The sequence below is a fragment of the Giraffa tippelskirchi genome, chromosome 6, assembly GCF_054371585.1.
Source record: "Giraffa tippelskirchi isolate mGirTip1 chromosome 6, T2T-mGirTip1v1.2.pri, whole genome shotgun sequence".
In the NCBI taxonomy this organism is placed as follows: Eukaryota; Metazoa; Chordata; class Mammalia; order Artiodactyla; family Giraffidae; genus Giraffa; species Giraffa tippelskirchi.
Window position 1 is genome coordinate 88,738,446 of NC_137280.1, and position 144,179 is coordinate 88,882,624.

The following is a 144,179-nucleotide window of genomic DNA, read 5'->3' on the forward strand; positions in this document are numbered from 1 at the left end:
AGATTCTTTACCACTGGCGCCACCTGAGAAGTCCAGTATTGTCCATACAATGGGATATCATTCAGCCTTAAGAAGAAATGAAATCTTGAAAGGTGCTACAGCATGGATGAATCTTGAGGACATTATGATAACTCAAGTGAGCCAGTCACAAAAGGATAAGTACCGTATCATTCCACTTACTTGAGGTCCTGAGAAGTCCAGTATTGTCCATACAATGGGATATCATTCAGCCTTAAGAAGAAATGAAATCTTGAAAGGTGCTACAGCATGGATGAATCTTGAGGACATTATGATAACTCAAGTGAGCCAGTCACAAAAGGATAAGTACCATATCATTCCACTTACTTGAGGTCCCTAGAGAAGTCAAATTCATAGAGACGTAAAATAGAACGCTGGATGACAGAGGCTGAGTGGTCAGTGTTTAATGGGTATACAGTTTCAGTTTTACAAGAGGCAAAGTATTCTGGGGATGGATGGCGGTTACACAAAATCTGAATGTATTTAATGCACTGAAAGTGTTAGTCTGTAAGTTGTGTTTGACTCTTTGTGACTCCCTGGACTATAACCAGCACTCCTTTGTCCATGGAATTCTCCAGGCCAGAATACTGGAGTGGGCAGCCTTTCCCTTCTCCAGGGGATCTTCCTGACCCAGGGATGGAACCCAGGTCTCCTGCATTGCAGGCAGATTCTTTACTGTCTGAGCCACTAGGGAAGCCCACTGATATGTACACCTAAAAATGGTTAAGATGGTAAATCTTATGTTATGCATTTTGAACCACAACTGAAAAAAGAAGGGCTTTTTTTCTCCTCCTGTAAGTTAACCACGCCTGGCCCATTTTGGCTTTCTATTCATCATTCAAGTGATGGGTCACAAAAGTTTAGTGTTGCTTGTGTGGCTAGATTCTCACCCCCTGAAGCTTGAGGATTTCCCCTCTTCCTTGACACTCTAGTGAACACTGGCTCCATTTCCTCTCATCCCCTGAAGCTTGAGGGTTTTCCCTCTCCTTCGACACTCTGGTGAACACTAACCCCATTTCCAGCTACCAGGACTGGTATCTCTTTGATCAGAAGCTTTCTCTTGCAAACAGAGTCTGTTTTGTCTTCACAGTGGCAGCCAGAAGTGCTTGGAAATCAAAGTCCCCATTGAGAGCAGCCTTCTACAAATGACTGACAGGAGTTGGTGGGTCAATACCCCAGCTCTTTCACGCTTCAATTCTACACTGGCTGCTAGACTTCTAGAAGGATTAAGCTCTAGTAACTCATGGCAGTAACTCTCTTGCCAATACATCATTTACTGTCTGTCTTGTCTTCCTTGTCTTCCATCTCTATAATATACTCATACTTTCTGGAGCTACTTTCTAAATTGTGGATTTATTCTCACATCTTTGTCTCAGCTTCTGGGGCAATTAAAATTAAGATGCTGTCAAAGTAGATTGAATATATTAAGCCTATCCAACTTGAACTTGTGTGTGTGTGTAGAAGACACATTTTAGTTTTTTTTAGCATTTTAAAATTAATTAATTAATTTGGATGCCTCAGTATTAGTTGTGGCCCAAGGGATACTCACTGCATCTTGCAGGATCTTTGGCTGTGGTGTGAGGACTCTCTTGTTGTGGCCTGCGGGCTCCGTAGTTGTGGTGTGCAGGCTTAGTTGCTCTGTAACATGTAGGATCTTTCCTGACCAGGGATCGAACCTTTGTTCCCTGGACTGCAAGGCAGATTCTTAACCCCTGAACCAACAGGGAAGTCCCAAAAGCACAATTTTGAAAAACAAAACTTTACAAGGAGTTGGCATTGCTCCAACAAAGACATTGTCTTGACATCTCCTATGGCACACGGACTAGGACTCCAGTAGAGCCATGCCTCCTAGAAAGAGCCAAATTGCTTTGTGATTTGAAGCAGGGGAAGAAAACCAAAGAATTGTGTTTGCCATCAGCCCAGGACTGCTAATCATTCTTTTAATATTTTTGAAGCAGGTTATGGAGGAGTGGACAGCTTCCCATCTCTCTTCTGTGTGCAACTGGATGGAACGGCAGACGTTTCTGAGTGCAAAGAGCAAATGCACAGATATTATGTGCCCATGGACCCCATCCAAGGAGAATTTCCATTTTCTGACCCCACTTTGGATTTGACAAGGCTGTCAATATCTGTGAAAGACTGAACAGTTTTCCTAACAAATATAAACTTCGACTGGAAGAAATCTCTCCGTCTTCTAGCTCAGGAGCATCTGTGATGCTTGACAGCACACCTGGCTTGGCTGCTGTGGGGATTATGGATTGGCTCATGCCCTCCTGATTCACAGCCTCTCTGTAGGCACTGCCAACCAGCTGATAAGCATATCATTGCTCCCGTGCCAACCACTGACGTCCACAGAGCCCAAGACTTGATTTACTGCCTCTTCTAGGAGTTGGTCAAGAAATAGAAGCAGAAAATGGATTCTTTTTTTATTGCACCGAAGTTGGCTGGATTTCAAGGCAAATGCTTTTAAGACAGATGCTTGATTGGGCTCTGGGTGGAAGTTTCTGGCTTTTTTTCTCACTGTCAGAGCAGTGATCTCACTGACAGAGAAATCAACCAGGGCTCAGCAGTAGTTTGGAATCATCTGAACAAGGGGGAAATCAAAGCCCTGTGTTTACCATTATGGATTTTGTGAAAAACCTAGGAAGTCTTTTGATCAAACTTCCAGGCTGTGAGAGGAGATCGGAGGCTAACTCTGTGGAAATTTCCAAGTCTAGCAGAAGACTTCTTCAGCCTGGTGTGCAGGGTCAGAAATCTGCAGATAAACAATTATAATTCATTCAATTCCTCCATTAGAACAGATGCATGTCATCTCTTATTGATACAGCAGTGGAGTATCTTGAAGTGTTTTTGCCAACCAGACCTGGACTCCAGCTCTGTGTACACATCACCCAGCTTCTTCAAGCTTACCTGCTGCTTGCTCACACCTGTGGCCTTCAGAGGGTTGCTCGTTAGCTCTGGAGCCACCCTGCTCATACTGGAGGACCATAAGTGCCTGGCAGTTTATCTCACTTCCCCATCCTGGTGTCCAGCTACTGATGGTTTAGGAGTCTGTCGTGGGGCCAAAAATTTGTACCCCCTCCACCCCCAATTTATATATTGAAGCCCTAACTCCCAATATGAATACATTTGGAGATGGGGACTTTATGAGGAAATTAAGGTTAAATGTGGTATTAATGGTGGGGCCCTGATCAGATAGGATTTGTTCATTATAGGAAGAGGAGGAGGGTCTTCCTTGGTGGTCAGTGGCTAAGACTCCGTGCTCCCAAGGAAGGGGACCCAGGTTCGATCCCTGGTCAGGGAACTAGGTCCCACATACTCCAACTAAAAATACCAAATGCCCCAACTAAGACCCAGTGCAACCAAATCAATAAATACTTTTTAAAAATAAGAGGAGGTGATACGAGATAGCTTGCTCTTCACACGTGCACTGAGGAAAGGCCACATGAGTACACAGTGAAAAGGTGGCTATCTGCAACCATTATTTGACATCCACTGAAGGTGAAAGAGGAGAGTGAAAAAGCTGGCTTAAAACTCAACATTCAAAAAACGAAGATCATGGCATCCAGTTCCATCACTTCATGGCAAATAGATGGGGAAAAATGGAAACAGTGACACCGTTTATATTCTTGGGGTCCAAAATCACTGCAGACAGTGACTGCAGTCATGAAACTAAAAGACACTTGTTCCTTTGAAGAAAAGCTATGACAAACCTAGACAGCATCTTAAAAAGCAGACGCATCACTTTGCTGACAAAGGTCCGTATAGTCAAAGCTATGGTTTTTCCAGTAGTCAAGTACGGAAATTAGGGTTGACCATAAAGAAGGGCTGAGGGCTGAAGAATTGATGCTTCTTGCGAGTCCCTTGGACAGCAAGGACATCAAACCAGTCAATCCTAAAGGAAGGACTGATGCTGAAACTAAAGCTCTAATACTTTGGCCACCTGATACAAAGAGCCGGCTCATTGGAGAAGACTCTGATGCTGGAAAAGATTGAGGCTGGAGGAGAAGGGAGCGACAGAGGATGAGATGGCTGGATGGTATAACCGACTCAGTGGACATGAATTTGAGCAAACTCAGGGAGACAGTGAAGGACAGGGAAGCAGGATGTGCTGTAATCCATGGGGTCACGAAGAGTTGGACACAGATGAGCAACTGAACAACTGCTGGCACCTTGATCTTGGACTTCCCTCCTCCAGAATTGTGAGAAATAAATTTCTTTTGTTTAAGTCATTCAGTCTGTGGTACTAAAGGGTTGAAAAAACAGGCTCCTGGACTTTTCTGGTGGCCCAGTGGTTAAGAATCCACCTGCCAATGCAGGGGACACAGGCTCAATCCTTGGTCCAGGAGTATTGCATATGCTGAGGAATAACTAAGCCCATGTGCCACAACTACTGAGCCCAAGCTTTAGCATGGTAAGCTGCAACTACTGAAGCCTGAGCACCCTAGAGCCTCTGCTGTACAAGAGAAGCCATTGCAATGAGAGGCCCGTGCACTGCCCAACTAGAGAGTAACCCCCACTTGCCGCAACTAGAGAAAACTCTTGCACAGCAACGAAGACCCAGCACAGCCAAAAAATAAATAAACAAAAATTAAAAACAAACAAAAATCCAGGCTCCTTTGCCTGGGGTATAATTTGTGTCCTAGAACTCCCTGCTTGATAAGTCTGAATTTGGGACTTCACCTGATATCGCACCCTGTGTGTGACTTCTTCCTTTCACTGTCCTACTTCTCCTACTCCCTTAATGGTTATCCTGTGAGTGCTTTGTAATAAGTCACTTGCACCTGAATATTTATTTATTGAGTTATTTGGTTGTGTCAAGGCTTAGTTACAGACATGGGATCTAGTTCCCTGACCAGGGATTGAACCCAGGCCCCCTGCATTGGGAGTGCAGAATCTTAACTGCTGGACCATCAGAGAAGTCCCAACCTGAATCTTTGTTTCAGGTTTTGCTTCCGGGAAAATCTGACCTAAGAAATCAGTGATGCAGAACTTTGCCAAAGGGAAGCTCAATTCTGAGTTGATGACACAGAAACTGTTGGGACAAACTTGCAGAGCTCTGGTAGTTTCTATTAGTGGGAATTCTAATTCTCCTTAGGTATTAGTTAGATCAAGCAATGCAGCTGCTACAATAGGCAAGCCCTGAAGTCTCAGTGGCTTAACACAGTAAATGTTTATTTCTCACCTTTGTGCTGCTGAAGTATGTTAAACAACTTTCTTCCATCTTGTAGCTGCACCAAATGGCTTCCAATGGAACATATGGCTTCCAAGGCTGTCAGAGGAGAAATACCAGTTCTTAACTGCTTCAGTCTGAAAATGACATGCATCATTTCTGCTCACAGTCCATTGGCCAAAACTAGTCACATGACCCTAATTAAACTGCAAGGGATACTGGGAAATGTAGAAAAGCACATGGGATACGTGGGGAACCACAGTTTGCTCTTACAGTGGAGTTGCACCTTATACAGGACTTAGGTTCTGAAGGGCTTCTCAGGTGGCACTAGTAGTAAAAAAAAATCTGCTTGCCAATGCAAGAGACATGAGAAGCATGGTTTTGATCCCTTGGTCAGGAATATCCCCTGGAGTAGGGAATGGCCACTTCAGTATTCTTGCCTGTAAAATTCCCTGGACAGAGGAGCCTACAGCTGGCTACAGTCCATAAGGTCGAAAAGTGCTGGACATGACTGAGTGACTGAGCACACACAGCACAGGTTCTGAAGGCAGTGAAAAAATTAAACATCACATATGACCCAAATTGCCTTTGAAAATCTTCTAGGAAGGTAGCATCAACAAGAGTTGCAGATTCTTACTTTCATTACAGAGAAATAATTAATAACAGAAAATGTCTCCCTCACATTTCAGGCAAAAGTCAATAAATGCTTCTAAAGCTTTTGAAATTTTGCTAATAAAACAAAATTAAAATTTGAATGTATTTTTGTAAATTTCAATGAGAAGGTGTATTATTTGGTTTGAATAAGAAGCTGAATTAGACCCCAAAGACACTAAACATCAAATACTGACAAATTAGACTTCATTAAGATTAAGAAATTCTCTTCATCAAAAGATCCCATTAAGAGAGCGAAATGTGGGGAACTCCCTGGTGGTCCATTGGTTGGCACTCTGGGCTGTCACTGCAGGGACCTGGGTTTGATTCCTGGTCTTCGGGCTTCCCTGATGGCTCAGAGGGTAAAGAATCCACTTGCAATGCAGGAGATACAGGAGATGTGGGTTTGACTCATGGGTTGGAAAAATCCCCTGGAGGAGGAAATGGCAACCCACTCCAGTATTCTTTCCTGGGAAATCCCAGGGACAGAGCCCTGGGATTCACAGACTCCAGAGCCTCTGGGCTTCAGTAGTTGTGGCACATGAGCTCCAGGGTGTGCAGGCTTAGTTGTTCTGCAGCAAGTGGGACCTTAGTTCTCCGACCAGGGATCAAACCTGTATGCCCTGAAATGCAAGGCAGATTCTTAATCACTGGACCACCAGGGAAGTCCCCACTCCAGTTTTATTTATTTTTATGTTTTTAAAAATATATTTTTTGGAGTATATTTGATTTACAATGTTGTGTTAGTTTCAGGTGAAAAGCAAAATGATTCAGTTATGCATATATATATATATATATATATATATAGAGAGAGAGAGAGAGAGAGAGAGAGAGAGAGATTTCCATTCTTTTTTGGATTCTTTTCTCATTAAGTTCATCACAGAATATTGAGTAGAGTTCCCAGTGCTATACAGTAGGTCCTTGTTGGTTATCCGTTGTTCCTTTCCAACTTTTAATTTGAGAGCAATGAGTACTGAAAATTCTGACTCAAAAGAGTTGCAATAAAGAACATATGTCCTGATTATCACTGTATGCCAGGTACTGTGATAAGCACTTTACTTGTTATTAATTCATTTATCACTCAACGACAACCCTGCAAGGTAGGTGCTATTAACAATCTGCATTTTATGGATAAAGATAGTGAGGTTCTGTGTGAAAAAGTAATTCTTTAGTGGTTATATAGTCACTGTACTGCTCAGTTTGGAATTAATTTCAAAATATTTTAGGAAGCATTCATTAATACTTGCCTGTAAACACAGACACAGAAAATAAATTTATGGTTACCGAAGGAGAAAGTGTGGAGGGAGGAAAAATTAGGACTTTAGGATTAACAGATACACATTACTTTATATAAAATAGATAACCAACAGGTCCTACTATATTAGCATAGGGAACTATATTTAATATCTTGTAATAACCTATAATGGAAAATAATCTTTAAAAGAATATATATGTGTATAACTGAATCACTTTGCTGTACATTGGAAACTAGCACAACATTGTAAATCAACTATCCTTTAATAAAAAATATTTGCCTGTAAAAGTAGATGAGAAAGGCTTATGGCTTTATACTGTTGTTTTTTTATACCATGAAGGAAATTAGTTTCCATTGCATTAAAATAAAGAATGTTTATGTGAAAAGATGTACTTTCTGAAAGGAAGGAAACATAACTCTCAGATTTCCAAAGGAACTGTGACTCCAAAAATTATAAACCACTGAATTACAGGCAGTGGGTTGCAACAATGAATTAGTTCCTAGATAAATTTGCAAAGTGAACTCTGGGCTACTGTTGATAAGCGTAGCCATATATTTTTTAGTTTCTCTTTTGGTGCATTTAAAAATGAGGTTTTGTTTCTTTTGCTGGTATCAGTTGTGGGTGCAGATGATGAATAATACTCTTGCAATTGAAAGGTAGTGGTGTGTGGATAATGACTCAGTTGCCATGTGGCTCCTGGATGCTGAAGCCATACTTTTTGTATCAATCAGCTAATACTACCATGATGCAATATAACAAACTGCCCAAAACTTAGTGGCTTATTCCAAGTAAGTGTTCATTATTTTTTTTTTAAATGTCTTTTATTGAAGTATAGTTGATGGACAGTGTTGTGTTAATTTCTGCTGTATAGTGGGCTTTCCTGGTGACTCAGATGGTAAAGAATCTGCCTGGCAATGCAGGAGACCCAGGTTTGATCCCTGAGTCAGGAAGATCCCCTGAAGAAGGGAATGGATACCCACTCCAGTATTCTTGCCTGGAGAATTCCATGAACAGAGGAGCCTGGCAGGCTACATTCCATGGGGTCACATAGAGTTGGACACGACATAGTGACTAACACACATACACTTATACAGCACAGTGGTTCAGATATACATAAATATACATATATTCTTTTTCATATTCTTTTCCATTGTAATCTATCATAGGATATTGAATATAGTTCCCTGTGGTAAATAGTAGGACTTCGTTGTTTATCCATTCAACATATAAATTTGCATCTGCTAATCCCAAACTCCCAGTCTATTCCTCCCCCACTATATCCGTAAGTCTGTTTCAGTTTTGTATATAACTTCATTTGTGTCATATTTTATATTCCAAATATAAGTGATATCATATGATATCTGTCTTTCTCCTGATTTCACTTAGTATGACAGTCTCTAAGTTCATACATGTTCTGCAAATGGCATTATTTCATTCTTTGAAATAAACCTTTATTCTTATGTTTGTGGGTCTATATGTAAAGATTGGTTCAGAATTGATCTGTTCAAGGCATGGCTGGGTGACCCTGCTTCAAGTTGTGGATTGGTTGGGCTCAAATGGGTAGGGTTGGCTTTGCTCTGATCCGCATTTGTCAAATCTGTGGTCCACAATTCTATCTCAAAATGTGTGTTGTGGGTGAGGGGCCTGGTGCAACTCTCTCAGTTTTGAGGCATTTCCTTTCTCTACTTAGCAGCTTGTGGTTAGTCACTCAGTCGTGTCCAACTGTTTGTGATGCCATGAACAGTAGCCCACCAGGCTCCTCTGTCCATGGAATTCTCCAGGCAAGAATACCAGAGTGGGTTGTCATTTCCTTCTCCAGTTAGCAGCTTGCTTATAGGTAAATAACTCCTTGCTAAAAACTAGCAAGGGGTACTCTTTCTGTCCCCTTCTGATGTCTATGTCAGAAGCTTTCACTATCTCTTTTATACTTTAATAAAACTTTTTATACTTTAAAGTTTTATACTTTAATAAAACTTTGCTACACACACACACAAAATCTGTGGCCCAGGAGAAAAGGGAAGCAACTTCTGGTGCACACTAATCTCCTAAGAAAATAACAAGAGCTACACTAAATCATGCAGACACATTTAAATCCTTTGTTCGCATCTGCTAACATTCCACTGGCAAAAGCAAGTCATATGATCAAGCCCAATATCAGTGTAATAGGGAAATATATGCTGCCTATGAGGGAGGACATTGCACTTTTACATGCAAAGGGTCTAGATGTGTTGCATTTCTAGAAATTCACCCCACCTATCCAGAGCTGTCATGGTTAGATTATGGGAGGGAGGGAGGGTGCTCCTTATCCAATGGGCAGCAGATCTGAGAGACAAAGTGAGTTCTGATGACAACTTTGACAGTGCTGGACCTAGTCATGCTGGGAGCCTGATACATCTTTGGACTTCCCAGAGTCACCAATAAATAACCATCCCTGTCACTTTCCCCCTTCCCTATTTTTTTGGCCATGCCACGCGACTTGTGGGATCTTAGTTCCCTGACCAGGGACTGAACTCAGATTCTCAGCATTGAAAGCCTGAGTCCTAACTACTAGACTGCCAGAAAATTCTGCACTCCCCCCCGCCTTTTTTAAAGGGTGATCAAGCAGTACAGTTTATTTAAAATGAAAGAAAACCCAATAATTCTATATCTTAAAATCCCAAAAGAATATCTCACAATTTATTTAGTAAAGAAGCAGCTAGAACTCACGTACATGAAGACTAGCTGTTATCATCCAGGTTAGAAGGTGAGTCACACATTGAGGTAGGGAATTCTTTCAGGTTTTATGGAATCCTTTTAATCAGATGCTCTGGGGGAAACAAACATGAACGTGGACTGCTATCTGACCAGAGGCCAAAAAAAAGAAGCAGAAAAGAAAAAGATTTTTTTCCTTCCAGACTGGATGGCTCTTGGTTAGAGAGCAAATAGTGGATGAAGGGGTAACCACATGACAGTGGAATATTGTATTCCAGTAAAGCTCCCTCTGGCTCCCCTCTGGCCAGCAGCCCTCATGGCCTTGACTGACTCCTGATTCTGACCTTGTTTTTGCAGACGCTGTAACTCACTTGTCCTTCCCCTTGGTCTCAGATGTGTGTTTGCACACAACCCTCCAGGCTGCTTCTATGCCCCAGGACCTAGTTTCCCTAAAACAAGGAATTTGATTTGATCGCCTGCCTGTCCTTGGTCTGTACAGTACCCGGCTGTAGGAGTGGCTGTCCTCCTCAGCACGTGCTCATGACTGCAGTGCATTGTCCTGTCTGTGTCCTGTGGTCCTTTGCTGGGGTTTTCCCATCGTTATCATGAGCAGCTGGAGAGGCAGCCTGGTGATAGGCCAGGCGTGAGCTCCACGCAGGCAGCTTCCTCCGGAGTCTGCAGTGTCCTCGTGCTGCTTTTTTGGTAGTGGGTCCTGACCTCACCCCTCACCGTTGACCCTGGCTGAGGTGGCGTAGGTCCACCACGCTTGGGGTGAACCCCAGAGACAGCAAACACCTCTTTCCTGCACGAGGGACCTGTGGGGCTGCGAGAAATCCTGGACCCCCAATTCCCATTTTGATTAAATGATTTTTAAAAAAGATTTTTTTGGATGTGGACCATTTTAAAAATCTTTATTGAATTGGTTACAATACTGACTCTTAGGTTTTGTTTTTTTTTGGCTGTGAGGCATGTGGGGTTTTTAGTTCCCCGATCAGGGATCGAACCTATACCCGCTGCGTAGGAAGGTGAAGTCCTAACCATTGGACCAGCAGGGAAGTCCCCGATTCAACAGTTTTGAATCAGGATCTTGTCACCTGCAACCACATGATTCCCAGTAGGTGCTCTTTTTACAGTAAATTAAAGTGCTCATTTCTTCTTACCAACTACAGCATGCGTGCTAAGTGGCTTCAGTAGTGTCTGATTCTTTGTGACCCTATGGACTCTAGCTCCCCAACTTCTCTGGCTATGAGATTCTCTAGGCAAGAATACTGGAGTGGACTGCCATGCCCTCCACCAGGGGATCTTCCTGACCCAGGGACTGAACCCGCATCTCTTACATCTCCTGCATTGGCAGGTGGGTTCTTTATCACTAGCGCCTCCTGGGAAGCCCACCTGGATAACAAGAGCACTGAGTGTTAATGTTTCTTTTTAGTTTTTTTCTGATTTTCCAGTGAAGAATGGTATACCTTGTTTAAACTTCATTTATTTACCAGTAATATTGGATGTCTCCACACACTTAGTGGTCATTTATATTTCTCTTTTGTGAACTGAATTTAGCTTACTTTGGCAATATGCTGATTTTTCAAGCTGGAGTTGGGTTTGCCTAGGGAGACATTTCCCAAGTGTTTTGGGTGTTGAAATGGTTTTTGCTGTTGATTATAACATCCCTCCAGGCTGAGAGTGTTTCTACCTTCATGTAGCTGATGTCTCCTGAGGAAATGAGCACATAACAACTTGTGCCACCCTTTCCAACAGCCTTGATGAATGTTATTTTGGGTTAGAAAGCTAGAGTAAGAAAAGACAGAAGGTAAGACAGCTGTCACAAGATCTCCAAAAAGTGGCATCATATTTCACAATTTCACAGTGCCCTGAAGGAAGGCATGGCAACCCACTCCAGTATTCTTGCTTGGAGAATACCACGGACAGAGGAGCCTGCCAGGCTATAGTCCATGGGATTGCAAAGAGTCGGACATGACTGAAGTGACTTAGCATGCACGCATGCTCTGTGAAGCATGACAACTTCCTACGAGAAATCTGATGCTCATAAGAAAATTTGCCTATTAAAACAACCTGAATTGATGAATCCAACTAATTCCCAGGAGTGGAGAACAGCACAGAAAGGGAAAATTCTTTTTTTTAAGGATGCTCTTCATTGTCATTTGGAGATCTGAGAGTAGAATTCTGGGATCTGGAAGTTTAGCTCCTAAATCCTGGGGGAGGCAGAGGAGTGGAGTGGTTGAAATCCTTGCTCCACAAATTGTGATACCTGGCTTAGCAGCATCAGTACCACCTGGGAACTTTCTAGAAACTTGAAATCTCCACCACCGCCCTGGACTTACTGAATCAGAACCTTCTTCATGGGCTTTCGGAGCATGATAATCCCGGCTTCCAATTCTGTTTGCACCACTTATTGGTTTCAGGATTTGGGGCAAACTATATATTTAGTTATTATTATTAAAAAAAATTAATTTTGGCTGGCCTGGGTCTTTGTTGCTGCTCAAGGGCTTTCTCTAGTTGTGGTGAGTGGGCTTCTCCATGCGGTGGCTTCTTTTGTTTCAGAGCACGGTCTCTAGAGAGTGGGCTCAGTAGTTGTGGCACATGGGCTTAGTTGCCCTGTGGCATGCTGAATCTTAGTTCCCGGACCATGCATTGAATGCATGTCCTCTGCACTGGCAGGCAGATTCTTCTTCTTCTTTTTTTTTAAATCCTTAATCCTCACATTATTATTATTATTCCCATTTTACAAATGAGTAAACCAAAGCACACCGAGAATCAAATAGCTAGCCCAAAGTCACATAGCCAGTAACCGACAAAACTGGGATGTGAATCTGTGTTTGCTTGTTGATGCCATAGCCCATTCCTTTCACAGCAAACTCTAGGTCCATGGGCAGGCAGATTCTTGACCATTGCTACTGCTGCTGCTAAGTCTCTTCAGCCGTGTCTGACTCTGTGTGACCCCATAGACGGCAGCCCACTAGGCTCTCCCATCCCTGGGATTCTCCAGGCAAGAGCACTGGAATGGGTTGCCATGTCTTTCTCCAGTGCATGAAAGTGAAAAGTGAAAGTGAAGTCGTTCAGTCATGTCCAACTCTTCGTGACCCCATGGACTGCAGCCTACCAGGCTCCGCAAAATGGGACCAATAAAAATAACCAATTCACTGGATGGTTGTGAGGATTAAATGAACTAGCCTATTGGATTAGGGTAAATGTTAAGAAGCTATAACAAAAAGGATCCCCCATTATAGTAGCTTAAGAGAACACAGACCAGTGTTTCTCTTTCCCATGGCAGTCTTTCATGAGCTGTTCTTGTCAGGGTAGAGCTGTTCCACACACCATCATATCCAGGATCCTGCTGCTTCTTGTTGCTCTGCCATTCCTTACGGCATTATCTTCATCGGATGGATTCAGACTGGATTATAGGCGCATCTACATTCCAATTCTTGGACAAGCCACTCATTGCTTTGGCTCACATATCATTGGCAAGCTCTTACTCATATGGCCACACCCAGCCCCAGGGGAGGCAGAGAAATGTAGTCTTCAATCTGAGCACCCCTGAGCCCTCTCTAGACACCTCCACAGGACCTGCATCAGAGTCTTCCCACAGAGTCTGGCTTGATGAATTTCAGCCTCTGCTGTTGCATTATTATTATTATTATATACTGTGATGTTTCTCAGCTGAGAAGCACTTTCGACCTTTGATCCCGCCACACGACTTGTGGTAACGTCACAGGCTGTGATATATCACTGCTTCTGCTATTTGGAGGAGGCAGTTATCCAGTTCTTTCTAATTACCTGGACAGGAGGGAGATGAATAGTCCTGCAGTCACCAGGGGATTTAGCAGCCATGGTGGATTTAGAATACTTCCCCATGTGTGGGTGGCTGATTAGCTGTATTTGCTAAGTACCTAACAGCTGCTATTAGCATTTAATGATCTTAATTCCCCAAGTGGCTTGGTGGCAGAAAAGCTGTTCTCTGTATTTTTCCCTGCCAAGGTTCCCAGGGGACAAATATTTGCTCTCAGCGTCTGTATGTTAGGGACCAGGAAGGAGTGTTCTCTGGATCCTGAAAATTTCTAGCCAAGGGAATTTGTAATAGAGCCCACATTTGGTGGAAAGATTAAACCCTGAGATTGAAACTGCTCTGACTTCATCCCAGGGGCAAATGGATTATGTTCTGTCAAAGCATTTGCCTCTAGAGATGAACCAGGGAAATTTTTTTTTTCCTCTATATTCAGTAAGAGTTTGTCTTCTTGGTACTAAACTGGAAATTGTTGCTTTGCTAGCTTTCTTGTTCACAGTCTTAGGAATGTCCTTACTAGTCCCCCAAAGAATTACTTTGCAGATAAATACAAAGTAATGTTTGGAAATGGATTTTCTTAGGATTTTCAGCTAGAGTTTTAAACCTTCAGCTATACTACTTGCTGGCTGTGGGTCACTGGTCCCATCACTTAGTCTTTCTAGAACTTTATTTTTTTGTTTATAAAATGAGATTAACAATAGTAAGTACTTCATAGAGTTGAAGATTAAATGAATTAATACAAATAAAATATTGGGTTGGTCAAAAAGTTACTTTGGATTTTCCCATAACATCGTATGGAAACTCAAAAGAACTTTTTCGCCAACCCAATATTCAGAATGGTGCCTGGCATAGCATATGTAAATACTAGCTATATTATTACTGTTAGTAAAAACAATTCTAAGTAAATCCCAGCATGTTCTTATCCTCTTCCTTCCATGGCAGGCACTGTCTTTGGTGTCTCCAGTTTCACCAAGATAAGCTTAGCCATATATTCCTTTTTATTTATTCTTTTTGGACTATGTTATGATTCTTGAATCAGAGGACTAATTTTTCATAAGTTTTAGAAAATTTGTAGTTCTTGATCTCATTAAGTGTTGCCTTTCCTCCATTTTCTCTTTTTGATCCTCCTGGGTCTTTGATTAGATGTACTTTGGGTTTAATCATCTTAGTCTTCATTTCTCTTATTCTTATTCTTTATCTTATCTTTCTTTGTGTTACAGTCCAGTTTATCTCCTTAGCTATGTCTCCCAGTTCACTCATTTTCTCTCGGGTTGCGTTTAAGCTGCTTTTAATTAGTTGAGTTTTATATTTTTTATTTCTACAGATTTTATTTTAAAAACTCTATTTCCCCCTCAACTTTCTTGTTGTTTGGTCATCTTTGTGACTGCATCCTTAATTTTATTTTTACTATTTCACCTGTTGTTGCTCTTTGTACCTGACGATTCCACTATCTGAGGACCTTGGAAAGGGGTTCAAGTCTGTTGTTGATTATTTCTCCAATCTTTTGGTCAGAGCAGTTTCTCATGGTTTTGGACTTTTAAAAATTTTGAAATTAAAAGTATGAATTTAAAATTACTCATCTAGTGCTGTGCCTGTGTATAAGATTCCTGGGACTGAATCATTTCTTCGCCACCTGCTAGCAGTGTGAACTCTACTTTTCTGTGTCTTGGCTTCCTACCCAAAAATGGGGTGAATAATGGTATCTCATAAGGGTGTTTCTGAGTTTCATGAGTTGATAACTGCAAAGGGTTTAGAACAGTGCCTGACACATACTTAGTCCTCATTAGGGTGACACTTTGTTTATACCAATACTCATTTATTGAATGAATGATAAATGGATGAATGCAGTCTTGGTTTTCTCACCTTAAAATAAAGGAGTTAAGTTAAAAAAATTGGCTGTACAGTCCTTTCAAGTTTAAGATTCATTGGTTTCCATATTTAATATGTATGGCTTGTAATATTTCTGAAGGCATATGAGCATATAAGTGTGACATTTTATTAACAAAATTCATTAGTAAAATTCACAAGGAATAAAGGATAATATAACTTAACTAAAGGCACAGGCTATGCCCCAAATGGAACTTGGCTGCATTGCACCTCTGGGCTTAAGTTTCCCCATCTGTAAATGTAGGGATAATGATACTCATATCACTGAGGATTAAATCTATTATGCTAAGAACTCAATGATATTATTCAAAGGAGTGAAAATTGGGTTACATGTTTGAAAATGGAACAGAGGTAGCAGGACACAGAAGCTGGGAAGTGCAAGAGGAATGGATGGTTAGGGAAAGGGCTCTTCCAGTGCCCTGAAATAAAGCCCTGCTACATCAGATATCTCCTCTGTCTTAGTTACTGATAAACTAACATGAAGTCTTTAAATTTATCAAAATTACTCTGGTTTTGAAGGTGAATGATATCAATGCGATATGAGTGATGTTTCATGAGAAATGAGAGTCCCTCATCCAATGGAACGGTCCAGGTTGGCAAGGTAGTTCCTAGTGCACTCAGGTTCCCAGGTTCCTCTTCTTGCTTCATCCTCCCTAAGGCATTAGTTCCCATCCTGACCACACACTGAAATCACCTGGAAAGGTACTTTCTTTCTGGCTGCTTTAAAAATCTTCCCTCAGTCTTTGGTGTTTACAGTTAGGGTTAAGCTTAGGGTTTAGGTATAAAAATATATGGATGCTTGACCCTGCCATTAGAGATTCAGAATTAATTGGTCTGCAGTGGGATCTGGGTATAGGTTTTTTTAAAGCTCCCCAGGAGATTTAATGTATAGCCATGTTTATGACCCACTGTCCTGTAGCATTGCTGTATTCCTCTGATCAACACCAGGTCACCGTTACATCTCAGTTCCAGCCAGTAGGAAGGAGAAAGAGAGCATGCAGGAAATGTGTGTATTGTCCATAAGATTCAAGCCAGGGAGTGGAATATGTCACTTCCTCTCATGCCCCATTGGTGGGAACTCAGTCACATCGCCTCACCTAGCTGCAAGGGAGGCTGGGAAATGTCTAACTGAGCAGTTATGTTCCTGGCTACTATTCTTTATTTATTTGTTAAAAATAATTCTACTTATTTATTTTTTGGCTGTTCTGGGTCTTCGCTGCTTTGCACAGGCTTTCTCTAGTTGCAGTGAGCAGGGGGCCACTCTTTGTTGCCATGCTTGGGCTTCTCATTGTGGTGGCTTCTCTTCTTGTGGAGAACAGACTCGCAGCACATGGGCTTGGTAGTCATGGCTCCCAGGCTCTAGAGCACAGGCTCAGTAGTTGTGGCCCACTGGCTTAGTTGCTCTGTGGCATGGAATCTTCTGGGACCAGGGATTGAACCCATGTCCCCTGCATTGGCAGGCAGATTCCCATCCACTGCACCACCTGGGAAGTCCCTGGCTACCATTCTATTACTTTGGAAGATGAGGGAAATGGATTTGGGACAAAGGATGGGGTTCAGAGCTCTGGCAGTGACTGGCACTGGCCAATGGATTAATTTCCAAGGCTTGCCACAAATTGGGTCACTTAAAACAATAAAATGTATTTCCTCCCAGTTCTGGTGGCTAGAAGTCTGAACTTAAGATGTTGGTGGGGCCACAATCCCTCTAAAACTTGTAGGGGAGAAACTTTATTTGTCTTTTCCCAGCTTTTGGTGGTTTGTCTGCAGTAAACCTTGGCATTCCTTGACTGACAGCTATAGCACTCAGCCTCTGCTCCTTGTTATGTGATATTCTCCCTGTGCCTCAGTGTCTTCTCTCCCCTCTTTCTTTTTATTTATTTTTTTGTAAACACCTGACAATCCTATTCTTTTTCATACCGTTACATTTATTTATGTTTTGGCTGTGCTGAGTCTTCACTGCTGCTTGGGCTTTTCTTTAGCTGGGGTGAGCAGGGGCTACTCTCTAATTGCAGTGTGTGGGCTTCTCATTGTGGTGGCCTCTCTTGTTGTGGAGCACAAGCTCTAGGGCATGCAGGCTTCAGCAGCTGTTGCATGAGGGCCCAGTACTTGTGCTCCCCAGGCTCTAGAGCACAGGCTCAATAGTTGTAGTGCATGGGCTTCATTGCTCAGTGGCATGTGGGATCTTCCTAGACCAGGGATCGAATCTGGTCTCCTGCATTGGCAGGTGGATTCTTTACCAGGGAAACCCTATCCTCTTCTCTTTTTAGAAGGACACTAGTTACTTCCCTGGTGGTCTTGTGCTTAAGACTTTGCCTTCCAATGTAGGGAGTATGGTTTCAATCCCTGGTTGGGGAACTAAGATCCCACATGCCTTGAGGACGAAAAAAACAAAACAAAACATAAAACAGAAGCAATAGTGTAACAGATTCAGTAAAGACTTTAAAAATGGTCCACATCAAAAACAAAAATCTTAAAAAATGGGCAGCAATCATATTGGAATTAAGTTCCACCCTTCTCCATCATGGCCTCATCTTAACTAGTTACATCTACAATGACCCTAACAAGGTTATAATTTGAGGTACTGAGGTTTAGGACTTAAACATTTTGTTGTTGTTGTTGAGGATCACAATTCAACCCATAGCAGCCAGGAACCAAGAACGAAAATGATGAGGCATACTTCGACGTGGCCATCACAGAGAGACAGTGACTTGGCAACTTATCCTTCCTTTCTCCATGCCTCATCCCCATCCTAGGCACCATGTGAGGCCCAGAAAACTAAGATGCAGCATTATGGCACCAAAAAAAAGCACCCCACCAAGCAGAAGAGTACCCTAAATGGTCTGAGATTAAGTTTCCCATCCCACAGAATGAGGGTTGAAACTCGTCATGAAAGTGAAAGTGTTAGTTGCTTAGTTGTGCTTTGTGACTCCATGGTCTGTAACCCATAGGCTCCTCTGTCCATGGGATTTTGCAGGCAAGAATACTGGAGTTGATTGCCATTCCCTTCTCCAGGCGATCTTCCTGACCCAGGGATTGAACACATTCTTTACCATCTGAGCCACCAAATTCTTAGCAAAAAATAATTAACATCTCTCAGGTATTTAAACTGGGCACTGAAATTCACATAAGCAAACATCCTCAAGGGTTCAACAGAACGAAGTATTAGCAAACTCCCAGATCAGGTGTTGGCAAACTATGGCTCACCAGCCAAATTTTCTGGCTACCTATTTTTGTAAGTAAAGTTTTACTGACACACAGCCACACCCATTCATATACCTACTGTTCATAGCTGTTTTTTAAAATAACAGTTAAACTTTAATTTATTTATTTTTGGCTGTGCTGCATCTTTCTCTAGTTGCGGTGTGCAGGCTTCCTATTGTGGTGGCTTCTCTTGTTGCACAGCATGGGCTCTAGGGTGTGTGGACTTCAGTAGTTGCAGCGTGTGGGCTCTAGAGCACAGGTTCAGTAATGACACAGGGGATTAGTTTCCCCAAGTCATGTGGGATCTTCCTGGACCATGGATCGAACCCATGTCCCCTGTATTGGCAGGTGGATTCTTAACCACTGGGCCACCAGGGAAGTTACCTGTGGCTCTTTTAATGCTAAAAAGTTAGTTTTAAGTCACCTCGACAGGGACTGTACAAACTGCAAAGCCCAAAATATTTATTATCTGGTCCTTTACAGGAGTTTCCAACCCCAGTCTGGATCAAGCTTTCAGATCCTCCACAATTGAAGACCAGTTTTTCAAACATATACTCCAGTACTCTTCCACTTACATTTTCCAATATATTAAAACTAGTACCTAGAAGGCCTTGTGTTAGCCAGCTGTGTCTGACTCTGCGACCCCATGGACTGTAGCCTACCAGGCTCCTCTGTCCATGGGATTCTCCAGGTTCCTGTGAAACCTCTATGCAGGTCAAAAAGCAATAGTTAGAACTGGACACAGAACAACACACTGATTCAAAATTGGGAAAGGAGTATGTCAAGGCTGTATATTGTCACCTTGCTTATTTAACTTATATGCAGAGCATATCATGAGAAATGCTGGCCTGGATGAAGCAGAAGCTGGAATCAAGATTGCCGGGAGAAATATCAATAACCTCAGATACGCCGATGCTGCTGCTGCCGCTGCCGTGTCCGACTCTGTGTGATCCCATAGACAGCAGCCCACCAAGCTCCTCTCTCCGTGGGATTCTCCAGGCAAGAACTCTGGAGTGGATTGCCATGTCCTTCTCCAATGCATGAAAGTGAAAAGTGAAAGTGAAGTCGCTCAGTGGTGTCTGACTCCTAGCGACCCCATGGACTGCAGCCTACCAGGCTCCTCCGTCCATGGGATTTTCCAGGCAAGAGTACTGGAGTGGGGTGCCATTGCCTTCTCCAATACGCCGATGACACAACCCTTATGGCAGAAAGCAAAGAGAAACTGAAGAGCCTCATGCTGAAAGTGAAAGAGGAGAGTGAAAATTCTGGCTTAAAATTCAACATTCAAAAAACAAAGATCATGGCATCTGGTCCCACTACTTCATGACAAATAGATGGGGAAACAGTGGAAACAGTGATGGACTTTACTTTCTTGGGCTCCAAAATCACAGCAGATGATGACTGCAGCCACGAAATTAAAAGACACTTGCTCCTTGGGAGAAACGCTATGACAAACCTAGACAGTGTATTAAAAAGCAGAGACATTACTTTGCCAACGAAGGTGCGTCTAGTCAAAGTTATGGTTTTTCTGGTGGTCATGTATGGATGTGAGAGCTGAACCATAAAGAAGGCTGAGTGCTGAAGACTTGATGCTTTTGAACTGTGGTGTTGGAGAAGACTCTTCAGAGTCCCTTGAACTGCAAGGAGATCAAATCAGTCAATCCTAAAAGAAATCAATCCTGAATATTTATTAAAAGGACTGATGCTGAAACTGAAGCTCTAATACTTCGTCCACCTGATGCAAGGAGCCTGTCTAACATACATTTCTCTTTCTTCTGTTGATATATTTCTTCTGATTTTCTTTTGGGGAATCATTGTCATTAGAAAAGAACCTGATGCTGGGAAAGATTGAAGGCAGGAAGAGAAGGGGATGACAGAGGACAAGATGGTTGGATGTCATCACTGACTCAATGGACATGAGTTTGAGCAAACTCTGAGAGATGGTGAAGGAGAGGGAAGCCGGCTGTGCTACAACGCATCGGGTCCCAAAGAGTCGGACACGACTGAGCGACTGAAAAACAACAGCAACAAAGAATACTGGAGTGGGTAGCCATTCCCTTCCCCAGGGGATCTTCTCAACTCAGGGATTGAACCTGGGTCTCCTGCATTGCAGGCAGGTTTTTTAACATCTGAGCCACCGGGGAAGCTGGTGATAGACCATAGTGGATATTAAAAAGGAATATATATATATATGTATAACTCAATCACTTTGCTGTACATCAGAAATTAAGACATTTAAATCAACTATGCTTCAACTGAAAAATTAAAAAATAACTGGTATCCATAAAGCCCTTTAAATCCATTATCTCTAAAAAGTTTTCTATCCCCCAACACAACCAGGAGAGAATCAAGACCCCACCTCTTCCCACCATCCATTGGATGACAATTGGGTGGTTAAGAAGACACGTCATCCTAAACACATCCTAAAATTTGGGTAATAGTGTGTACATCTGCTTTAGCAGTAAGAGTAGAGCTAACTCTTCTTTTCACTCAATGCATATATGACTTAAAGTCTACTTACTGAAAAATTACAGGCCAAAAGTACTGCTGATGCAAATGAGTGTTATTAAATACTGTAGGATTTGCCAAACAACCCACAACAAATTAAACTGATAATAGCAAGCTAAGCCCACAGTAATTTATCATTAGCTAAGCAAAAAGAACAGCATTCAAAAACCACGGCCAACTCAAGAGAATACAAAGGCAAAATGTTCCTTCAGGGAATTATGGAAATTCCTACTATTGGTGTATACATGTGTGTGTGTGTGATACTGTGGGTTATTATTTGGCAGCCAGACTTCTAGGTGGAATACCAAATAAAAATGCTCAGTTAACTGTAGTGGCTTGCTAGTTTATATTTATGAACACTATGTTTTAGTAAGCCTTAATGACTCACTTAGCATACATAGGCATAGTGGATATCTGTTGGGTTTGCCTGTCCAACATACATTTCTCTTTTTTCTGTTAATATATTTCTTCTGATTTTCTTTTGGGGAATCATTGTCTCATTATATATATATATATATATTTAATTTATTTGGCTGCACCAGGTCTTAGCTGTGGCACACAGAATCTTTGTTGCCACATGCAGAGTCTTTGCTTCGCCAGGAGGATCTTCCGTTGTGGCATGCAGGTTCTTAATTGCAGCATGTGGGGTCTTAGTTCCCTGACCAGGGGTCGAACCCAGGCGCCCCTGCATTGTGAGTGTAGAGTCTTAACCATTGGACCACCAGGGAAGTCCCCATTGTCCCATTCTTATCCATGTGACTTGAGAAGGGCCAGCTTTAGAACTGGGCATAGAACCAAGACTGGCCATTCAGTGTATGATATCTCTTTGTTCATAGTTCAGCCATGAGCACATATCTCAAGGTGATGAGACTTACTTCCAGGATTTCTGCCATAGTTGCTAAGCTTGGAGAATGGAACTGCCTACAGCAGGGAGAACCAGACAGCTAATGAAGACAACACAAAGGGAAGCAGGGCTGAGAACGGAAAAACAGATTCCTGACACTGTTTGAGCACCTGGATCCAGCCAAGCCTGAAGCCTTAGGTGAAGTCTCCCTTAAGAATCAAGGGATTTGTACCTTTGTAGGTGTCTCAGGGGGCTTCCCTGGTAGCTCAGCTGGTAAAGAATCCTCCTGCAATGTGGGAGACCTGGGTTCGATCCCTGGGTTGGGAAGATCCCCTGCAGGAGGGCATGGCAATCCACTCCAGTATTCTTGCCTGGAGAATCGCCACAGAAGAGTCGGACATGACTGAGCAACTAAGCACAGCACAGGTGACTCAAGACCATACTCTGAAAAAAATTTTAACCTCCACACACTGAAACCATGTACAAGCCCCCATGTCTTGTCTTTTGAAGTAAAATGCTGACTCAAGAGTTAATGATTGGTAAATGTGAAGATGTAGAAACAAAGAATAACTGTTGAGCTAGGGAACTGGTAACAATTTAGATAATAATTCTGCTGCAGAGCAGAATCACTGAATTCCTAGTTCCCTGAAAGATATAGATAAAGGCCTGACACACATTCCTAAGTTGTTTTTACAGGAAGCAGACCCCCTCCAGATGAACACTGCTTACCCCAAGAACACAGACCCCAGACTGGATGAAACCAGAAGGTTGATGAGGCTTGAAACTTCACCTTGATGCCAACCAATCCGAGAACTGTCCATGAGCTGATCACGCCCCTACTCCTTGAACACTATAAAACTCCTCGCTACCCCCTCCAGGGTGGGTCACATGATTTTCAGGGCCTTAGCCCACTGTGGCCCCCTGTACCTGGCAAAGGAATAAAAGCTGCTGTTTTCTACTTCACCCCAAACTCCGTCTGTGTGTTTCTGCTTGGCACTGGTGAACAGAGGCCAAGTTTTGGCAAAAAGTCATATTTTATTTTTTAAAATTTATGTGGCCATGGGGAGTCATAGTTGCGGCATATGGAATCTTTGGTTGTGGCACATGGGCTTAGTTGTGGGCCCCGGGCCCCTACACTGGGAGCTCAAAGTATTAACCACTGGACCACCCGGGAGGTCCCTAAGTCACATTTTATAACTGAGGTTTTATGTTGGAAAAATAAACCCCAGATGGGATTTTTTTCTTTAATGTTTGCTATTGGTTGCTGAATGAAATTCAAGAGCATTTCTTCTTCCCGGAGGTTATGAGGGAAAAATAAGCATACCTCCTCATGTAAGCCAGTTTTCTGATGTGATATGAGCTCAAAACTTTAGGCTTCAGGATATGATAATAAATGATAAAAGCAAATCACCCAGAGAAACAGAGAAACAGAGAGAGAAGATGAGAGTGGAGTGACTGTGTTTTGAGAGGTAACTTGACAATTATTTTTCCAGTTGTTCTAAAATGTTCATTACAGATGTTAGACAAGGCCTGGCAAACATGTGCTTCAAATTTCCTGCATGGTTGTGTTTGTTTGCTAGGATTGCCGTAACAAAGTACCATAAGCTCAGGGGCTTAACAGCAGGAATTTATTGTGTCATAGTTTCTGAGGCTGAAATCTGGGATCAAGATGTCAGCGGGTTTTTTTTTTCTTTCTGATAATTTTATTTCTTTATTTATTTAGTTTTAGCTGTGGTGGGTCTTCATTTCTGGGCATGTTTTTTTCTCTAGTTGCGGCAAGTGGGGGTTACTCTCGTGGCAGGGGCTTCTCTTTGTGGTGGCTCTAGGGCTCGTGGGCTTCAGGATTTGAGGTTCCCAGGCTCTAAAGCACAGGCTCAGGTGCACACAAGATTAGTTGCTCCTAGGCATATGGGATCTTCCTGGGCCAGGGATGGAATGGGTGTCTTCTGCATTGACAGGCGGATTCTTTACCACTGAGCCAACCAGTGGCAAGCCCAGCGCTGATTCTTTCTGCAGGTCATGAAGGAGAATCCTGCCTCATGTCTCTCGCCTTACTTTTAGTGACTTGCTAGCAGTCTTTGGTGTTCCTTGACTTGTAGAAGTATCTCCCTAGTCTCTGCCTTCATCTTCATAATGGTGTTCCTCTTGAGTGTGTTTGTATGTGTGTGTGTGTCTGTCTGTGTGTGTGTGTCTGTCCAAATTTCTCCCTTTTCTAAGGACACCAGTCATACTGGATTAGGAGCCCACCCTATTTCAGTATGGGGGCTTCCCTGGTGGCTTAAACAGTAAAGAATCTGCTTGCAATGCAGGAGGTGAAAGTGACGCGGGTTCGATCCCTGGGTCAGGAAGATGCCCTGGAGCAGGAAATGGCAACACACTCCAGTATTCTTGCCTGGAGAATCTCATGAACAGAGGAGTCTAGTGGACTACAGTCCGAGGGGTCACAAAGAGTTGGACATGACTGAGCGACTAACACACTAATCCAGTAGGACCTTAACTAATCACATCTGCCATGACCCTATTTCCAAATAAGTTCCCATTCTGAAGTATTGGGGGTTAGGACTCCAGCATATCTTTTTTTTTAATTAAAAAAAATTTGTTTATTTTTTATTTGGATGCTCCAAGTCTTAGTTACTGCACTCAGGGTCTTCATTGCCATGTCGGGGGTCTTCCTTGCAGCTTGCAGTCTCTTTAGTTGCAGCATGAAGGATCTAATTTCTAATTCCCTGAGCAGGGAGCAAACCCTGGTTCCCTGCATTGGGAGCACAGAGTTTTAACCAATGGACCAAAATGGAAGTCCCCTAATTTACCTTTTTTTTTTTTTGGCAGGGGGACACAATTCAACCCAGAATTCTCATTTTTAATTCTGCATCTCATTTTATAAAGTCTTCAGTATAGCTGTGCTGTCTCAGGGACACATTTGAGGGGTTTTGTAGAGCTGGGCTCTCTCATCCATTGGTTTCTCCAGTCTCCCATGTTTCCCTCCCTGGAAAGCCCTGTCCTCCTTTCATCAGTGGGGTTCAATGTAGCATGTGCTGTGCTGTGCTTAGTTGCTCCGTCATGTCTGACTCTTTGCAACCCCATGGATTATAGCCTACCAGGCTCCTGTGTCCATGGGGATTCTTCAAGCAAGAATACTAGAGTGGGTTGCCATGCCCTCCTCCAGGGGATATTCCCAACCTAGGGATCGAACCCAGGTTTCCCACATTGCAGGCTGATTCTTTACCAGCTGAGCCACCAGGGAAGCCCGCAATGTCAGTGTATGTCTGCCCAAATGAGTAGGAGGATCCTTTCCCCAAGGACCTTGGCTCATTCAGGAATGCCCCTTCAACAGCCAGGAATATAACCTCAGGTGACAGGAAGTCCTCTCTTGTCTGCGCATCCAAACCACTGATGGATTTTTTTGTGTGTGGGGGGGAAGTTTTTAAACTTTCATTTTATATGCAAAGAGCTAGTGTTTCTGCATAAGGTAGATGTGCTGACTAATCTATTCAAGGAACTTCAGTTAGTCCAGTTTAACAAAGCCAACGTCCTTCACGTACTGGCGGAAATACTGGTGGCCCATATTGAGGCAGTGTTTCCAGATCAGACCGTGCCTGTTTGAACAGACCCGGCAAGAGCGAGAACCTTCACTAAATTTTCTCAAATGGCCCCACCCAGTAGAGCTGCTGGTGACCCACGTTGCTTTCTTGACTGCAATGAGGCAAAAGGCTCACAGATTTTTTAAATTAAACAAATTAAGTTGTAGTCAACTACATGTCACATACCATTTTAAAGTGTATACAATTCAGTGGCATTTACTACTTTCACAATGTTGTGCAACTGTCACCTTCATTTAGTTCCAAAACATTGATACGGGAGAATGGCAATGAAGCATGTAATTTATCATATCTGAAACGAATCGCCAGTCCAGGTTCGACGCATGATCCAGGGTGCTCGGGGCTGGTGCACTGGGATGACCCGGAGGGATGGGATGGGGAGGGAGGTGGAAGGGGGGTTCTGGAAGGGGCACACATGTACACCCATGGTGGATTCATGTCAATGTATGGCAAAATAAATACAATATTGTAAAGTTAAAAAATAGATAAATAACTAATTTAAACAAACAGACAAACAATATTTTCATTACCCCAAGAGGAAGCTCCATACGATTTAGCACTCACTCCCCATTCCTTCCCTCTCCCCAGTCCCTGGCAACCACTCATCAGCTTTCTGTCCCTATGGATTTATCCTGAATATTTCAATAAATGGAATCACTCAATATGTGACCTTTTTTGAGTGGCTACTTTCACTCAGCAAAATGTTTTCGAGGTTCATCCTCATTGTACCAGGTATCAGTGCCTCTTTTCTTGTGGAGACTTTTTGGTTTTGTTTTATTAATTTTGACTGGAGTAGAGTTGCTTTACAGTGTTGTGTTAGTTTCTGCCGTGCAGCAAAGTGAATCAGTTAAACGTATACATGCACCCACTCTTGTTTTTAGAATTCCTTCCCATTTAGGTCACCACAGAGCACTGAGTAGAGTTCCCTGTGCTATACAGTAGGTTTTCATCTGTTATCTATTTTTATATAGTGGTATATATATGTCAGTCCCAATTTCCCGATTCATCCCATCTCCTCTTCCCCCCACGGTAACCCTAAGTTTGCCCTCTACATCTGTGACTCTATTTCAGCTATGCAAATAAGTTCATCTGCACCATTTTTCTAGATTCCCTGTGTAGCTTTTTAAAGACATACTTGCCTGGACAAATACACCTAGATAAGGGTTGAAAAACTAAGCCTGATGGGGGGCGGTGCTTCCCAAGTATGGCTCCCTGCCTCTTTATATAGCCTGTTAACTAAGAATGATTTTTACCTTTTAAAATCATTTTAAAAAATTAAGTGAAGAATAGTCCATGGTGAGAATGATATAAACCTTAAATTTCAGTGTCTACAGTTTTTCTGAACCACAGCTACTCCCATTTGTTTCCATCTTGTCTATGGCCCCTTTCACGCTACCAGGACGGAGTACAAGACAGAATTCAAGGCTGGTCCGAAGGTAGTGAGTTATCTCAATTGATTGTTCACAGTCAGTTACAGATCGAACTCCTCATTCTACTCTCCCCCCCGCCTTCTCACTACTGCACTTGACTAGAAAAAGAAAAAAAAAGAAAAGGAAAAAAAAAGACACACACACACAAAAGACAGAGTTCAAGACAGAGATGGTCTGGCCCCCCAAACTAATGATACTGACCACTTGGCCCTTTAAGGAAAGTTAGCAGAACACTGCCCCAGGGGATGGACACCACCTAAATTTTCATCCATTCCTTATAAAGGACTCTTTCTCTTTCCTCTCATCTTCCTCCCCAACAAATGAAGCCAAACTCCTCCCAGAATTGACATGGAGATCCCTCAGTTAGAAAGATTTGTTCAAATCCATACATATCAGTTTGCTATATACTTGAAACTAACACAACATTGTAAATTAATTATATTTCTGGGAATTCCCTGTCAGTCCAGTGGTTAGGACTCCAGGTTTCCACTGCAGGGAACATGAGTTCAGTCCCTGGCAGGGAAACTAAGGTCCTACATGCTGTGAGGTGCAGCCAAAAAAAAAAAAAATTAGAACAGTGATGGAATAGAATCAGAGGACCTGGTTTAGAATGAAGAGATAAAGTAAGCCTCTCTCCAAAGAAGAATTTTGATTGTAATGATTCTCATACTAAGTCCAACGTGTGGCTTCCCCCTCTCCCTCTATACCACCAAGCAATTTTCCAACATACTGGTTGTCCTACATTTCCACTCAATTCTGACACAACCTGGAGGTAGCATCAGGGCCCACAGGTTAAGGACTCAGTCCTGTACGACTGCCCCCACCGCAGATGCCAAACACAGTTCCAGGTTGTTACCTATGTTTCTGATCAGCTGGGTATAAATCAGAGATTCCCATTGAGTCAGGAGATAGATGAGCCCACGGGGGGAAACGGTTAGAGTTGGTTCTCTGTGGACCGATACTCTAAGAAGAAAATGGTAGGACAATCAAGGGAGGAGGCTAAGCCCTGCCCAGATCGAAGATAAGAGACCATATATTTCTCATTCTCAAAGTCAAGGAAACTCTCTTGATTAGAAAGCTCCTTGGAGGTAAAAAAAAATGGAGGGAGTGTCACCCCCATAGTAAGTGATGCCAACTACCCATTGGCCTCTTTGGTGTAATATATCTTGACTGAGAGATGTTCACGCACACATAGGGGGATCCTGAGATATACCATATATGCACTCAGAACCAGGTGCATCAAAATGATTGGCCAAAGGAAATCCTGGAACGAATGCCCCTTAAAAGTAATTGACTACCAGAACGGGGTGACTCTCTCTCTGAGTCTGCCCATGAGACTATCCACATGTACTATAATCTTTTCTTCCTCCTAGTAAACACTTTACTTGTTTCGTTGAGAGCTGTGCTCAGTTGCTTCAGTCACGTCCAGCTCTTTGTGGCCCCATAGACTGTAGCCCGCCAGGCTCCTCTGTCCATGGAATCCTCCAGGCAAGAATACTGGAGTGGGTTGCCTTGCTCTTCTTCAGGGTATCTTCCTGACCCAGGGATGGAATTTGGGTCTCCTGCATTGCAGGTGGATTCTTTACCTGCTGAGCCACCAGGGAAGCCCCACTTGTTTCACTGCTTTCTCTCTGTGGGAATTCTTTTTCTGCAAAGTTGAAGAGCCATGGTCTTGTCACTGACCTCTGGTCTAGCGGCTAGAATTTGGTGCTCTCACCGTTGTGACCCAATCCCAATCTCTGGCAGGGAACTGAAACCCTGCTTCAAGGGGCTGCAGGATGAGGCCACCTGAGATCACCGTGACCCCTTCCTTGAGTTTGAATTATTTCCTACAGTGGCTCACTGAACTCAGAATACTAGTTTACTCACTAGATCATCTGTTTATTACAGTGAGACTCAACAGCCAGATGCAGAGAGATACACAGGGCAAGATCCTGAACAAAGGAACTTCTGAAAGTGTTCTGGTTCACCAACCTAGAAGTTCTCTGGACCCCAATCTTTGCGTTTTTATGGAAGCTTCATTACATAGACATGATCGATTAAGTCCTTGATCATTGGTGATTGAACTCAATCACCCCAGAGGCTGGGAAGTGAGAGTGAAATTTTCAACCCTCTAATGACAAAGTTGGTTCCATTGGCAACCTGCCCACATTTCTGTGTGCTTTCCCTAGCATAACAAGACACTGTCATCACTCTTATCACAGAAATTCCAAGGTTTTAAGAGCTGTATGCTAGAAACAAGGATGAAGACCAAATATATATATTTCTTTTTATTTCTTTATTTTAGTTTTGGCTGTACTGGGTCTTCGTTGCTGTGCTTGGGCTTTCTCTAGTTGCAAATAGTGGGGGCTACTCTCTAATTGCCGTGCACGGGCTTCTCACTGTGGTGACTTTTGTTACAGAGCAGGGGCTAGAGAGTGGGCTCAGTAGTTGTGGCACAGGGGCTTAGTTGCTCCAAAACATGTGGATCTTCCTGGACCAGGGATTGAGCCCATGTCCCCTGCATTGGCAGGTGGATTCTTAACCACTGGAACACCGGGGAAGTCCCAAATATATGTATTTCTTATTATAAATCACAATATCACAGATCTCAAGCTTCCCTGTCTTGACTTGTCAATCCCAGGAAATTCCCATGATTTCCTGCCTGTCCATAAAGTATCTGGAATTGTCGATGGCCAGCTGCCTTATCACCTTAGGAAATCCTTGTGTAAACTCTCTTTTCCCTGATGAGTGAGAAACACAGTCTCCATGGCAGCGAGGTTAAAGTTCTCTCTGATTTCATGTCACTTCACTGGCAGTTTAATTGCCCAGGACAAGAAAACAAAACGCAACACTAGACACCTTATACTGATGTGTGTACAACACAGATTTTGAATAATGCCCCTGAGGGAAGTGTTTCTACCTTTCTTTTCTATTGCTCCATAACAAATTCTCAAAAATATTTCCCTGAAGCAGTGTGCTGCAATGCCTAAAATCTGCCTTAACATCTAGTGGAAATGAGACAGGAGGGAAGGGGGTAGGACACAACCTTTAAAAGAATGACATAATCGCTGAGGATACAACAAAAACTGATTAAAACTAATTAGGCCCAAGATGACGGGCTGCCCTAGTGGCTCAGATGGTAAAGAATCCACCTGCAATATGGGAGACCTGGGTTCGATCCCTGGGTTGGGAAAATGCCCTGGAGAAGGGAATGGCTACCCACTCCACTATTCTTGCCTGGAGAATTCCATGGGCAGAAGAGCCTGGTGGGCTATACTCCACAGGCTCACAAAGAGTCAGACCTGACTGAGCAAATAACACTGTATAACACAGGGAACAATAGTCGCTATTCTGTGATAAACCATAACAGAAATATGTGTATAACTGAATCACTTTTGCTATACAGCATATATTGCCACAATAAAAATTTTTTAAATGTCAGCCAATCTAAGATATGTTGTTATAGCAGCCCAAACAGACTAAGACAGTTTCTATAATGGAAGAATTACTATTAAAAAAAGAACTCCACCTTGCCTATGTATCCTTCAGGTCTATGTCCTTGTGGGCAATGTGTCACTTGGACAGTCCCATGATCCAGATGGGAGCAAAAGTTCCCAGCTGTGGCCAACTGGCTTCCTAAATTGAGACTAGATGTTTGGATTGGCTTCTCTTGTGGCTCAGATGGTAAAGAATCCACCTGCAGTGTGGGAGACCTGGGTTCGATTCCTGGGTTGGGAAGATCCCCCTGGAGAAGGGAATGGCCACACATACACACACACACGTTACTTATATGTGGAATCTAAAATATGATATAAGTGAACTTATCTATGAAACAGAAATGGACTTACAGATATAAAGAACAGGTTTGTGGTTGCCAAGGAGGAGGAGACTGGGAGAGGGACAGACTGGGAGTTTGAGATTAGCAGATACAAATGTTATATAGAGAATGGATAAACAACAAGGTACTACTATATAGCACAGGGAACTGTAGTCAATATCCTATAATAAACCATAATAAAAAATATATATATGTATACTTTACTGTATAGCAGAAATTAAGTAAACTATCCTTCAATTAAAAAAAAAAAAAGAGGGACTTCCCTAGAGGTCCAATGGTTAAGACTCTGCTCTGCCCATGCAGGGGATGTGGGTTAAACCCCTGGTCAGGGAACTAAAATTACTCAAGAAGCATGAAGAATGCAATGTATTCAGGGCAAAGAGGTCATAGTTAGAGATGTTTGAATTTTTTTAACCATTATTTTATTGTGGTAAAATACATGTAAGTCTTCCCAGGTGGCTCAGTGGTAAAGAACCCGCCTGCCAATGCAGGAGATGCAGGTTCAGTCCCTGGGTTGGGAAGATCCCCTGAAGAAGGAGATGGCAACCCATTCCAGTATTCTTGCCTGGGAAATCCCATGGACGGAGGAGCCTGGCAGCCTACGGTCCATGGAGTTGCAAAAGAGTTGGATATGGCTTAGTGATTAAACAACACAACAAAAATGCCTGTAATGTAAAATTTTCCATCTTAACCATTTTTAAGTTCAACAGCATTAAGTGTATTCACACTACTGAGCAACCATCGCTAGTATCCATCTCCAGAAATTTCTCATTTCCTCAAATTGAAACTGTCTCTATCTAAAAAGAGCTCCCCATTCTCCCTGTCCCTAGTGCCTGGCCACCACCTTTCCACTTTCTGTCTCTATGAATTTGACTCTTCTACCTCGAATAAGTGGAATCACGCACTGTTTGTCTTTTTTTGGTGATTGACATTTCACTTAGCAATTTTTTTTTGAGTTCTCAAATTTATTTTTTATTTTTAAATTTCTATTTAAAATTTTTTTAATTAAAATTTTATTTTAAATAATTTTTAAAATATAGTTGATTTATAATGTATAGTTGAAGTTCAGTTCAGTTCAGTTCAGCCACTCGGTCGTGTTCGACTCTTTGCGACCCCATGGACTGCAGCATGCCAGGCTTCCTTGTTCATCAGCAACACCTGGAGCTTGCTCAAACTCATATCCATTGAGTTGGTGATGCCATCCAACCATCTCATCCTCTGTCGTCCCCTTCTCCTCCCGCCCTCAATCAGTTGAAGTACAGTTGCTTTATAATGTTATGTTAATTTTTACTGTACAGCAAAGTGATTCAGTTATATGTACACACATCATCATCATCATCATGTAATCACTCAGTCGTGTCCGACTCTTTGTGACCCCACAGACTGTAGCCTGCCAGGCTCCTCTGTCCATGGGATTCTCCAGGCAAGAATACTGGAATGGGTTGCCAGTTGCTTCCCCAGGGTATCTTCCCAACCCGGCATTGACCCCGGATCTCCAACATTGCAGGCAGATTCTTTACCATCTGAGCCACCAGGTCCACCCTGTATGTACATACATACATATATATATATATATATACATATATATATATATTGCTTTTCATATTTTTTTCCATTATGGTTTATCACAGGATATTGAGCATAGTTCCCTGTGCTATTCAGTAGAACTTTGTTATTTATCTGTTCTATGTAAAATAGTTTGCATCTGTTAACCTCAAACTCCCAATTGCTCCTTCCTCCACCCTCTTGCCCCTGGCAACCACAAATCTGATCTCTGTATCTGTGAGTCTGTTTCTGTTTCATGGATAAGTCCATTTGTGTCATATTTCACATTTCACATATAAGTGATATCATACAGTATTTGTCTTTCTCTTTCTGACTTCACTTAGTATGATAAAAAATCTCTAGGTCCATCATGTTGCTACAAATGGTATTGATTTTTATTTCTGATTTCTATTCTTGAGGAACAGCTAGCCATCCAATAATTTTTCTTGTCTTTCTGCAGAGGCTTTAATGGTGATTATGTCTCTCTTCTTGAGTAAACTTAAAAACTTAAACAGATTTTAGCAGAGAGCTTGGTGAGTTTTTCTGTGTGTATGCCCTTGTGAGACCATCATCTAAGACAGGATGTAGAATATTCAATATTCCAGGGGGAATTCTTTAAATACTAACTTACACTTTTACTCATCAAATTAGCAAAAACTAAAAAGTTTTTGTTGATAACACCAAGTACTGGTGAAGATGTGGGGAAATGGGTAGTCTTCTACATTATTAATGAAAGTATAAATTGGCCCAACATTCCTGGAGACAAAAAGGTGATAGCTACTATACACATTGACCTGGCAATCTCATTGCTAGGTATTCACTCTTCAGATACAGTTTGCCAAGATATAGGGAAAAGAATGTTCACTGCAGCCTTGTTTGAAGTAGCTAAAAAGCAGAGAGTGTCCATCATTTGACATCTAAAACACTATTTGAACCAAATCAAGGCACCTCCACACAATGGAATATTAATTCACACAATAGAATATTAATATTAAGAAGAAAGATAGATATATAGAGTGTGTGTTATTTTGAAAAGTTCCCCAAGGTGTATTATGATGTGAAATATGCAAGTTGCAGTATGGCTATGCAGTATGCAGTATGGTTCTGCAGTATGCAGAACTTAGTATGGTTCCTTTTGGATAAATTTAAAGGCATACATAGGAAGATTCATATGAGTAGAAGCCTATAGTGAACATTTATTCAACTCCCTTCTTGTTCTGAGAGAATTCCCCACAGTGGGTTGTCATGATGGTTGTCATATCTTCCCTTTTCTTGCCCCTTGGAGGCTGGGCAAAATCACATGATTTGGGATCACTTCATTCTTTGCTCACACCAAGGGGCTTTGATTTTTGAATGAGTGATCCTCAGTGACATTTGGGAATTTGTTCACATGGCAGTGTGGTCTCAGCCAGATGGTGTCTATAAACCAAAGCTTCCTAGAATTAATGTGTGTGTGAATTCCAAGGAGACCTTATTTACATTCAGGGAAAATTTAGCATCTGTATTTCTTTATATATATATATATATATATATATATATATATTTGTTTTGTTTTGTTTTGTCATACATTGACATGAATCCACCATGGGTGTACATGTTTTCCCCTGTATTTCTAAGAAGTTCCCAGGTGATGCTGATGCTGCTGGTCTAGGGACCAAATTAAAAGACGGTTATTGTGTCTTCTGTTTATCGGCATTGTGGGGTACTTTTCACTCCTGACTGTGTTGCCAGGATGGTTCTCCAGCTCTTGTCAATTCTGTGGACTCCATCCTTCCAATAAATTTTTACTTTTTCAAACCAGAGTCTGGTATTTGCAACAAAACAATTAATTGACATGATGCCCAAGATGTTTTATAGTCAAAGAAATAACACAAGAGCAGCTACTCATGTCAGCAATAGATGTCTACCAAAATCCCATCTCAATTTTCCCCATAATTTAGTTAAACTAGGCACCTGGCTGCCCAAAATACATTTCCCAGTCTCTCTTGAAGTCGGATGTGACTTTGTGATTATGTTATCACCAATGGGATGTAAGCAGAAATGATGCATGCAATGTCTGCTGTACTGGTTAGCTCCTGCCAAAAATGCTGTATAACAAAGCACTCCAAAACTCAGGGGCTTAAAATTACACAAATCCTTTTTCATTTATTTATGCATTTTGACTGACTTTGACAGGGACACCTGAATTTTGCTCCCCATGTTTCTCATCCTTTTCTGAGGTCCAGTGGACTAACCAGTGTGAGCATGCCCTTCTCTTGTGCAAAGGCACAAGAAAGCAAAGGGAGACACTCAAGGCATCTTGATGCCTAGGATCAGAAAGAGCATACATCAATTTTGTCTTTTTCTCTTGGTCGAAGCAAGTCATGTGACTAAACCCCAAATCAAGAGGTGAGGACATATGTTCTGCCCATGGTGAGATTATTGCAAAGGTATATAGAAAAAGATAGGGACACAGGGAGGAGAAAAGTTAAAAAAAAATATAAAAAAATTTCATTTCTATTCCTGAAAGTTCAGGTTGTTGTTGTTCAGTTGCTCAGTCATGTCTGACGCTTTGCAACCTCACGGACTGCAGCACGCCAGGTTTCCTTATCCTTCACCATCTCCCAGAGTTTGCTCAAACTCATATCCATTGAGGCAGTGATGCCAGCCAACCATCTCATTCTCTGTTGCCCCTTCTCCTCCTGCCTTCAGTCTTTCCCAGCATCAGGGTCTTTTCTAATGAGTCCCAAGAGTGTCAAGGTGACACACTAAGAAGAGCATGTATGATGGGAGTTGGATATTATTGAGGCCATCTTTGGAAATCTGCCATATGAGAAGTCTCCTTTTTTCCCTTCCCATGATCCAAAAGACAGTTGCAACCTTTCAATTGAAGACAATGCCTTAGAGCAGAAGTTTCCAACCTTTTTGGCACCAGAGATTGGTTTCGTGGAAGACAATTTTTCCAGCTACTGGGGGCAAGTGGATTTGGGATGATTCAAGAGTATTACATTTATCGTGCACTCTATTTCTATAATTATTTTATCAGCTCACCTCTGGTCATTAGACATTAGATACTGAAGACTGGGAACCCCTGCCTTAGAGGATAAAGAGCAATGACATGGACAGAAACTGGGGCCCGGAATGACACATGGAGCAGAGCCACCCATGAACCAGGACTTCCATGTCTGGACTCTTTTGCAAGGGAAATAACATTAATTTCACTAAGCCGTTCCACTGTGGGGCCTCCATGTTAGCGGCTTATCCAGATATCCTAATAAATGCATTATCTTCAATGGGAGAATTAGAGGTGAGGTACAGATGGAAGAGAAGTTTTCCCCTTTCTTTATGGACTTTCTGTTCTCTTTGAATTATATAACTATGTCAGCATACCCACACACACCCACATACACACATGAAAAATGCCAATGGCATTACCTGGATTGCTATAGGTCAATTTGTTTTTAGTTCCTCCAGCAAATATTATTTCAAACATGGTTTGATGAATGAAACCATGATGTTATGGGCTAATGTGTTATTGTTGTTTTGTCACTAACTCATGTCATACTCTTTGCGACCCCATGAATCGCAGCACTCCAGGCCTCCCAGTCCATCACCAACTCCCGGAGTCTACCCAAACCCATGTCCATCGAGTCGGTGATGCCATCCAACCGTCTCATCCTCTGTCGTCCCCTTCTCCTCCTGACCTCAATCTTTCCCAGCATCAGGGTCTTTTCCAATGAGTCAGTTCTTTGCATCAGGTGGCCAAAGTATTGGAGTTTCAGCTTCAACATCAGTCCTTCCAGTGAACACCCAGGACTGATCTCCTTTAGGATGGACTGGTTGGATCTCCTTGCAGTCCAAGGGACTCTCAAGAGTCTACTCCAACACCACAGTTCAAAAGCATCACTTCTTTGGCGCTCAGCTTTCTTTATATAGTCCAGCTCTCACATCCATACATGACCACTAGAAAAACCATAGCCTTGACTAGATGGACCTTTGTTGGCAAAGTAATGTCTCTGCTTTTTAATATGCTATCTAGGTTGGTCATAACTTTCCTTCCAAGGAGTAAGCGTCTTTTAATTTCATTGCTGCAATCACCATCAACAGTGATTTTGGAGCCCCCAAAAATAAAGTCTGACACTGTTTCCACTGTTTCCCTATTTATTTGCCATGAAATGATGGGACCGGATGCCATGATCTTAGTTTTCTGAATGTTGAGCTTTAAGCCAACTTTTTCACTCTCCTCTCTTACTTTCATCAAGAGGCTCTTTAGTTCTTCTTCATTTTCTGCCATAAGGGTGGTGTCATCTGCATATCTGAGGTTATTGATATTTCTCCCGGCAATCTTGATTCCAGCTTGTGCTTCAGCGTTTCTCATGATGTACTCTGCATATAAGTTAAATAAGCAGGGTGACAATATACAGCCTTGACGTACTCCTTTTCCTATTTGGAATCAGTCTGTTGTTCCATGTCCTGTTCTAACTGTTGCTTCCTGACCTGCACACAGGTTTCTCAAGAGGCAGGTCAGGTGGTCTGGTATGCCCATCTCTTTCAGAATTTTCCACAGTTTATTGTGATCCACACAGTCAAAGGCTTTGGCATAGTCAATAAAGTAGAAATAGATGTTTTTCTGGAACTCTCTTGGTTTTTCGATGATCAAGTGGATGTTGGCAATTTGATCTCTGGTTCCTCTGCCTTTTCTAAAACCAGCTTGAACATCTGGAAGTCAACGGTTCACGTATTGCTGAAGCCTGGCTTGGAGAATTTTGAGCATTACTTTACTAGCATGTGAGATGAGTGCAATTGTGTGGTAGTTTGAGCATTCTTTGGCATTGCCTTTCTTTGGGATTGGAATGAAAACTGACCTTTTCCATCCCTGTGGCCACTGCTAAGTTTTCCATATTTGCTGGCATATTGAGTGTAGCACTTTCACAGCATCATCTTTGAGGATTTGAAATAGCTCAACTGGAATTCCATCACCTACACTAGCTTTGTTCATAGTGATGCTTTCTAAGGCCCACTTGACTTCGCATTCCAGGATGTCTGGCTCTCGGTGAGTGATCACACCACCGTGATTATCTGGGTTGGGAAAATCTTTTTTGTACTGTTCTTCTGTGTATTCTTGCCACCTCTTCTTAATATCTTCTGCTTCTGTTAGGTCCCTACCATTTCGGTCCTTTATTGAGCCCATCTTTGCATGAAATGTTCCCTTGGTATCTCTAATTTTCTTGAAGAGATCGCTAGTCTTCCCATTCTGTTGTTTTCCTCTATTTCTTTGCATTGATCACTGAGGAAGGCTTTCTTATCTCTCCTTGCTATTCTTTGGAACTCTGCATTCAAATGGGTGTATCTTTCCTTTTCTCCTTTGCTTCTCACTTCCCTTCTTTTCACAGCTATTTGTAAGGCTTCCTCAGAGAGCCATTTTGCTTTTTTGCATTTCTTTTTCTTGGGGATGGTCTTGATTCCTGTCTCCTGTACAATGTCATGAACCTCCATCCATAATTCATCAGGCACTCTATCAGATCTAGTCCCTTAAATCTATTTCTCACATCCACTGTATAGTCAAAAGGAATTTGATTTAGGTCATACCTGAATGGTCTAGTGGTTTTCTCCACTTTCTTCAGTTTCAGTCTGAATTTGGCAATAAGGAGTTCATGATGCGAGCCACAGTCAGCTCCTGGTCTTGCTTTTGCTGACTGTATAGAGCTTCTCTATCTTTGGCTGCGAAGAATATAGTCAATGTATTTTCGGTGTTGGCCATCTGATGATGTCCATGTGTAGAGTCTTCTCTTATGTTGTTGGAAGAGGGTGTTTGCTATGACCAGTGCGTTCTCTTGGAAGAACTCTGTTAGCTTTTGCCCTGCTTCGTTCTGTACTCCAAGGGCAAATTTGCCTGTTACTCCAAGTGTTTCTTGACTTCCTACTTTTGCATTCCAGTCCCCTATAATGAAAAGAACATCTTTTTGGGGTGTTAGTTCTAGAAGGTCTTGTAGGTCTTCACAGAACTGTTCAACTTCAACTTCTTCAGCATTACTGGTCGGGGCATAGTCTTGGATTACCGTGATATTGAATGGTTTGCCTTGGAAACGAACAGAGATCATTCTGTCGTTTTTGAGATTGCATCCAAGTACTGCATTTCAGACTCTTTTGTTGACTATGGTGGCTACTCCATTTCTTCTAAGGGATTCCTGCCCACAGTAGTAGCTATAATGGTCATCTGAGTTAATTTCACCCATTCCAGTCCACCTTAGTTCACTGATTCCTAGAATGTCGATGTTCACTCTTGTCATCTCCTGTTTGACCACTTCCAATTTGCCTTGATTCAGGGACCTAACATTCCAGGCTCCTATGCAATATTGCTCTTTACATCATCAGACCTTGCTTCTATCACCAGTCACATCCACAACTGGTTGTTGTTTTTGCTTTGGCTCCATCCCTTCATTCTTTCTGCAGTTATTTCTCCACTGATGTCCAGTAGCATACTGGGCACCTACCGACCTGGGGAGTTCATCTTTCAGTGTCCTATCTTTTTGCCTTTTCATACTGTTCATGGGGTTCTCAAGGCAAGAATACTGAAGTGGTTTGCCATTCCCTTCTCCAGTGGACCACATTCTGTCAGACCTCTCCACCATGCCTCATCCGTCTTGGGTGGCCCTGTACGGCATGGCTTAGTTTCATTGAGTTAGACGAGGCTGTGGTCCATGTGATCAGATTGGCTAGTTGTCTGTGATTGTAGTTTCAGTCTGTCTGCCCTCTGATCCCCTCTCTCGGTGCCTATCGTCTTACTTGGGTTTCTCTTACCTTGGACGTGGGGTCTCTCTTCACAGCTGCTCCAGCAAAGCACAGCCGCTGCCCCTTACCTCAGGTGCGGGGTAGCTCCTCTCGGATGTGCTCCTGCGCCCTCGCAGCCACCACGCTTGTGCACCATGCGAAAGAGAGTGCCTTAAAAAGATACATGCACCCCAATGTTCATTGCAGCACTATTTACAATGACCAGGATATGGAAGCAACATAACATCCACCAACAGAGGAATGGATAAATAAGATATGGTGCCTATATACAATGGAATATTATTCAGCCATAGAAAAGAATGAAATAATGCAATTTGCAGCAACATGGATGGACCTAGAGATTGTCATGGGGCATCCCTGGTGATTCAGACAGTAAAGAATCTGCTTGCAATGAGGGAGACCCAGATTCGATTCCTGGGTTGGAAAGATCCCCTGGAGAAGGGAATGGTGACCCACTCCAGTATTCTTGCCTGGAGAATTCCATGGGCATAGAAGCCTGGCAGACTACAGTCCATGGGGTCTCAAAGAGTTGGACATGACTAAGTGACTACACTTTCAGAAATTGTCATACTGAGTGAAGTAAGTTAGACAGAAAAGGACAAATATCATATAAATTGCTTTTATGTGGAATCCAAAAAAAAATTGGTGCAAATGAACTTATTTACAGAACAGAAGCAGATGTAGAAAACAATCTCATGGTTACCAGGAGGAAAAGGGGGGAGAGATAAATTGGGAGATTGGAATTGATGTATATACACTACTATATATGAAATAGATACTAAGAACCTACCATATAACATAGGGAACTCTATTCAATACTATGTAATGACTCTATATAGGAAAATGTCTAAAACTAACACAATATTGTAATTAACTATACCCCAGTAAAAAATAAAAACGAAATTGAAAAAAAAGGAACAAAAGAAAAGCTATAAAACAGAAAACCAACAAGGGCTTATGTATGGCACAGGGGACCATACTCAATATTTTTCAATAACCAGTAAAGGAAAAGAATCTGATAAAAGAACACACACACACACATATATATGTGTGTGTGTGTTCTTTTATCAGATTACTGAGATATATATATATATATATATATATATGTATATATGTATGTATGTATGTATGTATCTGCAAGGCGATGGCACCCCACTCCAGTACTCTTGCCTGAAAGGTCCCATGGATGAAGGAGCCTGGTGGGCTGCAGTCCCTGGGGTTGCTAAGAGTCGGACATGACAGAGCGACTTCACTTTCACTTTTCACTTTCATGCACTGGAGAAGGAAATGGCAACCCACTCCAGTGTTCTTGCCTGGAGAATCCCAGGGACGGGGGAGGCTGGTGGGCTGCCGTCTATGGGGTCGCGCAGAGTCGGACACGACTGAAGCGACTTAGCAGCAGAAGCAGCGTGTGTGCTCAGTCATGCCCAACTCTTTGTGACCCCATGGACTATAGCCTCCAAGGTTCCTCTGTCCTTGGAATTTTCCAGGCAAGACCTGGAGTGGGTTTCCATTTCTTACTTCAATATATATGTGACTGAATCACTGTGCTGTACACCTTAAACTAAAATGATATTGTAAGTCAACTATACTTCAATTAAAGAAAAGAAAAAAAACATTATTATTAGAGCACTAGTTCTTAAACTTTTTGGTTTCAAGCCCCCCTCTGCACTCTTAAAGTTACTGAGGACTCAACAGAGCTTTCTTAAATGTAAGTTGTAACTATCAAGACTTACTGTTTTAAACATTAAAATTGAGAAAATTTACAATGTATATTTAAAATTTACTTAAGATAACAATAAAACCCATTGAATGGTAACATGAACAACATATTATATTTTCCAAACCAAAAAATTTATACATATTTGCAAATCTCCTAGAAGACAGTTGTATTCTCACTTGTGAGACTACCTTATTGCGAAATGTCATTTTAGTCCAAGTCTATTAAGAAAACCTATAAGCATGTAGCTGAAAAAAGTATTTCAATAGACTTCTCAGGAACTCAGGAATTCTTCTTTCATACTATACTAAAACTTGAAAAACTGGTAACTTAGTCAAAGTTAGTTGTCGTGGGGAATCTCCATTTCAGTAAGTTCTATTTTATTAAAATCCATTTGTCTACCTTGCACTTTTCATGTATTTCTTTTTTTTTTTTTCCCCACACCACAGACATGTGGGATCTTAATTCCCTGACCAGGTATCAAATCCATGCCCCCTGCATTGGAAGCACAGTGTCTTAATTACTAGATTGATAGGACAAGTCCTACCTTGCACTTTTTATGACATCGTTCACTGGTCTTTTGAATAATATTGCTTCACTAAGTCATACATATCTTCGAAACATTGACACATTTCATTACATAACATTTTAAAAGCGCCATTTGTTAATACCACCACCAGTCTCATCAGAAAAGTCTTTCAGTGTTGGAACGTTGTCAAACATAGTGACAATCACGTGTCTTCCAAAATTAAAATTTTCTCTTGAAAGTTCAAATTTTACCACCGGCAACAAACCCTGTCAGTTGTTTTCCTTGAAGCGGCAAGTTCATTTCATTCATTTTTGAGAAAATTTCTGCCAGAACCCAAGTTGAATCCTCATAGCCCGTCAGTTTTTTCCACTAAATTAGAGTTCATGGAAAACTGGCCAACTCAGCTCTCACTCACACGACTGCGGTTCTCAAGGTGTCTACCACCTGTCTATTGTGATTGGCTCAGACGTGGTCATGGATTAAGGCTGGGCCAATCAGAGTGCATCTCAGAACAAAGACTTTCTATCTCCCTCCCTGAAGTTTGAAGCTTCAGGGCTACTGGCAGCCAGCTTTTGATCATAGGGTTAGCCAACCACCGTTTAAAGCCAACATCGTGAAGGGCAGAGCAGAGAGACGGAAAGAAACTAGATTATGGATCACATCATTGAGCTAGTATACCACATCGTTCTTGAAAACACATCTTACTTTTTGATTTATGATGTCTGCTTGAGTGTATCATCCACTGGGTGACTTAAATAATAGACGTTTAATTTTTACAGTTCTGGAGGCTAAAAAACCAACATCAATGTTCTAGTCAATCAGGTTTCTAGTGAGGGATCTATTTTTGATTTTCAGATGGCCTTCTTCTTGCTATATCCTCACATGGCCTTTTCTTGGTTCAACAGCATAGTAGTTTGGTCACTCTGTCGTGTCCCACTTGTTGCAACCCATGGACTGCAGCACGCCAGGCTTCCCTATCCTTCACCATCCCCTGGAGTTTGCTCAAACTCAGATCCATTGAGGCAATGATGCCATCCAACCATTTCATTTTCTGTTGCCCTCTTCTCCTCCTGCCCTCAATCTTTCCGAGCATCAGGGTCTTTTCAAGAGCATAGAGACAGGGTGATTTCTCTCTCTTCCTCTTTTTAAAATATTTTATTTATTTATTATTTTTGTCTGTGCTGGTTCTTCATTGCTGCACAGGCTTTCTCTGGTTGTGGTGAGTGGGGGCTACTCCCTAGTTGAGGTGTGTGGGCTTCTCATTGTGATGGCTTCTCTTGTGGAGCACGGGCTCTAGGGAACGCAGGCTCCGGAATTGCGGCATACAGGCTCAGTTGCTGTGTGGCAAGTGGGATCTTCCTGGACCAGGGATTGAACCTTTGTCCCCTGCGCTGCGTTGGCAGGCAGATTCTTAATCACTAGACCACCAGAAAAGTCCCTCTCTCTTTCTCTTTGTATTAGGACTGCAGCTTCACTGAATTAGGGCCCCACCTTTATGACCTTATTTAGCCTTGGAAGTGAAAAATGTCAGTCACTCAGTCGCATCCTACTCTTTGCGACCCATGAACTTGCAGCCCATCAGGCTCCTCTGTCCATGGAATTCTCCAGAATTCTGGAATAGAGAGTTCAACATTGGACTAGAAGTCATAGAATACTTAGAATTCTATACATAGCATACATAGAATGGAAGAATACTGGAATTCCCTTTCTCCAGGAGATGTTCCCAACCTAGAGATAGAAATCAGGTCTCTTTCCTTGCAGACATAGTCTTTACCATAATTGCCTCCTAAAAGCCCTAATCCAAATACAGTCACGTTGGGGGTTAGGGCTTTAGCACATGAATTTTAAAAGGATGCAATTTGGTCCATGGCAGCTAATGCTATGTCCAATTCAGTTTGAGATTTCACTTAGTCACAACCAGAAGTATCCTAAACAATGCAGTGGAAACTTAAGTGATTTTTAGTAAGTCTGAGCCTCAGTTTTCTCATTTGCAGAATGTTTAAAAGCAGGAGGTCCTTGTCATCCTCATCCACCACACAGATTAAGTGAAACAATGTATTTGTGAATATTTGGAATAATATAAAGTTCATGGAAGATATTAATGAAAATTAACAAGAAGGTTGGAGGACTTCCCTGGCGGTCCGGTGGTTAAGAATTCATGCTTCCAATGCAGGGGGTGTGCGTTCAATCCCTGGTCTGGAGCTGAGATCCTGCATGCTTCGTGGTTGGGTTCAAAAAATAAGTAAATAAAATAAAATAAACAAGAAGGCTGCCAGACCAAGGGTCAGAGGTAGGCATAGCAAGGTGAGGAAAAAAGAGAGAAGTGACACGCTGTTTTTCCAAAGAGATAGATAAATAGTGATAGGAGCATGCATACTTGGGATATGCATGCCTGTCTCAGAAATACAAAAATAAACCTTCAGACCATAGATGGGGAGAGTAATTATAAATATCTCAATATTAGCTGTGAGTGACAAGCTCAGTTAGAGAACTTAAAGATGATTTAGAAGGTCTTAATGCAAAGCATCTTGAGTTGCTATAAAAATATTTGATATTTACAGCTCAAGAAAGAGATGAAAATTAAGAGAAGATAGTTCATGATCTGACTGTTGATCTGCTCTGTTGTAGGTGCTGTCAATGCCCAGTTTTTTCCTTCTCATTGTCAGTCATTACACCCTGGCCCAGCTTCCAAAGGCTAGCTGTGCTGCGCTGTGCTGAGTCACTCAGTCGTGTCTGACTCTTTGAGGCCCCATGGACTGTAGGCCAGCCAGGTTCCTCTGTCCATGGGATTTTCCAGGCAAGAATACTGGAGTAGGGAGCCATTTCCTACACCAGGGGATCTTTCTGATCCCGGGATTGAACTCGTGTCTCTTGAGTCTCCTGCGGATTCTTTACCACTAGCACCCCCTGGGAAGCCTTTCCAAAGACCAGACTCTGCCTTCATTTGCCTGAAGACTTTCTCTGGCTTTTGAGGTCACACTGTGATCTACACAGTCAGGTCCAGAAATGCCAGGGAAAGAATACCCTCTGTGAGTGCAGTCAAGCAGTGACTGGTAGGAGGTGGTAGATAAATACCCCAGCTCTCTTGCCCATCAGTTGGGCAATACAGAGATCTGTGTTCTATGCTGCTTCCCAGAGGCTCCCACTCTGTTCATTTCCCACTGTGGTAACTTGCTTGATAACATGCCCTGTACTGTCTGCCTACCTTCCTGGCTCCACTTTCCATTCCCTTCCTGGGTTCCCTGGTGTGTGTGTGTGTGTGTGTGTGTGTGTGTGTGCTTAATCACTCAGTCATGTCCAACTCTTTGCAATCCCAGGACTCGCCAGTCTCCTCTGTCCATGGTATTTCCCAGGCAAGCATACTGGAGTGGGTTGCCATTTCCTTCTCCAGGGGATCTTCCTGACCCAGGGACTGAACCTGCATCCTTTGTGTCCCCTGCATTGGAATCATATTCTTTATCTGCTGAGCCATTGGGGAAGCCATCAGGGTCGCCTGGAACCACTTCTAAAGAGGTTGGCATTGGAATGAAAATTGACCTTTTCCAGTCTGGTGGCCACTGCTGAGTTTTCCAAATTTGCTGACATTGAGTGAAGCACTTTAACAGCATCATCTTTTAGGATTTGAAATAGCTCAGCTGGAATTCTATCACCTCTACTAGCTCTGTTTGTAGTAATGCTTCCTAAGGCCCACTTGATTTCACACTCCAGGATGTCTGGCTCTAGGTGAGTGATCAGACTGTCATGACTATCCTGGTCATTAAGATCTTTTTTGTACAGTTCTTCTGTGTATTCTTGCCACCACATTTTAATTTTTGCTTCTGTTAGGTCCTTACTGTTTTTGTCTTTTATTGTGCTTGCTTCATCCTTGCATGAAATGTTCCCTTGGTATCTCTAATTTTCTTGAAGAGATCTCTTGTATTTCCCATTCTATTGTTTTCCTCTACTTCTTTGCACTGTTCACTTAAGAAGGCTTTCTTCTCTCTCTGCTTGCTATTCTCTGGAACTCTGCATTCAGTTGGGTGTATCTTTCCCTTTCTCTCTTGCTTTTTGCTTCTCTTCTTTCCTCAGCTATTAGTAAAGCCTTATCAGACAATCACTTTGCCCTCTTGCATTTCTTTTTTGTGGAGATGGTTTGGGGCACTGCCTCCTGTACAATGATCCTCTGTCCATAGTTCTTCAGGCACTCTATCTATCAGATCTAGTCCCTTAAATCTATTTGGCACTTCCACTGTATAATCATAAGGGGTTTGATTTAGGTCACTCCTGAATGGCCTACTGGTTTTCCCTACTTTCTTCAATTTAAACCTGAATTTTGCAATAAGGAGCTGATGATATGAGCCACAGTCAGCTTTCAGTGATGTTTTTGATGACAACAAAACAACTTAGAGCTTCTCCATCTTCAACTGCAAAGAACATGATCAATCTGATTTCGATATTGACCATTTGGTGATGTTCATGTGTAGAGCCATCTCTTGTATTGTTGGAAAAGGGTGTTTGCTATGACCAGTATGTTCTGTTGGCAAAACTCTATTAGCTTTTGCCCTGCTTCATTTTGTACACCAAGGCCAAATTTGCCTGTTACTCCAGGTATCTCTTGACTTCTTGCTTTTGCATTCCAGTCCCCTATGATGAAAAGGACATCTTTGTGTGTGTGTGTGTGTTAGTTCTAGAAGATCTTGTATGTCTTCATAGAACAGGCCAACTTCAGCTTCTTTGGCATCAGTGGCTGGGGCATAGATTTGGATTACTGTGATATTGAATGGTTTGCCTTGGAAACATACCAAGATCATTCTGTCATTTTTGAGATTGCACCCAAGTACTTGCATTTTGGACTCTTTTGTTGACTTAGAGGGCTACTCCATTTCTTCTGAGGGATCCTTGCCCACAGTAGTAGACATAATGGTCATCTGAATTAAATTTACCCATTCCCATTCATTTTAGTTCACTGATTCCTGAGATGTCAGTGTTCTCTCTTGCCATCTCCTGCTTGATCACGTCCAATTTACCTTGATTTATGGACCTAACATTCCAGGTACCTGTGCAATATTGTTCTTTACAGCATCGGACTTTACTTTCATCACCAGATACATCCGCAACCGTCATTTCCACTTTGGCCCATCCGCTTTATTCTTTCTGGAGGTATTAGTAATTGCCCTCCACTCTTCCCTGGTAGCATATTGGATATTTTCCAACATGAGGAGCTCATTTTTCAGTGTCTTATCTTTTTGCTTTTTTATACTCTTCATGGGGTTCTTGCAGCAAGAATACTAGAGTGGTTTGCCATTCCCCTCTTCAGTGGACTACAGTTTGTCAGACCCATCCATCTTGGGTGGCCCTGCACAGCATGGCTCATAGCTTCACTGAGTTCCACAAGCCTCTTTGCCATGACAAGGCTGTGATCCATGAAGGAGACGTACACTATACTTCCATTTATATGATCTCCTGGTGATGACAAAACCGTAGGGACAGATTGCTATGGGCTGAAGATGCCGGAAGGAGTTAATTACAAAGGGTCTCGCGGGAACTGCTTGGGGCTGATGGAACTCTTCTATATCTTGATTTTGGAGATGGTTCCACAGCTGTGTGCATTTTTCAAAACTCATAGGACTGTACACTAATCAAGGGTGAATTTGGCTGGATGTAAATTAAGCCTCAATAAAAAAGGTCACTTAAAAAAAGAGCATTCATCATCATTGTCTTAGCTGGTTGTCATGACAACCCGGCAACAATCAGGCATGATTATTCATTTTTTCAGCCAACTGTTTTGAGCTTATCTGCACTTTGCAATGCCACGTCCTTCTAAACCTGCTACTGATTGCTTTCCAGCCCACCAGTCCTCTCAAATTGTTCTTGTCGAGGTCATTAGTGACCTCATATTTGCTGAAGCCCATGGTTAATTTTCAGCTCTCACTTCCTTGACCTTTTTTCTTTCTTCCTTCCTTCCCTCTTTTTGCTCCTCTCTCCCTCCCTTCCTCCCCTTCCTTCCTTTCTTTTTTTAAAAATTATTTATTTATTTGGCTGCACTGGGTCCTAGTTGCAGCAGGTGAGATCTTTTAGTCGCAGCATACAGAATCTTTTGTTGGGGCACACAGACTCTTAGTTTCGGCATGTGGGATCTTGTTCCCTGCCCAGGGATCAAACCCAGTTCTCCTGCATTGGGATCAGGGAGTTTTAGGCATTGGACCACCAGGGAAGTCCCTCCTTCTTTCTTTTTATCTCTCTTTCTTTCATTCTCTCTCTCCCTCCCTCTCCCTCTCTCTTCCACTCACTCTTTGCTCTCTCTTCCTCTCCCCCTTTCTTTCTCTCCCTCCCCCTCTCTCGCTCTCACTGTCTTTCATTCTTTCTTTCCCACTTGGCATTCCAGATGCTCACACCACAGCTCTGTCTCCTCCAGCCCACAGTTTTCTCGAAGCTGCTCTTTCCTGCTCTGCCTTTGACTGTCCTCAATTTCTTCTTTACCCCATCCCTCTCCATTTACCTGCTTTTCCTCTCCTCCCCGCCTCCCTAGGGGAGCACATCCAGCCTTTTGACACCAGATAGCACTTAGACACTCATGACTGCCAAATCTGGTTTCCATCTTATCCCCTTCCTTCCTGCTTACCTGGATTTCCAGTATAATTTTCATCAGTTGATTTTGCAGTCTCCAAAAATGACACTAAATCAGGGAAGCTTTTCCTAAAGTTTCCAAAACAAGACTCACAGCTCAGTGTTGTTGTCACTAGGTTTCAGGCCACTTACTTCACTTCACATTTTCTTTATCCATTTATTTATTGATGGACATTTAGGTTGTTTTCATATCTTGGTCATTGTGAATAATACTGCAATGAACATGTGAGCTCAGATATCTCATCAAGACCCAGATTTCGTTTTCTTTGGATATACACCCGGAAGTGGGATTGCTGTCTCACAGGGTAGTTCTATTTTTAATTTCTTGAAAAACCTCCATACTGTTTTCCGTAGTGGCTGCACCAATTTATATTTCCGCCAGCAGTGCACAAGTGTTGCTTTTCTCTACATCATTGCCAACACTTGTTATCTCCCGTCTTTTTGAGAATAGCAAAGTTTCATAATCTTGACCTCAACTGCCTAAAGACAACACTGTCCTGAATAAAGCTGATTAAAAGAGCACTATTTCATCTTCTTTTGAATTTTTATAGCTGTAAAAGCTATACACTTCAAAAATGCAAAAAACTGGAAACTGATGATCTCCATTAATCTCTCATCGAGAGCTCACCCATATTTGTAGTTGTTGTTCAGTGGCTAAGTCATGTCCGACTCTTTGTGACCCCATGTACTACAGCACGACAGGGTCCCCTGTCTGTTACTATCTCCAGGGGTTTGTTCAAACCCATGTCCATTGAGTTGGTGACATCATCCAACCATCTCATCCTCTGCCACCCCCTTCTCTTTTTGCCTTCAACCTTTCCCAGAGTCAAGGTCTTTTCCAGTGAGTCAGTCCTTCGCATCAGGTGGCCAAAGTATTGGAGCTTCAGCTTCAGCACCAGTTCTTCCTGCAAATATTCCGGGTTGATTTCCTTTAGGGTTGACTGAGTTGATCTCCTTGCTGTCCAAGGGACTGTCAAGAGTCTTCTCCAGCACTACAATTAGAAAGCATCAATTCTTCAATGCTCAGCCTTCTTTATGGTCCAACTCGCACATCTGTTCATGACTACTGGAAAAACCATATTAGTGATTTGCAATTAATCCTCTCAAACATTTATTTATAAATATTAATTTTCAAAGTCAGAACATGTTGTACATTCTGTTCTATCTGATTTATTTACTTGATAAGATATATTGGCTGTGTAGTGATTTGGTAATTAATTAATTAATTTTACATTTTTGGTTGCTCTGGATTCTCGTTGCATGTGGGCTTTCTCTAGTAGTTGGAAGCAGGGGCTACTCTTTGTTGTGGTGCGTGGGCTTCTCATTGCAGTGGCTTCTCTTGTTGAGGAAACAGGCTCTAGGTGTACAGGTTTCAATAGTTGCAGCACGTGGGTCAGTAGTTGCGGCTCATGGGCTCTAGAGAGCAAGCTCAGTAGCTGTGGTGCGCAAGGGCTCAGCTGCTTCTTGGCAGGCAGAATCCTCCCAGACCAGGGATCAAACCTGTGTCCTTTGCATTGATATGTGGATTCTTATCCACTGCACCACCAGGGAAGTCCAGAGACAGAATGTCTTTTAATTTTTGCCTCTGGTCAGTGGTTCTCAATGGGGGAGAGTGAGTTGTCCCACAGGGGACGTTTGATTGTGACATTTGAGGGTGGTCACATCCATGGCATCTTGGGGGTAGAGGCTGAATATGCTATTAGATGGAAACATCTTACAGAGAACAAGACAGCCCTGCCCTCCCCCACAAAGAGATATCCTGGATTATCCGAGTGGTTCCAAATGTAACCACATGCGTGCATGTATGCTCCATTGCTTTAGTCATGTCCAACTCTTTGCAATCCCATGAACTGTAGCCCACCAGGCTCCTCTGTCCATGGGATTCTCCAGGCAAGAATACTGGAGTGGGTATCATGTCCTCCTCCAGAGGATCTTCCCAACCCAGGGATCGAATCTGGGTCTCCTATATTGCAGGTGGATTCTTTACTGCTGAGTCACTAGGGAAGCCCAATGTAATCACAGGGGTCTTTATATTAATAAGGGGCAGGAGATCAGAGGCAATGTGATGATGGAAGAAGGGGGAGAAAGGTACCTGAAGATACTACACTGCTGCCTTTGAAGATGGAGGAAGGGGACATGAGTCAAGGGATACAAGAAATGCATCTCTAGAACCTGGAAAAGTCGAGGAAGTATGTTCTCTTCTAGAGCTTCCAGAGACAAACACAGCCCTGCCAACACTTTGGTTTCAGGTCAGTGGAACCCAGCCATGAAGTTAAAAGATGCTTGCTCCTTGGGAGAAAAATTATGACAAACCTAGACAGCATATTAAAAAGCAGAGACATCACTTTACCAACAAAGGTCCATGTAGTCAAAGCTACGGTTTTTCCAGTGGTCATGTACGGATGTGAGAGTTGGACCATAAAGAAGGCTGAGCACTGAAGAATTAATGCTTTTAAACTCTGGTGTTGGAAAATACTCTTGAAAGTCCTTTGGACAGCAAGGAGATCAAGTCAGTCAATCCTAAAGGAAATCAACCCTGAATATTCATTGGAAGTACTGGTGCTGAAGCTGAAGCTCCAATACTTTGGCCGCCTGATGCAAAGAGTGACTCATTGGAAAAGACCCTGATACTGGGAAAGATTGAGGGCAGGAGGAGAAGGGGGTGACAGAGGATGAGATGGTTGGATGGCATGATCAACTCAATGGACATGAGTTTGAGCAAACTCCGGGAGATAGTGAAGGACAGGCAAGCTTGGGGTGATGTAGCACATGGGGTCGCAAAGAGTCAGACACGACTGAGCGACTGAATGACAACAACAGTGGAACCCATTTCAGACAATACATTTATGCTATTTTAAGCAACTAAGTTTATGCATGTTTGTTAGAGCCGTGATAAGAAACTAATACAGATGCCATTTCATGTTGTGGCATAATTTATTTAACCAATTTTCAATTGATAGTCATTTAGGGTTTTTTTTTTTTTTTTTGGTTTGTTCGTTTGTTTAATTAATTTATTTATTGAAGGATAATTGCTTTACAGAATTTTGCTGTTTTCTGTCAAACCTCAACATGAATCAGCCAGTGTTTGTTTGTTTTTGTTTCTTTGGCAGTTACAAATGATGCATGTGGTAGATTGCCAAAATGGTATCAATTCTTCATGCTTCTCTTTTGCCATTCACTTTGTAGCATCTTATTATTTTTTAATTTTAATTAAAAAATTATTTATTAATTTATTCTTGGTTGCACTGACTCTTTGTTGCTGTACGAGGGCTTTCTCTAGTTGTGGTGAGTGGGGGCTACTCTTTGCTGTGATGCATGAGCTTCTCATTGCAGTGGCTTCTCTTGTTGGGGAACGTCCTGGGAATGTGCATTGCTCGGTAGCTGTAGTTTGCTGGCTTTAGAGCTTGGGCTCAGTAGTTTCGGCACATGGTCTCAGTTGCTCTGAGGCACGTGGAAACTTCCCAGACCAGGAATCAAACCTATTTTCCCCTCTTTAGCAGGTGGATTCTTAATCACTAGACTACCAAGCAAGTCCTAGCATCCTATTGCTTTTACTGTGGGTTTGGCTATATGACTTGCTTTGGGTCAATGGAATGTTGGTAAGAAAACGCTTGAAAGGTACCTATGTGACTAGGCTTACTCGTGCACCACTGACATCACCATGAGGACACATCGAGGATAGCTTTCAGGAGAATGAGAGACATGTGGCACAGAGCCAAGTTGCACTTGTCACTCCAAGGTCAGCCAGCTAACCATCAGTCGTGAGCAAAAAAAACTAAGATCAGCAAAACCATTTGATCCTCAACTGACCCCAGACATATGTGCAACAAATTTACTGTTGTATGCCATTGGTCATTTACGCAGGCTTTCTTATCTCTCCTTGCTATTCTTAGGAACTCTGCATTCAGATAGATAAACCTTTCCTTTTCTCTTTTGCCTTTAGCTTCTCTTCTTTTCTCAGCTATTTGTAAGGCCTCCTCAGACAATCATTTTGCCTTTTTGCATTTCTTTTTCTTGGGGATGGTCTTGATCACTGCCTCCTGTACAATGTCACAAACCTCCGACCATAGTTCTTAGGCACTCCATCAGACCTAATCCCTTGAATCTATTTCTCACTTCCAATGTATAATCGTAAGGGATTTGATTTAGGTCAAACCTGAATGGTCTAGTGGTTTTCCCTGCTTTCTTCAATTTAAGTCTGAATTTTGCAATAAGGAGTTCAGGATTGGAGCCACAGTCTGCTCCAGGTCTTGTTTTTTGCTCACTGTATAGAGCTTCTCTATCTTCGGCTGCAAAGATTATAATCAATCTGATTTCTGTATTGACCATCTTGTGATGTCCATGTGTAGAGTCGTCTCTTGTGTTGTTGGAAGAGGCAAAGGAGAAAAGGAAAGATATACCCATCTGAATGTGGAGTTCCAAAGAATAGCAAGGAGAGGTGAGAAAGCCTTCCTAAGTGATCAATGAAAAGAAATAGAGGAAAACAATAAAATAGAAAAGACTCGTCAAGAAAATTAGAGATACCAAAGGAATATTTCATGCAAAGATGGACACAATAAAGGACAGAAATGGTATGGATCTAACAGAAGCAAAAGATATTAAGAAGAGGTGGCAAGAATACACATAAAAACTATACAAAAAAGATCTTAATGACCCAGATAATCACAATGAAGTGATCACTCATCTAGAGCCAGACATCCTGGAGTGTGAAGTCAAGTAGGCCTCAGGAAGCATCACTATGAACAAAACTAGTGGAGTGATGGAATTCCAGTTGAGCTATTTCAAATCCTAAAAGATGATGTTGTTAAAATGTTGCACTCAATATGCCAGCAAATTTGGAAAACTCAGCAGTGGTCACAGGACTGGAAAAGTTCAGTTTTCATTCCAATCCCAAAGAAGGGCAATGCCAAAGAATGTTCAAACTACTGCACAATTGCACTCATCTCACACACTAGCAAAGTAATGCTCAAAATTCTTCAAGCAAGTCTTCAACAGTATGTGAACTGTGAACTTCCAGATGTTCAGGCTGGATTTAGAAAAGGCAGAGGAACCAGAGATCAAATTGCCTAAATCCATTGGATCATAGAAAAGCAAGAGAGTTCCAGAAAAACATCTGCTTTTGCTTCACTGACTGTGCCAAAGCCTTAACTGTGTGGATCACAACAAACTGTGGAAAATTCTTCAAGAGATGGGAATACCAGACCACCTTACCTGTATCCTGAGACATCTCTATGCAGGCCAAGAACCAACAATTAGAACCAGACATGGAACAACAGACTGGTTCCAAATCAGGAAAGGAGTACATCAAGGCTGTATATACTGTCACCCTGCTTTTTTAACTTACACGCAGAGTACATCATGCAAAATGCCAGCCTGGATGAAGCACAAGCTGGACTCAAGATTGCTGGGAGAAATATCAATAACCTCAGATATGCAGATGATACCATCCTTATGGGAGAAAGCCAAGAGTAATAAAGAGGCTCTTGATGAAAGTGAAAGAGAAGAGTGAAAAAACGCTTAAAACTCGAGATTCAGGGACTTCCCTGATGGTCCAGTGGTGAAGACTCCAAGCTCCCAATGCAGGGGGCCTGTGTTTGATCCCTGGTCAGGGAACTAGATCCCATGTGCTGCAACTAAGACCTGATGCAGCCAAATATATATATATATATATATATAAATATATATATAAACTCAACATTCAAAAAACAAAGATCATGGCATATGGCCCCATCGCTTCATGGCAAATAGATGGGGAAACAATGGAAACAGTGACAGACTTTATTTCCTTGGACTCCAAAATCACTGCAGATGGTGAGTGCAGCCATGAAATTATAAGAACCTTGCTCCTTGGAAGAAAAGCAATGACAAACCTAGACAGGATATTAAAAAGCAGAAATATTACTTTGTCAACAAAGGTCCATCTAGTCAAAGCTATGGTTTTTCCCGTAGTCATGTATGGATGTGAGAGTTGGACTGTGAAGAAAGCTGAGCACTGAAGAATTGGTGCTTTTGAACTATTATGTTGGAGAAGACTCTTGAGAGTCCCTTAGACTGCAAGGAGATCAAACCAATCAATCCTAAAGGAGATCAGTCTTGAATATTCATTGGAAGGACTAGTGTTGAAGGTGAAACTCCAATACTTTGGTCACCTGATGCCAAGAACTGACTCATTGGAAAAGACCCTGATGCTGGGAAAGATGGAAGACAGGAGCAGAAGGGGATGACAGAGGATGAGATGGTTGGATGGCATCACTGATTCTATGGACATGAGTTTGAGCAAGCTCCAAGAGTTGGTGATGGACAGGCAAGCCTGGAGTGCTGCAGTCCATGGGGGTCGCAAAGAGTCAGACATGACTGAGTGACTGAACTGATGCCACTGATATTTTTTTTTTATTTGTTACACAGTATTATCACAGAAATAGCTAACTGATACAGGTTGTTCTGAACATTTTTGCAATTATCTCTCTGGGTTAGGGTTAATGTCAGAAATGAAATGTTGAGAAATTGGGTATCATAGTGGATATCTTTTGGAGCATCTACTTGTCCACAATCCAGTGACTTCTACCCCTCTCTTTGGGAATCATTCTCCCACCCAAAGGAATGGTTCAGGAAGCCATGTTGGTGCAATGTGATTGCTCTTTCCTCCTAAATTCCAGACACAATTGATTAGATTTGGAAGTGTATCTCACTCAAACTATTTTAAACCCTTAACTCTCCTTTGTAATTGGGACTAAAAGATTTTTTGATTTAATGTACGCTTGTCCGTTGACTGGAAAGCACCATGGAAAGGGAATTATTTTTATTTCATTCCCAACATACTGCATGTAAGAGAAAATAATCACCAACCACAGGGAGTGATTACTGTGTTCCAGTCATTCTGCTTTATTATCTAATTTTCTCACATCAACCCTATTATTCAAGTCCCATGGTTATTCCCACTTTACAGATGAGAAAACTGAGACTTAGAGAGATTAAATACTTTGCCCAAAAGCACATGTCAGAAAGAAGCAGAGACAGATCTGCCTTTCACATAGCCAACCACAGTGCCATATATTCTGCCAGCACATGGCAGGTGGTCAATAAATATTTGAGCATGAATGAAGGGATGGAATCTTTTTTGGTGTTAGTTCTAGCAGGTCCTGTAGGTCTGCATAGACTCGTTCAAATTCAGCTTCTTTGGCATTAGTGGTTGGGGCATAGACTTGGATTACTGTGATGCTGAGAGGTTTGCCTTGGAAACAAACCAAGATCATTCTGTCGTTTTTGAGATTGCACCCAAGTATTGTATTTCGAATTCTTTTGTTGACTATGTGGGCTACTCCATTTCTTCTGAGGGATTTTTGACCACAGTAGTAGGTATAATGGTCATCTGAATTAAATTTTCCTTTTCTGTCCATTTCAGTTCAACTGATTCCTAAAATGTCAGTATTCACTCTTGCCATCCCTTGCCTGATCACATCCAGTTTACCTTGATTCATGAACCTAATATTCCAGGTTCCCACGCATTATTGCTCTTTACAGCCTCGGACTTTACTTTCACCACCAGACACAGCCACAACTGGGCATTGTTTCTGCTTTTGCCCATCCTCTTCATTCTCTCTGGAGCTATTTCTCCACTCTTCCCCAGTAGCATATTGGACATCTACCCACCTGGGGGGCTCATCTTCCGGTGTCATATCTTTTTGCCTTTTCATACTGTTCATGGGGTTCTTGAGGCAAGGATACTGGAGTGGTTTGCCACTCCCTCTTTCAGTGGCCCACATTTCATCACCCACTCAATGCACATGAGTTTGAGCAAACTCTGGGAAATAGTGAAGGACAGGGGAGCCTGATGTGCTATAGTCCATGGGGTCACAAAGAGTTGGACATGACTTAGCGACTGAGCAACAACAATAGGGATGGATGCAGAGTGAGAAGACTGAAGCTGATGTGTGGGTATTGAAGACCTACTAAGTTGCAATGATTTTTTGAGGACAGGTCCTAGTTCCTGTGAGAGGAAAATCTGTTCTGCATTATATGAGGTATGGCATGTCCTTCCCTTTTAACATCATTATCAGCATAATCATAATTTTGCTTAAGCTACTTTTATTTCGCTTATGCTAAAAACTTCTAAAAAATAAATAAACATAAGATGCATATTTATGTTTTAAATAATATTTCTGTAATATAAATGCTAATAATATTAATATAACTTTGCCCTCCCAATAGTTTATAACAATGTTTACTCCCACAACAGCATAAATTAATGTCTGTCTTTCCACATCCTAGCCCACACTGCATATTATCAATTTAAAAAATTTTTAATTTATTTTTAATTAAAAAAATATTTATTTATTAATTTGACTGTGCTGGGTCTCAGTTGCAGCATGGAAGATCTTTAGTTGCAGTGTCTGGGATCTTAGTTCCCCGACCAGGGATCAAACCCTGGGCCCCTGCATTGGGAACGTGGAGTCTTAGCCACTGGACCACCAGGGAAGTCTTTCAATTTTTTTTTTTTTAATGTACAGGGAAGAGACAAACTTCCTTTTATTTTTCCCTGGCTGGTAGTTAGAGTTCTCCTGGTACCCATTCCCTAGGGTACTACCTGGTCCCACTGGAGTTCCAGCTCTATGTGGAAAATGTCAATTGCTATTTATCTGCTCACTCAAGACATGAGGCTTCATTTCTTGCCTTGCAGAGTCAGTAAAGCCCCTAATACATCCTCTACAAGCTTTACATTATGCTCTACAAGCTTTCTTGGTGCCGTGTTGCGTGCTTACCTCCTGACTCTCAGCTGTCTCTTTTCTGACTTCTAGGCAACCTTTTATTTCTCTTGAAAATTTTATTTGTTGTTTATTTATTGTTTATTTTTGGCTGCACTGGGTTTTCGTTGCTGTGAAAGGGCTTTGTTGCTGTGAAAGGGCTTTCTCTAGTTGCAGCGAGGTGGGCTACTGTCTAGTTGAGGTGCGAAGCCTTTTCATGGTAGCTTCTCTTCTTGTGGAGCATGGGCTCTAGAGAATGCAGGCTTCAGTAGCTGTGGCACATGGATTTAGTTACCCCTTGGCATGTGGGATCTTCCCAGATCAGGAATCGAATCCGTGTCTCCTACATTGGCAGGTGAATTCTCAACCACTGGACCACTAAGGATTTCTTTTCTATTACTTAAAGCTCACTTGTGTATGTATGTGGCTTCCCAGGTGACTCAGTGGTAAAGAATCCACCTGCCAATGCAGGAGCCACAGGAGACTCTGGTTCTATCCCTGGGTGGGGAAGATCCCCTAGAGGAGGAAATGACAATCCACTCCAGGATTCTTGCCTGGATAATTCCATGGACAGAGGAGCCTGGTGGGCTATAGTCCATAGGGTCACAGAGTCAGATATGACTGAGCATGAATGCAGAGACACACACGTATCTATTTGTATGGTATCACTGACCATTAGGGAAATGCAAATGAGAACCCCAGTAAGATTTGACTACACACTTAGCAGAATGACTATCATCCAAAGGATGGATGATGCCAGTTGCTGGCAAGGCTGGGAAGTGTCGTGCCCACTGCTGGTGGAAAACAGTATGGTAAAGGTTTTTTGGAGTTAAATGTATGCTCACCAGATGGTATTTCCGAAACTGAGTACTTACCCAGGATAAATGAAAACACATGTCCACACCAGGCTTGTATGTGATTGTTCACAGCAGCTCTGTTTGTAATAGTCAAACACTAGCAGCAAGCCAAATGTCTATCAACAGGTGAGCAGACAAAGCGTGGTCCAGCCATACAATGGAATATAATAAAAAGGAACAGAAACTGGTAAACAGACCAATGTGGATGAATCTCAAAAGCTTTATGTTTCGTGAAAGGAGCTGGACACAAAAGAGGAGTTCATTTGTGTAAAATTATACAACAGATGAGTTTACTCTATAGTGACAGAGAACAGATGGGTGGTGACTTGGAGGCAGGGATGGGGTGTTGATAATAAAGGGGCAAGAGGGAACTTTTAGGGTGATGGAAATGTTCTGAATGTTGATGGTGGTGGTGGTGGTTACATGTCATATATGCTAATAAAAACTCATCAAACTGTATACGTCAGGTGGATGCATTGTATTGTAGGCAATTTTTATCTCCATAACATTGATTACAGTGTGTTCTGTGTTATCTGGTAGGGACCCAATATATTGTCAGGGTTTTCTCCCTCAGACTCCTCCTGGAGGTCTTCAGCATGTCTTTTGCCAGACCAACCTTTTTTAAGGACCCACTTTGTGGGGGACAGTAAAGTGCTTTCTTTTTTAAAAAGTAATTTTATTTATTTATTTATTTATTTTTGGCTGTGCTGGGTCCTCATTGTTGAGCATGGACTTTCTCTCTAGTTGAGACAGGCTGGGGTTACTCTCTAGTTGTGGTGTGCAGGCTTCTCATGGCAATGACAACTCTTGTTGCAGAATATGGGCTCTAGGTGTGTGGCCTTCAGTAGTTGTGACTTCTGGGTTCTAGAGCACAGGCTAGATAGTTGTCAACAGGCTTAGTTGCTCTGTGGCATGTGGGATCTTCCCAGATCAGGGATGGAACCCGTGTCTCCTGCATTGGCAGGCAAATTCTTTACCACTGAGCCACCAGGCAAGCCCCATAAGTGCTTTCTTATTTCATAATCTCTTCATCATGATTACCCTTTCAAGATTCTTAATTTTATAAGGATTCATAGTAACTGGTATGGATTGAATAATTTTTCCCCACAGTCTTAGACTCTTCAGGCTGCTATAACAGAATATGATAGTCTGGATGGCTTAAAAAGAACAGAATTTATTTCTCACAGTTGTGGAGGTTGGGAAGTTCAAGATCAAGGCACTTATAGATTCAGTACCTGTTGAGGGCCTGCTTCCTAGATGGCCATCTTCTTCTTGTGTTCTCAGGTGGCAGAAGGGATGAGGCAGCCCTCTGGGTCTCTTCTTAAAAGGATGTGAATCAAGACTTCCCTGGTGGTCCAGTGGTTAAGAATCCACCTTGCAATGCAAGGGACATTGGTTCAATCCCTGGCCCAGGAACTAAGATCCCACATGTTGCAGAGCAACTAAGCCCATGTGCCACAACTACTGAGCCAACACTCTAGAGCTTGGGAGCCACAACTACTGAACCCATGTGCTACAACTACTGAAGCCTGCGCACCTGAGAGCCCATGCTCCACAACAAGAGAAGCCACTGCAGTGAGAAACCCGCTCATGGCAATGAATAGTAGCCCTTGCTTGCTGAACTAAAGAAAGCTAACACGTAGCAATGAACACCCAATACAGCCAATAAATAAATACATCTAAAATAAAAAAGGACATGAATCTGAATCCCATTCTAGAAGGCTCCACCCTGATAACCTAATTGCCACCCAAAGATCCCCTACCCCCGATACCATCACATTGGGGTTAGGATTTCAACATATGACTTTTGGAGGGATACATTCAGTCCATAGCATACTGGAAAGTCTTACCTTGAAGCCCTTTCTCCTAGAACATGGGAATCTGACCTTATTTAGAAATAGGGTCGTTGCAGATATAACTAGTTAAAATGAGGTCATTAGAGTAGACTCTAATCCAATATGACTGATGTTCTTGTAAAAAATGGGAAACACAATCGCAGCCATGCCTACAGGGAGAATGCCATGTGAGCCTGAAGACAGCTATCTAGAAGCCAAGGAGAGAGGCTGGAGTGGACTTTTCCCTCACAGCTCTCAGAAAGAACCAGTCCTATTCCCAGCTTGAGTTTGAACTTTTAGTCTCCAGCACCATGAGTTCCCAGTCCTCCCTCAGTGTCTGCGGGGCATTCATTTCAGGCCCCCCATGGGTACCAAAACTCAGGGATGTTCAAATCCCTTACAGTTGGATTTATTAATTCGTGGGTCCCCAAATCTGAGGATTGGTTGAATCCCTGGAATCCCTAGAACCCACATATTCTGAGGGCCAGTTGTTGTTCATCTTTCTGACCTACAAAACTGAAACAGTAACTTAGGATTCACTTTGTTATACAGCAGAAACTAACACAACATTGTGAATCAACTATATCCAATAAAATTAATTACACACACACACACACACACACATAAATCATTAAGATAGGAGGTGCTAAAGCTGGGGGTCTGATCACAGATTCGATTTCAGAGTTTGTTCACTTTCACTGTGTCCTTTCTTGGTTAAATGATTGGCTCACACGGGTAAGGGATGGGGGCATTTCATCTAACATTGTGGCCTCTTGCTTTCCTCTCTCCTGATTGCCTCCCCCTCACTTTACCAAGAGATCGAGCTTTGTCCAGGATTTATAAGCAGCAATTTTCTAGCCTGGGTGGCTGGCAAAGACATTTGCTGTGTGGGCTGTGGATGGTGTCAGAGTGTCATGTTTCCCAGCAGCTCCATGTATGCAGTTTCAGCTGTGGGACTCAGAGAGTGACCTCCACCATTCTGGAGGGCATGATATGTTTGGCCAGCTGCCTGCTCTTTTGGCCAAGGGAAACATGATTGGGAGAACATAAATAGAGTAATGACCCTCTTCCTTTGGGAGAGCTGGCTTAACCAGAGAGATCACTATAGATGTCAATGTGTATGTGGAACAGTTCTTAAGATTTATTGCGGGATGGGGGTGGGGGAGTGGGAGGAACTGGGAGATTGGGATTGATATATATACACTGCTATATATAAAATAGATAACTAATGGGAACCTACTGTATAGCACAGGGAACTCTACTCAATGCTCTGTGGTGACCTAAACAGGAAGGAAATCCAAGGAAGAGGGAATCTATCTATCTATCTATCTATCTATCTATATATACACTTGTGGCTGATTCACTTTGCTGTGTAACAGAAAGTAACACAACATTGCAGAGCAACTATAATCCAATAAAAACGATTTACTGGGGATTCTTTGGAGAATGTATTTTTCCCTTTTGTATCTGTTCCCTTTGGTAGCCAGTGAAGGAAAAAAAAAATCAGGTCAAGCACTCTGCTGAGAAAAATGATCCAAATCACAGGGATTCAGAAAGTAACTGATGGTGCTCTGGCAATAAAAAACTCGTTAAAAAATGGTAAAACTCCATCTGCCATCCTGTCCCACTCTCTCCTGTTTTCTACCTTGTTCTGTGCCGTTGGAGGCTAACCAGTAAGAATGACATCATTGGGTTTTATTGTCTCCTGGTGTACTGATCAGTGTTTTCCTGAGTAACAACCAGTGTGGTTGTTGTTCAGTCGCTGTGTCATGTCCAATTCTTTGTGACCCCATGGACTGCAGCATGCCAGGCTTTCCTGTCCTTCACTATCTCCTGGAGTTTGCTCAAACTCATGTCCATTGAGTCAGGGATCCCATCCAACCACCTCATCCTCTGTCACCCCCTTCTCCTCTTGCCCCCAATTTTTCCCAGCATCAGGATCTTTTCCAATGAGTTGGCTCTTCACATCAGGTGTGTCAAAGTATTGGAGCTTCAGCTGCAGCGTCAGTTCTTCCAATGAATATTCAGGACTGATTTCCTTTAGGATTGATGGGTTTGATCTCCTTGCAGTCCAAGGGGCTCTGTAGTCTTCTCCAGCACCACAGTTTGAAAGCATCAATTCTTCGGCACTGAGCCTTCTTTATGGTCCAACTCTCACATCCGTACATGACTACTGGAAAAACTGTGGCTTAACTAAAGAGCTTCTTGATGAGGGTAAAACAGGAGAGTGAAAAAGCTGGCTTAAAAGTCAGTGTTCGCCATTCCATGCTCGATGCATGAGACAAATGCTCAGGGCTGGGGCAATGGGATGACCCAGAGGGATGAGATGGGGAGGGAGGTGGGAGGGGGGTTCAGAATGGGGAACACATGTAAACCCATGGCTGATTCATGTCAATGTATGGCAAAAACCACTACAATATTGTAAAGTAATTACCCCAACTAAAATAAATAAATCTATTAAAAAATTTAAAAAAAGTCAGTGTTCGAAAAACTAAGATCATGGCATCTGGTCCCATCACTTCATGGCAAATAGAAGGGGAAAAAGTGGAAACAGTGACAGATGTTATTTTCTTGGGCTCCAAAATCACTGTGCATGGTGACTGTAGCCATTAAATTAAAAGACACTGTTTTTCGGGTCAGGTACAGAAATGACCTCTCTGAGTGAGTGATATTGTTAATGAAAGTGGGGGTCCGGCGGCTCACTGCTCACAAGTGCATAAAGGGGCAAAGTTGGTGGAAGGGAAAGTTCACTTTATTTGGGATGCTGGCAACTGAAGTGGGTCGGGGAGGTGGACTCCAGTCCCCCTTCCCCACTCCACCACTTTCCACCTGAGCCCTGCTTTCCCCCTCTCACACGCCCCTGCCCCTGGGCGTGGCCATTGACAATCAGCGGGCAAGAGCTTTTATAGATGGAGGGAGGGGAGTACATGCAGAAAAAGCACAGTCAGCTCTGACAATCATCTTGAAATTGGTCATGCAGTCTGACCAGTGTCATCTTGATTTTTTTGGGGGGCCCTGCCTCACAGCTTGTGGGATCTTAGTTCCCTGACCAGTGATTGAACTTGGGGCCTCAGGAGTGAAAGCACAGCATCCTAACCACTGGACTGCTAAGGAATTCCCCCATCTTGATTGTTTTAAGTAGAGTTAATCTTCAGTTCCAAGGTCAGTTTGTCCCCATTTCCTTGAGGCCAGTTCTTGGAACTGTGGAAGCTTATGTCACAGCTGCAGTCTGGTTATCATGTAGTTAACTTCTTCCACCTGGTGAGGGTTTCAGTATCTACCTGACAGCTCACAGAATGTGGCTCAGAATATTATCTGTAGCCCTTGAGAAGGAACTAAAGGCCCTTGACTTTGGTTACTGACTCAACTATTACTGTTTAGTCCTGTTTGACTGCTTGTCTTTGTTTCTGCATTTTCTTGCTTCCCTGATTAAACTTACTCTGTGGGTAAAGTTTTTTTCACAAAAGGCAGGTGGAGGACATGGTGGGAAGGACCATAGGGTCCCACTCCATTACAGTATTTTATCAGAGACATGAACAAAGTAATGGAGTGAGCTTGTGGGTTCTCTGAGACAAAGGAATTTCAGGCAGAGGGAACAGCTGGTGTGAAGCCCCTGAGGCCTAGTTTTTTTGGCTAAATGTTCAGTGGGGAGAACACATTTATTGAACACCTTAGCATCTCGCAGAAACTTTATTAAGTGATCTCACCACACATTAAATCATTCCAGCAATGACTGCTGAGCATTTACCAAAATCCATCCCCTCTTTTTCTCAGGGATGCAGCTAGAATACATTCTCCAGCCTTTCTTGCAGTGGGTGCAGCTGATTCAAGTGGGAATTAAATGAAGTACCATCCTGGATACGTCTTCTGAACTGGCTGACCGTTATCCTCCCAGTACACTGCATTGCCTTCTAAAACGTCTTCAGTCATCATTTTTGTGGGCAGAATTGGAAAACCAGTGGAAATTGTTGAGAAGGTGCCCAAACTTTATCTATTGGGCTAACTTCATCTTTCTTTGGGTTTCCCTGATAGCTCAGTTGGTAAAGAATCTGCCTCCAATGCAGGAGACCCAGTTCAATTCCTGGGTTGGGAAGATCTGCTGGAGAAGGGAAAGGGTACCCACTCCAGTATTCTTGGGTTTCGCTTGTGGCTTAGCTGGTAAAGAATCCTTCTGCAGTATTGGAGACCGGGGTTTAATCCCTGGGTTGGGAAGATCCCCTGGAGAAGGGAATGGCTACCCACTCCAGTATTCTGGCCTGGAGAATTCCCTGGCCTGTATAGTTGATGGGGTTGCAAAGAGCTGGATACAACTGAGTGACTTTCATCTTTCTTCCTTTGAAATTCTTTGTTAAACTTTTTAATTGGAGGATAATTGTTTTACAATGCTGTGTTGGTTTCTGCTGTACAACAATGCGAATCAGCCATAAGAATATATATATCCCCTCCCTCTTGAGTATCTCTCCCAACCCACCCCCATCCTACCCCTCTAGGTGGTCACAGAGGGCCAGGCTGGGCTCCCCATGTTATATAGCAGTTTCCCACTACTTATCTATTTTACACATAGTAGTGTATATATGTCAGTGATACTTCCTCAGTTAGTCCCACTTTCTCCTTTCCCTGCTGTGTCCTCAAGTCCATTTTCTGCGTCTGCATCTCTATTCCTGCCCTGCAAATAGTTTCATTAGTACCATTTTACTAGATTCCATATATATGTGTGTGTGTGCATTAATATACGATATTTGTTTTTCTCTTTATAACTTACTGCACTCTGTATAACAGGCTCTAGGTTAATCCACCTCAGTTCAACTGACTCATCAATACTTTAATAAGTCCACATAAAAATTCACTCTAGGTGCCTTGATTACATGCTGCTTATATAAAACATTTAGACATGGAAGCAATATCTAGACCACGTAGAAGAGATGAAATGGTTACTCCATCTCAATGTACATTGTTTTACCCCATGCATATAACTGCTCATATCATGGAGAAACTGTCACAACAAATCAATGGGAAGCATCTTTCTTTTTACTTTTAAGAAGTAAAAAGAAAATTAAAAGTAATTTTTTTCTGAAGAAGTAAATTTCTTTTTTTAATTAATTATGTTTTGTTTGTAAAATTTTTACAGTTTTGTGTTCGTTTCTGCCATACAACAGCGTGAATCAGCCATAGTTATACATACATCCCTTCTCTCCCAAGCCTCCCTCCCTTCTCCTGATCCCCTCCCTCCAGGCCATCACAGAGCTCCAGGATGGGCTCCCATAAAAGTATTTTTTTAATTAATTAATTTTTTGAGGATAAGTGCTTTACAGAATTTTGTTGTTTTCTGTCAAACCTCAACATGAATCAGCCATAGGTATGCATATATCCCCTCCCTTTTGAACCTCCCTCTCATCTCCCTCCCCATGCCACCCCTCTAGGTTTATACAGAGCCCCGTTTGAGTTTCCTGAGCCATACAGCAAATTCTCATTGGCTACCTATTTTACATACGCTAATGTAAGTTTCCATGTTACTCTTTCTATACGTCTCACCCTCTTCTCCTCTCTCCCCATGTCCATAAGTCTATTCTCTATGTCTGTTTCTCCATCACTACCCTGTAAATAAATTCTTCAGTACCATTTTTCTAGATTCTATATATATGCATTGGAATACGATATTTATCTTTCTCTTTCTGACTTACTTCACTCTGTATAATAGGTTCCAGGTTCATCCACCTCATCAGAACTGACTCAAATGCATTCCATTTTATGGCTGAGTAATTTTCCATTGTGTATGTGTACCTCAATTTCTTTATCCATTCATTTGTCGATGGACATCTAGGTTGCTTCCATGTTGTAGCTATTGTAAATAGTGCTGCAATGAACAATGGGATACATGTATCTTTTTCAATTTTGGTTTCCTCAGAGTATATGCCAGAGAAGGCAATGGCACCCCACTCCAGTACTCTTGCCTGGAAAATCCCATGGATGGAGGAGCCTGGTAGGCTACAGTCCATGGGGTCGCTAAGAGTCGGACATGACTGAGCGACTTCACTTTCACTTTTCCCTTTCACGCACTGGAGAAGGAAATGGCAACCCACTCCAGTATTCTTGCCTGTAGAATCCCAGGGATGGCGGAGCCTGGTGGGCTGCCATCTATGGGGTCGCACAGAGTCGGACACGACTGAAGCGACTTAGCAGCAGCAGCAGCAAGAGTATATGCCTAGGAGTGGGACTGCAGGGTCATATGGTGGTTTTATTCCTAGTTTTTTAAGGAATCTCCATACCATCTTCCATAGTGGCTGTATCAATTTACATTCCTACCTACAGTGCAAGAGCTTTCCCTTCTCACCACACCCTCTCCAGCAAAAAGTTTGTAGACTTTTTGATGATGGCCATTCTGACTGGTGTGAGGTGATATCTCATTGTGGTTTTGATTTGCATTTCTCTAATAATGAGTGATGTTGAGCATCTTTTCATGTGTTTGTTAGCCATTTGTATGTCTTCTTTGGCGAAATGTCTGTTTAGGTCTTTTTCCTACTTTTTGATTGGGTTGTTTGTTTTTCTGGTATTGAGTTGTATGAGCTGTTTGTATATTTTGGAAATTAATCCTTTGTCAGTTGTTTCATTTGCTATTATTTTCTCCCATTCCGAGAATCTTTTCACCTTGCTTATAGTTTCCTTTGCTGTGCAAAAGCTTTTAAGTTTAATCAGGTCCCAGTTGTTTACTTTTGTTTTTATTTCCATTACTTTAGGAGGTGGATCATGGAGGATCTTGCTTTGATTCATGTCATCGAGTGTTCTGCCTATGTTTTCCTTTAAGAGTTTTATAGTTTCTGGTCTTACATTTTGGTCTTTAATTCATCTTGAGTTTATCTTTGTGTTTGATGTTAGGAAGTGTTCTAATTTAATTCTTTTACATATAGCTGTCCAGTTTTCCTAGCACTGTTTATTGAAGATGCTGTCTTTGCCTCATTGTGTATATTTGCCTCCTTTGTCAAAAATAAGGTACCCATGAGGGCACCTTGTGCTGCAAATGCCTGCACAGTGGTGCAACCCTGGGTGGCTGGTCCAGCTGACAGGTCTTACCAGTTAGCGCAGGTAGCTCAACCAGAGAACACGTACACTCTGAATGGATTTACTGTCAGATCCAAATGTGCTGTGTGTTCAAGTCTCAGGAACACGTGGTCTAAATGTGAGATTTTGGAAATAACTGAAGAGGGCACAAAGGTTTTGGACCTTTCAAATGGCATAGAGGAGGTAGTAACCCCGAGAATGTCTGGAATGCTATACCCAAATTGGATAAGAGTCCATCTGAGAAAAGAGGCCTGGAGATGATAGAGATTTAACTGCGGATCTGTAAGTGTGATCAGTCAGTCCAAAGCTGCTCTGAAATAAGTGCCATCTTAACCAGAGCAACAAAAATATTTGAGAAAATTGCGATGTGTAAACACAAGAAGTTGTTATTTTTGAAAACTTTGTGTTGAAAACAAAACAGATCTTAGACTGCCTATGTGGTGAATTTATAGTGCTGTTTCTGTATATATGAAGTTGAGATGTTTCCTCTCCCTTTAAATATGTCATCTTTCTAATCAGTTGGGAGGATTTATTTTACTAAACAGTTTGCTAATATATTACTCACATTGCAAAAAATAAGAGTATTTTGGTTTCTTCTGAATAATAGTGTTTAAAATAGAAAATTATGGGTTTCTGACAAGCATATTATATGATACTACTTGGGGGGATGGCTTTGTTAGCAGTAACTCCTTCAAAATTTTTGTTTTGTTTCTGAAGCTTTGCTGTTCTAGTTTGGACTAATACTCTGTTTGAATTTAGAAGTATACTAATGTGACACAAGATTTGAATAAAGTTTGTCCTTGTAAGTAAAAAAAAATAAGGTACTCATAGGTGCATGGGTTTATTTCTGAGCTTTCTATCTTGTTCCATTGGTCAATATTTCTGTTTTTGTGACAGTACCATACTGTCTTGATGACTGTAGCTTTGTAGCATAATCTGAAGTCAGGAAGCTTAATTCTTCCAGCTCCATTCTTCTTTCTCAAGACTGCTTTGGCTATTCATGGTCTTTTGTGTTTCCATATACATTGTGAAATTTTTTGTTCTAGTTCTGTGAAAAATGTCATTGGTAATTCGATAGGGGTCTCATTGAATCTGTACATTGCGTTTGGTAGTATAGTCATTTCCACAATATTGATTCTTCCTACTCAGGAGCATGGAATATCTCTCCATGTGTTTATGTCGTCTTTGATTTCTTTCATTAGTGTCTTGTAATTTTCTGTGTACAGTTCTTTTGTCTCCTGAGGTAAGTTTATTCCTAGATGTTTAATTCTTTTGTTGCAATGGTGAATGGGATTGATTCCTTAATTTCTCTTTCTGATTTTTCATTGTTAGTATATAGAAATGCAAGTGATTTCTGTGTATTGATTTTGTATCCTGTAACTTTGCTAAATTCACTGATTAGCTCTAATAATTTTCTGACACTATCTTTAGGGTTTTCTATGTACAGTATCATGTCATTTGCAAACAGGGAGAGCTTTATTTCTTCTTTTCTGATCTTGATTCCTTTTATTTCCTTTTCTTCTCTGATTGCTATAGGTAGGACCTCTAGAACTATGTTGAATAATAGTGATGAAAGTGGACACCCTTGTCTGGTTCCTGATCTTAGGGGGAATGCTTTCAGTTTTTCACCATTGAGAATAATGTTTGCTGTAAGCTTATCACATACGGCCTTTACTATGTTGAGTTAGGTTCCTTCTATGCCCATTGTTTGAAGAGTTTCAATCATAAATGGATGCTGAATTTTGTCAAAGGCTTTTTCTTCATCTGTTGAGATTATCATATGACTTTTATCTTTCAATTTGTTAATATGGTGTATCACATTGGTTAATTTGCATTTATTGAAGAATCCTTGCATCCCTGAAATAAACCCAAGTTGATCATGGTGTATGAGCTTTTTGATGTGCTGCTGAATTCTGTTTGCTAAAATTGTGTTGAGGATTTTTGCATCTATGTTCATCAGTGATGTTGGCCTGTAGTTTTCTGTTTTTGTGTTGTCTTTGTCTGGTTTTGATATCAGAATGATGGTGGCCTTGTAGAATGAGTTTGGAAGTGCTCCTTCCTCTGCAATTTTTTGAAAGAGTTTTACAAGGATAGGCATTAGCTCTTCTCTAAATATTTGATAGAATTCTCCTGTGAAGCCATCTGGTCCTGGGCTTTTGTTTTTTGGGAGATTTTTGATCACAGCTTCAATTTCAGTACTTGTAGTTGGGTTGTTCACAACTTCTATTTCTTCCTGGTTCAGTCTTGGAAGATTGAATTTTTCTAAGAATCTGTCCACTTCTTCCAGGTTATCCATTTTATTGCCATATAGTTGTTCATAATAATCTCTTACAACCCTTTGTATTTTTCATTTCAATCTCTCCCTTTTCACTTCTAATTTTGTTGATTTGATTCTTCTCTCTTTTTTTCTTGATGAGTCTGGCTAAAGGTTTGTCAATTTTGTTTATCTTAAAGAATCAGCTTTTTGTTTTATTAATCTTTACTATTGTTTCTTTCATTTCTTTTTCATTTATTTCTGCTCTGATCTTTATAATTTCTTTCCTTCTACTAATTTTGAGAGTTTTTTTGTTCTTCTTTTTCCAGTTGTTTTAGGCATAAGGTTAGGTTGTCTATTCGATGTTTTTTTGTTTCTTGAGGTAGGATTGTATTGCTATAAATTTCCCTCTTAGAACTGCTTTTGCTGCATCCCATAGGTTTGGAATTTTCATGTTTTCATTGTCATTTGTTTCTAGAAGTTTTTTTATTTCTGTTTTGATTTCTTTGGTAACCTGTTGGTTATTTAGAAACATGTTGTTTAACCTCCATGTGTTTGTGTTTCTTATAGTTTTTTTTTTCTTGTAATTGATATCTAGTCTCATAGCATTGTGATCAGAAAAGATGCTTGATACATTTTCAATTTTCTTAAATTTACTAAGGTTTGATTTGTGACCCAAGATGTGGTCTATCCTGGAGAATGTTCCATGTGCACTTGAGAAGAAGGTGTATTCTTCTGCATTTGGATGAAATGTCCTGAAGATATCAACAAGCTCCATCTCATCTAATATATCATTTAAGATTTGTGTTTCCTTATTTTCTGTTTTGATGATCTGTCCGTTGGTGTAAGTGGGGTGTTAAAGTCTCCTATTATTATTGTGTTACTCTCAGTTTCTCCTTTTATGTCTGTTAGTGTTTGTCTTATGTATTGAGGTGCTCCTTTGTTGGGTGCATAGATTTTACAATTGTTATGTCTTCCTCTTGGATTGATCCCTTAATCATCATGTAGTGTCCTTCCAATCTCTTGTAATCTTCTTTATTTTAAGGTCTACTTTGTCTGATATGAGGGATTCTACTTCACCTTTCTTTTGCTTCCTATTTGCATGGAATATATTTTCGCATCCTCTCACTTTCAGTTTATATGTGTCTTTAGGCCTGAAGTGGGTTTCTTGTAGACAGCATATATATGAGTCTTGTTTTTTTATCCATTCAGCCAGTCTGTGTCTTTCGGTTGGAGCATTTAATCCATTTACATTTAAAGTAATTATTGATGTGTATGTTCCTATTGCCATTTTCCTAATTGTTTGGGATTGATTTTGTAGAACTTTTTCTTCTCTTGTATTTCTTGACTATATAAGTCCCTTTAACATTTGTTGTAAAGCTCGTTTGGTAGTACTGAATTCTCTTAACTTCTGCTTGTCTGAAAAGCTTTTTATTTCTCCATCAATTTTGAATGAGATCCTTGCTGGGTACGGTAATCTTAGTTGTAGGTTTTTCCCTTTCAGTACTTTAAATATATCCTGCCATTCCCTTCTGGCCTGCAGAGTTTCTGCTGAAAGATCAGCTGGTAAACGTATGGGGTTTCCCTTGTATATAACTTGTTGTTTCTCCCTTGCTGCTTTTAATGTTCTTTCTTTGTGTTTAGTCTTTGTTAGTTTGATTAGTATATGTCTTGGTATGTTTCTCCTTGGGTTTATCCTGTATGGGACTCTTTGTTCCTCTTGGACTTGGTTGACTATTTCCTTTTCCATGTTGGGGAAATTTTCAACTATAATCTCTTAAAAATTTTTCCCATACCCTTTCTTTTTCTCTTCTTCTTCTGGGAACCCCTATAATTTGAATGTTCGTGCATTTGATAATGTCCCAGAGGTCTTGGAGACTATCCTCAGTTCTTTTCATTCTTTTTACTCTATTCTGCTCTTCAGAAGTTATTTCCACCATTTTATCTTCCAGCCCACTGAGTCATTCTTCTGCTTCAGATATTCTGCTATTGATTCCTTCTAGAGTATTTTTAATTTCAGTAATTGTGTTGTTTGTCTCTCTATGTTTAGTCTTTAATTCTTCTAGGTCTTTGTTAATTGATTCTTGCTTCTTCTCCATTCTGTTTTCAAGGTTTTTGATCATCTTTACTATCGTTATTCTGAATACTTTTCCAGGTAGTTTGCCTATTTACCCTTCATTTATTTGGACTTCTGTGTTTCTAGTTTGTTCCTTCATTTGTGTAGTATTTCGCTGCCTTTTCATTATTACGTTTTTTAACTTACTGTGTTTGAGGTCTCCTTTTCTCAGGCTTCAAGTTTGAATTCTTTCTTCCTTTTGATTTCTGCCCTCCTAAGGTTGGTCCTGTGGTTTGTGTAAGTTTAATATAGGGTGAGATTTGTGCTGAGTTTTTTGTTTGTTTGTTTTTCCTCTGATGCGAAACATTGAGTGAGGTGGTAATCTTGTCTGCTGATGATTTGGTTTGTATTTTTGTTTTGTTTGTTGTTTAGATGAGTTGTGCTGCACAGGGTGCTACTGGTGGTTGGGTGATGCCAGGTCTTGTATTCAAGTGGTTTCCTTTGTATGAGTTCTCACTATTTGATCCTCCCTAGGGTTAGTTCTCTGGTAGTCTAGGGTCTTGGAGTCAGTGCTCCCACTCCAAAGGCTCAAGGCTTGATCTCTGGTCTTAAGACTCAGAGGGAGGAGCAAATCTGAAAGGCTAAAGCTGAAATACAGTGAAAGTCTATCTTCATTAAATTCTTTTACCCACAGATCTTATGTCTAGGAGCTATCTTCACATGATTCAGCAGCTTTCTGTGGGTCTCACTTTGTTGATAAAAATATAGTCATTGCTTTTACATCCTTCATTAAAGAGAAAAAAATCCATAGATTGGGATAACAAGCAGCACAGCCCTCTTTCCAAGTGATTCGGGGCAAGAGCGAATTCTACAGAGCATGAGAAGAGACAATGCAGAAGTGGGGCACCAAAAGTATTTTTAATTCAGTCTCATTGGGCTTGAATTTCACAGGCTTTGGGCTTCTTCTCTGGGCCAGTGGATCAGAAGTTGTTGTTCAGTTGCTCAGTCGTGCCTGACTCTTTGCAATCCTATGGACTGCAGCATGCTGGGCTTTCCTGTCCTACACCATCTCCTGGAGTTTCTCAAACTCATGTCCATTGAGTCGGTGATGCCACCCAACCATCTCATCCTCTGTTGCCCCTTCTCCTCCTGCCCTCCATCTTTCCCAGCATCAGGGTCTTTTCCAATGAGTCAGCTCTTTGCATCAGGTGGCCAAAGTATTGGAGCTTCAGCTTCAGCAGCAGTCCTCCCAGTGACTATTCAGGGTTGATTTCCTTTAGGATTGACTGGTTTGATCTTGCAGTCCAAGGGACTCTCAAAAGATGATTGCAATTGTGCTGCATTACAAACTACCCCAAAGCTCAGTGAAGTGAAGAGAAGTGAAGTGTTTGTTGCTCAGCCGTGTCAGGCTCTTTGTGACCACATGGAATGTAGCCTGCCGGGTGACTCTGTCCATGGGATTCTCCAGGCAAGAATACTAGAGTAGTAGTCATTCTCTTCTCCAGGGGATCTTCCTGACCCAGGGATTGAATCTGGGTCTCCCACACTGCCAGTGGATTCTTTACCATCTGAGCCACCAGGGAAGCCTAAAGCTCAGTGGCTTAAAGCAACAGACATATATACCCATGCACCTCTGAGTCTGCTGGGTTGGCCAATCTGGATAGGGCTCAACTGATTGACTCGGCTCCATAGGTCTTTCATCTTTATTCTGGGATAGTTGTTCTCATGCTGACAACTCTTTTGAGAAGCAAGAGGGCAGATGGGGCCTGGGAGGTCTCTTTAGACCCAGGCTTGGAACTGGCTTATTGCCTCTTCTGCCCACATGCTGTTGATCAAAGCAAGTCCAAAGTCAAGGGCTGAGGAAATACATGACACTCACAATAAGCTGTGACAAAGAGGGATACAGGAAGGAGTGAATAATTGAGGCCAACCTATTATTCATGGTCACCAACTCTTGCAAAAGGCACAAGAGTTTAAAAGTTGGTTGACTCAGGATGGACTCATTTGCATAAAGGAAAAAGCAGAACTTTTTGACATTTTCAAAGGACTTTTAAAGAAAAACAGGATGGCTATTTGTGTTCATCATGAAGTGACTCATACAAGTCATGTGATTTAAAAATAAGAAAATTCAATGCTAATTGCATAGACTTATGGCTTCTGGCATAACAATAATAACAGCTTACATTGCAGAGCATTTTAGAGTACACCATGCCTTTTCATATGAGATGTCTCATTTTATACTCAGAACAATCCTCCCCAAGTGTTATTATCCTAGTTCTGAACAGGAGGTGATGGAGGCTTAAGTGACTTGCTCAAGGTCACACAGCTTGCCATAGCTCAGCTCTGTCCTCCACACTCTGGCTTTTCTTCGAGTTACTTCGAAGCTTGGGGGTTCATGTAGTTGCTGAACGGAGGGTTCCAGTCTCCCACAGAGAAGCCCCCTCTACCCCACTTCTGTTGGTCCAAACCCACCCTCATGGGCTGCATTTTTCCTATTTAATGTTTATCTCCATCTCTTTAAAAAAAAGAACATTTTAAGCACAAAGCAAAGAGAATACAATGGAAATAACAATGGACTTCCTTGTCCCCATAAGCCAGCTTCCTCAATGAGCAGTGTTGTGCTGGTCATGTTTATTTTCCCCTCCCTTTTGCACTGTATTAAAAAAATTTGGTGGGAAATACCTTTCACAGGAAATTAACCTTTTTATTTATTTAATTTTTTTTTTTTTCCCTCTGGTGGTGCCAGGTCTTAGTTGTGGCATGTGGGATCCAATTCCCTGAACAGGGATTGAACTTCAGGCCCTCTGCATTGGGACTCTGGAGCCTTAGCCGCTGGACCACCAGGGAAGTCCCTAAAGATTTTTTTGATGTGGATTGTTTTTAAAGTCTTTATTGAATTTGTTACAATATTGCTTCTGTTTTATGGGGGTTTTGTTTGTTTTTTGGCCGTTGGGGCATGTGGGATTTGGGCTCCCTGACCAGCCAGGGATTGAACCTACACCCCCTGCCCTGGAAGGCAAAATCTTAACCACTGGACCACCAGGGAAGTCTCTAACCCTTTGGAAGAGAACAATTCAGAGCATTTACTACATTCACAGTATTATGCCACTTTTCTATCTCATTCTAGAGCATTTCCATCACCTCAAAATGCAACCCTGTACCCACTAGCAGGCACCCCCTATCCCCCCAGCCCCCTGCTCCTGGAAACTGCCAATCTACTTTCTGTCTCTGTGGATTTGCCTATTCTGGATATTTCACATAAAGGGAATCATACACTGTGTGACATTTTGTGTCTGGCTTCTTTCACTCAGCATAATGTTTTCGAGGTTCAGCCATGTTGTAGTATGTCTCAGTGCTTCTTTATTTTTAATGTGTGTGTGTTAGCTCAGTCGTGTCTGACTCTTTGAGACCCCATGGACTGTACCCCTCCAGGCTCCTCTGTCCATGGAATTCTCCAGGCAAGGATACTGGAGTGGGTTGCCATTCCCTTCTCCATCAGATCTTCCTGACCCAGGGATCAAACCTGATTCTCCCACATTGCAAGCAGATTCTTTAAGGTCTGAGCCATCAGGGAATCATTATCTTTAATGGCTGAATACTATTCCACTGTGTAGAGGTGTTACTGATCTAAGCTCCTACTGCTTGCTGCACAACAGGCCAATAAATCAAGAAACAAGTTGTTTGGGGCAAGCAATATCGACTTTATTTGGAAAGCCAGCAAACTGAGAAGATGGTGGGCTAGTATGCCAAAGAACCATCTTCCCTGAGTTATAATTCAGGTTTCTTTGATACTGAAAGAGAAGGAGGTGTGGTTGGTTGCTGCAAACTTTTCGATGTCAAGAATCCTTTGTTCTCGCAGCTGTCTGGGTAGGTCAGGTCACTATATTCAAGTAAACCTCCAGCAAGACAAATGTCATTCTCTGTTCTGCAACTTTTTTTGGGGGGGGGTGCAGACTGTGTTTATTGTAGTCTAGGGCTTATAAAAAGAGATTGGAAAACATGTGGAATTAGAAAAAACAATTTAAACAGCAAACATTGGTAAACACAGTACATCTGTGGCTACAAGGGGGGAAATCCAGGGCTGTTTGGCCAGAGTACACTGTTTGGGGCAGGCACTCAACAGGAGGTCTTTCCAGCAGAACAGGAGAACCAATGGCAAGAAGCATATCCAGTACTGACCCCGGTCAGGGCGAGCTGGTACGTGTATCCAAACCAAGCAAGTTCAGTCCTGAGGAACCCAAGCACGTATTCAGCAGAATGTGCCAGTTGCCCTCTGAAACAGCTGTTACATAATCATTTATAAAGCAGGGGGCAAGAGCAAGAGGCCGTGGGGCAAGAGAGCCTGATCACACCATCTTGGCTAATTTGCTCTCTCCCCACAAAGAGAGGAAATTGTAGGAAGGTAAGAGGAATCAGCATTTTCAAGAAGTCAGATCTGCACATCCTGTGATTCTCATCAGCAATGTCAACCTACCTTGTTGCAATTGGTGTTTAGTCGCTAAGTCGTGTTCTATTCTTTGCAACCCTATGGACTGTAGCCCACCAGGCTCCTCTATGCATGGAAGTTCCCAGGCAAAAATACTGGAGAGGGCTGCCATTTCCTTCTCCATGTTCTGCAACTTTTTATCTCTATGTGAATGGCAAAGTGTTATACCTTTAAAGGTCAGAGCCTTGAAAATGGGCTATCCAGTATATATCAGGCTATAGGCAACATTATTGTAGCAAAAGCAATAGACTACAAAGGTTAAAGTAAAAGATTCAATATGGAGTCACATTTCTTCTTTCCTATTACAGAGGGTCCGAAATTTTGTTTTATTCATTCATTACTCCTGGAAATGACCTATCACTTTAGGCATAAATACTTCAATATGCATCCCTAACACATAAAGACTTTAAGAAACAACATAATCAAAATACTGGGCTTCCCAGGTGGCAATAGTGGTAAAACATCCACCTGCCAATGCAGGAGATAACAAGGGATATGGGTTTGATCCCTGGGTAGGGAAGATCCCCCGGAGTAGGAAGTGGCAACCCACTCCAGTATTCTTGCCTGGAAAATCCCATGGTCAGATGAGCCTGGCAGGCTACAGTCTATGGGGCCGCAAAGAGTCAGACAGGACAGCACAATCAAAATACTACTAAGTAACTTTACAAAAAGAACACTAATTCTTTAAGATCCCCTAACACCCAGCCCAGGTTTAATTGCTCCTGTCTAAACAATGCTTCTTTCCCCAGTGAGGTAAATCCTCCCATTTTGACTCCACCTTATGAAAAACATGAGGCTTCTCTCTGCCCTAGATGCCTCTTATAAGACATACAGCTCATCTTTAAAAGGAGCTTCCTTTAAAAGGAGAAAGGGGGTCACCCCAGTTTTGGAAACCTAAGTCTACGCATGCAGCAAACAAACCTATGAAGCTTGCCATCAATTGCCTTTTTGCATCCAAAGACTCAAATTTTCTTCTTGCTGCCTTTGTATTCAAATCATACAACTGGCTTTGCCTTAAGGGGATGGGAGGGAGCTCAAAGAGAAGCTATTTCGCCAGAGAACTGGGGAGACTGGGGGTGGGGTGGGGTTAGCAGCTGTCCTCTAATTAGTGTTTCTGTAAGGGCATCAATAATTTAGGTTGTAATCTGGTGGAGGGGAGATGGTTAAATTATAAGTGTGATTCCACATCCATGCTGCTTCCCGCCTGCTACACACGCCCCCTTCCGCAAACCCACTAAGTAGGAGAGACAGAGCCTTTCCTGGCTCCTTAAGAGAAGCTGCTCTGGAAGAAGGTAGAGGGGTGATACACAGCATCCTTCCAGAGAGTCCTGCCCCATGCTGGGAGGTCCCCGTCCAGTGTTAAGGGTCAGAGAGACGAGAGTAAGAATTCCCTTTTATTTTCCCCTGAGGAGCTCTGTGGATGGGAGGCTGGGTAGTCTCCCTGTGCTGGGTTCCCGAGCAGTAAGTACTTTGCTGGAGATGATCAGGAGCTGATGACACGTTAGTCCTCCCTGTCTCCTCCCAACATTAGAGAAACCTCCTCCTCTTCCTTCTCCCTATCCCCCCCTGTCAGCTGGCACAGAAGCCCCATTTGGCACCTGCCTTTGTGGGGAGCCCTCAGCTCGGAGCTTGGCTGCTATTGGCATCCCCTTTGTCTCTCCTTTCTCCGGGGCCCCTTTTTCCTTCCATTGGGCAGGCAATGGATGCGTGGGCATCTGCTGGCTTGGACCCCTGGATGCTGACAAGGTGGGACCCTCAGGAGAGCCGGAGGACTCGCTGCGCTGCCCACTAACCACACAGCCTGAGAGCCAGAGCCCATGCCACACAGGTGAGTGAGCGATACAATCTGGGGGGCAGAGTTCTGCAGGGAGTCTAATCTTATTTCCTTGCTGCAACCTTACCTGTATAGACAAAGGTAAGAACCCAATGACCCCCTCCTTCCTCTGAATAGCTTTTCTTTGGGGGTGGGCAGTTTCTTTCTCTCCGCAGCTTCTCTTGCTGGGGGCAGAACCCCTGCTTTCCAGCTTTTACTTCTTGCTGAAATATTTATTTTCTCTCAACTGCCCTTAGCCCTCGTGTAGTACTTGATGTCACAGCCACCTGCTCTGGACCTGTGACATTTCCCCAATGATCATAGTTTCTCAGCTAAGTCTAATTCTACTTTTTTTTTTTTTAATGTCTCCCCTCAACCCCGTCTCCTGTCCTCCGCCCCGCCCCCGGCCATCACTCAAGTCTAAATTAGTCTCTTTTTGCTTAAAGATCCAGGCAGGCTGGACTAAGTGACGGAGCTTGGAATCTTGCGCGCCTTCCCCTCCCCCACGCCTACGACTTTGCGGTGGGGTGGGGGGCGGTGTGGTGGTCCCAGAAACAAAAGTTCATAACGCCCGTTTTGCCGGTCGTTGTTTGCTGTGCTCTAAGCAGTGTGAATGCGTTTGGAAAAAGGGAGATGGCAGATGGCTGTTGAGGATAATTACGCCGTCTTAGGCAACCTCTTGTTCTGTTTAATATTTAATATTCTGCCCTCCCTTGCTCCAAATGAAAAGCAGAGACAGTGCTTGGCACCCCTCTAGACCAACCCCTCCCTTTAGGAAATGTTTGGACAGAGCTGACTCTCCGGGTGGCTTTTATTTCTCAAGAAATGAGAGAAATCACTCTGTTTTCCGGCTCTCGCCCGCTGACAGCTTCAGAGAACACGTGGCTGGTGGGGGCGGTAGGGGGAAGCGCCCCGCGGGCTGGGCTCCTCTGCCTTTTCCCGGGGGCTCGGGCTTTGAGCGTTCCTGAGTGACTGAGCTGGAAGAAGGAATCAAAATGAAATGTAAACAGGAAGACAAAATAGCTTCCAGGAGGCAGTGGCCTCCGCCATGGCTGAACAGACAAGAGAGGGCGCTCTTCCCTGGGCCGCCACCTTCCTTAGCTCCTAGGTGCAGGGGTGGGAGTGGGGTAGGGATCTCCACTAGGTATTCCGGCTCCATCCTGAGTTTCCTGTTCAGAGTCGCCAACCTCAGGGCAGACCTGCCATTTCCCCTGTGGGCTCTTTCAGGGACAGTCTTAGGTCTCTGGGGGGTGGGGTGGGGGCGGTGGGGAGAAAGGCAGTCTCCTGTGTCTATGGATGACTCTGGCCCCTCACCCCCGACTTGGCTTCTAGACCTTGCAAACCCAAGCCCCGGGTTGCAGAAGAGCTCCCAACTCCAGAGGTCTTAGCAGCTGACTATCCCATTGATGTTTTCCTCTAAAACACTGGGATATGCAGGGACGCATAAAGGTGTTCCGGCCAATGCATGGTGCCTAACTGTATTTTGTAGAAGGAAATGGAAAAATTCCATGGACAGAGAAGCCTGGCGGGCTCTACAGTCCATGGGGTTGCAAAGAGTCGGAAAAGACTGAGTCACTGAGTACCTAAAGATATTACTTGAGGCAAATGCCATCATTCCTCTAGATAAGACTGGTTTACTTCAGTGCTGCCCCTCTTGCTCCCCCAAAGTAAGTGGAAAGATCAGAACTAAGGTTCTGGAGGCAAAGGGCAGATTTTTTTTTCTCAAGGTGTTTTTTTTTGGGGGGTGGGCTGGTGGGGGGTGGGCAGCACTGGCATGTGGGATCTTAGTTTTCCCAGCAAGGATCAAACCCATGCCCCCTGCAATGGAAGTGTAGAGTCTTAATCACTGGACCGCCAGGGAAGTCCCCCAAGGGTAGATTTGACATTGAACAAATTAGTGGGTAAATGACCCGCAAAGTAATGCCAAGTGCAGCTCTTGAACATCGTAGCACCAGCAGAAGGTTTGACTTAACTTGTTTTCTTATTCTTTTCAAAATGCTAGCTTACAGGACAAGAGGGCCCTTAGTGGCCGAGGGCAAGTGAGGGAAGATCCTACTCCAGGATCTTTCAAATCAACTGTCTTCACAGTGACAGACAGGCAAGGGCTCTTGGCATGCTCTCCTACCCCCTCCCGGCAAGGCCAAGCCTGTCTGATGGCGGTCCGCGAGACTGACTTCACTGAGTGTGGGAGGGGAGGGGAGCTGGTCAGAATCCTCAGACCTTCATCTCAAAGTGCAGACCCTGGACTGGCAGCATACTCTGGGAATGCAGAGTCTCAGGCCCCACCCAGGCCTGTTGAGTTAGAATCTGCATTTCAGCTGGATTCCAGGGCAGAATCAGAGTCTGACTGGCTGGTCAGAATCTTAGAAACTGGGGGCATAACTTGGTGCATCAGCGTTCCTAGTTGACAGTCAGGCCAATGCTGACATCCCAGGTCAGGTGATGGATGCTCAGTGCTGGGCACATAGTAAGTGCTTACTAAATCTTGGCTACTTTTTTGTTGTTGATATTCTTGGAAGTGTTGATTAATGAATGTAACGTGGTTTTGTAAAGTTTCATTTATTATGGGCTTCCTAGGTGGCTCAGTGAAAGAATCTGTCTGCCAACGCAGGAGATGTAGGAGATGCAGGAGATGCAGTTTCGATCCCTAGGTCAGGAAGATCCCCTGCAGGAGGAAACGGCAACCCACTCCAGTATTTTTGCCTGGGAAATCCCATGGACTGAAAAGCGTGATGGGCTACAGTCCATGGAGTCACAAAGGGTTGGACACGACTGAGTGACTGACTTGTTCAGTCGCCAAGTTGTGTCTGATTCTTCACGACCCCATGGACTGCAGCACCCCAGGCTTCCCTGTCCCTCACCATCTCCCAGAGTTTGCCCAAGTTCATGTTCATTGAATTGGTGATGCCATCCAACCATCTCATCGTCTGTCACCCTCTTCTCCTTCTGCCTTAATCTGCCCAGCATCTTTTCCAGTCTTTTCCATCTTTCCCAGGGTCTTTTCCAGTGAGTTAGCTGTTCCCCTCAGGTGGCCAAAGTATTGCAGCTTCAGCATTAATCCTTCCAAAGAATATTCAGGGTTGACTTCCTTTTGGATTGACTGGTTTGATCTCCTTGCTTTTCAAGGGACTCTGAAGAGTCTTCTCTAGCACCACAGTTCAAAAGCATCAGTTCTTCAATGCACTGCCTTCTTTATTGTCCAGCTCTCACATCTGTACAAGACTACTGGAAGGACCATAGCCTTGACTATATGGACCTTTGTCAGCAAAGTGATGTCTTTGCTTTTGAACACACTGTCTAGGTTTGCCATAGCTTTCCTGCCAAGAAGCAATTGTCTTCTAATTTCATGGCTGTACGCACCATCCACCGTGATTTTAGAATTCAAGAACAGGAAATCTATCATTGCTTACATCTTTTCCCCTTCTATTTGCCATGAAGTGATGGGAGTGGATGCCGTGATCTTACTTTAATATTGAGTTTGAAGCCGGCTTTTTCACTCTCCTCCTTCACCCTTATCAAGAGGGTCTTTAGTTCCTCTTCACTTTCTGCAATTAGAGTGGTATCATCCGCAAATCTGAGGTTGTTGACATTTCTCCCGGCAATCTTGGTTCCAGCTTGTAACTCATCCAGCTCGACATTTCCCATGATGTGCTCTGCATATAAGTTAAGTAAACAGGTTGACAATAAACAGCCTTGTCGTACTCCTTTCTCAATCGTGAACCAGTCAGTTGTTCCGTACAGGATTCTAACTGTTGCTTCTTGGCCCACATACAGGTTTCTAGGAAGACAGGTAATGTGGTCTGGTATTCCCATCTCTTTAAGAATTTTCCACGGTTTGTTATGATCCACACAATCAAAGGCTTTAGTGTAATCAATGAAACGGAAGTAGATGTTTTTCTAGAACTCCCCTGGCTTCTCTATGATCCAGCGAATGCTGGCAATTTGATCTCTGGTTCCTGTGTCTTTTCTAAACCCAGCTTGGACATATGGAAGTTCTTGATGCACGTAATGCTGAAGTGTAGCATGCAGGATTTTGAGCATGACCTTTCTAGCATGGGAGATGAGTACAACTGTCCGGTGGTGTGAACATTCTTTGATACTGCCCTTCTTGGGAACTGGGATGAGGGTTGACCTTTTCCAGTCCTGTGGCCACTGCTGGGTTTTCCAAATTTGCAGACATATTGAGTGCAGCACTTTAATAGCATCATCTTTTAGGATTTTAAATAGCTCTGCTGGAATTCTGGCACCTCCACTAGCTTTACTGGCAGCAGTGCTTCCTAAGTCCCACTTGACTTCACACTCCACAATGTCTGGCTGTGTACAAAAAAGATCTTAATGACCCAGATAACACGATGGTGTAGTCTCTCACTCAGAGCCAGACTGAACGACTTAGCACAAACTTATTTATTACCTTTTTAATCATTAAAAATTGAAGTATAGTTATTTTACAGTGTTGTGTTAGTTTCAGGTGTACAGCAAAGTAATATATATAATATACATATATGTATATATATATATTTTATATATATATATATATATAATATGTATACAATGCAGGAGACCCTGGTTTGAATTCTGGGGTTGGGAAGATTCCCTGGAGAAGTAATAGGCTACCCACTCCAGTATTCTTGGGCTTCCTTCATGGCTCAGCTGGTAATTATCCACCTTCAATGCGGGAGACCTGGGTTTGATCCCTGAGTTGGGAAGATTCCTGGAGGAGGTCATGGCAACCCACTCTAGTATTCTTGCCTGGAGGATCCCCATGGACAGAGGAGCCTGGTTAGGTTATAGTCCAGGGGGTCTCAAAGAGTCAGACACGATCGAGTGACTAAACATAGCACAGCGCGCGCGCACGCGCGCACACACACACACACACACACACACACACACACACACACACACATATTCTTTCTCAGATTCTTTTCCACTATAGGTTATTACAAGATATTGATCACAGTCCTCTGTGCTAATTTTGGCTACTTTTAAATTTCTCTCCAGAGCAAGGATGTGTAGCCAGTTTCTTTTCTAATTTAAAATACACCCAACAGAAAGTTTACTGTTTTTACCATTTTAATTTCACCAATTAAACAGCATTAGTATATGTGTAATGTTGTGCAACCATTACCTCTATTTATTAATAATTCCAGAATTTTCTGTTCATTTCAAAGGAAAACTCTCTACCATGAAACAGTTACTGTCATTCCTCAATCCCCTGGCACCTGGCAACCACCTACCTGCTTTCTCTCTTGATGGATTTCCCTCTTCTCCATACTTCATAGAAATGTGTCTGCCTTCTTTTCACTTCTGATTTCTTTTGTAGTTCAGACTTCAACTTTCCCTTTCTTTCACGTGTCCCAACCACCCCTCCCTTAGAGCATGCAGGTCAGATGAGTATTGGAAACATATTCTAGACCCCACTATTTCACACATTTATTCTTTTTTATTTTGAACATTTTTTTCAATTGGCATATAACCAATTAACAATGTTATGATAATTTCAGGTGAACAATGAAGGGACTCAGCCATATATATACATGTATCCATTCTCCCCAAACCCCTCTCCCATCCAGGCTGCCACATCACATTGAGCAGAGTTCCCGGTGCTATACAATAAGTTCTTGTTGATTATCTATTTTAAATACAGCAGTGTGTACATGACCATCTCAAACTCTCTAACTATCCCTTCCCCCTGGCAACCATAAGTCTGTTTTCTAAGTCTATGAGTCTCTTTTCTATTTTGTGAGTAAGTTCATCTGTATCATTTCTTTTTAGATTCCGCAAATAGTGGATGTCATACGTTATTTCTCATTCTCTGTCTGAATTACCTCACTCAATATGACAATCTCTAGGTACATCTGTGTTGCCATGAATGGCATTATTTCATTCTTTTTAACGGCTGAGTAATATTCCACTGTGTATATGTACCACATCTTCTTTATCTATTCCTCTGTCAGTGGACATTTAGGTTGCTTCCATGTCCTGGCTGTTGTAAATAGTTCTGCAAAGAACACTGGAGTGCCTGTATCCCTTCGGATCATGTTTTTCCCTGGATATATGCCCTGGAGTGAGATTGCAGGGTTATATAGTAGTTCTAGTTTTAGTTTTTTAAAGAACCTCCATACTGTTCTCCATAGTGGATGCACCAATTTACATTCCCACCAACAGTCACACGTTCATTCTTAGTGACCAAGAACAACGTAGGGAGGCTCAGTCTTCAAATATTTTTTCAGGACTGGACACCCAGACTACTCACTTTTTCTTTTTCTAAAAGTGATTCCTATTTTGGTATCCAGTACACTACAATTGGTATCACTACAATTTCTTTCAGCTCCAGTGGGGAGGCAGTTTCTAGATGATATCTTGAGAGTTTTAAGATCTCAAGGTGTGCAATAATTGAGTCACAGTGCCACACAGTCGGTACTCAGTAAATATTTGCTGAACAAACGATGTATGTCAGCACTAGTGATTACCGTCATAATGAATTAATGTCTTCTTATATTAATATGTTGATAACCATCCACAGCCACTGGTTGGTCAAAGGGGCAGAATGAATGAGGGAGATCATGAAGTTCCTACTAATGCTAAATGCCAAGTCAAAAAAACATGTATTGGGGACTTCCCTGGTGGGGAAGCCACTCAGTAGCTAAGACTCTGTGCTCCTAATGCAGGGGGCCTGGGTTCCATCCCGGTCAGGGAACTAAATCCCACATGCTGCAACTAAGAGTTTGAATGCCACAACTAAAGATTCTGTGTGCTGCAACTAAGCCCCAGTGCAAGCAAATAAATGAATAAAACTCATGTATTGAAGGCAAAGGATTCCAAAGATGCAGCTTGTAGGCAAGACTATGCCCCTAACCCTGAGAACACAGAGGACAGCAAATGTCCCTTAAATGTTTAGTTTAAGGGAACAACTTTAGAGCCTCATTTTCTCCTGGGAGGAGTTTTATTTTAATTTTTCCTGACAGTCTATTTTTTTTTTTTCCGTTTAACCTTCCGGTTCCAATGGATTCAAGTAAGTTTAAGAGAAAAAGAGACAATAAAGAATGATCAGTGGTGTCAGTCATCTGGAGCATGAGTCCAGCTGTGATATTGCTCTGGACAAGAGGATCTATCTTGTTTTTTTGCCACACAACTTGTGGGATCTTGGGTTTCCCTGGTGGCTCAGATGGTAAAGAACCTATCTAAAATGCAGGAGACCCAGGTTCGAATCTTGGGTTGGGAATATCCCCTGGAGAAGGAAATGGCAACCCACTCCAGTATTCTTGCCTGGGAAATCCCATGGACAGAGGAGCCTGGCAGACAACAGTCCAGACATGACTGAGCATGCATGCACTCCTCACATGTAGGAAATTACCATGTGCGGGTCACTGTTGCAAGCACAGTACGTAGAATGAAATGATTTCATCGTCACAAGAGCTTGATGAAGTCTGTGCTCTCCTCATCCTCATTTTACAGATGAGGAAACTAGCTCGGAGAGGTGAAGTGACTAGCTCAAGGTCACACAGTAGGAAGGGACTGATCCAGGAACTAGGCAGGCTGGTTGCAAAGCTGGGGGCATTTCTCCACCAACTCTCATCAGTCACTGGTTGAGGAATATTCCAAGGGTATTAACTTCCCAGAACCTCTGGCCTGTCCTTCTATCCTGCAGCCAGAACTAGCCTCATGCAGGGAGTGGTAGGTGCTGGAGGTAGAGAGCCATGGACACGTGGGCAGGTGAGGGATTTGGGCACTGGCAAATTCTCTTGGAGGCTTCATAGCAGAATAATTTTTTTTTTTTAAGATTCATTTATTTTTGGCTGTTCAGGGTCTTCGATGCTGCCCGAAGGCTTTCTCGAGTTGTGGTAATCAGGGGCTACACTTTGTTGTGATGCTCGGGCATCTCATTGCAGTGGTTTCTCTTGTTGCAGAGCACAGGTTCTAAGTTCACAGGCTTCAGTAGTTGTGGCACACAGGCTTTGTTGCTCTGAGGTATGTGGGATTCTCCCGGCCCAGGGATCAAATGTGTGTCCCCTGCATTGGCTGGTGTTTTCTTAACCACAATTTGTCATTGTTGTTCAGTTGCTCAGTTGTGTCTGACTCTTTGCAACCCCATGGACTGCAGCATGCCAGGCTTCCCTGTCCTTCACTATCCCCTGGAGTTTGCTCAAACTCATGTCCATTGAGTTGATGATACCATCCAACCATTTCATCCTTTGTTGCCCTCTTCTCCTCCTGCCCTCAATTGCCCTCATTAACCACTAGACCACCAGGGAAGCCCCAGAAACATCTTTTTCTTTTTTAAACTACAATTCCCCTTTTATTTATTTATTTTGGCTGTGCCCAGGGGCACTGAAAATCTTAGTTCCCTTACCAGGGATCAAACCTATGCCCCCTGGCACTGGAAGCGTGCAGTCTCACCCACTGGACTGCCAGGGAAGATCCACAGAAACATCTTTAGAGCTGGACTTTGGAGGTGGGGAGATAGAAGGATACTCAGGATGGAGGCAAAGAGGTATGGAAGTTAGGATGTGTTCAGGATTGGCAGTGGGAAGTCTTTTTGGGATTGGCCAACAGATAACCTGATAGGCTATGATGAATTGCAGGAAGAGTTAGGGCTCAGAACACAGAGGAAAAGATTACAGTCCCTCTGCATGGATTGAATGAAGGTCTGAACCTTGGCAAGTGAAAGACAAGTATGAGGTAGAGTCAGTAGCCCTGATGATGAGTGGAATGTGGGGTGAAGGAGGGAGAGAGGGAGCCCCACAATGGTTGGGTGATCACTTCTACAACTTTACGGGTTTCTTACAAATCTGACCTCCAGGGGGCTCCTGAGAACACCTGAGTCAGGTCGTGTCCCTCCTCTGCTTAGAATTTTCCATGGCCCCCACCTTCAGTCAGTTCAGTTCAGTCGCTCAGTCGTGTCTGACTCTTTGTGACCCCATGGACTGCAGCACACCAGGCCTCCCTGTCCATCACCAGCTCCCGGAGTTTATTCAAACTCATGTACATTGAATTGGTGATGCCATCCAACCATCTCATCCTCTGTCATCCCCTTCTCCTCCCGCCTTCAATCTTTCCCAGCATCAGGGTCTTTTCCAATGAGTCGGGTCTTTGCATCAGGTGGCCAAAGTATTGGAGTTTCAGCTTCAGCATCAGTCCTTCCAGTGAATATTCAGGACTGATTTCCTTTAGGATGGACTGGTTGGATCTCCTTGCAGTCCAAGGGACTCTCAAGAGTCTTCTCCAACACCACAGTTCAAAAGCATCAGTTCTTCAGTGCTCAGCCTTCTATATAGTCCAACTCTCACATCCATACATGACGACTGGAAAAACCATAGCTTTGATTAGATGGATCTTTGTCAGCAAAGTAATGTCTCTGCTTTTTAATATGCTGTCTAGGTTGGTCATCGCTTTCCTTCCAAGGAGCATGCATCTTTTAATTTCATGGCTGCAGTCACTATCTGCAATGATTTTGGAGCCCAAGAAAATAAAATCTGTCACTATTTGCATTGTTTCCTCATCTGTTTGCCATGAAATGATGGGACTGAATGCCATGATCTTAGTTCTTTGGATGTTGAGTTTTAAGCCAACTTTTTCACTCTCTTCTTTCAGTTTCATGAAAGACAACAAAAACAACAATAACAAAAAGCCTATGTCCTCTCTGTAATCCACAAGGCTCTCTACCATCTATCCCTGTCACCTTCCTCTATCAGCTCACTCGCTCACTCTACTCCAGCCACACAGGCCTCCTTGTTCCTTGAACTCACCAGGCACGCTCCAGCCACGGGGCCTTTGCACAGGCTGTTCCTCTGCCTGGACCACTCTTCCCCCACCCACCCTCATGGCTCCTCCCTCACCTCCTTCAGATCTTTGCTCAAATGGATCTTTCCCACCAGGGTCCTTTCTGACCGCCTTCTTCTTCTTCTTTTTTAAATTATTATTATTTTTTTTATTTTGGCTGTGCAAGGTCTTTTTTGCTATGTGTTGGCCTCTCTAATTGTGGAGCACGGTCTCTGGCTCAATAATTGCAATGTGCAGACTTAGTTGCCCCACAGCAATGTGGGATCTTAGCTCCCCAACCATAGATGGAACCCGCTTCCCCTGCATTGGAAAGTGGATTCTTAACCTCTGGACCCCCAGGGAAATCCTACCTTCTGTAAATGACATTCCACTTCCCCTTCCTTTTCCTCCTCTTCTGTTTTCTTTCCTCTGTCTGCATAATTTGACTTGTTTATCTTGTTTCTTGTCTGTCTCGCTTGCTAGAATGTCAGGTCCATGAGGGCAGGGAATCCATATTCTCTTTTGTTTACATATTCTCTTTTGTTTACTGCTGGGTCCCCTACAACAGTGCCGGACACATAGTAGGTGCTCAACAAATATCACTGGATAGATGAATGAATGAATGATGGAAAGGATAATGGAGCCATGAAACTATAATTGGGAGGAAGAATTCAACTTGAGGGATTTCCCAGGTGGTCAAGTGGTTAAGAATCCACCACCCATTGCAGGGGGGGATGTGGATTCGATCCCTGGTTGGGGAACTAAGATCCCACATGCTGCGGGGCAGCTAAGCCTGTGAGCCTCAGCTAGAGAGCCTGCTTGCCGCAACTACTGAGGCTGTGCACTCTGGAGTCCAAGCACCACAACTGGAGGGAAGCCCATGTCCTGAAAGTATGACCTGATGCAGCCATAAATAAATATCAGTGGTTCACTTGGATGTTGCCCAGCAGCCTGCACCCCAAAGGTCTCTCCTCCTTTCTCCTTCCTAAAGCCCAGTCAGTGTCCTGAGGCTGCTGTGAAAAAAAAAAAATCATCGAGGAATCCCAGGGGATCTGTTCATCCTGGTGGGAGGGAGTGTGTGTCTCCCTCCACTGTGATGGGTAACTGAGCAAGCAGGTGAAAAAGCAAGCCCAGCTTTGACATAGTTTCTTCTCACCAGGGGAGGGACCTTTGCAGCTGTACTCAGGGCTATGCTGGCGTGCTGGTCTCAGCCTCGCCTTCAGCCTTTGCCATCTGGCTTGGCATTTTATTTAGCTCTGTTCTCGTGTGTGTGGGGCAATTCTGGAGTTTGGCCCCAAGCAACAAGAGCTCTTATTGGCCCTGGCTTTTTCATTTCACTTTTCTCTTAGCTTCTCTTGGCGTAGGTTCTCTTGGCGTAGGTGCGGTATGGGGTGAATTCACTCTGCCTGAGACAGAGTGGCTTTGGGTTGTCTGAATTAGCATAAAAGCTCTGACCTATGTCTAGATCTACTTATTGGTGCCCTCAATAAGTGCATGTCTGCACTGCTATATTTAAAATGGATAACCAGCAAGTACCTAGTGTACAACACGGGGAACTCACCTCACTCTGCTCATTATTAGATAACAACCTAAATGAGGAAAGAGTTTGAAAAAGAATAGATACATGTGTATGTATAACTGAATCACTTTGCTGTATACCTGAAACTAACACAACATTGTTAATTAGCTATACTCCAATATAAAAGAAAAAGTTTAGAAAGAGGGTATTTTAGAAAATTAATTTATTTTCGATTGTGCTGGGTCTTTGTTGCTGTGCTCAGAGTTTCTCTAGTTGCAGTGATGGGGGGCTTCTCATTGTGGTTGCTTCTTTTGTTATGGAGCACTGGCTCTAGGCATGCCGGCTTCAGTAATTGCAGCATGCGGGCTCAGCAGTTGCAACTCAAGGGCTCTAGAGTGCTGGCTCAATAGTTGTGGTGCATGGGGTTGATTAGTTGCTCCGAGGCATGTGGGATCCTCCCGGATCAGGGTTTGAACCCGTGTCCCCTGCACTGGCAGCCAGATTCTTAGCCACTGGACCACCAGGTAAGTCCCATAAGTGGGCATTTGATGCTGTAAGACAAGAAGGCTGAAATGCTGGGGCATCTGTGAATAGTTAAGTACCTTCAAGAAGATGAATGGATGTTTTTCGATCACCTGTTAAAGAGTTTTTTTCTACACTTTTTTTGGGGGGTAAGATAGACATAACATATCATTTACCATTTTAACAATTTTTCGGTGGTCTTAAGTGAAAGTGAAAGTCACTCAGTCATGTCCAGCTCTTTGTGACCCCATGATCTATACAGTCTATGGAATTCTCCAGGTCAGAATACTGGAATGGGTAGCCTTTCCCTTCTCCAGGGGATCTTCCCAACTCAGGGATAAAACCCAGGTATCCCGCATTGCAGGCAGATTCTTTACCAGCTGAGCCATAAGGGAAGCCCAAGAATACTGGAGTGGGTAGCCTATCCCATCTCCAGCGGATCTTCCCGACCCAGGAATCGAACCGGGGTCTACTGCATTGCAGGTGGATTATTTACCAACTGAGGTATCAGGGAATTATGTACATTCATAATATTTTGCATCATCACTATTCATCTCCAGGACTCTTCTTCATCTTCTCAAGTGGAAACTCTGTCCCTATTAATCATTAAACCCCATATGTCCTCCTTCCAGCCCCTGGCAACCCACCAGTCTACTTTCTGTCTCTATAATTTGGCCTCATATAAGTGGAATCATATAGCACTTGTCCTCTTGTGACTGGTCTCTTTCATTGAGCATAATGTTCTCAAGGTGCGTTCATGTTGTAGCATGTGCCTGGATTTCCTTCCTTCTCAAAGCCAAATAACATCCCATTGGATATTGGATATTTCATTTGTCTTCAGCCATTGATGGACATTTGGATTATTTCCCTGTTACCTTCCAGCTCTTCCACCAACAGTGCACGAGGGTTCGCTTTTCTCTGTATCCTTGCCATCACTTGTCGTCTCTTATCCTTTTAAAAAATAATTTAATTTATTTATTCATTGGTTGTGCTGGGTCTGCATTGCTGCTCGGGCTTTTCTCCAGTTGGGGCGAGCAGGGGCTACTCTCTAGTGGTGCAGACTTCTCCTTGTGGTGGCTTTTCATTGTGGAGCATGGGCTCAAGGGCGCGTGAGTTTCAGTAGCACATGGCCTTAGTAGGTGCGACTCCCGGGCTCTGCAGCACAAGCTCAGTCATTGCGGCACATGGGCTTATTTGCTCCTCGGCAGGTGGTATTGTCCTGTATCAGGGGTCGCACCCATGTCCCCTTCGTTGGTAGAAGGATTCTTTACCACTGAGCTGCCAGGGAAGCCCTCTTGTCTTTTTGATGGTAGTGATTCTAAACAGTGTGAAACAATATCTCATTGTGGTTTTGATTTGCATCTCCCTGAGAATTAGTGATGTTGAGCACATTTTCATTTGACTGTTGGCCATTTGGATGTCTCTTTTAGAAAAATATCTATTTAGTACCTCTGTTGATTTTTTTTTTTTTAATGTTTTGACTGAACTGCAAAGCATGGGGCATCTTCATTCCCTAACCAGGGATCAAACCCATGCCCCCTGCAGTGGAATGTTGAAGTCTTAATCACTGGACCACCAGGGAAGTCCCCCTCTGCCAATTTTTTTAATTAAAATTTTTATTTTATATTGGAGTATAGCTGATGAACAATGTTGTGATAGTTTCAGGTGGACAGCAAAGGGACTCAGCCATACAATCAATTTTTTTTTTTTTAAGCTACTGAGTTGTATGAGTTCTTTACAGATTTTGGATACCAACCCCGTATCTGATATATGGGGCTTCCCAAGTGGCCCTGGTGGTAAAAAACCCACCTGCCAATGCAGGTAGATTCGAGAGACTCGGGTTTGATCCCTGTGTCTGGAAGATCCCCTGGAAAAGGAAATGGCAACCCACTCCAGTATTCTTGCCTGGAGAACCCCATGGACAGAGGCACCTGGCAGGCTGCAGTTCTTAGGGTCGCACAGAGTTGGACATGACTGAAGCAACTTAGCACTCATATCCAATGGATAATTTGCAAATATCTGCTCCCGTTCTGTAGATTGCCTTTTTGTTTTGTTGATGGTTCCTTTTGCTGTACAAAATCTTTTTAGTTTGATGCAGTCCCACTTACTGATTTTTGTTTTTGTTTTTTCAATTTTAAGAATTGTTTTTAAGTCTTTTTTTCTTCCCATTTTTAAAAAGTTTTAATTGAAGGATAATTGCTTTACGATATTGTGTTGGTTTCTGCCATACATCAACATGAATCAGCCATAGGTATGCATACGTCTGTACCCCTTGAACCTCCTTCATTTTTTTTTTTTTTTTTGGCCTCACCTGCATGGCATGTGGGATCTTCCCCTACCAGGCTTCAAACCCGTGCCCTCTGCATTGGAAGTGTGGAGTCTTAACCACTGGATCGCCAGGGAAGTCCTTTTTTTTGTTATAAGTTTTTACTTCTAGGTAGAGCCCTGCACTTGTCCCTTACCTGTCCTGGAGATTGTTTAGGTTCCAGAAATCACTTTTACTATGAGTCAAATAAAACACCTAGAAAGTGATGAATGCATTTGAAGGGTGGTTGAAAATGACATTTGAATTAGCTTTATCCTGGCTATTTGAATCCACAGTCTGTTGAATTTCATACTCTTCAGCCTGGAACTCAGGAAGAGATACCGTTTTTTTCTATAGGTCTTAGCAACACTTGTTTAGTCTGGGGCTAGTTAAGATGCCTTGTTAACAGAGATCTTAGCACACAGAGCAATACAGGAAGGCATGAAACTACCTAAGAGAAGCTCAAACAGCAAGTGGAAGAAAGAGAATGAAGGCTGAGAGAGAGAACAAGAGGGAAGAGGTGAGAGCAAATGATTTTTTGCAGAGATGCTATCTTTAGCTGTCTTTTTAATGAATGCTTTGGTGTTCTCAACAGGACTCCACACCTGTGTGGATTCTCCTTGAATGCAAAGATTTCAAAGCATGAGAAAAACATTCATTGAATGAAACCAGTGTTGCTTCTGTGAAGTAGTATGTTAGTTGTGTGTGTTAGTCACTCAGTCGTGTCCAACTCTTTGCGACCCCATGGACTGTAGCCTCCCAAGGCTCTTCTGTCCATGGAATTCTCCAGGCAAGAATATTGGAGTGGGTTGCCATTTCTTTCTCCAGGGGATCTTCTTGACCCAGGGATCAAACCCAGGTCTCCTGTATTGCAGGCAGATTCTTTACCATTAGGGAAATGCTATGTACTGGCTGATGTCCCCCTAAATTCATATCTTGAAGTCCCTAACTTCCAACGGGATGCTATTTGGAGATGGGAGGTCATTAGGTTTAAGTGAGATCATGAGGTTGGGGCCCTCGTGATGGTTTGGTGTTGTTCAGTTGCTAAGTCGCGTCCGACTCTGTGACCCCATGAACTGTAGCCAACCAGGCTCCTCTGTCCATGGGATTTTCCCAGCAAGAGTACTTGAGTCGGTTGCCATTTCCTTCTCCAAGAATTACTGCCCTTATAAGAAGAGACACCAGAGAATGCAGTCTCTTTCTGTCTTTCTCCTCCATATAAGGGCACAGAGAGAAGGTGGTCATCTACAAACCAGGAAGCAAACCCTCCTCGGGAACTGACCTGGTCTTGGACTTCCAGCTTCCCAAACTGCAAGAAAATAAATATTTGTTATTTAAGCCACTCGGTCTATGGTATTTTGTTATAGCAGCCAAGCTAAGACAGAAATCCTGCAGTAACAAATAGGCCCCCAATTGGGTGAAAAGTTAAACAAAGAAGAAGTTTGTTTCTCACTCACCTGATTACCCTGGAAGGCTGTTTCTGGTCAGTGGATGACTCTCCTGCTCCACATGGTGACTCAAGGACCCAGGTCCCCACCTTGTCATGGCTCCACCACACACAGGGCCCTTAGTGTCTCCCATGTCTAGCCAGCAGAGGAGAAAAGGAATTTGTCAAGGGCACACCTGCTCCTTAAAGCTTTGACCCAGGGTGACACTTTTCACTGCTGCTCACATTTCATGGGTGAAGATGAGTCACATGGCCACACCAATTCAAGAGGAGCTGAGAAGGTAGTCCCTGGCCACTGTTTGTTCCCAGGGTGTTGCCTTGATTTTGGTTGCAATATCTATCAGATTTTCATTTCTTTTGCAATTTGTTTGATTGATTGATTTTTGGCTGCACTGGGTCTTCATTGGTGCATGCTGGCTTTCTCTAGTTGTGGTGAGTGGCGGCTACTCTCTAGTTGAGGTACATGGCTTTCTCACTGCAGTGGCTTCTCTTGCTGCAGAGCACAGGCTCTAGGACTCCCAGGCTTCAGTAGCTGAGGCACATGGACTCGATAGTTGTGGCTCCCAGGCTCTGCGGCACAGGCACAATAGTTGTCTCACCCGGGCTTAGTTGCTCTGTAGCACGAGGGATCTTCCTGGATCAGGGATGGAACCTGTGTCTCCTGCATTGGCAGGCAAATTCTTTATCACTGAACCACGAGGGAAGCCCTTCTGTCAAAATTTAAAATGTGCACAATCTTTGAAACAGCAATGCCACTTCTGGAACTCATTCTACAGAAATACTTGTAGCGTGGACTTCCCTGATGGTCCAATGGTTAAGACTCTGCATTTCCAATGCAGGGGGCATGGGTTCAATCCCTGGTCAGGGAACTAGGTCCTGCATACTGCAAGACATGGCCAAGGAATAAAAATAAATAAGAAAAGGAAAATAGTTAAAAAAAGAAATACTTGCAGCAGCTTCATGGGGATTTATATATAAAATGATGGCTACAACATTATAAAGAATAGAAAAAATGAAAAGATCCAGATGTCCACACTAGATAAATTCTATGGGTTCATTATAAAACTATAGGAACTGGTGTAGAATGTTGTTTAAGATATACTATTAAGTTCAAAAAAACTCAGAGTTTTATGTATATACACATACATAAAACACATATGTATGTGTCTATATAGACAACTATGTGTATATGTATGTGAATATATGTATATATATGTATATATGTGCTCAGTGGGGCCCGACTCTTTGTGACCCCATGGACTGTAGCTGACCCATCAGGCTCCTCTGTCCGTGGCATTCTCCAGGCAAGAACACTGGAGTGGGTTGGCATGCCCTCCTCCAGGGGGAACTTCCTGTCTTAGTGACTGAACCAGAGTCTCTTACGTCTTCTGCATTGGCAGGTGGATTTTTTTACCACTGCACCACCTGGGGAGCACCCATATATGTATATGTATATATATATGTATATATATACATATATAATCTCACTTTTTTTGGGCTGAGCCACATGGCATGGGGGATCTTAGTTCCCTGACCAGGGGTTGAACCTTGGCCCCTGCAGTAGAAGCGTGGAGTCCTAACCACTGGACTGGCAGGGAATTTCTTTTTTTTTTTTTAAATCTCACTTTTTTTTTTAAACAAATGCTTGTACAGTTTTTTTTTGTACACATATGGGACTGTGTATTATTTTTTCTATGCTGCCATATCCAATTACCACAAATTGAGTGGCTTACCAACAGCATGCCGTTTCCGTGGGTTGGAAGTCTGATAGGCTTGACTGGGTTGCTGTCCAGGTGTTGGGGGGCTGTGTGCTTTTCTGGACACTAGGGAGAATCTGTTTCCTTGTTCACTCAGGCTGTTGGCAGAAGTTGGTTTCAAGCTATTGCGACTGACCTGCGGTTCTGTTTCCTTGCTGGCTGGCAGCTGGACTTTGTTCTTAGCTTCTTGAGGCCACCAGCAGTCCTTGGCCTGTGGCTCCTTCATCTCAGAAGTAATGACCCAGGGTCAAGTCCCTCTCTCTCTCATGCTTCAAATCTCTCCTCCCTCATCTTCTGTTGCATTGCTGGCCTATTCTTCTGCCTCTCTCTTACTTTTTTCTTTTCTATTTTTTCCTTTTCTCTGTCTCTCTCTCTCTTTTTTGGTTTATTTTCAAACTCTGGTGTTGAGGGCTGACTTTCAATAGATTGCAGCAAGGGAGCTGCTATGCTACCTCTGAAACCCTGACCTTTTTTACTTTTTAAAAAAAAATTAATTTATTTTCGGCTGGATCTTTGTTGCTGCTTTTTTTTCGAGTTGTGGCAGGTGGGGGGTTTACTCTCTAGTTGCAGTGCTTGGGCTTCTCACTGTGGTGGTTTCTCTTGTTGGGGAGAGCTAGAGTGCAGGCTCAGTAGATGTGGCTCACAGACTCAGTTCCCCCTTGGCATGTTGAACCTTCATGGACCAGGGAACAAACCTGTGTCCCCTGCATTGGCAGGTGGATTCTTAACCGCTAGACCACCAGGGATGTCCTGCCTCTTCTTCTTTTAAAGACCTATGTGATGACCTTGGGCCCACAGGAATGACCCAGGATACACTCCCTCTTTTAAAGTGTGTAACTCAGGATCAGTTTCTCTCACCATGTAATATAACATACTCAGGTGCCAAGACCATGGGGACACACTCTTGCCTACCACAGATTATGTTTTGGGAGACGTGTTCTTGGTAAGAAAAAGGCTCAGTGTCAGACTCTGGGTTGGACCTCAGAGAGAGGTGTTAGGAACCCCAAGAAACCTAGATTTGTATCCCTGACCTGTTTGCTCCAGGCTGTGGGAGCTTTGGTGAGCGGTTGCTCCTCTCTGAACCTGAGTCTTACCTGTAACACAAGGAAGTAGATTTTCCACTTCCCCTGGGGCTTGTGTTTGGTTGGGGAGATTTGGCTAATATCCCTTTCTCTGCCCAACTCAAAGCTTAATTATAGGGAGGAAGGGCATATCTACTTGCTCTGAGTGAATTTACTATGATTATTTTGCCTTTAAAAATATTTGTGGGTATTGTTCAGTCACTTCCTGCCCGACTCTTTGTGACCCCATGGACTGCTGCACACCAGGCTTCCCTGTCCTTCACTATCTCCTGGAGTTTGGTTAAACTCGTGTCCATTGAGTCAGTGATGCCATCCAATCATCTCATTGTCTATTTCCCCCTTCTCCTCCTGCCCTCAATCTTTCTCAGCATCAGGGTCTTTTCCAATGAGTTGGCTCTTCACATTGGCCAAAGTATTGGAGCTTCAGCTGCAGCATCAATCCTTCCAATGATATTCAGGGCTGATTTCCTTTACAATTGACTGGTTTGATGTTACAGCCCAAGGGACTCTCAAAAATCTTCTCCAGCATCATAGTTCGAAAGCATCAATTGTTTGGCACTCAGCCCTCTTTATGGTCCAACTCTCACATCTGTCCACGACTACTGGAAAAACCATAGCTCTGACTACACGGATATCTCTGCTTTTTAATACACTGTATAGGTTTGTCATAGCTTTTCTTCCAAGGAGCAAGCATCTTTTAATTTCAACAAGCATGCAGAAAAATGCACAAATGAATTTTACACAGATCTGTATACTGTGCTCCTATCATGACCCAAGTAAAGAGTTAAGGAATTTCCAACCCTCAGTGGGCTGTCACTTTAAACAAAGTAAAAAATATAGAGAACGCATAGTTAAATTTGAATTTCAGATAAACAACGAATAGATTTTGAACTTCATATCAGTGGAATCACACAGTGGGTCCTCCTCTGTGTTGTTCTGTGAGATTCATCCACACTGTTGCCTGTAATGCTTTCTTTTTCACTGATGTGTAGTGTTCCACTATATGGATACACCACACTGTTTTTCTATTTTCTTGTTAATGGACCTTTGGGTTGCTTCTAGTTTTAACCTACTAAGAATAGAGCTTTCTGAACATGACTTTCAGTGGCTAGATGCACTTAGGAGTGAAACTACTGGCCATTTTTAGTTTAAAACTTTTCCTCCCAGATGGGAGAGAAAGACATCCTCCCACACCAGTGAATAAATTGAAGTCTTGTAGGTTACATTCCAGCCCCCAGCCTGGTCTTATTTTTATTTCCTGAATGAAGGACCTTGTGGGCATTTTGAGTTTCCATCTTCTCTAATGGGTGAAGATGTAAAGAATGTTTTTTCTCTACTTTTAATTTAATTTTATTTTCAATTTTGTAATTGAAGTAAAATTGGTTTACAATGTTATGTTAGTTTTAGGCATACAGAAAAGTGATGCAGTTTCAAAGTGATTCAGGAACATGTTGTCATTCAGTCACTAAGTTGTGTCTGACTCTTTGCGACCCCATGGTACTCTGGGCTTCTGTGTCCTTCACCATCTCCCGGAGTTTGTTAAAACTCATGTCTATTGAGTCGGTGATGCTATCCAACCATCTGTCCTCTGTCGCCCCCTTCTCCTCCTGCCCTCAACCTTTCCCAGCTTCAGGGTCTTTTTTCAGTGAATCGGCTCTTTGCATGGTGGCCAAATACGTTTTCAGATTCTTTTCCTGTATAGGTTATTACAAAATATTGAGTATAGATCCCTGTTCTATATAGTAGGTTCTTCCTGCTTATCTAGTGTTGTATGTTACTCTCAAACTCCTAATTTATCCATCCCCTCCCCCCTACATTTCCCCTTTGGTAGCCGTAAGTCCTCTAATTTTAGGTGCCATATCTTTTACTGGTTTTTAGGAGAGAGAAGGCTGCTTTAGGAGTTATTGGTACTTGTTTAACCCATGGATGGTGAAGCCTGGTGCCCAGTGCAGCTATGTAGACGTCCCTGTCCATGTGGGGGTGGTGCACAGAAGCCACGCAGACTGCCTTGCAGTCCCTGCCTCCCTGCTCCTCCTCCCGTAGCTCCTGAACCAGCTGTATTCATCAGGAGCATCTCCAAGTGCCGTCTGGTTGCTATGGCAACTCAGGCTGGTCCAGGCTTGGCAGTGGGGGTCAACCCTCATCTCAGGTGCAGTTCCAATTTGGATTCAGGGAAACAGATACATGCGATACCTGGTACTTTGAGGAAGTCTTATTCTGATTACATTAACAGTAAGATTTTTTTGTGGTCTCAGGCTTATTGCCGCTTCTTTTCTTCTATTTGCTTTACCCCCATTGTCACCTCTTTGCACCGTCTGTTCGTGAAGCCTGGCCGCTTCTAAGGGATGCAAACCCCACGTGCTTTGCCATTTCCTCTGTGCTGTGGTTGAGCAAACAGAGAGGGAACAGCACACCCGGTCACGAGGCCCCGCAGGTGCCAGGAGCGGACACCCGGCTAGAAGCCCCCGCTGGCTGGGAATGTGTTTGTTTCTCGTGTGTACACACAGGACAGCTGGGGCTCTGTTGTTGGAAGTGCGCGTGATGGCTCTGCAGAGTGAGCTCCAAGGTGTTGCCTGAGCAGCCGTCCCCATCGCCCCCTACCCTGCCCCGACCCATCCAGCTTCCAGGCTCCACCCACCTGCCACTATGTCAACCTGAGAGCCAGTGTTGACCAGGCACTTTCCATGGCCTGGCACTGTGCTCTGAGCTCTGCCTTCCAACAGGCGCCCACTGACCCCTCACGATGGCTCCCTGGGCTCCTTCTCCTTATCCCCACCTTGTGCGGGAGAAAGAGACTCCGAGGATTAAATAATGTTGGGGAACACACAGCTAGTTGATTGTGTGCTGGAGTCCGATGGGCCTGGCTCTGGACTAAATCTTCTTACAATGGATCCCTTCCCTACTTAGGTGAAGTCCTAGACCCCAGGCAGCAGTGTTCTATGTGCTTGGTGATGTTCTCTTGGGTAGACTCATCCTTAAGATCATTCATTCATTCAGATTGCATGCATGTTCAGTCACTCAGTTGTGTCTGACTCTTTGCAACCTTATGGACTGTAGCCCACCAGTCTCCTCTGTCCATGGGATTCTCCAGGCAACAATACTAGAGTGGGTTGCCATTTATTCCTCCATGGGATCTTCCCGACCTAGGGAGGGAACCAGCATCACCCTCGTTGGCACGTAGATCCTTTACCTTTGAGCCATCTGGGAAGCCCATGTTGTCAGGGACCCAATGGCAAACAACATAGATCAAGATCCTTGTATGCATAACGCTGACATCCTACAGGGGACACCAAAAACCCCACGAGGAAGACCTCATTTGAGGATGTGATGAGGCTGTGTGTTCGCCAACATTATTTAATCCTCGGAGTCTCTTTCTCCCACAAAAGGTGGGGATAAGGAGAAGTAGCACAGGGAGCCATAGTGAGGGGTCAGTGGGCGCCTGTTGGAAGGCAGAGCTCTGACCGCAGCCTGAATGATGGGAGGGAGCTGACCCATCCCAGACGAGGGGAAGAGCATTCTAGGAAGTGGCCTGTCTGCATGTGTGCGCAGTCATGTTCAACCCTTTGTGACCCCCATGGACTCTAGCCCACCAGTCTCCTCTGTCCATGGGATTCTCCAGACAAGAAACTGGAGTGGGTTGCCATTTCCTACTCCAGGGGGTCTTCCAGACCCAGGGTTTGAACCCATGTCTCTTGCAGCTCTTGTGTCTCCTACACGGGCAGGCAAATTCTTTCTCACTGCTCCACTAGGAAGAGGGAACAGCAATTGCAAAGATGGAATGAGCTTGGCAGAGACCAGGAGTGGCAAGGCCAGTGACTCTGGAGCTTAGAGGCAAGAGGGGGAAGGGGAGGGGAGGGGGCCAGGCTGATGGGGCAGCCTGTAGGGAGTGGCTTTCATTTCTATAAGAGCAAAAGAGCGACTGACTCTTTTCAGAAGCTTCCCCATTGACTTCGGAGCAGAATGCAGGCTGGACGTGGGGAGTGAGAAAGCCAGCTGACCCAGGAGAGGCAACTGCCCAAGTCCAGGCCAGCAGTGAGGGAGGCTTTGCCATGGAGGGAAGTGGTTGGATATAGGATCTATTTTGGAGGTGAATAGATGGCACCTGCTGATGGCTTTCAGTCAGAGAGTGAAGGGAAAGGGAGAACCATGTGATTTGGGCATCAAGTTAAATTGGGGGGCCTGTGATGAGATGGGGGATATTGGGAGCAAAAGGCTGTAGAGAAGGAGTAGGGAAGGGAGATTTCTGTCTTGAGCCTGTGGGAACAGCAGGTGGATATCTCAAAAGATGTCACTTGTGCCTGTGCCTTAGGTTTTGTCTTTCCCACTCTGTCTCCCATCTTCCCAGGTACAAACCTCCCTTCTCTAGGTGCCTGAAGCTTTTTCCATCAAGCCTGGGCTCTGGGGTTTTAGTTGCACTGGGGATACTGCACAGAGCATCCAAGCTGTAAGCTAGGTTCTTTCATTTTTCAAAAATTTTAAAGTACGATTGATTTTCGATGTTTTAGTATTGAAACAGGAATCTGAATTCTTGCTCACAGAGCTGAAGAATGAACTTCACAAACATGCAAACAATCACAGTAGCAAGCAAATAGGATTTATTTTAAAGAGACGAAAAGAACAAAGCTCTCAGCATAGACACTGAGAGACACTGAAGTGCCCCCCAAATGTGGGACTTACAGCATTTATAAGCATTAAAATGCTTACAGCACTTAACAGCATTATATCCTTTCTAGTATCGATCTGTGCTTTTTTGGTTGGCTCTTGTCCTCAACATATGTCATTTCTAGCCAGTCAGTTTAAAGGTTACAATGTTTAACTTGGCGTCTTTATGGCTTCTTTTGATCCCTAGTTTCTAAGTCTCTTCAGACTTTCAGTCGCCATTGTGTGACCCTGTCTTATGACCCCTGGCCATTTCACAGAGGGCCAGATATGGGCCAAAATTTGATGGTCTACCTGTTGCTTTTCTTTTAGATAAGAGGGCCAGGAGTTAGTGGTTGTCCTGTCCTGCATCTGGGTGTTTTATGATCTACTAGACCAAGGACACATTCCTCTGAAAGTCAGGAAACTGGACCAAAGGATATAGCTTTAGGTTAGTAGAGTGGGATGTTTATTGAAAAAAAGACCGAGGTCTCAGTCTTACACTGACTGCCTAGCAATTTCTACCTCAGTTTCAGGTGTACAGCCCAGTGATTCAGTTTTATAATCTGTGTCTATATCTATTCCTTTCCAGAGTCTTTTCTCTTATAGGTTATCACAAAATATTGAATATAGTTCCCCGTGGTGAATTCTTTCTTTAATATTGACACAGTAAGCACATTTTGGGGAATGAGAGGGGTGACTCCAGGAAGTAGAAATGGAACAGGTAGCAAGACACTTGAACCTTCCTTTCATCCTCAGTTTTTTACGTGTGTGTGTGTGTGTGTGTATGTGTGTGTGTGTGTACACATATATTTATTTTGGCTGCGCCAGGTCTTAGTTGAAACATGCAGTATCTTTTTTAGTTGTAGCATGCAAACTCTTGTTTTTCAGTTCCGGCATGTGGGATCTAGTTCCCTGACCAGGGATCAAACCCAGGCCCCTTGCATTGGGAGTGGGGAGTCTTAGCCACTGGACCACCTGGGAAGTACCAGTCTTCAGTTTTATTTCTATAAAATGGGAAGGAAAATGTCTTCGAGTCATAAGTGCTTATAAAAGGAATAAAAGGCTTTTTTTTTCAATGCAAAGGGAATGTATTTAGAAAAACACAAAAGGCTTTATAAATTCATGATCGTAGGCGATTAAGAGTAAGTTTTCATGGGAGTAAATTGAAACTTAAAGGCGTCATGAAGATAGGCCTATTAAACTCCATTAGTTACAAGATTTGAAAAAAGAAACCTCCCCAGAGGGAAACAGCGTTCATTAAACTGATATTGAGTTGATCTACTTAGGAGAGGCTGACTTAGGAGAGGGAACGTTCTTACTTCTTGGAAGCCTTCAAGCAGAGCAAGAGGAAATAGTTAGTGGGGAGATAAACCTCCACTCCCACTCTCGTTTCTTTGCACCATCTTCTTACACCTCTGGGTGTTGAGGTGACTCTTGAAATGTTTATGCATTGGATTTAGGCTCCTAATTCTATGTCATTCAGGCTGGCCTTCCTGTGGATTTGCTTTTGTTGGACAGACACTGGGAGGCTAGTGATGGGGGGCAGTTAGGTGGAAACATTCAGTTTGGGGTGAAAATATGTTGTTGGGTAAGCTGTGCATCTGAACACCATGGGCCATCTCACTTCTAGAAGGAACAAGAAAAATTTTCTTCCCATGGCTCACAAGGTCCTGTGTGATCTGCTTCATCACCTCCTCACCCTCATCCCTATTATGCTTCTCCTCACTCACAGCCACTCAGGCCTCCTTATTGTTCCTTGAGCAAATCACACACAGCCCTGCCTCAGGACCTTTGCACATGCTGTTCTCTGCCTGGAACACTCTTCTCTCAGATACCCAGCATGGCTACTGCTTCAAGTCCTCCAGGTCTCTCTGTTCAGATGTCACTTACTCAGAGAGGCCATCTCTCACCCCCTATTTAATACAATAACCAGCCCACCTACCACTTCCTGTCAGCCTCTGTGGTGAGCAGAATTGTGTCTCCTGCCCCCAAATTCATATGGTGCAGTTCTAACAGTAGCATGTGACTGGTATTTTTTTTTTAAGATTTTTTTTTCTTTTGACATGGGCCATTTTTAAAGTCTTTATTGAATTTGTTACAATATTGCTTCTGTTTTATGTTTTGGTTTTTTGGCCCCAAGGCATGTGGGCTCTTAGATCCCTGACCAGGGATGGAACCCGCACCCCCTGCATTGGAAGGCAAAGTCTTAACCAGTGGACTGCCAGGGAAGTCCCAGCATGGGACCATATTTGGAGATAGAGCCTTTAAAGACATAATTAAGGCTCCTCTCCCCTGGCCACACTCCTGCTAGGTCTCCACATGAATCCCTCGTGTCCTGCCTTGGCCTGGTCAGCTTGGGATGCCCTGTAGACCCTGGAGGTGGATGCTGTAGGGCCGTAAGAACCTGGTGGGCTGAGGCTGTCTGCCCCCTGGCCTGGCTGCTCCTGCTGGCTGGAGATCCAGGTCAAAAGCCCAAGGATGCTAGTGTCCAGTTTCCCTTGACTTTGAGGACCTGGGAAGGTCATATGCACCACAGGTATGACTAGTGTCAGATTGCCCAGCAGTATTTTAAGAAAGCCAGATGCCTGGGTTAGAGACTGCAGACACCTTCACACAGACACGGTGCTTTCCTGTAATTGATACTTCTATTTTTCTAGTACCAAGTTAAATGCATGATATTACAAAACTTTTTTTTTTGCCACACTTCAAAGCTTGCAGGATCTGGGTTCCCCGACCAGGGATTGAAACCGGGCCCCCTGCAGTGGAAGTACAGGAAGTGTGGAGTCCTAACCACTGGACCACCAGGGAATTCCCATAAAATACTCTTTTATAACATCATCTCACCGAGATCTCCAGGGCTTTTATGTTCATTTTTTTAAAGTTTTTTTTAAGAATTTTTTTTGATGTGGACCATGTTTTTAAAAAGTCTTGATTGAATTTGTTACAGTATTGCTTCTATACTATTTTATTTTAATTTTTGGTTGCAAAGCATGTGGGATCTTAACTCACTGACTAGGGATCGAACCCACACCTCCTACTTTGGAAGACAGTCTTAACCACTAGACCGCCAGGGAAGTTCCCCCAAGGCTTTTTAATACCTTCAGAATATATATTCCCATTTTCCATAAGACTCAAAAGTCATATATACTCTTAAGAAATCTACTAAAAAGGTGACGAAGAAATTAGAAGATGAAGGGGACTCGGATGAAGAGTGTGACCATAAATGAGATGAGTGAGCAGGAGGAGAAGCCCGAGGACGAACCTAGGGTGGTCAAAGACAATCTTTATGAGGTGCAAGTAGTGTAGTCTTTTCCATAGGATGTTATCCTGAAGCCAGACCCAGATAGTGGAAGAAACAAAGTGAATGCTACAAAGGTGGACTCAGGCTGAAGAGGGGAAAAATTATGGAAGATGAGAAGAAGGGTGAAAGTAGGAGATACACTGGCTCTTCTAATGGGAAAGGATAAAGAAGCAGAAATAGAGATGGTGATGCAGATTCTCCTGGAAAAAAAAAAAAAAAGAGTGTTTAAAGAGAAGACTGACAGTGAGCAATACCAAGAGGAAAAAGTAAAGTTGCCTGAAAAGAATATGCTCAAATAAATGAATTATTTTTAGCAATAAACCTGCTTTCTAGTGGTGGGGGAAAGGGCCAGGTTAAAAAGAGGATTTTTAAAAAAAATTAAAATTAAGTTCTCCTATCATTTGGAGGGGGAAAGAAAAAAAGAAAAAAAATGAGAGAGAAAAAAGAAGCAATTAGGGTAAAATAGGGGCTTCCCAGGTGATGCTAGTGGTAAAGAGCCCGGCTGCCAATACAGGAAATGTAAGAGACTCGGGTTTGACCCCTGGGTTGGGAAGATTCCCTGGAGGAGTGCATGACAACCCACTCCAGTATTCTTGCTTGGAGAATCCCATGGACAGAGGAGGCTGGTGTGCTGTAGTCCATAGGGTTGCGAAGAGTCAGGCACGACTGAAGCAATTTAGCAGGCACGCATGCAAAGTAAAATGAAAAGGACATTAAGACACAGACATACCCAGAGGGGAGACCATGCGAAGACACAGGGAGAAGACGGCAGTCTACAAGCCAAGGAGAGAGACCCCCAAAGAAACCGGCCTTGCTGACCCCTTGATCTCCAACCTGTAGCCCTCAGAACTGGGAGGAAATAAATTTCTGTTGTTTAAGGCACCCTGCATGTGGTACTTTGTTATGGCAACTCCAGCAAATGAATATACCTCTCCTGCTGAATTGCCCTCCATAGCACTTTTAAAATTTGTTATTTATTTATTTGGCTGTGCTGGGTCTCTGTTGCTGCTTGGGCTTTTCTCTAGTTGCGGCAAGCAGGGGGCTACTCTTTAGCTGTGGTGGTTGGGCTTCACACTGTTTGAGGCTTCTCTTGTTTCGGAGCGTGAGCTCTAGGTGCGTGGGTTTCCATAGTTGCAGACAGTGGGCTCAGTATTTGCAGCTCCTGGGCTCTAGAGCACAAGCTCAGTAGTTGTGGCGCATAGGCTTAGTTGTTCTGTGGCATGTGGAGTCTTCCCAGACCAGGGATCGAACAGGTGTCCCTCAAATTCAAGGGCGGATTCATATCCACTGGGCCACCAGAGAAGTCCCTCCACAGCACTTTTCAACTCCTAGTCTCCACATGAGGTATTTATTTTGTTCATAGTCTGCCTCCCCCTCTAGAACCTCCATTCCAGCATAAGGGTGACGTTTGTCTCATTCACACTGTGTCCCCGGCAGCCAGCGAAAGGCCTGCACATAGCGGCTGCTCACTCAGCGTTTGTTGAGTGAATAAGTGAGTGAAATGGAGACAAAGCTTTTTCCCGGCTCTCAGTCCCTCTGGGGTTTAACCACCTGATGCATTCATAAAGGGCAAGAACTCTGTCCCTTTTCTCTTTTCTTAAAATTTTTAAAAATTTATTTTCTTGGCTATGCCTCACCGCATGTGGGATCTTAGTTCCCAGACCAGGGATCGAACCCACATCCCCTGCAGTGGAAGTGTCCACCCCAGGGAAGTCCCCATTTTCTCTTTTTAAAAAACCAGCCAAGGTGGCAAAGGGCAGGGCTCACTCACAGATGGCCATATCCTGTGTGGGTTTTAAAGCCGACCCTTAAACTCCCCTTTTTAGTTTTCTAAGTAACTCTCTGGAGCTCAAAGGAACCAGGGACCAGAGGAGAATGAACAAGTAGGCTCCTGGCAGCCCATTTTGCAGAGGAGGACGCTGAGATGCTGAGAAATCGCAAGTCCCACCCTCGGTGCCCGGCACCTGGTTAAGTGGAGCGAGTATCCTGCGACACAGCCTCCGCGGTCTTTTGCTCCATGGTGCTGCCTTGGTTGCCGGGCAGCTCCTAAGAACTGGCTTCCCAGGCCTGAGTTGCCAAGGAAATACTAATTCCCGTTGGGCCGGTCCTGGGGTGTTTTTTGACTTCCTGTGAAGGAGGCTGGTCGCCTGTGCGGTCCTGGTCCCCTGAGCGCCCTTCTCTCTGCATCTCCCTTACCCTTCCTCTTTCTCGCTCTCTCCTGTCTCCTCCTTTAGTTTCCTCCCGGGCTGGAGGCAGAAGACCCTGGGATTTCTGAGTGAGGCCCATGGATGTCGAAGTCCTCCCGGGTCCTGGACCCCATGTTATCGCCCCGAAGTTACTATGATGCCCTGTACGACCGCGGCTTGGGCCCCTCAGGTCCGGACGGCGCCCCCGCGGGAACAGGCCGCGTCCCGCCGGACGCGCGGTCCCACCTGATGAGCGGCGGCGGCTGCGAGGGGCCCCCTCTGAAGCGACGGGGCGGCGTGGTGGACCACCGCGATGTCATCTTGGCCCACCAGGCGCACAAAATCCACAGCACCCCGCAGGCCAGAAGGAAAGAATGGGAGTGAGTATGCACGGGGTGGGCGATCAACCCCCAGCATCCCGGGATGGGGAGCAGCAGTAAACCGGGGTCTCTTGGGGTCAGGAAACGCCTATTTCTGACAAGCTTCTGGAGCGGGGGAGTGGGGGCCATTCATACTGCTGGTTGCTGAAGTCTCCAATTCCTTTCCTGCCAGTTGATCGGATAGCCGCTGCCTTGAGTCCCTTCGGTGAACCCCCGGGGCACACACGGTGCAGCAACAAAGGGGTTAATTGTGGGCGTGGCAGGTCCACTCAGAGGGGTCGGCAAATATTTCCCATGGTTTGGACATTCCCGAACCAGGCTGAGAAATGCTACTTTCTCCGGGGTGGGGTGGGGTTGGGGTAGGGGGATGGAGTGGGCAGGTGAGGGGTGGAAAGTGGAAATCACACTTTGACCTCAAGCCTTCAGTCTAAGCCTGAAAAGTGGTATGGGAGTGAGGGTGGGGGTTTGGGAGGATGTGGTGACTCTGATCCCGGGTTCCCTTTCTCTTGGCCAGTGACCCTGAAAGTGGGTCTTCTCCTGGGAACCATCATTGGATGGAGGAGTGGAGTCAGAGGTGGCTCCGCTGGGTTAGCTCTCCACCGTGAAATCTTTCCAGGCTGTTTGAGGATTAAAAGCAGTTTGTGTGAAGAAGGTTCAGTCCCCCATATGGAGGGAGAGCTGGTGCTTTTTTTCTTTCTCTTTTTCTTAAGAGCTTCTTTGGCCAAGGCTTAGAGCTGGGGGTATTCTTGGGCAGACAGCAGGCAAGTGGGATGTGAATACGAATTCAAGGCTATTGGAGCTGAGGCTGACAGGGTTGCTAATCACTCTTGCGGCCCCAGAAATCCCTTCTCCCACCCACCTCACGCCTGCTAGGTCTGACCTCTTGGAAACTAGCAACTTCATCACCAGGCTTAGGCTCCTGCCTCCCCCACCCCGTGCCCCTCCTCCCCATTTTCTGTCTGCTTGAAAGGGGAACTGGGTTATAAATGCCAGTTGGGTTCTGGGTGTAGTGATGAGGGAAGTATAATTACAGAATGCCGTGAAAGCTGTATTATCAAAATGTTCAGTTGCTCAGTCGTGTCTGACTCTTTTCGACCCCATGCACTGCAGCACACCAGGCTTCCCTGTCCTTCACTATCTGCCGGAGCTTTCTCAAACTCCCGTCCATTGAGTCAGTGATGCCATCCAACCATCTCACCCTCCGTCGTCCCCTTCTCCTCCTGCCTTCAATCTTTCCCAGCATCAGGGTCTTTTCCAATGAGTTGGCTCTTCTCATCAGGTGGCCAAAATTTTGGAGCTTCAGCTGCAGCATCAGTCCTTCCAGTGAATATTCAGGGGTGATTTTCTTTAGGATTGACTGGTTTGATTATTATCAAAATGAGCCAGTGTTTGTTTTGAATCAGAGGGCTTCAGGTAAGGTGAAAAAGGGGGCTCCAATGTGGACTCTGATGTGGTTTCCTGAGGTTAGACTGACATCTGGTGGCATGTTTGGGCATCACCTATAATGGAAAGGAAATGGGGTAACCAAACTATTTTTTTGCTCATGCTGTCTTCCTTTTGACATTCACTCCTCTCTATCCATACATCTAGCCACACACACCCCCACCTTCCTACTGGACCATCCATCGTCCATTCATCCATCCACCCATCCATCCATCCACTCAGCAGTCTTCCTATCCATCTATCCATTCATCCATCCATCCATGTCCCCATCCCTCCCTCCCTTCACCTGCCCATATTTCTATCCACCCATCCATCCATTCTTCCATCTGCCCATCCATCCATCCATTTACTCACCCATCTTTTTATGCATCTATCAGTTCATCCGTCTCCCTCTCTATCCTCCTGTCCACTCATTCATCCATTGGCCTGTCCATGTTTCTATCCATCCAACCTCCCACCCACCCATCCATCTTCCATTTGTTCACCCATCCGTCCGTATGTCATTCATATATCCACTGATCTACATCTCTATCTAGTCCTCCATCTCTCTACTCATCCTTCTATTCCTCAATCCATTCATCCATCCATCCACCCACCTATCATTTCATATTTCATAAATAACCGGTAGTAGTGTTTTAGTCGCTAAGTCCTGCCTGACTCTTGTGACCCCATGGACTGTAGCCCACCAGGCTCTTCTGTACATGGGATTTCCCAGGCAAACATACTGGAGTGGGTTGCCATTTCCTTCTCCAGGGAATCTTCCTGACTCAGGCATTGAACCCACATCTGCATAGCAGGTAGATTCTTTACCGACTGAGCCACCAGGGAAGCCCTAAAGTGTTAGTTGCTCAGTTGTTTCCGACTCTTTCCAACCCCATGCACTGTAGCCCACCAGGTTCCTCTGCCCAGGGAATTCTCCAGGCAAGAATACAGGAATGGGTAGCCATTCCTTTCTCCAGGGGATCTTCCTGACCCAGGGAATGAACCCATGTCTCCTGCATTGCAAACAAATTCTTTACTGTCTGATCCAGCAGGGACGTGGTGCATCTAATAACTGCAGCTGCAATGCTAAATACCGCTCCTTTATTATCTCCTCTCTGGGCTTCCCTGGTGTCTCAGATGATAAAGAATTTGACTGCAATGCCGGAGACCTGGGTTCCATCCCTGGGTTGGGAAGATTACCTGGAGAGGGGAACAGCTACCCACTCCAGTATTCTGGCCCGGAGAATTCCATGGACTGTACAGTCCATGGGGTCACAAAGAGTCGGACATGACTGAGCAACTTTCATTTTTTCACTTTCATTATCCCCTCTCTAGGATTCACCTGCTCTCTCCTCTCCTTTACCATTAATTTCCATTCTCCTCTTGTTTTCTTTTATTTTTTATTGAAAAAGAAATTTGATTAACTCTCAAAGAAACAGCGAAGCTTCTTTAAGGGGTTAGAATGAGTTATTTCTGCTGACCTGCAGAAAAGAGATTTTTAGGATAAGGAAAAGTGTCAGTGAATTAAAGAATTAAAAAACCTGTTGCCCAAGGGAAATGATAATTATAATTTCTAACAATAATGACAGCTAGTGTTTATTGGCTACCTACTGTATGCCAGACACTTTAAAAAAATATTTATTTGTGGTTGTGCTGGGTCTTTGTTGCTGCGTGGGCTTTTCTCTAGTTGTGGTGAGTGAGGGCTACTCTTGAGTTGTGGTGCTTGGGCTTCTCATTCCTGTGGCTTCTCTTGTTGCAGAAGAGGCTCTAGGGTGCATGGGCTTGAGTCATTGTGGCTCCCAGGCTCCAGAGCACAGGCTCAATATTTGCGGCGCACAGGCTTAGCTGCTCCGCGGCACGCGGGATCTCCCTGGATCAGGGATTGAACCATGTCTCCTGCATTGGCAGGCAGATTGTTTGCCACTGAGCTACCAGGGAAGCCCTGCCTGATACTTCTTGTCATACTTCGGTCCACTGTAGATTCTGCATTATCCGCACTTTACAGATGAAAACAGAGAGGGTGGGAGAGGAAAAGTAACTTGCTAGAAAGTGGCAGAACTGAGATTTGAACCCCAACCTGTCAGACTCTGAAACTCAACTCTTTATCATTTGGCCAAAGAGTTTTTACTTGCCAAATAGTAAGTGGCAAGGATTTGCTCTCAACTAACTCAGAAAATAAGAAAGTCAATCACATCAGGGAGAAAGACAGAAGAACTGCAGGGTATTCAGACATGGCATAAGGTGCCTTTTCTACCACAGCCTCATTGGATGGTTCACTGCTGCCTCAGCTTGCCATCACTTTCCCTCAGTCTCTTTCTGGGACCATAAAAAGTCTTGGAGAGTCTTTCTAGCCATGATCTCCAAACTTCTGAACTCCCACCTCTGCCAGTAAAGCCAAGACATTTTCAGCACGTGTACATATCTTTTCAGCTTTATTTTTGTTGTTTATTGCCTGGTTTTCTTTTCCATTATGGTTTATTATAGGATATTGAACATAGTTCCCTGTACTATACAGTAGAACCTTGTCCTTTATCCATTCTGTATATAGTGGCTTGCATCTGCTAATCCCAAACTCCCAGTCCTTCCCTCTTCACCTCCCCTCCACCTCGGCAACCATAGGTCTGTTCTTTGTGTCTTTGAGTCTGTTTCTGTTTTGTAAGTTCATTTGTGTCATTTTTTACATCCCACATATAAGTGATATCATATTGTATTCGTCTTTCTCTTTCTGACTTGATTCACTTAGTATGACCATCTCTAGGTCCATTCATATAGCTGCAAGTGGCATTATTTTACTTTTTATGACTGAGTAATATTCCATCGTATACATATACATCTTTATTCATTCAGTGGTCAATGGACATTTAGGTTGTTTCCATGTCCTGGCTATCGTGAATAGTGCTGTATGAATATAGGGGTGCATATATCTTTTCTTTTCTTTTTAAAAGATTTTATTGGAGTATAGTTGAGTTGCAATGTTGTGTTAGTTTCTGCTGTATAGCAAAGTGAATCAGTTATGCATATACATATATGCACTCTTTTTTAGATTCTTTTCCTGTATAGGCCATTACAGCGGGTTGGGTAGAGTTCCCTATGCTATACAGTGGATATTTATTAGTTATCCATTTAATTTATATATATATATGTATATATATACAATACTGTATGTATGTCAATCCCAATCTCTCAGTTTATCATTTCTCCCCTCACCCCTGGTAACCATGAGTTTGTCCTCTACATCTGTAGCTCTGTTTGTTTTGTAGATAAGTTCATTTGTACTCTTTCTTAGATTCCACATATGCACAATATCTTAGATTTGGCTTTCTCTGTCTGACTTACGTCACTCAGTATGACAATCTCTAGGTTTATCAGTGTTGCTGCAGATGGCAGTATTTGTTCTTTTTCTTTTTCTTTTTATAGCTGAGTAACCTTCCATTACATACGTGCACGCATCTTCTTGATCTGTCCCTCTGTTGATGGATATTTAAGGTGGGTTCCATGTCCTGGCTGTTGTGAATAGTGCTTAGCAGCACTATATGAACCTTGGGGTGCATATATCTTTTCAAATTAGTTTTGCCCAGATAAACGCCCAGGAGTGGGATTGCTGGATCACATGGTAACTCTGTTTTTAGTTTATTGAGGAACTTCCGTATTGTTCTCCATAGTGGCTCTTCCAATTTACATTCCCATCAATAGTGTCAGAGGGTTCCCCTTTCTCCACACCCTCTACGACATTTGTTATTTGTAGACTTTTTAATAATGGTCATTTCTGACCAGTGTGAGGTGATACTTCATTGTAGTTTTGATTTGTATGTCACTAATAATTAGTGATTTTGAACATCTTTTCATTAACATTTTTACTGATGTGATTATATAAGTATTCCACTAAAATTATTATATGCACTATAAGATCTACAAAAATCAAAATGTTAAAAGAGTGAAACACCAATGAGATAAATATTTTTAAATGGTTTTAATTTTTGAAAATTATCCTGTGTTTTATAAGAGCTTTTAAGGGCTTCCCAGGTGTCACAGTAGTAAAGAATCTGCCTAACAATGCAGGAGACACAGGACATGTGAGCTCAATCTCTGGGAGGAGGAAATGGCAAGCCACTCCAGTATTCTTGTCTAGAGAATCCCATGGACAAAGGAGCCTGGAATGCTACAGTCCATGTGGTGGAAAAGAGTCGGACACGACTGAGCACACACACACAAGCTTATTCTGAAAATATTCAAATACGCTAAGAGTAGAGAGAACCCCACATACCCGTTACCCAAGTATAATTATCAGCATTTAGACTTATATTATAAGTCCATTTTTCTCTTTATTTTTGAGCTATTTTAAAGCAAATTCCAGACCTTATATGATTTTACAAACTTCCGTCTACATCTCTTAAAAGCACACAAGTATTTTCTTACTGCTATCACACTGACAAAATTAACAACAATTTTTAAATGTCATCTAATTTCCAGTCCACATTCAGATTTTCCTGCTTGTCTTTTAACAGTCAATTTCTTTGAATCGAGAAAGTCTGTTTCTTACATTTGGTAGTCATATCTCTTTTTACAAATTGTAGTGAAACAGACATAACATAAAATTTGCTATTTTCACCACTTTGAAATGGTGATGTTCAGTACATTCATATTTGTATGCAGCCACCACCGCCATCCATCTCTAGAACTCTTTTCATTTTGCAAAACTGAAACTCTGTCCCCGTTAAGTACTAGCTCCCACTCCTCTCCTCCTTTTGGCAACCACCATTCTACTTTCTGTCTCTATGAATGTGGCTGCTCTGGGGACCTCATATAAGTGGAATCATACAGTATTTGTAGCATAATGTCCTCAAGGTTCATCCATGTCACAGGTGTCAGAATTTACTTCTTTTTTTGAGGCGGAATAATATTCCATTGTGTGAATGAACTGCATTTTGTTTATCCATTCATCCACTGATGGACACTTGGGTTCTTTCTGCATTTTGGTGATTATGAATAATGCTGGTGTGAAAATATGTATATATCTATATCTGTCTTTGAGACACTGCTTTCAGCTCCACTGGGTCTGTACACAGAATGGGAATTGCTGGATCATATGGGCTTCCTAGGTGGCTCAGTGGTAAAAAATGCCTGCCAGTGCAGGAGCTACTGGAGAGGCAGGTTCAATCCCTGGGTTGGGAAGATTCCCTGGAAGAGGAAATGGCAGCTGACTCCAGTATTCTTGCCTGGAGAATCCCCATGGACAGAGGAACCTGGTGGGCTACAGTCCATGGGGTCTCAGAAGAGTCAGACACAGCTGAGTGACTGAGCACACACTCATGGTAATGCTATAGACTTTTTTTTTTCAGTTTTTTTTCAAATGTTTATTTATTTGACTGCATCTGGCTTAGTTGAGGCATGTGTCGTGGCATATGGGCTTCCCTAATTGCAGCTCACAGGCCCAGCTGCCCTGATAATGCCCGTTTCTTGACCAGGAATCAAATCCGAGTCCCCTGCACTCCAAGGTGGATTCTTAACCACTCGGCCACCCGGGAAGTCCCCTATATATGTATCTTTGAGACTCTACTTTCAGCTTCTCTGGGTCTGTACACAGAATGGGAATTGCTGGATGACATTATTCTATGGGCTTTCCAGGTGGCGCTAGTAGTAAAGAACCTGCCTGTCAATGCAGAAGACATAAGAGACGTGGGTTCGATCACTGGGTCAGGAAGATACCCCAGAGGAAGGCACAGCAACGCACTTCAGTATTCTTGCCTGAAGAATCCCATGGACAGAGGAGCCTGGCAGGCTACAGTCCATGGGGGTCACAAAGAGTCACACGTGACTCTTTGAGCACAAGAGCACGAAGGAGAATGAAGTGTACCCCCACAACACAGTGATTTATCTTGTTTCTTGTCTGTCTTGCCCAATAGAATGTCCACGGAAGGGATGTTTGTCTGGGTCCTCAGTACCTGAGACTGAGGCTGGCACCCATAGGTGCTCAGGAAATATCTGTTGAGTGAAAGCACCAGATAAGAATGAGTGAGGGAGGGTGGCTGCCAAGCAGATATGTGGATTTGGTCCCTCATACATGCAGGATTAAGAAAGTGCAGTGCTTTGTTTTAGATGAAACAATAGCAGACATGGAAGTTTGAGTATTTGGTTCCACACGTTCACAGATGTACTCTCTGGGGTGGCCCTGATCCACTCTGGAGGTTCTTAGACCCAGAGTTGATTGAGGAGAGGCTCCCTCCCCCTCCTCCTCTCCCTCTATGTTTTCCCTTCTCTCCTTCACTGCTTCCTCCTCCGTCTCCCCGGCTCCTCCCTCCCTTCTTCCCTCTACCCCTCTGTCTCCTTTCCTCAGCCCTGCATCTCTTCCTCCTTCTTTACTCCAGCCCCCTCTATCTGCCTCCCTCCTCTCCATCCCCTCCTCCCGTCTCCTCTCCACACCCTCCCTCCCTCCTCCCTTCTGTCCATCCCCTCCCTCCTTCTTTTCCTCTCCACCTCCTCTTCTCTCCATACCCTTCCTCCTCTGTTCTCCTCTCCACCCTTCCCTCCTCCCTTCTCCTCTCCATTCACCCCACCTCCTTTCCTCACCCCTTCACCCCTCCCTTCCTTCCTCCCCTCCCTCCTTCCACCAGTATTTAGGACTCCACCATGCTCAGCTCAATGAGGGGCCTTGGGGACGCATCAGTCAACAGTCAGGTCTTTCCAGAATGACACTCTCCAGTCAGCAGGAAAATCCAACATGAAGCAAATGGTGACAAACAGAAAGAGTGCCCAGACAGGGGCTGTATGAGTCTGGGGGGAGCCAGGGGAGTGTCCCCAGGAAGAAATTTCTAGGCTAGTTCCTCTCACACTTGACTACACTTTTGAACCCCTATGGAGGGTCTTGTTAAATGCAGATTCTGACTCAGCAGATCTGGGCCAGGGCCTGGGACTCTGTGTTTCTTTCTAAGAGTCTCCCAGCTGGAATCAGTGCTGTTGACTGTGGACCGTGGTCTGAGTAGCCAATTCTGAGCCATTATTATCATTACCATCAAACAGAGGATGTGGGTGGGAGAATGGAGGGCAGGGAGAGAAGAGCTAAGCAAACTGCAAAGAGTATCATGAATAATACTTGTGCTGTGATGCTAACGATGATAACAAATATTTGTGGAGGACTTAATATCTGCAGGGCACAGTTCCAAGCCCTTTATATATATATTAACTCATTTAATCCTCATCCCCATTGTTATAAATAAGATTGGGCAGCATGCTATTGTTTTCCCAGGCATTTCTAAGTTTCATATCTTACCACAAGCACACAAGTCTCATGAAGCAGCCAGGGCAGGCATTTTTGCTGTTATTATTTTTTTACTGTGAATTTATTATTATTATTTTGGCTGTTCTTTGATCTTCATTGTGGGGCTTCCCTGGTGGCTCAGATGATAAAGAATCCTCCTGCAATGCAGGAGGCCCAGTTTCAATCCCAGGGTCAGAAAGATCCCCTGGAGAAGGGAATGACAACCCACTCCAGTATTCTTGCCTGGAGAATCTCATGGACAGAGGAGCCTGGCAAGCTACACTCCGTGGGGTCGCAAGGAACTGAACAGGACTGGGCTGGAACAGCGCCTGGCACAGAATAAGTGTTCCTTAAGCAACCAGCTTTAGTCATTGCGTGCGGAGGACTACTTCCCCATGGGTTCACCCCTTTTCGCTTGCGGCTGCCACGACTAGCCACCAGGTGGCGCTGTGGCTTCCGCGTCTGGAGAGCGCAGAACAGAAGAGGTGCGGGAAGCGGTCAGCAAACCTTCCACGGTACCTACTTCCTGGCTTCATCCTTCCTGCTCTCGACTTCATCCTTTCTCTGCACTGAGAAGTGGAAGACAGCCCCAAATCCAAGAATCCAGTTTTCATCAGCTAGTACTCAGTTGTTCCATATATGGCGATTTCTTTTGCATACACAAAGTGCTTGGTAAAGACGAATTGAGAGGATTAGGGGCTTGATTAGCTCCCAGAAGTGCTAAAAGGTTTCAGGTGGGTCCTGGGGTCAAGTGTGGGGCCCAGCTGTCTTTGTTCTGGGGTGTGGTTGAATTCCTGGACTAGGAGCCAGATAGCAGGAGTTCAAATCGCAGCTCTGGCCCTCCCTGACTCTGGGGGAGAAGTATTCTCTGCTTTGCCTCAGTTTCCTCATCTGTAAAATGGGGATAACAATAACACCTGCCTTTGGGCTTCTGACAAAGATGAAATTCAATGCATTATTAGATACAAGCATTTAGAACAGTGCAGGTGTATAGTAAGCTTTGATAACTGTTTGCTATGGTCTGGAGGAGGGTAGACCTTTAAGCTTCTGGAAGCCTAAGTTAACACACAGTTAAAAAGAAAAAAAAGAATAGCAGGTTGTGAAGACATCAAAACTGAAATCTGGCCTTTAAAGAAGACCTGCTTGAGAATCAGAGCACCTTTTTTTTTTCTTCTCTTTTCAGGGAGGCAGTTGGACAATTCTAGCCTAGTTGATATTAAAAAAAAAAATAGGTCTGGTCCCAGGGAGCTTCTTTTTCAGTGCTGCTGTCTGGTTTTAGTGCAGAAAGACCCTCCTTTTGTCCTTTGAATTAGCAGCTTTGGCTGCAGCTAGCTGTGGAGGGCCTGGGGAAACCACCCTACCCCCCAGAGATGGTGTCCTTTTTGATCTATCAGATTTTCCATGTGAGTCTTTGGAACCCAAACAGCTTGTGAGGTCCTCCCAGCGTCACCATCCTGCTTACTGCTGCCACCATCTTTTATTCTGCCACCATCTCTCCGAAAGTCTGTCCTTTCAACCCTGCAAGGTCCTTCTGATAGTGTCTATGCACCTTTCCTCCAGGCTCTCGCAACTGCTTCCACCCAGGTGGGTCTATCGGCTTCATCTCTGCCTACACTTTTACTATTATTATTCTCACTTTTGGCCAAGGCTCACTAGCCACGTTTCTGTTCCTTGTATTTTCAAGTGCTCGCTCACCTCAGGACCTTTGCACTGGCTCTTACCTGACCTGCATTGCTTTTGCCATGGCTGGCTCCAACTTGCCTTCCAATCTCAGCACAGATGTCACCTCACGCAAAGCTGCCCCCTCCCCCTCCTAGGGATCATATCACTCTGTTCATTACAATTAGGTATTTTCTCTTACATTATTAGACTGCCAACAACTTGAGGGCAGGTTTTCTTTTGATCTTTCTTGTCCACTACTGTGACCCCAGTGCTTGGGAAAGTGCCCAGGGCATAGAAGGCAGCAGTGTTTGTTGTTGTTGTTCAGTCGCTAAGTCGTGTCTGACTGAGACCCCATAGAACTGCAGCACACCAGGCTTCCCTGTCCTTCATATCTCCTGGAGCTTGCTCAAACTCGTGTCCATTGATTTGGTGATGCCATCCAACCATCTCATCCTCTATCACCCCCTTCTCCTCCTGCCCTCAATCTTTCCCAGCATCGGGGTCTTTTCCAATGAGTCGGCTCTTTGCATTAGGTGTTTGTTGAGTGAATAGCCAATAGACCCTTGGGAACTTGAACACCTGTATTGATGATCTTTCTCTGTCTCTGGCTTAGAGACCTGAAAGCCCCTTAAAACAAGTGAACCCAATTTTCTTTTTTTAGTTCTCTGTCTGGGGCATCCTCTGGTTCCAAGTTCTGCATGCTCTACTCAAGGGGGTCTGCCTGGAAGAGGAGACAGACATGCAGACTAGTGATTGCACACAGTATCCAGTACACAGAGACCAGTCCCTGCTTATCCCACAACTGCCAAAAGCCCAGCCTTGGGCTGACAGGCTTAAGGTATGGGCTCAAGAGGTCCTTACCCAGCACCCATTTCACAGAGGAGGCAACTGAGGCACATAAAGAAAAATAATGAATCCAATAGGGCAGAACCAACCTTGGAACCAGATCTGTTCAAGTCCAGAGCCCAGGTTCTTGATTTCTCTCCTTACATGATCATGAATTTGGAAACACCTGGCACATAGTGGAATGAATGAATGAAGTGTAATCATTAAGTTTTCCCCTGCATTTTAGGTACTCAAATCCGTGGAGGCAAAGCCTTTCTCTATTGATCCTTGAATCTTTGGAATTGTTCGCACAGAGCTTTGTGGGTAGAAGGCACACAATATCTGTTGAACTTGGTTGTGTCAAGTCTGAGATGGTTTCAGAATGAAATCTATAAAATCCTGTAGGCATGATTCATTCTCTAAATCCTGGCCACTAGAATGAGCCTGGTGAAGGCCAAATTGGGATAAAATGATACAACTTCTTACCTTCTAACATTTCCAATGTTTCAAAGCCGCTTCAGATAGGGGCAGGCCTTATAACCCCCCAGATGAGCCCAGAGCCACAGATCAGATCAACAGCAGTGCAGTTAAAAAATAATTCCACCATCTCCTTGAAATGCCATTTTGCAAACCCAATATGTTCTGTGGGCTTCCAAGAAGGCTGTTCTTGCCTGTTTAAAGGTTTTCTGGACTCCTCCAGGCAGACCCCTTGGAGTAAATCACACAGGACTTGGAACCAGAGAATTCCCTGGGCAGAGAACTAAAGAGAAAATGGAGTTCACTTATCTTACGCGATTTTCAGGTCTGGTCTCTAAGCCAGAGACACAGAAAGAGCATGAGTATAGACATTCAAGTTTGCAGGGATTGGCTAGTTATTCACTCAACAAACATTGCCTGGAGAAGGAAATGGCAACCCACTCCAGTATTCTTGCCTGGAAAATCCCATGGACAGAGGAACATGGTGGGCTATGGTTCATGGGGTCACAAAGAGTTGGACACAACTGAGCGATTGAGCACAGCAAACATTGGTGCTTTCTATGCCCCGGGTGCTTTTCTAAGCACTGGGGACACAGTAGTGGACAAGAAAGACCAAAAGAAATCCTGTCTTCAAGTTGCTGGCAGTCTAACATAGGAGAAAATACCTACCTGTAGATAATGACCAGAGTGATATGATCCTTGGGGCAGTGTGTGTGTGTGTGTGCTCTGCATGAAGTGACATCTGTGCTGAGATTGGAAGGCAAGTTTAGGCCAGCCATGAGAAAGTCACTGCAGGCCAGGGAAGAGCCAGTGCAAAGGTCCTGAGGTGAACAAGCCCTTAAAGATACAGAGAACAGTCTAGTGAGCCTTGGCCAAAAATGAGAGTAATAATAGTACTGGTTTTCTGGAGGGTCCCAAATGTGGGACAAAGAAGAGATTGGAAGGCAAAAGGAGCTGCCTTTGAATCTGAGACCATCCCATTAGAGCTGGGTGATCCTGGGCAAATGCTGCAGCCTCTCTGAGTGCTGAGGGAGGTTAAAAAAGTTCCTGGTCTTGGGGAGTGCGTTGATGAGGCAGGGCTCAGATCACAGGGTCTTGGAGGAAAATTCACTCTCGTCTTTCCCCCTTTCTGGTCTGTGGACCACCACGTAGCTCCTCCAATTTGCATCTTGGCTCAAGGGATGCTGAATAAGAGACCCACACAGCTTAGGGGTTCTGGAGTTAGCCTGGCTGGATTTATATTCTGGTTCTCCTATTTGCTGTGTGACCTTAGCCAAGTGACCCCACCTCTCTGAGCATTGGGAGCATGGAGTCTCAGCCACTGCTCCACCAGGGAAGGCCTTGAATGTGTTGAGTTTTTCTGCAGCCGTGTGGTTGAAATTCCTTACAAATTGGTGTGGAGCCTGCCTGTGCATTGGGCCTATTGATCAGCCTATTGGAACATTCTGGAACTCTTCAGTTCTTGCCTCTGAATAAGAAGTCCCCATTTAAAAGAGGCTTCATCAAATGAGGCCATGCTGGAGAGCTGATTTGGTTTCTTAGCCACACGTTAGTTCCTGTAAGTGCTGCCAACTCTTTAGATCTGTGTCTAAAATCTCCGGTCCTGAGTTGGGTATGTGTGCTGGACTCTGGCTGACCTCAGCAGGTTAGCAGCATGGCAGAGTCTTGGATTTCTTTGTGGTGGAAAACAGTTTTTGGTGACAGTGCATCCATGTGGCTTTGGCTGTCTTGCAGGATAATCAGTAGCAAATTTTTAATTCTGGCAGCCTTCACAGCTCTAAGCACCCTTTTGTTGTTGTTCAGTCACTAAGTCGTGTCCAACTCTTTGCGACCCCATGGACTGCAGCACGCCAGGCTTCGCTGTCCTTCACCATCTCCTGGAGCTTGCTCAAACTCATGTCCATTGAGTCGGTGACGCCATCCAACCATCTCGTCCTCTGTCGTCCCCTTCTCCTCCTGCCTTAAATCTTTCCCAGCATCAGAGTCTTTTCCAATGAGTCAGCTATTTGCATCAGATGGCCAAAGTATTGGAGCTTCAGCCTCAACATCAGTCCCTCCAATGAATATTCAGGGTTTCTTTCCTTTAGGATTGACTGGTTTGATCTCCTTGCTATCCAAGGGACTCTCAAGAGTTTTCTCCAGCACCAGCATTTGAAAGCATCAATTCTTCAGCGCTTAGCCTTCTTTATGGTACAGCTCTCACATCCATACCCCTTAGAGGGACTGTTAAAAAACTCAGGTATGGGGCTTCCCTGGTGGTCCAGTGGTTAAGAATCTGCCTGCAAATGCAGGGGACACAGGTTCCATCCCTGGTCCGAGAAGATCCCACATGCCATGGAGCAGCTAAGCCCATGCGTTTCACACTACTGAGCCCTCACGCCTACAGCCCATGCTCTGCAACAAGAGAAGCCATTGCAATGAAAAGCCCTCGCATCACAACTAGAGTAGTCCCTGCATGCCACAACTAGAGAAAGCCTATGCACAGCAACAAAGACCCAGCACAGCCAAATAAATAAAATAAATTAAAAAAACAAACAAACCACAGGTATTGCAGGGCCCACTTGGAGTTTTTGATTCAGCAGTTCAGGGGCCTGAGAATCTGCACGTCTCACAAGTTACCAGGTGATGCTACTGCTGGTCCATGGACCACACTTTGAGAAGCATGTGTTTCATTAAGTATTTTCCAACTTGAAGGCACATTAAGATCACCTGGGAAGGGACTTCCTTGGTGTCCAGCAGCTAAGACTCCACACTCCCAATGTATGGGTTCAATCCCTGGTGAGGGGACTAGATCCCACATGCCACAAACTAAGAGGTTGCATGCTGAAACTAAAAAAAAAAAAAGATCTTGCGTGCTGCAAGCAAGGTCCGGCACAGCCAAATAAATAAATGAATGCTGTTGTTGTCATTCAGTCACTAAGTAGTGTCTGACTCTTTACGACTCCACAGACTGTAGCCCACCGGGTTCCTCTGTCCATGGGATTTCCCAGGCAAGAATACTGGAGTGGGTTGCCATTCCCTTCTCCAAGGGAATCTTTCCAAACCAGGGATCGAATCCACGTCTCCTGCATTGGTAGGCAGATTCTTCACCACTGAGCCAGCTGGGAAATCCCCCTGGGAAGCCCTAAATAAAAAATAAAAATAAAAAAATGGTTACCTGAAATGTTTTTAAAAATTCCCAACACCCAGGTGGTAGGTACCCCCATTAAATCTCTCTCTGGAGTGGAGTCCAAGCATGGGCACTTTGAAAGTTTCCAGGTGATTCTCACTGGTTGTTATGCTTGAGAACCAAGGGGTGGGTCATCACTCTTCACTTTGCTCATGATACATTCACAGGAGGCTCCTGGGTTTACACACAACTAGCAAATTAAAAATCTGTTGGGGGGATAAAAAAAAATCCTGGTGTCTAATCCATTCCTCAACGTGAAATTATTCTCCTCCGATTCATGGCTTGGATTCTTACTCTTTTGGCTTCCGTTATCTCCTCTTTGTGTATTCAGTAGAGATGTTCAGCTGGGAGACACTTGTACGGCTGATTGTTCAAATATTAGCTTATTTCCATACTGGTTAGTAAATAGCTATTGCCTGGAGCCCCCGAGTCAGTTCCACCTCCAGCCACGTCCCTTCCTGGGTTCTCCTGTGCCTCCTGGTAATCCACACTCCAGGGATGGTGTCTCTTGCTGGTCATTAAGGATTTTGAATTTCTCCATAGTGCATTTGACCTGCTTGCCTATCTCTATATTTTTAGGTTTTTTTTTTTTTTTGTCTGAGCAACGGGGTATCTGGAATAGGTAGAAGGTGGGTTTGCAAACTCAGGAACGCATGAAAGTGCCTTCATGTTTGGAGAGAGGGTGGTGCTGATTCCAATCCTGGCTGTGACCTTGACCTGCTGGGGAAGTCCTCTAGCCTCTCTGTGCTTCAGTTTCCCCATATGGTTGGGGTGAAGCTCAAATGAATTAATTCATGGACAGGTCTTAGAATGGGACCTGCTCTGTAGTTATCATCATTTAAGTGCTGATGTTTGTGTCAGTTATCTAGTGCTGGGTAAAAAATGGCCATAAACTATGTAACAAATTCCCACAAACTTAGTCATCTTTTTTGTGTGTGGCCACACCATGTGGCATGCAGGATCTTAGTTCCCTGACCAGAGATCGAACCTGTGCCCTGTGCCATAGACGTGCAGAGTCTTAACCACTGGACCACCAGGAAAGTCTCTTTAGTGGCTTTAAATAACACATGTTTATTATTTTACAGTTCTTATGGGTCAGAGATCTCCATGTTACTTCACTGGACCCTCTGCTTCTGGATCACTCACAAGGCTATAATTAGGGTGTTGGACAGAGTTGGGTCTCATTCAAAGGCTTGTCTGGGGAAAGGTCTGCCTTCAAGCCACACCTGGTTGTTGGCAATGTTCAGTCCTTGCAAACTGTTGAACTAAGGGCCTCAGTTCCTAATTGTTGGACAGAGGCCACCCTTGGCTCCTCCCAATATGGCAGCTTGCTTTGTCAAAGTCAATATAAAGAGTCTGTTAGCAAGACAGAACCTGGAATGTTTTGCAGCCTAATTACAAAAGTGACATCTTTTTAATACATGGATACAATGGAATACTGTTGTTGTCTTGTGTTAATCACTCAGTTGTCTCTGACTCTTTGTGACCCCATGGACTGTAGCCTGCTAGGGTCTTCTGTCCATGGAATTCTCCAGGCAGGTAATACTGGAGTGGGTTGTCATTTCTTTCTCCAGGGGATCTTCCTGACCCAGGGATCGAACCCAGGTCTCCCTCATTGCAGGCAGATTCTTTTACTGTCTGAACCACTAGGGAAGCACACAATGGAATACTGCTCAGCCACAAAAAAGAACAAAACAATGCCATTTGCAGGAACACATATGCAATTAGATATTATCATACTAAGTAAAGTAAGTCAGACAGAGAAAGACAAATACCATATGATATCACTTATATGTGGAATCTAAAATATGGCACAAATGAACTTACCTACAGAACAGAAACAGACCCACAGATATAGAGATCAGATGTGTGGTTGCCAAGGGGATGGGGTAGGGAGAGGGATGGACTGGGAACTTGGGGTTGGTAGATGCAAGCTATTACCTTGAGAATGGATAAACAACAAAGTTCTACTGTATAGTACAGGGAATTATATCCAGTCTCCTGGGATAAAGCATAATGGAAAAGAATATTAAAGAATGTATAAAGTGTGTGTTAGTCCTCAGTCTACATGTGTAAAACTGAGTCACTTTGCTGTACAGCAGATGGCACAACAATGTAAATCAACTCAACTTCAATGAAGTGGCATCTTGTCAGTGCTGAGATATTCTATTGGTCAGAAACAACTTCCTCAGGAAAGAGAACTATGCAGAGCTGTGAGTACAAGGAGGTGGAGCCCACTGGTGCCATCTTAGAAGCTCCCTTCTGCAGTATTATTTTTTTTTCATTTTTGGATATAGGTAATATAACCTTGGCTTTTGAACTGTGGTGTTGGAGAAGATTCTTGAGAGTCCCTTGGACTGCAAGGAGATCCAACCAGTCCATCCTAAAGGAGATCAGTCCTGGGTGTTCATTGGAAGGACTGATATTGAAGCTGAAACTCCAATACTTTGGCCACCTCATGCGAAGAGCTGACTCATTGGAAAAGACCCTAATGCTGGGAAGGATTGGGGGCAGGAGGAGAAGGGGATGACAGAGGATGAGATGGCTGGATGGCATCACCGACTCGATGGACATGGGTTTGGGTAGACTCCGGGAATTGGTGATGCACAGGGAGTCCTGGCGTGCTGTGGTTCATGGGGTTGCAAAGAGTCAGACATGACTGAGCAACTAAACTGAACTGAACTGAACCTTGGCCTTCCTTGGTGGCTCAGATGGTAAGAATCTGCCTATAATGAAGGAGACTCGGATTCAGTCCCTGGATCAGGAACATCCCCTGGAGAAGGGAATGGCAGCCCACTCCAGTATTCTTGCCTGGAGAATTTCATGGACAGAAGAGCCTGGCAGCCTACAGTCCATGGGGTCACAAAGAGTCAGACATAACTGAGCCACTAACACACACACACACACTCATATTATAACCTCAGTCATCATTTTTCCCTCTTGGGGCATGGGTATCTTGGGGCAGTATCAAAGCATCCAGAAGCCCCTTGAATCATCAGTCCTCATTGGTTACCATTGAGACCTTCCCAAGTCCCAGAATGTAGGGTTCCTTCAAGTTGGAGATTCAATGGCTTCTGAGACAAGTTGAGGACCTAGGAATCTTTGGGGTTGCCTAGAACTTTTCATGAGGGTCTAGCCACCCTGGATACTGCATGCATCCTTCCGCTCTTGGGGAACTTTTTGTACATGGGGAATCCCCCAACCTCCAGGTCTTCCACTTGCTGACGCTTCAAGGCATCTGAGGACCCTTGGGCACAGCTAATGTAATTTCTTCCGTGAGTTCAGGATTTCCTAAGAGAAAAGGAAGGTGTTGACTTCAAAGCTTTTTTGTCGCTTCTGAGGCAGGAGACCACAGCTTTCTGTAACAGAGAGAAAGATGTTCCATGTTGAAAGAGAGAAATAAATAAATTTATAAAAAAAAAATAAAATTAAAAAAAAAAAAAAAAGAGAGAGTCATACAGCAAATTTCCACTGGCTATCTAACTTACATATGTTAGTGTATATGTTTCCATGCTACTCTCTCCATCCTACGGGGCTTTTAATGTAATGAAATGTGTTCAGTCGTGTCCAACTCTTTGTGGCCCCATAGACTGTAGCGTGCCAGGTTCTTCTCTTCATGGAATTTTCCAAGCCAGAATACTGGAGTGGGTTGCCATTTTGTCCTCCAGGGGATCTTCCCGACTCAGGGATTGAACCTGCATCTCAACATCTCCTACATTGACAGGCAGGTTCTTTACCGCTAGCGCCACCTGGGAAGCCCTATGGGGCTTTTATAAGGATCAAATAAGGAAGTATTTGTAAAATACTTTGTAAACCAGCATTGCCAAACTTAGTTGTCAAGTAACAGATGATTGGAGCAGGCTTGATTTAAGGTGATACATTTCAGTGAATTCTCAACTTGCATCCCAGACAACAGGGAATGGGGAGGCCTGTGGCCAATTGGAAAGCTCCAGCCCCGCCCCTTCTCCCCTTCCCCAAGGATACAGGTTGTTATTCAATAGAAGCTGGTTGATGCCAGATGGGAATATGGCTCAGTGTGGCTAAATCTTCTGATTTTATGAGAAGAGGCAAAAATTCCATCTTTATGTGTAATCTCCTGATTTGTTCTTATATTTATATCTTAAGATGTAGGTAGACCAAGGAAGCTTGGTCTTTTTGTGAGCTCTCTTTAGCATCTGCCATAAAACCTAGTACTCTAGATACTAGTTATTAATTTCTGAAGGGTTCCTAAAACTGGAAGGCAAAGTGAGCCAGAGGGAGACCTGGAAGGAGGAGATGCCATGTGGCAATGAAGATAAGGCAAATTTGAACTGGGACAGTAGTGTGGAGAACAAAGATTGGAAAAACTCAGAAACATTTCAGATGGAGAATCAACATCATTGACTAGGGCAGAGATCCTTCACATTTGCTGAGTCATGGAGCCCTGTAGGGGCTCCCCTCTGGTGGGCTACAGCCCATGGGGTCTCAAAGAGTCAGACACGACTGAGCAACTTCACTTTCACTTTTCACTTTCATGCACTGGAGAAGGAAATGGCAACCCACTCCAGTATTCTTGCCTGGAGAATCCCAGGGACAGCAGAGCCTGGTGGGCTGCCATCTATGGGGTTGCACAGACTCGGACACGACTGACGTGACTTAGCGGCAGCAGCAGCTTGTCTCAGCTGGTAAAGAATCCACCTGCAATGTGGGAGACCTGGGTTCTATCCCTGGGTTGGGAAGATCCCCTGGAGAAGGGAAAGGCTACCCACTCCAGTATTCTGGCCTGGACAGTTCCATGGACTGTATAGTCCAAGGGGTCGCAAAGAGTCGGACACGACGGAGCCCTTTGGAGTCCATCGAAGCCCAGGAATCCTTTCCCAGAATTGTGGATTTTTTTTTTCCTGCCATGCCATGCAGCATCTAGGATCGTGGTTCCCTATCCGGGGATCAATCCCTTGACCCTGTGCAGTGAAAGCGCAGGGTCTTAACCACTGGACCATCAGGGAAGTCCCCAGAACTGTTTGTAAATGCACCAAGTCAAACACAAATAAGACCAATTATATTGAAAATTCAGTATCAAAATATCTTTAAGTGGTGGATTTGCATATGTAACTAATGTGCTTCTTTAATAACCCATGAGAAACAAGACAGGCCCAACAATTTCAAGTAGTGATGAGAAGCGATGATATTTTAAGATACCTACAATGATTGTAATGCAACATAAAAAGACACTTTCTGTCTATGACAAAGTCACAGGTGCTGCTAACACTGTTAATACGACTGTAATTTGTTACCCCCATTCATAGTTTCAGCTAGAGGTAGTGAAAATTAAGATGTCACTTTTTTTTCCCAACCAAAGTCACAGACTCCTTGAATTGAAAACAAGTTCAGTACCACTTCATCTTGGAAGTGAAGGAAGAGGTAGGTTCAGAGGGAACTCTGGGGAAGATTATGGTGGAGTTTCCCAGCAACCTATTAGAAATTACAGGAGAGAGCATAGTGGTTAAACCTGTGGGCTTGGGCCTGAATGCCTGGGTTCAAATCCTGACCCAATTTCTTATCAGCTTTATAATCATAGTGTGTTCAACAGCACTCCACTTCTGGTACCAAATCTAGACTCCATTGGCTTGTATATGCATTACTGGCTCAACCTCTTGTGCCTCAGTTTATCCAACTGTAAAATGGGGTGATAATTGCACCACCTACCTTCTAGAGGTAGTACAGCATCAAATGAGTGAATTCACACATGCAAAGCATTTGGCACACAAGTACTGTAAGTTCTTGGCACATAGTAAGTACTACATGTACATGCTCAGTCACTCAGTCGTGTCTGACTTTTTGTGACCCATGGACTGTAGCCCACCAGGCTCCTCTGTCAATGGGATTCTTCAGGCAAGAATATTGGAGTGGGTTGCCATTTTCTCCTCCATGGGATCTTCCCAACCCAGGGATCAAACTTGCATCTCCTGTGTCTCCTGCATTGGCAGGCGTATTCTTTACCACTGAGCCGCCAGGGAAGTCCCCAGTAAGTACTCTATAGACATAGCCATTATTATTAAAAGGAATGGAAGTGGATGTTTATTAATTAATCATTCATTCAACACATATTCATTGGATACTTTGAGATAGAGAACAAATCAGACAAGGACTCGACTGATGGGGTTTAAATTCTCTAAGGGGAGACAGATGATATGTAAGTAAATAGATAATGGAATAATTTTAGAAAGTGATAAGTGACAATAAAACAGGGTGATGGGGTGAAATGTGATTAGGACAGGATCTTTTTTTTTTAAGCATTCTTTTCTTTTTTTTTGACTGTGCCACACACTGTGTGACTGTTCCAGTGAAGTAAATGCTTTAAGAGAGGTATAATTGAGAAATTAGTCACAGCTTTTTAAATTTATTTTTATTAAAAATTTTTTTATAGGAGTACAGTTGATTTACAGAATTATGTTAGTTTCAGGTGTACAGCAAAATGAATCCATTATACATATACCTATATCTACTCTTTTTTAGATTTTTTTCCCCATATAGGTCATTACAGAGTATTGAGTAGAGTTATCTGTTCTATACAATAGGTCCTTATTATTTATCTATTTTTTATACAGTAGTGTGTATATGTCAGTCCCAATCTCCAAGTTTATCCTTTCCTCTTCCCCGTAGTAACCATAAGATTGTTTTCAACATCTGTGACTCTATTTATGTTTTGTAAATAAGCTCATTTTACTCTTTTTTTTTAAGATTCCACATATAAGCAATATCATATGATATTTGTTTCTCTGACTTACTTCACTTGGGATGATAATCTCTAGGTCCAGTTTCACTGCAAATGGCATCATTTCCTTTTTTATGGCTAAATAATATTTCATTGTGTATAGGTACCCCATCTTCTTTAGTCACAGCTTTCTAAAGGACTCCACAGTCAAGACCCAAATCAGGAAATCAACTCAAGAACAGAACAAGAAAGATCATAGAAGCTACCTACAAGAACCAGCTAAAGAGATCATGATCAGATCATAAAAAGCAAGGGGAGGTAGTGTTTCGAGGAGAATGGGGTCCTCAGTGTCAGATCCAACAAAGAGACAAGTAGAGAGACTGGGAAGAAGTCAAGTATTGGCCAAGTGGGGGATTTCCAGGTGAGCAATGGCTGAAAACCAGATGATTGACTCATGTGAATGGAGACGGAGTTGAGTGAGCTGTACGTTCATTCTCCTAATCACTGAGCATCAGGATGTAGGAGTCATGTTTTGACTCATCTCTTGCTTTCAGTTTTGGTAATCAATGTGTCATCAAGCACTTTCCATTCTTGCTTTGAAATGTCTTGCTCATCCACCATTGATGGGTATCGAAGAACCTCACTTCCAACACCAAGTTCTGTTCTTCATAATTTCTGTGCCAGTGAATGGACCAGTCTCTTCACTATTTTCTCAAGCTTCTGCCTCCTGCATCCATTTATCATTTGTACTTTTTCAGTATGCTACACTTTCATGCTGCCAAACCTTCCCATTTGATTTATTATCAGACATTTACTCTGCTCCTATGTTGTTCCAGACATTGGTATGCGGGTTCAATAACAATTGTTACCATTTATTGAGCACCTAACTATGCAAAGTCAACTTGAATGAGGTTCTTACTCATGAGGAGTTTACAGTCTGATGGGAAGAGCAATTAGGGAAGTTATGACCAACCTAGTTATTGGTGATATTTATCACTCGTGATATTCACTGAATATTATCACTGGTGCTATTTCCGGTCCTCTGATTCTTCTATGTGGAGGATAGGTATGACCACATGACTTGCTCTGGTCAATAAGACGTAAGTGAAAGTGACTTGAGTCATTTCTGGGTGGGAGTTTTAAAAGCCAGTATGTGATATGCCACATTCCCTTTTTCCTGCTGTGATGAGATGGAACTTCTGTCACCCTGGATCCAAATACAACCTCCTGTCTCCCCTGTTGGAAATGAAGCAGGGGGAAAGCACTTGTTTTGTTAAGTCCCTGGGACTTGGAATTGTTTGTTATAGCGGTGAAATCGGGCAATCCTTTGATCATAGCATTTGTGAATTACCTAGATATTGCATCCTGGTTTCTCCTTTACTATCATGACTGCATTCTTCCTTTTGCTTCTTTTTCTTCCTAAGATTTTTGTTTTATGTGGACCATTTTTCAAGTCTTTATTGAATTTATTGTGATATTGCTTCTGTTGTTTATGTCCTGGTATTTTGGCCAGGAGGCCTGTGGGATCTTAGCTTCCAGACCAGGGATTGAACCCCCCACTCCCTGCATTGGAAGTTGAAATCTTTACCACTGGACCATCAGGGAAGTCCCTTCTCTTCACTTCTGATTCCTTTCCAAATCCTATCAGTGTTTACAAAGCAGTTTCAGTGAAGCCTCCTTTTTCGAAAATTGAAGTATAGTTGATTCACAACGTTGTGTTGGTTTCTGGTACAGCAAAGTGATTCAGTTATAAATATATATGTATATTCTTTTTCATATTCTTTTCTATTATGGTTTATTACAGGATATTGAATATAGGGCTTCCCTGATGGGAATACCAGACCACCTGACCTGCCTCTTGAGAAATCTGTATGCAGGTCAGGAAGCAACAGTTAGAACTGGACATGAAACAACAGACTGGTTCCAAATGGGGGAAGGAGTACGTCAAGGCTGTATATTGTCACCCTGCTTATTTAACTTATATGCAGAGTACATCATGAGAAATGCTGGGCTGGAGGAAGCACAAGCTGGAATCAGGATTGCTTGGAGAAATATCAGTAACCTCAGATATGCAGATGATACCACCCTTATGGCAGAAAGTGAAGAAGAACTAAAGAGCCTCTTGATGAAAGAGAGGAGAGTGAAAAAGTTGGCTTAAAGCTCAACATTCAGAAAACTAAGATCGTGACATCTGGTCCCATCACTTGATGGCAAATAGATGGGGAAACAGTGAGAGACTTTATTTTGGGGGGCTTCAAAATCACTGCAGATGGTGACTGCAGCCATGAAATTAAAAGACACTTACTTTTTGGAAGAAAAGTTATGACCAAACTAGACAGCATGTTAAAAAGCAGAGACATTACTTTGCCAACAAAGGTCCATCTTGTCAAGGCTATGGTTTTTCCAGTAGGCATGTATGGATGTGAGAGTTGGACTATAAAGAAAGCTGAGCACCGAAGAATTGATGCTTTTGAACTGTGGTGTTGGAGACAACTTTTGAGAGTCCCTTGGACTGCAAGGAGATCCAACCAGTCCATCCTAAAGGAAATCAGTCCTGAATATTCATTGGAAGGACTGATGTTGAAGCTGAAACTCCAATACTTTGGCCACCTGATGCAAATAACTGACTCATTGGAAAAGACCCTGATGCTGGGAAAGATTGAAGGCGAGAGGAGAAGGGGACGATGGAGGATGAGATGGTTGGATGGCATCACTGACTTAATGGACATCAGTTTGAGTAAACTCCGGGAGTTGGTGATGGACGGGGAGGCCTGGTGTGCTGCAGTCCATGGAGTCGCAAAGAGTCAGACACGACTGAGTGACTGAAGTGAAGTGAACTGAACTGAACTGGTAGCTCAGCTGGTAAAGAATTCATCTGTAATGCAGGAGATCCTGGCTCAATTCCTGGGTCAGGAAGATCCGCTGGAGAAGGGAACAGCTACCCACTCAGTATTCTGGCCTGGAGAATTCCATGGACTGTATACCCCATGGGGTCACCAAGAGTCAGACACGACTGAACGACTTTCACTTTTCTTTTCCTTTCATTGAATATAGTTCTCTATGCTACACAGTAGGACCTTGCCGTTTATCTATTTTATATATAGAAGTGTGTATCTGCTGTTTATCCCTCCCTCTGCCCCCACAAACACAACTCTGTTCTCTATGTCTGTTTCTGGTTCATAGATAAGCTCATTTGTATCGAACTTTAGATTCCTCATATAAGTGATATCATATGGTATTTATCTTTCCCTGTCTGACTTACTTAGCTTGATATGATCATCTCTAGATCCATCCATGTTTCTTCAGATGGCATCATTTCATTCTTTTTTATGGCTGAGTAATATTCCACTGTATATACGTACCACATCTTCTTTATCCATTCCTGTCAATGGATATTTAGGTTGGGTGAAGCCTCCTTTTCATGGTCATAACATTTACAGTCCCTCCATCACTGTTTAACACCTGGTTGTTTGCTGTGGATTTTTTTGCGACTGTTTCATAGGTTAGTCCTATTTCACTATTAGGGGCTGAATCATGTCCCCCCAAATTTACATGCTGAACTTCTAACCCATAGAACTTCAGAGCATGGCTGAATTTGGAGATGGGGCCTTGAAAGAGGCGATTAATGTAAAATGAAGTCATTAGGGTGGGTCCTACCCCAGCCTGACTGGAATCCTTATACGAAGAGGGGCTTAGGACACACATGCTCAGGAGTAAGATGATCATGAAGACACAGGGAGAAGCTACCAGCAGCAAGCCAAGGAGAAAGGCCTCAGACATACTGATCTCAGGCTTCCAGCCTCCTGAACTGTAAGGAAATACATTTCTGTTGTGTAAGTTGCCCTGTCTGTGGTAATCTGTTATGGTGGCTCTAAAAGACATTTACTATGGAGACCAAGAACTTCTTGAATGTTGGGACTTTGAACTTTCTATTCCCTCTTATTGAAATGCTTTTCCCCTAGATATTCTCATGGCTCCTCCCTCACCTTCAAGGCTGTCCTCAGATGTCACCTTTCTAGTGAGGCCTTTCTGGCTACTTTGTCTATAATAGGAGCCCACGCACTTTTCCTATGCCCCATTTCTTTGAAACTCTTTTCTTTCCTCTCTCTCTTTTTGAAGGTTGAAGAGTTCTTTTTTTTAATATTTATTTTTATTCATTTATTTATTCGTTTGGCTGCCCCGGTTCTCAGTTGTGGCACACAGGATCTTCAACCTTCTTTGTGGGGTCTTCTAGCTATGGCATGAGGAATCTTTAGTTGTGGCGTGGGATCTAGTTCTCTGATCAGGGTTTGAACTGGGGCTCTCTGCTTTGGGAACACAGAGTCTTAGCCATTGGACCACTAGGGAAGTCCTGAAAATTTCGAACAGTTTGCCCAATCTAACATATTATACACTTTACTTATTTACCCTGCTTATTGTTTGTTTCTCTCCACTTACATTCCAGAACATCAGCCTTCCCTAGGTAGGACTTTAATCTGTTTGCTGTCTCTCAGCATCTAGAACTGTGCCAGGAGTCAGTAGGTATTCAGCACTATCTCTGAATGAATGAGTGGATAGATGAATAAAGAATGAGAACTTTCGTGGAACTTCTTTTGAATCCCTCATATTGCCTTGGCAGTGCAAAGTATATAGTAATTGCATAATAAAAGCAGGCTGATTAAATGAGTGAAATCACAGCTTCTTCCCAGGAATGTAAGTCTTAAATTTTTTTTTTTTTAATTTGGAGTATAATTGGCTCAGATGTGGTAAAGAATCTGCTTGCAATGTGGGAGACCTGGGTTCAATCCCTGGGTTGGGAAGATCCTTTGGAGGAGGGCATGGCAACCCACTCCAGTATTCTTGCCTGGAGAATCCCCATGGACAGAGGAGCCTGGCAGGCAGTAGTCCATGGGGTCGCAAAGAGTCAGACATGACTGAACGACTAAGCACAGCACACAGCACAAAATTGCTTTACAGTGTTGCTTAGTTTCTGCTATACAACAACATGAATCAGCTATATGTGTACATACATCCCCCTTCCTCTCGTATCTCCCTCCACACTCCACCCCTCTAGGTCATCAGAGAGCACCAAGCTGAGCTCCCTGTGCTATACAGCAGGTTCCCACAACCTATCTATTTTACTCACGGTTGTGTATATATGTCCATGCTACTCTCTCAATTCATCCCACCCTCTTCTTAAATTTTTTTGAAGAAAGAATTCTATCTGGAATTTTAGGTAGAGATTTGCTAATAAAAGACAAGATGAATATGGGCTAGCATAAGGAAGACGGAGTCTGCAGGTTGGTAATGCAAACAAGTCTGAGAAATATGGACACAGGAAATAGTGTCCATAGGATTCAGGGTAGGAGAGTGGAAAACTCACAACTTTGGGGTCACGGTTACAAAGTTATGGCTGTAAGTAACAGAAAACTCAACTCACATTTTTTTAACTGAAGTGTAATTCATATAATATAAAATGAACCACTAGTCACTTAAAAATATGCAATTCAGTGGCATTTAGTACCTTCACAATGCTGTGAAGCCATCACAAGATATTTTCATCACCCCAGAAGGAAACCCCATATTTATTATTGTGTTTTGTTGGCTCTCATAGCCACAGGTCTAGTGGGATGTGGGCTTCAGGCAGAGTTTGATCAAGGATCCAGCTTTCTCTGCCTGCTATTCTTTCAGCATTCACCTTCCTTGAGAGTTGGTTTTGTTTCCAGGCTGGCTACTCTCAGGTTTGCACAATGGTTGTTATCCCAGGTAACATGGTCCTTGCTTACATATAGGAAGAAGGAAAGAATGCTTCCTGGGATGCTCTCTTTAGAACAAGAAGCTTCCTTACCAGAGCCTCCTCCTGCCCTGTAAATCTTGCCTTGGATCATTTTGATCCTTGCTGTCCCCTATCACCCGTCCATAAACCAATTGCTAACAATGAGACTAGGGTTGACTATTGTTGTTGTCATTCAGTCACTAAGTTGTGTCCAACGCTTTGAAGCTCCATGAGCTGTAGCATGGGGGGCTCCTCTGTCCTCCACTATCTCCCAGAGTTTGCTCAAATTCATGTCCATTGAGTCAGTGGTGCCATCTAACCATCTCATCCTCTGCCACCCCTTTCTCCTTTTGTCCTCAATCTTTCCCAGCATCAGGGTCTTTTCCAGTGAGTCAGCTCTTTGCATCAAGTGACTAAAGTACTGTAGTTCCAGCTTCAGCATCAATTCTTCCAATGAATATTCAGAGTTGATTTCCTTTAGGACTGACTGGTTTGATCTCTTTGCAGTCCAAGGGACTCTCAAGAGTCTTCCCCAGCACAATTCGAAAGCATCATTTTTTGGTGCTCAGCCTTTATGGTCCAGCTCTCATGTACTTTCTGGTAGTACATGACTACTGGAAAAATCATAGCTTTGACTATATGGACCTTTGTTGGCAAAACAAGCATCTTTTAATTTCATGGCTGCAGTCACTGTCCGCAGAGATTTTGGAGCCCAAGAAAATAAAGTCTGTCATTGCTTCCACTTTTCCCTCTTCTATTTGCCATGAAATGATGGAATTGGATGCCATGATCTTAGTTTTTTAAATTATGGTTGACCATAATCCACCTAAGGGCGTTGCTCATAGCTCAGTCGGTAAAGAATCTGACTGCAGTGAAGGAGACCCTGGTTCAATTCCTGGGTTGGGAAGATCCCCTGGAAAAGGAAATGGCAACCCGCTCCAGTATTCTTGCCTGGAGAATCCCCTGGGCAGAGGAGCCTGCTGGCTACAGTCCATGGGGTCGCAAGAGTCGGACATGACTTAGCAACTAAACCACTGCATAATCCACCTAAATTAACCAGTTAGATGGCTTGGCTCTGACCCACTGCTTGAGATGAGCATGAGTGTGCATTCCTAATCCATCAACTCCTAGCTATGTGATTATGCACCAATGACTCAACCTCTCTGAACTTCAGTTTCCTAATCTGTGAAATGGAGATCATGATGATACCTGTTCATAGAGTTCCTAGGAGGATAAAGTGAGTGACAGGTGTAAATCACCCAGTGTAATCACTGACAATTTTTCCCAGAACCAACATCCTAGCAGATAAAGGCATTAGCAATAGCAGCTATCTGCTACTGCTTTGCACAAGTCCTGGATCACCCTTTATACAAGCTGAATACTCAATGATGCCCCCTGGAATTGTATAGCGTGGCCGATTTCCAAAATGTTTTCTAAGGATTAACTTAAGGGTCTTAGGACTTCCCTGGTGGTGCAGCGGACAAGAATCTGCCTGCCAATGCAGGGGACACAGGTTTGATCCCTGGTCTGGGAAGATTTCACATGCTTTGGAGCAACTAAGCCCTGTGCCGTAACTACCGAGCCCAAGCTCTGGAGCCTGTGAGCTGTAACTACTTAGTCTGTGTGCCACAACTACTGAATTGCACGCACCCTAGAATCCTCATGCCACAACTACTCAGCCCACGAGCCTAGAGCCTATGGAGAAGCCACTGCAGTGAGAAGCCTTCGCACCTCAACAAAGAGTAGCCCCCGCTTGCCACAAGCAGAGGAAGCCTATGCACAGCTATGAAGACCAGCACAGCCAAAAATAAATAAATAATGTTTTCTTTAAAAAGAGATCTTACGACAACTCCATGAGTTAGGTAGGATCATTGTCTCCATTTTGCACATGGGAACTCTGAGGCAAAGAGGGGTGAGGTCACTTGCCCTGGATCACACAGGGCACACGTGATACTTGAACCCAAGCAGCCTGACTCCAGTTCTTGTTCCCTTGTAACCACCGAGCTGTTGGTCTCCAGTGCATGCCTGTGTGCCCGGTCACCCAGTCGTGTCCGACTCTTTGTGACCCTATGGAGTGTAACCCACTAGGCTCCTCTGTCCATGGGATTTCCCAGGCAAGAATACCGGAGTGGGTTACCATTCCCTCCTTCAGAGGATCTTCTTGACCCAGGGGTCAAACCCAGGTCTCCTGCATGTCCTGCATTGGCAGGCGGATTCTTTACCCCTGAGCCACTTGGGTAGCCCATTGGTCATCAGTACTTGCCAGCTGTTGTGCTCAGCCCCCAACATTTCATCTTTTACAGAACTCCAGTGAGGCACAAATCATCAATACCATTTACAGGTGCATTGAAACAGAATGCCCTAGTGCTGGGCAGGTCAGTTGCAGGAGCTGGGATCGAACTCATGCCTGCTTGATGCAAGCGTGCAGCCTCTTAACCTCTGTACCAGGTATCACAGAAGGTTTGCACCAACCTGAGCTCCCAAGAGACAACCAAGATGGAAATCCAAGTCATTATTGTGATGGTTGCAAATATTTTAGTGAGTGGGTTTCAAACACTGTAAACAGGTTTAATTGTCTTCCACTTTTTTTTGCAGTGAGGCAATTTACTCAGCACAGAGTAACCCGAGCTAAATTTAACCAACCAAAAAGCTGGTGAGCCAGGGCAGGAGCCTGGAGGAGGGACTACCTAGGCAGCATTACATAAGATATCTCGGTGCTCTGTGATGACCTAGAGGGGTAGGATGAAGGTGTGGGAGGGAGGTTCAAGAGGGAGAAGATATATGCTGGGAAAGATTGATGGCAGAAGGAGAAGGAAGTGAGAGAGGATGACATGTTTGGATGGCATCATCGATTCAATGGACATGAACTTGGGCAATCTTCAGGAGGTAGTGAGGGACAGGGAAGCCTAGCATATGGCAGTCAATGGGGTCACGAAGAGTCAGACATGACTTGTGACTGAACAACAAATAGCTGATTCGCTTTGTTGTAGCAGAAACTAACACAACATTGTAAAGCAGTTTTACTCTAATAATAATAATAATAATAATAAAAAGACAGCCAGTGCATCCCAGTGCCTTGGAGGCCAGTCGGTGTTGAGGCAGGAGGGAGATAGTGCTCCCAGGACCTTAACATGGAATGTAGTCATGCCTTTGGACTTTGGGGCCAAACCTTTTGCATCACTCCATCACCAATCCTTCCCACAACTGTGGCTTGTCAGCCCCATTTTACAGATAAGGAAACTGAGGCATGGTGATTTTAATCACTCTATCTCCTGCAGAACCCAGTTTAAAAGTTTTTTTTTTATTTTGCCACACCCCGTGCCTATGTGGGATCTTAGTTCCCAGATCTGGGATCGAACCTGAAACGCCCTGAATTGGAGCATGGAGTCCTCACCATTGGACTACCAGGGAAGTCCCATAAGGCCACACTTGTGGCCTTATCAATAGCCCTTCTGTCTTTATTAGAACATCAGCTCATTGAGGGCAGGGATATTTATTTTGTTCACAGCTGTATCCTCAGCCTAGAAGAGCATCTGGCATACAGTAGGTGCTCATTTGTTGTCTCTCTGACTGGTGCTTTGATTGAGTGACCCAGATAGTTCATTAACGTGCACTGGATTCCGCCCTGAAGGGATCCAGAAATTCTGAATTTTCAAGTGGGAGACAACCTAAAAATATGGCCAAAGGAGTCAGCTTGGCTCAATCAGTGTCTTACCAAGGCTAAGATTCTAATGAGAGCTGCTACATCCATAGGAGGGGAAATGTCAGTTGTCCTGAGAAGGAGGCTGCTGTGTGCATTAGAAGAGCAGAGAATTAAAAATACTGCATGATCTTTCTTGTTTCGTGGGCAATTGCGATGTGGTCCAAGGGTTTTGTGGCTCCAAGCCCAGCTGCAGGATGGACGGTTGGCTGTGTGCCTTGAGCAAGGTCCCTGGCCTCTGTGAACCCATTGCCACATCTGAAAAATGGGGTCAAGAGGGTCTCTCTCCTAGTTTTGTTAGAAGAACCCTAGGGAACACTCTGGCTTGGGTGTCTTGTGTGTAGTAAATAAACTCTTTCCAAATGAGGCAGTGTTACACTGCTATTAGAATCAACTAATAATTATTAGTAATGAATATTCCTGGTGATTAATGTTATTATCATTAGAGTAATCATTAAGACTGTTATAGCCACAATAGTCAGGGGGCAGCTGTAACATGGTAGTTCAGAGACTGGACAGTTGGCTCAAATGGTCTGGGTTCAAGTTCTGCTTCTGCCACTTATAAGCGGTGTGACTTTGGGCAAGTCACTTCACCTCTCTGGGCCTTGGTTTCCTCATCTGTAGGGTGGGATGGTGATCATATCTGCCTCGTAAGGTGAGTTGATATGTGTAAAGTGCCTGGTATGTCGATAACGCTAGGAAAGTATTTCCTATTTAATCCTTTTAAAAATTTTTATTTATTTATTTATTTTTGGCTGTGCTGGGTCTTCATTGCTGTGCAGGCTTTTCTCTAGTTGTAGTGAGCAGGGGCTACTCTCTAGTTGCGGTACATGGACTTCTCATTGCGGTGCCCTTTCTTTTTTGTGGAGCACAGGCTCTAGGGCACGCGGGCTTCAGTAGCTGCGATTCCTGGGCTCTGGAGCACAGGCTCAATAGTTGTGGTGCACGGGCTTAGTTGCTCCACTGCATGTGGGATCTTCCCGGACCAGGGATCAAACCCATGTCTCCTGCATTGGCAGGTGGATTCTTCACCACTGAACCACCAGGGAAGCCCCCTATTTATTCTTACTCCTATTCTTGTCACTACTATGAGATCTGTCAAGCTTGAACCTTCCCTGTAATTTGAGATTTCTTCTTTGTGCAGAAAAATGGGTAATAAAATAGCTCTTTCTAAAATAACCTCTTTGGATGGTGTCTACACCCCCGAGTGGCTTCCCTCCTCTCTCCTCCTCTCCAGCAGTTCCTTCCCATCCCCCAGTTCTTGCGTGTGTGTTAGTCACTCAGTTGTGTCTGACTCTTTGCTACCCCACGGACTGTAGCCCGCCAGTTTCCTCTTTCCGTGGAAATCTCCAGGCAAGAATACTGGAGTGGGTTGCCATTTCCTTCTCCAGGGGATCTTCCTGACCCAGGAATTGCACCTGGGTCTTCTGCATCACAGGTGGAGTCTTTACCGTCAGAGCCACCAGGGACTCCCAGTTCTTAGGAAGATGCTGAAGGTCAGTGGAAAGGTGAGAGAGATCCAGTCCGGGCAGCCTTCAACAAGCTTGCATTCACACAGTTGATGTGCCAGGAGGATTTTGGTGTGTTTTGAAATGGCCAAAGTGTCACCAAAGCATTGCATCTCAAGACGGCCAGTAGCATGATTCCCACATACTAATGACCAAGGATAAAGGCTTTCTTCAGAATGGCTTTCACACATCAGAAGCAAATACAAGAAGTAGATGAACAAGGCAGAGCTGAAATTGCCAAGGGGGTCAACTTGAGAGATGACAGAGAGGGCATCAGTCTTGCCACTTGCTTTCTTTTTTTATGGTTTATCAGAGGATATTGAATACAGTTCCCTGCGCCACACAGTAAGGACCCTCTTGTTTATCCATCCTATATATAATAGTTTGCATCTGCTAAACTCAAGCTCCCAATCCATCTCTCTCCCACTCCCTCATCCTTGACAACCAAGTCTGTTCTCTGTGTCTGTGAGTCTGTTTCTGTTTTGAAGGTAAGTTCATTTGTGTCATATTTTAGATCTCACATATAAGTGATATCATATGGTATTTGTCTTTCTGTATCTGACTTATTCACTTAGTATGATTATCTCTAGGTTCATCCATGTTGCTGCAGATGGCATTATTTCATTCTTTTTTATGGCTGAGTAATATTCTATTGTATATATGTACCACATCTTCTTTATCCATTCAACTGTTAATAGACATTTAGGTTGTTTCCATGTCTTGGCTATTGTGAATAGTGCTGCAGCGAACAAGGGATGCAAGTATCTTTTTGAAATATAGCTTTGTCTGGATAGCAAAGCCCAAGAATGGAATTGCTGGATCATATGGTAGCTCTGTTTTTATTTTTTTGAGGAACCTCCATACTGTTCTCCATAGTGGCTGCATCCATTTACATTCCCACCAACAGTGTAGGAAGGTTCCCTTTTCTCCATGCCCTCTCCAGCATTTGTTATTTGTAGACTTTTAATGATGGCCGTTCTGACCGGCATGAGGTGGTACCTCATTGTAGTTTTGATTTGCAGTCTCTAATCATTTTGCTTTGCTTCTCTCTCAAAAAAAACATCTTTGAGGGGGAATGAGGGATGCAGAAAGAGCAGCCTTGATGAAGGGAAAAGTGAAGCCCAGGATGGCAGCAGGGGCAGATAAGAAAAAGACCAGTTTCTTTAAGCTTTCTCAGCCTGAACATGTCTCTTTGAAAGGCAGAGAAAGAATATGCAGAGGTGGTTGAGGAACCACTGGCCACAAACTTTAAATCATAGAAAATGCCAGACAAGGATTGCCTGGATCAACGGGAGGCAAGTGAGGCATTTGTTTTGGATGCAGAATTTAAGAGGCATCCAAAAACTCAGTCTTCAAGATACATATTTTAATGCTGTATTTGAAGCCATGAAAATCAATGCAAAAATCCTTCATGAGCAAAATACCACCATTTTATTTTTTAGTGTTTTTTAAAAGTTTTATTTTATTTTTGGTCGCTGTGTCTTCATTGCTTCCTGGGCTTTTTTTCTCTAGTTGCGGCAAGTAGGGTAGTTGCTGTGCACAGGCTTCTCAGTGCGGTGGCTTCTCTTGTTGCAGATCACTGGCTCTAGGGCATGTGTCTGCTGTCACCTTGTTTACTTAACCTATACACTGAGCACATCACGAGAAATGCCAGGCTGGATGAGTTACAAGCTGGAATCAAGATAGGCAGGAGAAACATCAACAACCTCAGACAAGCGGATGATACCACTGTAATGGCAGAAAGCCAAGAGGAACTAAAGAGCCTCTTGATGAGGGTGAAAGAGGAGAGTGAAAGAGCCGGCTTAAAACTAAATATTAAAAAAAAACTAAGATCATGGCATCCGGTCCCATTACTTAATGGCAAATAGAAGGGGAAAAGGTGGAAGTAATGGCAGATTTCTTCTTCTTGGGCTCTAAAATCACTGCAGATGGTGACTGCAGCCATGAAATCAGAAGACGATTGCTTCTTGGCAGGAAAGCTGACAAACCTAGACAATATGTTAAAAAGCAGAGACATTACTCTGCTGACGAAAGTCTGTATTGTCAAAGCTTTGGTTTTCCCACTGGTCACATATGGTTATGAGAGCTGGACCGTAAAGAAGGCAGAACACCAGTCACATATGGTTATGAGAGCTGGACCGTAAAGAAGGCAGAACACCAAAGAATTGATGCCTTTGAACTGTGGTGCTGGAGAAGACTTCTATGAGTCCCCTGGACAGCAAGGAGACCAAACCAGTCAATCTTAAGGAAAATCAACCCTGAATACTCATTAGAAGGATTGATGCTGAAGCTGAAGCTCCAGCATTTTGGTCATCTGATGCGAACAACTGACTCATTGGAAAAGACCCTGATGCTGGGTAAGATTGAGGGCAAAAGAAGAGGGTGTCAGAGGATGAGATGGCTGGATGGCATCACCAATGCAGTGGACATGAACTTGGGCAAACTTTGGGAGATGGTGAGGGACAGGGAGGCTTGGCGTGTTGCCAGGGGGTCCATGGGTTTGCAAAGAGCTGGACATGACTGGGCAACTGAACAACAACAACTTTTCCTTTTAGGGATTCCCTGATGGCTCAGACAATAAAGAATCTGCCTGCAATGCAGAAGACCCAGGTTCGATCCCTGAGTTGGGAAGATCCCCTAGAGAAGGAATGGCAATCCACTCCAGTATTCTTGCCTGGAAAATTCCATGGACAGATGAGCTTAGCTGGCTACAGTCCATGGGGTCACAAAGAGTTGGACATGACTGAGTGACTAACACTTCACTTCTTCTTCCTTCCTTCCTCCCTCCCTCATTCTCTCCCTTCCCTCCTAACTCCCTCCCTCCTTCTTTCTTTTAAATAATAGCTTTTAAATTGTGATTTACAATATTACATTAGTTTCAGGTGTACAGCAGAGTGTTTCAGTATTTTTGCAGATTGTATTCCATTATAAGTTATGACAAGATAATGGCTATTAGCCCCTGTGCTATGCAATATATCCTCATTGTTTATCTATATGTTTATACAGATATATCATATGTTTATATCATATATGTTTATGTATAGTTTATACATAATAGTTTGTATTTGCAATCCTATATACCTCTTTTGCCCCTCCCTCTTACTTCTCCCCTTTGGTAAACACAAGTTTGTTTTCTATATCTGTGAGTCTGTTTCTGCTTTGTATATACATTCATTTGTATTATTTTTTAGATTTCATATACAAGTGCTATCCTACAGTATTTGTTTTTCTCAGTCTGAGTTTAAAAAACAACTTTCTTGAGATAGAATTCACATCCATAAAATCCACCCCTTTAAAGTGTTTAATTCAGTGCCTTTTTAGAATATTCATAAGGTTGTCCAGCCATCACTAACATCTAATTCCAGAACATTTTCATCATCTCCCTAAGAATCCCATATGCATTCTAGACTATTGTCTTCTGGGTTCAAAATAAAAACAAAATGACTTAGCTCAGGTCTTACTTGACCAGCTCATGTAAAGCTGATGACACGTGAGTTTCCCCACCAAGGACTCATCTCCATGATAATCAGATCAGGCACTGGGGTCAGTCAGAGTTCATAACCCTGGTGTAGGGCCCTGGGTCTCCTTTAGGTACCCAAATCACCCCTTTAAATGCTGGTGTAAGGGGAGGTCCAGGAGGGCTTGGAGGAAGCTCCCAGACAGCAGATGGCAGGTCCTCAGGGAGACTAGGAATAGTAGTTATATATCAACTGGAATAAATGTATTTCACAATTGTAACAGCCCAGAGGGTGAACAACAACTGCGATTATAACCTCCCAGTTGGAGATTTCTTCTTTTAAACACTAACTTCCCAATTAGACCTTGAGCTATTTAAGAGCAGCAATCCACAAATCAGTTATCAGTGGCCTTGGTGCGTACGTGGCCATTTCGTGAGTGCTCAGCAAACATTTGTCCAATCGAAATTTAAAGCCTGGAGAGTAACCAAGTTTGTGGGGGGAAAAGATGGTGAGACTGGTCCCCCCCATGATGAGCTTGCAAGAAGAGTACTCCCTCTTGGAGGGGTGCAGCTTGTTGGACAGTGATGTGGTTAAAAGGTGGAATCTTGCACTCATCCATGTTACCCCCTTACTGTGTCACCTGGAATGGCCTTGACCTGTTTGTGTTTCCAGGTCTGTAAGTTGGAGGTGATAATAATTCTTCCTCTGTCTGAGTTTGGGGTCTCTGGAGGCAAATCCTGAGATAAGAATTCAAGTGCAGGACTTCTCTCCAGTGGTTAAGACTCCGTGCTTCCAATGCAAGGGATGCAGGTTTGATCCTTGGTGGGGGAAACAAGATTCCACATGTCATATGTTGTCGTTCAGTTGCTCAGCTGTGTCTGACTCTGCCACCCCATGGACTGCAGCATGCCAGGTTTCCTTATCCTTCACCATCTCCCAGAGTTTGCTCAAACTCATGTCCATTGAGTTGTGATGCCATCCAACCATCTCATCCTCTGTTGTCCCCTTCTCCTCCTGCCTTCAATCTTTCCCAGCATTAGGGTCTTTTCCAATGAGCTGGCTCTTTGCATCAGGTGGCCAAAGTATTGGAGCTTCAGCTTCAGCATCAGTCCTTCCAATGAATATTCAGAGTTGATTTCCTTTAGGATTGACTGGTTGGATCTCCTTGCAGTCCAAGGGACTCTCGAGAGTCTCTTCAACACCACAGTTCAAAAGCATTAATTGTGTGGTGCTCAGCCTTCTTTCGGAGAAGGCAATGGCACCCCACTCCAGTACTCTTGCCTGGGAAACCCCATGGACGGAGGAGCCTGGTAGGCTACAGCCCATGGGGTCGCGAAGAGTCAGACACGACTGAGCGACTTCACTTTCAATTTTCACTTTCATGCACTGGAGAAGGAAATGGCAACCCACTCCAATATTCTTGCCTGGAGAATCCCAGGGACGAAGGAGCCTGGTGGGCTGCCATCTTTGGGGTCGCACAGAGTCGGACATGACTAAAGCAACTTAGCAGCAGTAGCAGCAGCCTTCTTTGTGGTCGAACTCTCACATCCGTAAGTGACTACTGGAAAAACCATGGCTTTAACTATACAGACCTTTGTCAGTAAAAAAAAAAAAGATCGAAAAAAATTAAGTGCACATACTTATGTGGAAGGTGATCCCAGGAAACACTAGGAGAGAAAGGGGGAGAGAAACTAGCTGGTGAATGGTGCTGCTGCTGCTGCTGCCACTAAGTCGCATCAGTCGTGTCGGACTCTGTGCGACCCCATAGACGGCAGCCCACCGGGCTCTGAAGTCCCCAAACCAGTTACCACTGTGGGAACTGGGGCTCTGTTCTAACAGCAACCTCCATGAGGCAGCAGAGAGCATGCTCTTCAGAGTCAACCCACTTGAGTAGAGATGGAGCTAGAATATTTATCCACCACTTCCCATCTGGTGTTGGTTGAGGACATTAATTACTTCTGAGGATGTTAACCACCCAGCACTTCTGTTTGTCCTCCCTCCCTCAAAACTTACCAGGGGGGATGTCATGGGTGGGACGTCCAAAAGCAGCTGGCTTAGGGTTCTTATGAAAATTTGCTGAAACAATGCCTGAAACCACAGGTCCTCAGCGTTGGGTGCTCTTATTTCTGAAGCTGTAGCTCCCAAGCTCAATGTAAAGAAGGCTAATATAGGGTTAGGTAAGGCTGCTGTAACAAAGAGGCCAATA

The 144,179-nt window shown here is 43.4% G+C and overlaps 1 long non-coding RNA gene, 2 other non-coding genes and 1 pseudogene across 3 annotated transcripts; 1 reads left to right on the plus strand and 3 right to left on the minus strand.

Moving 5' to 3' along the window:
* Positions 1 to 408: 408 nt before the first annotated feature.
* Positions 409 to 43,032, minus strand: LOC145510396 (uncharacterized). The gene is made up of 4 exons (XR_014056990.1): positions 41,461 to 43,032; positions 39,203 to 39,343; positions 5,204 to 5,290; positions 409 to 2,773 (listed from the first exon to the last, which is right to left on the minus strand). It is a non-coding gene; the product is annotated as an uncharacterized LOC145510396 (long non-coding RNA).
* LOC145509326 (small ribosomal subunit protein uS14 pseudogene) lies at positions 25,534 to 34,621 on the minus strand (annotated as a pseudogene).
* A 21,347-nt stretch (positions 43,033 to 64,379) lies between the features above and the next one.
* On the minus strand, positions 64,380 to 64,498 carry LOC145511826 (small nucleolar RNA SNORA20). The gene has a single exon (XR_014058201.1). It is a non-coding gene; the product is annotated as a small nucleolar RNA SNORA20 (small nucleolar RNA).
* Positions 64,499 to 93,494: 28,996 nt separating this feature from the next.
* TRNAG-UCC (transfer RNA glycine (anticodon UCC)) lies at positions 93,495 to 93,567 on the plus strand. The gene has a single exon. It is a non-coding gene; the product is annotated as a tRNA-Gly (tRNA).
* Positions 93,568 to 144,179: the final 50,612 nt, after the last annotated feature.